Here is a 144,179-nt window from a genome sequence, read left to right on the forward strand (position 1 = left end):
GCTATGACGATCCACTCGTCTCAGGGATTAACTATTTCCGATACACGAGTTTGGATTGTAGACGATCGTATCGAGTGGTCAAATTTAGTTTATTTAGCGGTATCAAGGGTGAGAAAAATATCTCAATTACAGAGAATTATAATTCCTGAAATCGTTAATAAATTTAACATCATCGATGATGATATAATAAGAAAAAAAATTAATCGGATACAAACAATCTGATAAAAAAAATAAACGCGACTTTGATCTTGATGTTGAATTTATTATTGAGTTAAAACAGCAGCAGAATAATCATTGCGCAAGTTGTAATTGTATAATGCTGTGGAGGTATTCGAGTAATGATTCAAGACAATTTACCGTAGACAGAAAAGATAATAATCGCGGTCATACACGAGAAAATGTGATGTTGACCTGTCTCGAGTGTAATTGTCGTCGGGGTGCTGGCACCCTTGGCGCTAGTTAAGTGATCGCGGTGGTAGCTATGTATCCTCGGGGATTATTTGTAGTTGTTCACGTACAAATCCACGCCGAGGAGCAGCTGAATCTAATCTGTAGATTGCAGGTCTACCTGAGGATCTTGTCACGGTGGATATTTTGTGTGTGGTAACACTCCAAATAGGATCAGTCGCTCTCGCTTTACCACCTTCAAGTTCACCCGGTTCATATAAATATCTAACTGTAACATCATCCAATATTTTTTGTTTTTCAATATCTTTTCGTTGTGTTGGTATGTTTTTTTTTGTAATTGCATTAATGGGTTTCATGTTGGTTGTTCGTGTAATCTCATTATTTAATGCAGCTATCACGCTTGGTAATCTTGCAACCCATTAGCGAGATCTTTTATCTTGAGTAAATTCCTTAGCGTATTGATATCCAAATAACCGCTCAGCAAGTGTTCGATTAAATCGCTCAACAATTGCCTGATGACGATGAATTGCAGTATGCCCTCGTCGTAGTTTGGTATTATGTTGTTTCATCAACGATGATACTAGACCAAGAAATTCCTTACCAGGATCAACCTGTAATAATTGCGGCCATCGTAATGGTCCTTGTTGATAAATTCGTTCAAACGCATCGGATGCTTCAGATGATGTTTTCGCTGATAGCGGTTCTGCATCTTTAAACTTTACTTGCAACATCAACAACGGTTAGCGCGTACTTGTACGTTTTTCTACGTACAGTATCATGTGGTAAAAACAGAATATCAGCTTGATGAACTTCATTAGGAACATTAACATCGAAATACGCGTACTTGAATTTGTTTCGGTGGTGTTAGGTAAATTTGCCATATTGCTTGTTTGGATAGCCACGTTTTAGCAGTAGAATGTTTAACCGCTGCTGCATCAGCAAGTTTACTAATTGCTGCTTTACCTTTCCAGTATCCTTCTGGTGACTAATAAATCGATTCCATTATATACTACCAGACCCAAACGCTACTTTACCTTTCATCGCGGATCTTAATAACCAATTAGTTAATGATTCTCTGATATTTTTATTTTTTTATGGAATCTAGCGCATGAACTAATTTCACATCTGCAATATGTCTGTCTTGTAGATTTTTACTCTTATACGCAACATCATGAACATGACAAGCTTTATCAATAGCGTTTACTGGTTCCTCGCCTGGTTTTGGTTGATCTTGATTATCAAGTCTGATATCGAGTCGAGTACCAGGACCGCAATAATTATATCCTGGTAGATGTTTTTCTCCTGAGTATTTAGCCCATGGAGTACCTGGAAACTTTGACATCAAATTAGCAATATCACCACCGCGCTTATTAGGTAAAAACGAAAGATTCTTTCTACCGCACGCAGAACATTTTCCACCATACGCTATTTTTTTATTTTTTGTTGTAACCGTAGCTAAATCAGTAGTTGCAGTTTTAGATCTACAGCGTAAGCAATATAAATTCATGTTATAAAATATATGGATATAATTCATTTCTCAGCATCTCGGCAGCGAGAGCCGGTTAAACACCATCCTGCGCTACCGAATTCCATCAGAATGATTATCATAGGACCATCTGGATCGGGTAAGACGCAGTTATTATTTAATCTGATAATGAGATGGTTGAAATGGGATAAATTATATTTAGTAGCATCATCCGTTGATGATCAGAAGTGTTATGATGTACTTAAAGATTTCAATGAAAACGCAAGATTACTGGACGAAGATAATGATGTTATTGAGTTTATAACCGATATTGATGAAGCACCGTCTGTTGATGTTTTAGACGGATTTATTAATAATTTAGTTGTGTATGATGATGTGAAGCTAGATAAACAATCAAATCCAGCCAGAATATTTTCTCGTGGTAGACATAAAAATACAGATGTGATCTATGTTACTCAGCGATATACACAAATACCAAAAGTTATCAGAGACAACTGTAATATTTTAGTTGTGTTTAATGGCGTAGACACACATCAAACTTGGTGGAGCGGTAACATGGATATAAACAAATTCAGAAATTTCTTTTCACTAGCGCAAGCTACTCCGCATGGATTTATAACAATAAATTTGCATGATCCTAGAACAAGATATCGTGTGGGTCTTGATAAAATATTTGGATAACAGAGGAGTAGTAAATGGGGCCACCCTAGCGACAAGGGACTTTACCATGCAAAAACGGTCCATGCACTCTGGCGACAATGGGAATTTAACATGGGGCATTTTAACATGGATGGGACTGTAGAGCGTCAAGGGGAATTGAACATGGAAATTGAACATGGGAATGTCACCCGGGGATCAATGGGAATTAAACATTGGTAACGTCATAGGTTTATAGGGTCAAAACCTTTTATAGGGTGAAATGTATTTGTAGGGACAAAGGGTTGATAGGGACAAACATAGACATACAGAAACAAACAAATATACATTCAAACACACAGAAAAGAGGACATAAATATTCTAAAGAAAGACTCACAGATAGAATAGAGACTCGATAAAAAAAAGTCTGTTGTATGGGTTCAAAACATTTATTCAAGTACATATATACATGGGCTCTCTGGCCTGTGCTTTGGTCTAAGCACTATCCATTAAATACATAAACATTTGAACATAAAAGAAACATATTTGCGAGTTGTTTAGTTATTGACTCTAGTAAACTAATGTTTAAAATTAACGTCCACTCCTTTCTAAAATCACTTCATATGCAACGAATTTACATTAAATGTTCGTTTATAAGAAAAAGCTAAAACAAAACAAGTAACAAACAATCAAATAAGGGAAAGTTCGTGTTTGTCTCTCTATCCGTCACACACGTTGTTTAAAATCTGGTCAGCTACCACTTGTGTCTCAGCATAGATGTTTCCCATCTCGTATTCCCTGTCAGTCGTAAATCTGCTGTTACGTCCATCGTGCTAGGTACACTTATCGGTAAGCAGATCAAGAACAGTGATCGCCTTCTTCCCATGGAGGTACAACATATGCCATGTGAATAGTCACTTTTCCATCGGTGATGTCAAATTTTTCTCTCACCGACCACACGTCTTCAATAGCCCTCAAAAGTTTGGAAGAAGTTATTTCTGCAGGTGTGCTAAATCCGAGACATACAGGCGAGTTCAAACTGTCATGATACATAGATAGGCTCAAACGACCTTCATCTTTGACTTGGCAATGACATTTGAGTTCCTCTAACAGTGAGTCAAGTAGATCCGTAATGAAACCTGATACTTCCTCGGCTGGAACATCAGACGCGAAGTCTTTAAATTTCACCGTGTAGGTGTTAAGTTGTCGTTCTAAATTTTCTCGAGGTCGCTGTCTGGGTCATTTGGATGCTAAAATACTCCTTTAGGTCTATTGAATCCTTTCCCTTCTTGAACGCAATTTGCTATGACGGTATGGTGGTGAAAGAAGTCAATGATGTTTGTTCCTTCTCTTTTTTCTTCTGCGTTGAGTTATTCATCTTTCTCGTCGCTTATCCTCGCAATGAAGTGTCGTTCTTGGAAGTCGTCCCTTTTTATACTGGGTGATAACAGCATGTCCATAAGGTAAAGTTTTGTGGTCTGGAAGTTTCACTGGTTACACGTAGTTTGTCATGGCATTAGTACATAACAACTAAGATGTGGTATTGCATTGGTGATGTGATCGTGAGGCATAGAATCACACCCGAGTTTCTCGTTGGACTTCAGTCTTACGCTCTATACTTGCTGTTTGAAAGGATTCATTTTTGTCGATTGGTCTTGGTAGTGACAATGAACTATTGGTCTTGGACGTTGTCCCTATTTATATGCTGACCAATATCGATGTGACCGTACGGCAACGTAAAGTGATTGGGAAGTCTCACTCACTTCTGGTACACGATTTGATAGATTTTTTCCAGGGGTCGACTGACGATGTGGTGAGTGGGTAAACGTACAATCTTGTTCGGTTGGTGAGTGGTCACTTTAAAGTTTCCATCCTCTCCCGATTGCAAGGCTTCTTTCAATACCCCAAAGTTGACCACTCGACTGGTACGATATTTCAGAGTCAGTCCTTTCACTTTGCACTCCGTGTGCACTTCTCCTTGTTTGTCCCGGTATTGGTAGCCGTAATTTTTACGACCGTCACTCGCGAAGCTTAGAAACTTGTCGTCGGGGTGTACGTCTGTCCAGGCTCCTAAACGGTCTCCTTCGATGTTAGGGTGTTGCTGACCCGGTCGCTCGATGTAGATGCAACTGTCCGTGTCAAAGTACAGGACACGATCCCCTAACAGTTCTAAAGCTTCGTACAATTTTAAGCGAGCATGGGCTGTCACATAAGCCGCAATGATGACATTTCCAAATTGGTCGGCTTCTACAAAGTCCAGATCTTCTTCGTAATTGACCAAGATCAAATCCTCACGAACGACGTCCACGTGTTTCATATATTTGGTTTTGTCGTGAATCATCTGGAAGTAGCGGGAAGGTTCTGTCAAATATTCCGTCTTGGGTAAACACGGTCGTTGTGCCATTTTACCCTACAAGCAGTTTAACATCACTTTGGCAAACGATTGCCTGCCTTCGTTTTTCTCGATGTGGTCTAAAGGAATACCTTCTTCTTCATAGCATTTCTCTTTGAATGTCTTTTGGTCTTCGGAAGTGTGACACCAGGAAGGATAGCCGCTGGCTTCTTGTTTCAGTTTCAAAAAGGCATCCACGTAGTCTGCGAAAATGCCTTTCTGAGTGGGGTCACCCTTGTGGTATTGTTGTGTCTTGGGAAAGTGGCAAATTTCGTACACTTCTTACAGTTGGTATCCCATGTCCAGAGCTTTGAACAATTCCACGCTAACCCACGTTCCCGTCAAGGCACGTTCTTCCTGGGTGTGTTGACAAGGCTGATCTTGGTTGCACGTTTCGGCACAAGTGCGGCACAAAGGTAACATCAGTTTGCCTTGGCAATGGTGAGGTAGCACGGGATGGTACAAGTCCGTGGGAGGCAAGACTTTGCACTTGATCAGACCTTCGATTTGTCGATTGTTTTTCAGGTCGATGTGTTACGTCAGCAATTGCGGGTGCCCTGCAGGAAAGTGACAATATTTGCACACGTAAGGATACAGCGAACACACGTTCAAGTATTTGATTTCTTCTCCTTTCTCTTCGTCGGCTTGGTACAGCAAACAGGTGGCATTGGTTCTACCTCCGTACAAACTATTCCTTGGGTTCAGGGGTCCACCCACTGGTAACTTTCTACGATGCGTTTAAATTCGGGATCGATTTTCAAACGGTGATCCTACTCGTGTTCCCACATTTCCACCACTTGGTATCCTTTCTGTTCTAACTTTAGGCGTCGCTGACAAGTGTCCTGGTACAAGTCTTCCATGGTTCGTTGTAAAAACTGATTTTTAGTGCTACGATCAGGGTAACAGACGGGATATCCGTGAGATAAGCAACCGTTAAACTCGTACACGATCTTGGGGTTTTCTAAGTCCCAGCCATCTACCGAATACGTTCCGATGGTCTTTTCACCCCCTCCGTTGCGGGCATGCTGAATCCATTTGTTTTCCTTGTCGCACAAGTAATGTAACCAACGTAGGGCTTTGACCGAGTATTGACGTTTGCAAAGTTGGTCGTTTGAGGGCTGATGACAGCCACGGTGTTTTGAGGCATGAATCGTTGGCGATACACTAAGGAACACGCTTTGGCAATGATGCAAGCTTCTTTCAAAGGATCGACCCCTCTGTGTTCCATGAACAGTTCTCGAAATTTTCCACAGCAACGTTGTAAAATGTCCACGTCGGAACGACAATACTTAAGCATTTCTTCCTGAAAGTCGAAAGGGTCCGAGGCGTGAGCCTGGTACCAAGCGTAGAAAGCTTCTCGTTGTTCGGTACGCATGTTGTCGGGGTCGTAATTGTGAGCCTCAGGTAAATGGGGTAGAACGGCGTGTTGATTGGCTTCCGTATTGAAAAAGTGTGGAAAGTACCCTTTAACCATTTCTGTCATTCCAAACGTTTTAGGCATTCGACTCAAAGGCATGGCCAAGTAATTCATCGAATCTTTAAACAGTACTTGTCCCACTTGCATGAAAATGATTTTGGCTCCGTTCAAAGTCACTTTAGGACGTTCGGTGCCATGTTCCGTATAGTATCTGAGAAGAAACTGTCCATCGTATCCGGAGAAATTGTGAGCCATCACCGTGGCATGACGATGACTATCTCCGTAACGTTCGATGTCCTCTTGGCTCCACGTCTTGTCGATGGGGTCTAAGACCCATCGAACGAAATCGGCTAGCGTGTTCGGTCCCCGAAAGATTTTTTCACGTCCTCCAGGAATCTTGCTGCAGTGAGGGCAATGACTGAAGATAGGTTCTTGAACGCACTTCTCGCACGCTCGATGAGCCACGCAGAAATTAGGAATGTGAATGCCAGTCTCTTGCATGCATTCGAAATCGAAAAAGATGAAATTGCTTTTGTTCTTGTGACCATCCTCTTTCTCTGGTTGGGGTTGGTATTTTTGCATGTAGCACTGGTGTTCCAAGTCCACGATGTGATGACAAATGTGACATTTATTTTTCGTGAACATACGTGTGCCTTGGTATTATTGGTACGTATGCCTTATCCACACGTAGGGCACAATCTCAGGAGCTGACAAGCACATTTCTGCTGTGAACCTTGCGTCTTCAGATGTTGTTGGTAACAGGCAGGGCTGACAAACGTGCGCAGACAAGCAGGACAATGCATTGGTTCTTGCCGTTCGCTCAGACAGGGTTGAGAGGCCAAACATCCTGAGCATTTCGATCCACAATGCTTGTGTTGCTCTCGATTATTATAACCACGGTCACGTTTCTCACAGTAATATCTGTATCCCAGGAATCCGGGGATGGCGGTAATGGTATCGAAATGTTCATCTTGATAATATACATGAATGTATTTTCCGTCCTTAAAGTCTTGGCCTCGAAACAACAGAGGTCCGCGCACTTTTTGAGGGTGCACTTTCAAGATGTATCGTGGAGCTAGGGCATCTTGCAATTTTTGCATCTCAGGAATGCCACAGGGTGTGTCTTTGGACAGTCCGGCTTGTTGTAACAGGAGTTCTGCTTCATTTCGTTGTTTGGCTCGGTCGGATCGTTGAATAGTTTTCCAGGTTCTTTTCCATTCTACCGTGTCGTTCTTGTTGGCATAGGTTCGTCCCACCACGATGGCACGGGCTAAACACATCTGGTCTTGAGGGTTGTTAATTCGGACGAGACTTGTTTTGGTGTTGCGAAGGTCGTCCACCAATAAGACCTTTTTGCGTCCAGTCCCTTGAGGAGGAGAGACGTGGGCCATTTTCAGTGTGGCTTTACCATCGGTGATGTCAAACTGATCATTAGATTGTTGTACGTGTTGAACCTTGTGCATGGCTTTGGAAGGGGTTAGTTCTGCGGGTCTGCTAAACTCGATCCAAACAGGGGATTTCAAGCTGTCGTGATCTATGGATAGTGTCAAGAAATCGTCTTCTTTGGGTTGACATTGTCGCTTTAGTGTGGTGAGCAAAGAATCCCACATCTCGGTGATAAACCCTTCTGCTTTCTCCAATGGTACGTCGGACTTGAAATCTTTAAACTTCACCGTGTAGGTGTAAGTCGTGGTTTTAAATTGTCTAGAGGGTCGCTTTTCCGTCTCTCAAATGTGATAGTACTTTTCAGGGTTAACTGGTGGACTTTGGTTTGTAGTGGGCTCTCTATGTCTGGTCGCAGACGTGGAAGGTGTTGGTTCAGGTTTGCTCATGTCTTCTATTTGAGCGAATACTTCTTTTCGTGTGTGAGGCGATACGTCACTTTGTTGCCTCTTACGTTCTTCTTCTCTCTCACTGAAATCGTGCGATCGTTTCATCTCGATTGCTGATTCAGAAATGATTTAACCAAGTTCATTCTCTCCATATATACCCTCTCTACCTCTTGTTGTCACAATGACTTGGTATATTTCACAAGGGCAAGTGAAAGCCAAGCATATAGGAGCCCAACGACAGCGGTGCGTCTTAAACACCTCATGCATCTTGACGACCCTTCGATTCAAACCCTACCACGAAAGAAAAAAGTTGCAAGAGAAAAAACCCAGACAGTTGGTGTCTTCAAGAGAGCTAGAGACGCCGGCACTGTGTCGCTGGGACACGTACGTACTCCAGAAAACTACGCCACTCGACAACGTTGTCTCCTTCTCTCAGTCACTTCTACTTTGTCGCTGAATACATTCTACCAACCCTGTTTTAACACACGTTTTCTTCATCTGATATTTATAAAAAATATACTAAACGCATTTTTAAAAGAACTACCCTTTTTCGACAGCAGTGACGGCGTCTCCTCCTGCTGTTACCACTGTTGCTGCACAAAGATGGTCTTTCCTTAAGATCAAAATATGAGACAGAGCAAGTAAGTTGTGAAGTTGAGCAGAGGTGTCTAAACAACAACTGTCAAGCCCCTATGTTCCATTTCTGTTTGTGATAATAACTTGTGATACTTCACATTTTCTAAAGTGGAAATCTTTACAAACCGTACAAAAGTTATATGACTTTGGCTTCTGACAGTTGTACAGTCTTCACTTTATAAGTGTCACGAGAAAATTGTGTATCCAAGTTTAACCATATTCCAAAACACGCACACACTTGCAACATGACCAGAATCTGTACTTCTTTATTTGTGGATATCCAACAGACCCGTCCAAGCATATATAGCTGGTTAAGAACTGTAGGAATATCACCTCATTTTTTTCAGAAATATCAAAGCTTTTATGTGTATCTTCCCTGTTCCACCCTTTATTAGTTCTTAGGTATATTCCCTAAAGACACAAACAATTTGGAACAAAATTAAATTTTGAGTTAAGGTTTCTCTCTGTTTATACATTTTTTTCAAGTTGTTGGTACTTGGCATATGACATCCAAATACTTTCTCAAACTGAGAGGCATTTCTACACATGTCATTGCCTTTGTTAAATTCGGTTTTGTTGGTTAGTCATCGTTAATCTTTAATTCTATTTTTATGATGTATTTCTTTTTTGCTAGAAGATTTAATTTATTTATGTTGTTTAGTCTGTTGCTGCAAAAGAAAATACATGTATCTATAGCAAAGTGTTTAAGTTTGTTCAGTTTTTTTATTTCAAGCTCTACAAAAGGTACCAAGTTTGTCTTGCAAGGGGATTGAAACTTTAAGTTACGCGGATGTGAAGGAAAACATACCTTTGTTACTACAATTTGCTGTCTTTGTGTTCGTTCTAATCATGCTTGCCTTATATCTTTTTGTTTTAGGATCATATTTCTTCTGATGTAAATACATACATCAATGGACAGACAGCTTGGGTTATCATCCTTGAGGTTCACTGTACTTTTAGTTTCTTTATACAAACCCCAAAATCACTAGCTTGAAGGGGAAAAAAATAACAAAAAAACTGACACCTGGTACTGTAACACATCTGTCTCTGTTGATGTGAGTGTGCTTGACAAAATGTTTGAGTAAGATTAAAAATGTTTGTCAGTTTCAAAACTCGAACCAGTACTGTGGTCGTTTAATATTTTGATGTGGCAAGAAGAAATGGTACAATATGCAACAAAGGGATTGTACATTTACACTCCAATCTGTCTGCACTGCAATGGTAACAACGCTCTTGCGTTGACATTATTTTGCCACACTACCTAAGAAAAAACAATTCATCACTCATCATAAACGATTTCATTGGCTATACATATTTTCTTTCCGCTTTCGCTTCGAATTGACTTCAGTACCTTTTCGCACAGTGACAAGATCGGACGTGTTTTTTGTTTGTTTTTTTTTATTCTGCGGCTGGTCGCTACACCACTTGCTCTGAATTTACATCCAAACATTGTGTTACGCATTGTAAGTGACTTCATTGGCCAACCGATATTTTACACTTCTGTCTCTATTCATGCGAGTGTGCTTGTCAAAATGTTTGAGTAAGATTAAAAATGTTTGTCAGTTTCAAAACGCGAACCAGTACTGTGGCCGTTTAATATTTGATCTGGCAAGAAGAAATGGTACAATACGCAACAAAGGGTTTGTACGTTTACACTCTCCAATCTGTCCGCACTGCAATGGTAACAACGCTCTTGCGTTGGCATTATTTTGCCACACTACCTAAGAAAAAAACAATGCATCACTCATCATAAACGATTTCATTGGCTATACTTATTTTCTTACCGCTTTCGCTTCGAATTGACTTCAGTACCGTTTCGCACAGTGACAAGATCGGATGTGTTGTTTTTTTTTTATTCTGCGGCTGGTCGCTACTCTACTTGCCCTGAATTTACAACCAAACAATGTGTTGCACATTGTAAGTGACTTCATTGGTCAGTCGATATTTTCCACCGCCTTAGCTTCAAATTGGTTTCACTTGTTATTCGCACCGCGAGATGATCAGACGCGTTTTTCTGTACCTGACCATTAGTCACTTCACAAACAATAAAACTAACTCACAAATGATCACGCCATGGGCGACTCATGGAAATTATGTTAGTCATGTTACGAAATATATCACGACTTGTTTGGATGTACTTTTCTGTGATCACTGTTTAATCACATGCGTCTTCAGTTCACTCTTGTCATATTTATTAAAGGGTGTATTTTTTCTATGGATGTGATTGTTATGTTCTATATGTTCTTTTATGTTTTCAGTGATTTTACTTCATATCTGTATTTTAATTTAGATGTATAGACTATGTAGTCTGAAATAAAGAATTCTTATCTTATCTTATGTAAGTGGAATGAGTGTTTCTTTGAAACTTTCATAAGGAAAATATACCGTAAGAAACAAACGTACGTGTCGTGATATTTTTAAAGTAGGAATACATGCTCTCTCTCTCTCTCTCTGTGGTTTTGATTTATACCCTAATGAAATATGTTCCCGTTTGAAGATACCTCTCCAAAATTGTGATAAGTGGTCACCATAATTACGCGAACTGTTCCGTTTGTCATCTTATTTTTTTCAAAAGTTTACACTCTAAAAAATTGTAGAACGATTTTTTTTCTTCCATCAGTAAATCTTTGGATAAAATAAAAGCTTGAGTTTGCACAATTCTGGTATCTTAACTTTATCCTATTTTGGAACTGCAATATGTCACGGAATTTTTCTTCTTCTAACATTAGATTTACAGTTTTTCAGAAAAAAAGACAATCACACGGCTTTTTCAAGAATGAAGCAAGTGACATTGCACTGTATAACCCTGCCTATGGTTAACTCTGAATTCTAAAGCCAAAACATGGATTCAGGAAAAAATTGTAACAATATTCGTCCTAGTCCTCAGGACGAACATTGTTACAGTTTTTTCCTGAACCCATCACTAAACATCTTAAGTGTGTTTTTCGACTCAAATTTTGAGATTTTCCTCAATATTTGAGATTTTTCTCAAATCCGGTTTCACAAAGAACAAATGAGAAAAATCTAAACTCAAAGTTGAGAACTGTCCTCATTTATCTGAGGTTATGGTTATGCTCCCTCAAGTGGAGACGCTCAAATATGGCGCTTGAACGATGTTATTGTCGACTTAGTGAGACAGGCAAAGAAGTTCATACAATTTCCCAGACAAGAGGCAGCATCAGTTGTCAAGCAGGGGTTTTACAGGATTTCTGGTAAGGTATTTTCCATTTATTTTATTTTACTCAAAGTATTTTCCAAAAAAAAAAAATTTGTGTTGATTATTAGCAGCATCCGCTCCTTTTACGTCATATGGCCATGACCCCTAGTAAAAACAGCTGATGATGTCGGATAATGCAGTGCCGTCAAACATGCGGCCAGCGGGATGATTTAAATGGCCCGCCAGAGCTCTGACAGCTATATAGTCGTTGATTTTTAGTTTTCTGCTGCAGCTTTCGGCTTCAAGAAAGAAAAAAAAGTGACTAATGGTATAAAATAGGTTGGACATTACTGTGATAGAGTTTGCACAGAAAGAAACATGCCGTATTTTTTATTCATTGTTATAACTACGAAGCCTGCAATATGTGTTATTCGGTTACAAAGTAAACGAGTTGACTGAAGGTAGGACTGTGCGATTTAAAAATAAATTATGTTAATAAGTTTATATGGGCTTGACGGAATTGTTGTTAATATTATTATTAGTAATTAAATTAATTGTTTAAAAAATGTCAACATAGGATCCGGATAATGAAAAATTCCTAGCACTTGCGCCAGAATAGAAACACGACATGTATACACATATACAGACGACACATTGTCCATTTATATATATATATATATATATATATATATATATATATATATATATATATATATCTGTGTGTGTGTTTAAATAATTGTTAGTACAAAATGTATGCAATTTTTGAGATTATGAAACATGGTGGAATAAATCACATTTGTTGCTTGAAACTACATTAATATGTATCTTTAATACACCACATTTTATTCCATGCAGACATTTGGGACAAATAACAAAGACAAATTAAAGATAAATAAGTATAGTTTACTTCAAAAATTGAGTAATATAATGTAAGGCATTCATTAATGATGTATCATAACACAATTTCATTTGCTAAAGGATATCTTATAGATTTTGATTAACTATACCAGTGAAGAGAATATAGTAGATAATCATAGATGTTCATAGAAGTGAACAGGCATGATTATATGTATACTAAAATGTCAAAATCAAGATGAAATTGGTCACTTTAGCAACAGGAATTCAAATTCACATATACAATGTTCATGAAAAGGAAGGCTAATTATCAATAAACATGGGGTAAAGAATTTAGTATTTAATGCTTTCAATATGATTTAATCTATTATATTATTTGAGTTAGCTATCATTATGCCACACTTTACCCATTTCTGAACTTGTAATTTTTATTTTTGAGCATATACTGGATGTCCATAATATCAAATACTTTAAAAATAAATTATTGATTTTAATTACAGGATTTCCAAATGTTATAGGGGCAATAGATGGCACATTAATCAGGATTCAGGCCCCAAGTTCGAATGAACAGGATTATGTAAACAGAAAAGGATTTCATTCACTTAATGTACAGGTAATTAATAAAGGAGGAACATATAGTGTGAGAGACACTTTGCCCCAAAATTTACAAATATTATAATTGAAACTGCAATTGTCAATATATTGAACTAATAGGGGAAATTGAGAAATACACATAAAACATGGAAAGATAAATCTATATACTGTAATAAAGTTTGTGTTATCATCCAAAACACATTATTTATTGGATTACAGGTACATTAAAAATGTAATATTTGTTATTATGTACATGTCAAATTTGTGAATTTAAAGTGTAAATAAAGGACAATTACAATAGATATTGATATAACCTTGTATGTGCAATTTTAAACTTAATATATTACTTTTCAGATGACCTGTAACTATAGATTCCAAATAACAAACTGTGTAGCAAAGTGGCCAGGCTCTGTTCATGACTCAAGGATGTTCCGGGAAAGTAAACTATGTACTGCATTTGAAAATGGTAATCAATGTGCATATATATATATATATATATATATATATATATATATATATATATATATATATAATTATTTGTGCACAAAAATCATTTCATAATATTGTTTTATTTTTAAGTAATTTTTTACCAAATTACTGGTGGTTATGATGTAGGTATAAGTTCAAAAGCACAGTTCATCAAACAAAAGTAATATTTCTTTATGTCATGTTGAATCTAGCCTTATATATGGATATGTATCTCCTGGACATAGAATATATCTTGATGATTTTGGATTATATGAATCATTGATCATAGGTATTGTGGTTGAATAATATGCAATCTTACTGAGAAGATGTCATTCAAAATTACAATAATTTATCCTATCAAGAGCAAACAAAAATTATTTTTACCTATAATACATGTTACTAAGATGATATATTTTAAAATATGATGATAATTTTAAGTGATAAATTTAATTGTGCTAATATATCCCTTTTAATATCCAATATTACAATTTAATTTTCATTTATGTAACCGATACCATATATCTGATATATAATTACTAATATTTTCAGGTAAATATGATGGATTTCTACTTGGTGACTCTGGCTATCCTTGTCAGAACTTCTTTATGACACCATACATTGCAGCTACCACAACTGCACAGAAGAAGTACAATGATGCCTTATGTAGAGCCTGAGTCATTATAGAACAAACATTTGGCATCCTAAAGAGGTGTTTCCCATGTTTGCATAAATGGAATGAGAGTTTCTGCTGATAAAGCTACCTTATACACATTGACCTGTGTTGTTCTTCATAACATAGGCATATACAAGGGGGCATCATTCCAGCTGATGATTTAATTGCAGATAATGAAGAAATTTTAAATATTTATGAACCAGGGGATGGAAATGCTTTGCGTGATTATATATGCAGGACATATTTTTCATGAAATATTTTATTTTAATTCATTATCTAATTAAACTCTTGTATTATATGTTTATTATTATATAATTTAATATAAATGAAGACAATTCAGTATAAATATATGCAAAAAGCAAAAAATACATTATCACATTTATAACACAGATGCACTGAAGACAATTATTAGATTATTTATTGTTCAAAGAAACACATCTGAGTTGCTTGTTGAAGGAGAATTTCCTTTTTTAATATAAGAATTTCATTTTTAAGGCTTAAATTTGCATCCAATTTTATAAACATTTCTTTCTCCTTCTGTAATTTAGTAATTTCCAAATCTAGTTTTATAATCTCTTTTTCTAGTTTTATGGTCTCCAATTCAATTTTTTTGTTCTCCAGTTTTAAGTTCTCCTCGTCAGCATTGGCATATTTATATGTTGTTTTAAATCTTTTGTTTCCTTGACGTATGAAACGTTGACTGTTTGAAGGTACTGATATGATGGACACTGAATCTGGAAAGAAAATAATGTTGATGTGAATGAATGGAAACATATGAATAGGTTTTTTTTAAAAATATATTAATATCTGTGTGTTTATTGGTTAATCAATATAGGATATAACAATCAGGGCATATTATTTACCCACTACCACTGCATTAAATAAGGTAGTTGAAATATGGTGGTAAATTTATGTAATATTCTAATATAATACTTCTTGAAAAAAACATAATATTTCCCATTTATTACCGTGATTGTGCAATTAGTGTAATTGTAATGTCCATATGTTTCATAATTATATACCAACAGTCATTGAAATAATGAAAATCTGCTTCATACTTATTATAATAATATTTAAAACTATACTATTATAGTATAACTGATATTGAATATTGTGGATGAATATCTTTTAGTGTCCTTGAGCTTTGCTAAGGGTGTGTGGTTTGGAAGCAAACCTATTTTGCAAAAACCTTAATTTTATAACATATTGGATTTGGTAATATTTTGAAACATTTGCTAAATATTTTCGGTAGTATAGTATCAGTTTTGAGTTTTTAATCATTGGTAAAACAGTAAACATTTATTACTTTTACCTGATGATAATGATTGATTGCTTGGTCCTGGCAATGGTTCAGATGTTCCCTGCATGCCAGAACATTTAATTTTTCCCACCTCCTCCTCAAGATTTTCCACTGAAAGAAAAAGATGGATAAAAATGTGTTTAAAATCCATATTCTTTTGAAAAAATGACTATGATATGAAACTATGAATTTTTATTATATGTCATAATCTATGCATTATATTTACAATTGCTATACATGATTTAATTATTTTGTAAATGAACAAATACTATAATTAATTAAAATAATTTGATGACATATTATGATCATTACAATTGTATTTCACAATATGATGATACTACGATAAATATAATTCTTATGTTTGAAAAGTAGTATTCACATTTTCTATGTAAATCTCATCACTTGTTAATAATTGTATAAACATATGTAGCATGTACCAAAATATTGATGATGTTATCATTGACTGTTAATTAATCAAATAAATTTGTTAACTTTTCTCACCAGTGGAACAATTATCAGAATATAAATGGAAATTGTAATATCTTATAGTAATTATGATACAATTACTATTTATATGGATGTGCACTTAACATATAGTTTACCTTCCGTATCTAGGCATGCATACAGATCACACATTTGTGGCCTTCCACCTAATTGCTCCAAAAGAAGGTGTTGGCTAAGTGGTGGATCACTAGGTTTTGGCCCTCCTCCAGTTTGTGGCATTTTAATTCCATCTAGCCTCTCTTTGGCTAAAAATTATATAATGAATAAGTTTGTTGAAACTACAGACTATCTAACCAACACAATATTTCAGGACTGGAAAAATTTAATGATAAAATTCAATTTTAAGTTATTATTTTTACAAAGATACTGTAATACTTGTGTGAACCAACGCTCGTTAATGCAGAAGTGATACACTATTTATACTGTAGGTAAAGTAGATGGGTCATTTTTTAAATATGTTTTGGAGGGTGAATTATAGTAATTGGTGAGAACAAAATATTAATTTTTTGCAGAATCATTGTAACATGCATATACCCAATACAACCCCTAAGTAGTTAAATAAAAATTAATTACTTAAATTGTATGCACCATTAAAGTCCATAACATTAGATGTGTAATAAATATGTTCTGGTTCAATAAATTCATTCCATAATATTGGTTTTGCTGTTAATCTTTTATGTTCAATTATCTCTTTGCTTTATGTTATCATACTGCTTTCTGCACTGAAGTACAGTTCTTGGCTCGGAGGAAATGCTAAAAGAGGGAACAAAATTTATTAGGATATTGACCTTAAGATGAATCTTGATTGATTATTTAAAGTACTTATAAATGTTACAATAACTATGATTATATTTCCATTAATGGTCAAATTTATAATCATGAATAATAATCAATAGCAAATTTTTAAATTAAACATTCTAGACAATTTTACTTTATGCTTCAAGTAATACAGTAACATCACTCTTGAAAGACCATTCCTTCTACCAATGAAATAAGATCACTCAAGACAGGTGTTATCTCTTAATAGGCTATTACTTACTATATAATTATCTTTTCATCAAGAATATGCTTTTCCATGACAGGCGGTCTCACATAGCAATGGTCATAATATACAGGTTTTACTGTATTAATATTGGCAACTCTTGTACAGATAAAATAACATTTTAAAAGATATGATCTATTGTTAATTGAATAATATGGTATAGTAACATCCTACAATATGGCTGGTCAATTGGTATTGATTTATTCAAGGCTTGATGTAATTTTCTGCATATTGTCAACTATTGTATGCTTATCATATGTACACTGGAGGGCCATGAGTTACTAATTTAGCATTACTAATTTTAATTATTGTAAATGTTGGAATTGCTAATGAGTATGCTAAGTTAAAAATGCACAGATGAATTGCACTATTTCAAAACAAGGCAATACCCATGTGCTCACATACAATCTGTATATCCTTAAAATCAATATTACATGTACTTTTCATTATAACACCTTGTTTTTTTAAAATTTAAGTCGATGATATGTGTCCCTATCAAGGACAAATACCAAAAAAGATGAATACGGCGATACCGTAGAACCCGCGATATCACAGGAAACAATTACACTGTTAATTTTAGTAATTGACTTACGTAACTGATACCCATTTTCGAGTCAACACATACATATGGTAATATCATAATTTATTAAATTATAGTAAGTTTCAATAAGTGATAAATTATACTGAGTTTTTAAAATGTTGGAATAATCCTTACGCATTAACAGCCTCTGCAACTTCAACCCAGGCCCTTTCCTTGTCATAGTGTGTAACTCCACCCACCCCACCACAACCTTTTAGTTTTCCAAAAAGAACCTTTTCTCTTTCTAAAACATTCTGAACAAGTAAAAAAAAATTCCTTTTCGTTCCAATTCCCTGATCTTTTGATATTTTCTTTGTGCTCCATAACTGACATCTACTTAGAAAAAGAAAACTCAAAGCAGACGACAATAATACTTACAGTTAGCGGGAGTTCGCACGCTAATCCATGGTGATGATGATATGCTTCACTTCCAAGGTAGAGAGTCTTCCGGTGTGGTCGCTTAAGACTGTAATAATCGATCTCAGACTTTGTCCTTAGTAGAGGATCCTCAAGTGTTGATAAGAGGAAGCATATTGAAACGGTACCTGAGAAAAATCTCAGCTCGGCAAAAACTCAACGGATCTGAGGTATAGAATTTCCTCAAACTTAAGATGTTTAGTGAAACCGGGGTCAGATGATAAGCATACAAAACAGTGTCATCGACGTCCATTGGGTTACCTCTGTCCCTTATAATTCTTCTTTCTAATCGAATCCTTTGATGACGTCGACGATAACATCATTCAAGCGCCATATCTGAGCATTTGAGCGTCTCCACTTGAGGGAGCATAACCATAACCTCAGATAAATGAGGACAGTTCTCAACTCTGAGTTTAGATTTTTCTCATTTGTTCTTTGTGAAACAGGATTTGAGAAAAATCTCAAATATTGAGGAAAATCTCAAAATTTGAGTCGAAAACACACTTAAGATGTTTAGTGATACCGGGCCATCGAAAGTCTCAGCGTGAATTTACATTGAAGGAATAAGCTCTTTAAACTGAGATAACTCTAAATCAAACTTCCTTCCTCTTTTTTTAATAGGTGAACGAGATTTACATCAGATTAGAAAGTAAGACAAATACAATCTCAACGTTCAAAAAAATTGTATTTTTAGTTTTAAACAGGTGCGGAGAATAGTGTGGATTTAATTTATTCAGTATTTGAGCTAGAAAATACTGTTTCGAAATACTTCTTCTGTCAGCCCCACGAATAAAACAGGCAACATGTACTGTGCCTATATGATAGCAGAACAGTGACTAAATCTGTAATCGCTTAATATGGTTAGTAGAGATTTGTTAAGTTCCCTTTTATTCCTCGAGATTTGCGTCGCTTGCGCACCACTGAGATTAATTGAACGTCCAATTTGCAAACAGCGGTGTACATACTGCTTGGCAAACAATATGTGATGTGATGCATGAGAGTAGTATATGGGGTCACCCTAGCGTCAAGGGGACTTACCATGCAAAAACAGTCGATGCACTCTGGTGTCAAGGGGAATTTAACATGGGAAATTTTAACATGGATGGAACTGTAGAGCGTCAAGGGGAATTGAACATGGAAATTGAACAGGACCAGTACTTTAACGTCAATGGGACTTTAACGTTAAAATATGGGGTTTGCACTTTGTCGTCAATGGAAATTGAACATGGGAATGTCACCTGGATGTCAGTGGGAATTGAACTTTGGGTGACGTCATGAGGTTTATAGGGTCAAAACATTTTATAGGGATTTTAATGTATTTGTAACGACAAAGGGTAGATAAGGACAAACATACAAATGCACATTTAAACACAGAAAAGACGACAGAAATGTTCTAAAACAAACCTCACAGACAGAATAGAGGCTCAAAAAAGAAAAGTCTATTGTATGGGTTCAAAACATTTATTCAAGTATATACATGGGCTCTCTGGCCTGTGCTTTGGTCTAAGCACTATCCATTTAATACATAAGCATTTCTACATCAAACAAACCTATTTACTAGTTATTTAGTTCTTGGCTCTAGTAAACCTGTTTACATTTAATGTTCATTTATAAGAAAAAGCTAACACAAAACAAGTAACATGCAATCAAATAGGACAAAGTTCCTGTTTCTCTCTCTCTCTATTCGTCTCACACGTTGTTAAAAATCTGGTCAGCTAGCACTTGTGTCCCAGCGTAGATATTTCCCATCACTTAATCCGTTTCATTCGTAAATCGGCTGTTATATCCATCGTGCTAGGTACACTTATCAGTAAGCAGATCAAGTGCAGTCATCGTCTTCTTCCCATGGAGGTACACTGTATACCATATGAATGGTTACTTTTCCTTCGTTGATGTCAAATTTTCCTCTCATCGACTGCACGTCTTCAATAGTCCTCAAAAGTTTGGAAGAAGTTTTTTTCTGCAGGTGTGCTAAATCCGAGACATACAGGTGAGTTCAAACTGTCGTGATACACAGATAGGCTCAAACGACCTCGATCTTTGACTTGGCAATGACATTTGAGTTCCTCTAACAGTGAGTCAAGTAGGTCCGTAATGAAACCTGCTACTTCCTTGGCTGAAATGTCAGACGCGAAGTCTCTAAATTTCACCGTGTAGGTGTAAGTTGTCGTTCTAAATTTTCTTGAGGTCGCTGTCTGAGTCATTTGGATGCTAAAATACTCCTGTAGGTCTACTGAATCCTTTCCCTTCTTGGACGCACTTTGCTGTGACGGTATGGTAGTGAAAGAGGTCAGTGATGTTTGTTCCTTCTCTTTTTCCATCTGCGTAGAGTGATTCATCTTTCTCGTTGCTTGTCCTCGCAATGAAGTGTCGTTCTTGGAAGTCGTCCTTTTTATACTGGGTGATATCAGTATGTCCATAAGGTAAAGTTTTGTGGTCTGGAAGTTTCACTGGTTGCACGTAGTTTGTCATGGCGTTAGTACATAAATAAGATGTGTTACTGCATTGGTGATGTGATAGTGAGGCAAAGAATCACACCCGAGTTTCTCGTTGGACTAAGTCTTACACTCTATACTTGCTGTTTGAAGGGATTCATGTTTTCTCGATTGGTCTTAGTAGTGACAATGAACTGTTGGTCTTGGACGTTGTCCTTTTTTATATGCTGACCAATATTGATGTGACCGTACTGCAAAGTAAAGTGGTTGGGAAGTCGCACTCGCTTCTGGTACACGATTTGATAGACTTTTTCCAAGGGTCGACTGACGATGTGGTGAGTGGGTAAACGTACAATCTTGTTCGGCTGGTAGGTGGTCACTTTAAAGTTTGCATCCTCTCCAGACTGCAAGGCTTCTTTCAATACGCCAAAGTTGACCACACGACTGGTACGATAATTCAGAGTCAATCCTTTCACTTTACACTCTGTGTGCACTTCTCCTTGTTGGTCCCGGTATTCGAAGCCGTAATTTTTAGGACCGCCACTCGCGAAACTTAGAATCTTGTCGTCAGGATGTTCATCTGTCCAGGCTCCTAAACGGTCTCCTTCGATGTTAGGGTGTTGCTGACCCGGTCGATCGATGTAGATGCAACTGTCCGTGTCAAAGTACAGGACGCGATCCCCTAACAGTTCTAAAGCTTCGTACAATTCTAAGCGAGCATGAGCTGTCACGTAAGCCGCAATGATGACATTTCCAAATGCGTCGGCTTGTACAAAGTCCAGATCTTCTTCGTAATTGACCAAGATCAAATCCTCGCGAACGACGTCCACGTGTTTGATGAATTTGGTTTTGTCGTGAATCATCTGGAAGTAGCAGGAAGGTTCTGTCAAATATTCCGTCTTGGGTAAACACGGTCGTTGTGCCATTTTTCCCCACAAGCAATTTAACATCACTTTGGCAAACGATCGCCTGCCTTCGTTTTTCTCGATGTGATCTAAAGTGATGCCTTCTTGTTCCCGGTATTTCTCTTTGAATTTTATTTGGTCTTCGGGAGTGTGACACCAGGAAGGATAGCCGCTGGCTTCTTGCTTCAGTTTCAAAAAGGCATCCACGTAGTCTGCGAAAATGCCTTTCTGAGTGGGGTCACCCTTGTGGTATTGTTCTGTCTTGGGAAAGTGGCAAATTTCGTACACTTCTAACAGTTGGTATCCCATGTCCAGAGCACTGAACAATTCCACGCTGACCCAGGTTCCCGTCAAGGCCCGTTCTTCTTGGGTGTGCTGACAAGGCTGATCTTGGTTGCACGTTTCGGCACAAGTACGGCACAATGGAAACATCAGTTTGCCTTGACAATGATGAGGTAAGACGGGATGGTATAGGTTCGTGGGAGGCAAAACTTTGCACTTGATCAAGCCTTCGTATTGTTGAATGTTGACCAGGTCGATGTGTTCCGTCAGCAATCGCGGGTGCCCTGTAGGAAAGTGACAATATTTGCACACGTAAGGATACAGCGAACACACATCCAAGTATTTGATTTCTTCTCCTTTCCCTTCGTCGGCTTGGTACAGCAAACAGGTGGCATTGGTCCTTCCTCCGTACAAACTATCCCTCGGGTTCAGGGGGTCCATCAGCTTGTAACTTTCCACGACACGTTTAAACTCGGGATCGATTTTCAAACGGTGATCGTATTCGTGTTCCCACATTTCCACCACTTGGTAGCCTTGCTGTTCTAACTTCATGCGTCGCTGACAAGTGTCCTGGTACAGGTCTTCCATGGTCCGTTGTAAAAACTGATTTTTAGTGTCACGATCAGGGTAGCAGACGGGACATCCGTGAAATAAGCAACCGTTAAACTCGTACACGATCTTCGGGTTTTTTAAGTCCCAGCCATCGACCGAATACGTTCCGATGGTCTTTTCGGCTCCTCCGTTGCGGGCATGCTGAATCCATTTGCCTTCCTTGTCGCACAAGTAATGTAACCAGCGTAGGGCTTTGACCGAATATTGAGTCTGACATAGTTGGTCGTTTGAGGACTGATGACAGCCACGGTCTTTTGAGGCATGAATCGTTGGCGGTACACTAAGGAACACGCTTTGGCAATGGTGCAAGCTTCTTTCAAAGGATCGACCCCTCCGTGTTCCATGAACAGTTCTCGAAATTTTCCACAGCAACGTTGTAAAATGTCCACGTCGGAACGACAATACTTTAACATTTCTTCCTGAAAGTCGAAGGGGTCAGAGGCATGAGCCTGGTACCAAGCGTAGAAATCTTCTCGTTGTTCGGTACGCATGTTGTCGGGGTCGTAATAGTGAGCCTCAGGCAAATGGGGTAGAACGGCATGTTGATTGGCTTCCGTATTGAAAAAGTGAGGAAAATAACCTTTAGCCATTTCTGTCATTCCAAACGTTTTAGGCATTCGACTCAAAGGCATGGCCAAGTAACTCATCGAATCTTTAAACTGCACTTGTCCCACTTGCATGAAAATGATTTTGGCTCCGTTCAAAGTGACTTTAGGACGTTCGGTACCATGTTCCGTATAGTACCTCAAAAGAAACTGTCCATCGTATCCGGAGAAATTGTGAGCCATCACTGTGGCATGGCGATTACAATCTCGGTAACGTTCGATGTCCTCTTTGCTCCATGTCTTGTCGATGGGGTCTAAGACCCATTTGGCAAAATCGTCTAGCGTCTTAGGTCCTCGAAAGATTTTTTCACGCCCTCCAGGAAATTTGCTGCAGTGAGGGCAATAACTGAAGATAGGTTCTTGAATACACTTCTCGCACGCTCGATGAGCCACGCAGAAATTAGGAATGTGAATGCCAGTCTCTTGCATGCATTCGAAATCGAAAAAGATGAAATTGCTTTTCTTCTTGTGACCATCCTCTTTCTCTGGTTGGGGTTGGTATTTTTGCATGTAGCACTGGTGTTCCAAGTCCACGATATGATGACAAATGTGACATTTTTTTTTTCGTGAACATACGTGTGCCTTGGTATTATTGGTACGTATGCCTTGTCCACACGCGGGGCACAATCTCAGCAGTTGACAAGCGCATTTCTTCTGTGAACCTTGTGTTTTCAAATGTTGTTGGTAACAGGTAGGACTGACAAACGTGCGCTGACAAGCTGGACAATGCACTGGTTCTTGTCCTTCGTCCAGACAGGGTTGAGAGGCCAAACATCCTGAGCATTTCGATCCACAATGTTTGTGTTGTTCTCGATTTTTATGGCCATAGTCACATTTCTCACAATAATAAACATATCCCAGGAATCCAGTGATACTGGTAATGGTATCGAAATGTTCATCGTGATAATAAAGGTGAATGTATTTTCCATCCTTAAAATCTTGGCCTCGAAACAACAGAGGCCCACGCACTTCTTGAGGGTGCACTTTCAAGGTGTAGCGTGGAGCTAGGACATCTTGCAATTTTTGCATTTCAGGAATGCCACAGGGTGTGTCTTTGGACAGGCCAGCTTGTTGCAACAGGAGTTCTGCTTCGTTTCGTTGTTTGGCTCGGTCCGATTGTTGAATAGTTTTCCAGGCTCTTTTCCATTCTGCTGTGTCGTTCTTGTTGGCATAGGTTCGTCCCACCACGATGGCTCGGGCTAAGCACATCTGGTCTTGAGGGTTGTTAATTTGGACGAGACTCTTTTTGGTGCTGCGAAGGTCGTTCACCAATAAGACCTTTTTGCGTCCTGTCCCTTGAGGAAGAGAGACGTGAGTCATTTTCAGTGTGGCTTTACCATCGGTGATGTCAAACTTGTCATTGGATTGTTGCACCTGTTGTATCTTGTCCATGACTTTGGAAGGGGGGAGGGGGTCAGTTCTGCGGGTCTGCTAAACTCGATCCAAACAGGGGATTTCAGGCTGTCGTGTTGTATGGATAGTGTCAAGCGATCGTCTTCTTTGGGTTGACATTGTCGCTTGAGTGTGGTGAGCAAAGAATCCCACATCTCGGTGATGAACCCTTCTGCTTTCTCCAACGGTACGTCGGACTTGAAATCTTTAAACTTCACCGTGTAGGTGTAAACCGTGGTTCTAAATTTTCTAGAGGAGCGCTTTTCCGTCTCTCGAATGTGATAGTACTTTTCAGGGTTGACTGGTGAACTTTGGTTTGGAGTAGACTCTCTCTGTCTGGTCGCAGACGTGGAAGGTGTTGGTTCAGGTTCGCTCATGTCTTCTATTTGAGCGAACACTTCTTTTCGTGTGTGAGGCGATACGTCACTTCGCTGCCTCTTACGTTCTTCTTCTCTCTCACTGAAATCGTGCGATCGTTTCATCTCGATTGCTGATTCAGAAATGATTTAACCAAGTTCATTCTTTCCATATATACCCTCTCTACCTCTCGTTGTGACAATGACTTGGTATATTTCACAAGACAAGTGAAAGCCAAGCATATAGGAACCCAACGACAGCGTTGCGTCTTAAACACCTCATGCATCTTGACGACCCTTCGATTCAAACCCTACCACGAAAGAAAATAGTTGCAAGAAAAATAAAACAGATAGTTGGTGTCTTCAAGAGAGCTAGAGACGGCACTGTGTCGCTGCGACACGTACGTACTCCAGAAAACTACGCTACTCGACAACGTGAGTGTGATTGTCAAAAGGTTTGAATAAGATTAAAAATGTTTGTCAGTTTCAAAACGCGAACCAGTACTGTGGCCGTTTAATATTTGATGTGGCAAGAAGAAATGGTACAATACGCAACAAAGGGTTTGTACGTTTACACTCCAATCTGTCTGTACTGCAATGGTAACAGCGCTCTTGCGTTGGCATTATTTTGCCACACTATCTTTTAAGAAAAAACAATGCATCACTCATCATAAACGATTTCATTGGCTATACTTATTTTCTTACCGCTTTCGCTTCGAATTGACTTCAGTACCTTTTCGCATAGCGACAAGAACGGACGTGTTTTTTTATTCTGCGTCTGGTCGCTACACTACTTGTCCTGAATTTACAACCAAACAATGTGTTACACATTGTAAGTGACTTCATTGGCTAACCGATATTTTACAATTCTGTCTCTATTGATGTGAGTGTGCTTGTCAAAATGTTTGAGTAAGATTAAAAATGTTTGTCAGTTTCAAAACGCGAACCAGTACTGTGGCCGTTTAATATTTGACGTGGCAAGAAGAAATGGTACAATACGCAACAAAGGGTTTGTACGTTTAAACTCCAATCTGTCTGTACTGCAATGGTAACAGCGCTCTTGCGTTGGTATTATTTTGCCACACTACCTTTTTCAAAAAAAAAAAAACCCAATGCATCACTCATCATAAATGATTTCATTGGCTATACTTATTTTCTTACCGCTTTCGCTTCGAATTGACTTCAGTACCTTTTCGCACAGCGGCAAGATCGGAGGTTTTTTTTTTTTTTTTTTTATTCTGCGGCTGGTCGTTACACTACTGTCAACAAGCCCTGAATTTACAACCAAACAATGTGTTACACATTGTAAGTGATTTCATTGGCTAACCGATATTTTACAATTCTGTCTCTATTGATGTGAGTGTGCTTGTCAAAATGTTTGAGTAAGATTAAAAATGTTTGTCAGTTTCAAAACGCGAACCAGTACTGTGGCCGTTTAATATTTGACGTGGCAAGAAGAAATGGTACAATACGCAACAAAGGGTTTGTACGTTTACACTCCAATCTGTCTGCACTGCAATGGTCTGCACTGCAATGGTAACAGCACTCTTGCGTTGGTATTATTTTGCCACACTACCTGTAACAAAAAACCCAATGCATCACTCATTTAAACGATTTCATTGGCTATACTTATTTTCTTACCGGTTTCGCTTCGAATTGACTTCAGTACCTTTTCGCACAGCGACAAGATCGGACGTGTTTTTTATTCTGCGGCTGGTCGCTACTCTACTTGCCCTGAATTTACAACCAAACAATGTGTTACACATTGTAAGTGACTTCATTGGTCAGTCGATATTTTCCACCGCCTTAGCTTCAAATTGGTTTCACTTGTTATTCGCACCGTGAGATGATCAGAGACGTTTTTCTGTACCTGAGCATTAGTCACTTCACAAACAATAAACACAAATGATCACGCCATGAGCGGCACATGGAAATTATGTTAGTCATGTTACGAAATATAGCACGACTTGTTTGGATGTACTTTTCTGTGGTCACTCTTTAATTACGTGCGTCTTCAGTTCACTCTTGTGATATTTTTTTTAAAGGGTGTATTTTTTCTATGGATGTGATTGTGTTATGTTCTATATGTTCTTTTATGTTTTCAGTGATTTTACTTTATATCTATATTTTAATTTAGATGTATAGACTATGTAGTCTGAAATAAAGAATTCTTATCTTATCTTATGTAAGTGGAATGAGCGTTTCTTTGAAACTTTCATAAGGAAAATGTGCCATAAAAACAAACGTACGTGTCGTCATATTTTTAAAGTAGGAATACATGATCTCTCTCTCTTTCTCTCTCATTGTAGTTTTGATTTAGACCCTAATGGAATATGTTCCCGTTTGAAGATACCTCTCCAAAATTGTGATCAGTAGTCACCATAATTACGTGAACTGTTCGTCACGTCATTTTTTTCAAAAGTTTACACCTAAAAAATTGTAGAACGATTTTTTTTCTTCCATCAGTAAATCATTGGATGAAATAAAAGCTTGAGTTCGCACAATTCTTGTATCTTAACTTTATCCTGTTTTGGAACTGCAATATGTCACGCAATTTTTTTTCTTCTAAAGTTAGATTTACAGTTTTCCAGAAAAAAGACAATCACACGGCTTTTTTAAGAATGAAGCAAGTGACATTGCACTGTATAACCCTGCCTATGGTTAACTCTGAATTCTAAAGTCAAAACATGGGTTCAGGAAAAAATGTAACAATGTTCGTCCCATCCTCAGTGTAAACTGAGAGAATATAGGAAAAAACAATGACACGTAAGTTTGTTTTTATGGCACATTTTCCTTATGAAAATTTCAAAGAAACACTCATTCCACTTACATAAGATAACATAAGAATTCTTTATTTCAGACTACATAGTCTATACATCTAAACTAAAATACAGATATAAAGTAAAATCACTGAAAACATAAAAGAACATATAGAACATAACACAATCACATCCATAGAAAAAATACACCCTTTAAAAAAAATATCACAAGAGTGAACTGAAGACGCATGTAATCAAAGAGTGACCACAGAAAAGTACATCCAAACAAGTCGTGCTATATTTCGTAACATGACTAACATAATTTCCATGTGCCGCTCATGGCGTGATCATTTGTGTTTTAGTTTTATTGTTTGTGAAGTGACTAATGCTCAGGTACAGAGAAACGTGTCTGATCATCTCAAGGTGCGAATAACAAGTGAAACCAATTTGAAGCTAAGGCGGTGGAAAATATCGACTGACCAATGAAGTCACTTACAATGTGTAACACATTGTTTGGTTGTAAATTCAGGGCAAGTAGAGTAGCGACCAGCCGCAGAATAAAAAACACGTCCGATCTTGTCGCTGTGCGAAAAGGTACTGAAGTCAATTCGAAGCGAAACCGGTAAGAAAATAAGTATAGCCAATGAAATCGTTTATGATGAGTGATGCATTGGGTTTTTTGTTAAAGGTAGTGTGGCAAAATAATACCAACGCAAGAGCGCTGTTACCATTGCAGTGCAGACAGATTGGAGTTTAAACGTACAAACCCTTTGTTGCGTATTGTACCATTTCTTCTTGCCACGTCAAATATTAAACGGCCACAGTACTGGTTCGCGTTTTGAAACTGACAAACATTTTTAATCTTACTCAAACATTTTGACAAGCACACTCACATCAATAGAGACAGAAGTGTAAAATATCGGTTAGCCAATGAAATCGCTTACAATGTGTAACACATTGTTTGTTTGTAAATTCAGGGCTTGTTGACAGTAGTGTAACGACCAGCCGCAGAATAAAAAAATAAAAAAAATCACGTCCGATCTTGCCGCTGTGCGAAAAGGTACTGATGTCAATTCGAAGCGAAAGCGGTAAGAAAATAAGTATAGCCAATGAAATGGTTTATGATGAGTGATGCATTGTTTTTTTTAAAAGGTAGTGTGGCAAAATAATACCAACGCAAGAGCGCTGTTACCATTGCAGTAGAGACAGATTGGAGTGTAAACGTACAAACCCTTTGTTGCGTATTGTACCATTTCTTCTTGCCACATCAAATATTAAACGGCCACAGTACTGGTTCGCGTTTTGAAACTGACAAACATTTTTAATCTTATTCAAACCTTTTGACAAGCACACTCACGTTGTCGAGTAGCGTAGTTTTCTGGAGTACGTACGTGTCGCAGCGACACAGTGCCGTCTCTAGCTCTCTTGAAGACACCAACTATCTGTTTTATTTTTCTTGCAACTATTTTCTTTCGTGGTAGGGTTTGAATCGAAGGGTCGTCAAGATGCATGAGGTGTTTAAGACGCAACGCTGTCGTTGGGTTCCTATATGCTTGGCTTTCACTTGTCTTGTGAAATATACCAAGTCATTGTCACAACGAGAGGTAGAGAGGGTGTATATGGAAAGAATGAACTTGGTTAAATCATTTCTGAATCAGCAATCGAGATGAAACGATCGCACGATTTCAGTGAGAGAGAAGAAGAACGTAAGAGGCAGCGAAGTGACGTATCGCCTCACACACGAAAAGAAGTGTTCGCTCAAATAGAAGACATGAGCGAACCTGAACCAACACCTTTCACGTCTGCGACCAGACAGAGAGAGTCTACTCCAAACCAAAGTTCACCAGTCAACCCTGAAAAGTACTATCACATTCGAGAGACGGAAAAGCGCTCCTCTAGAAAATTTAGAACCACGGTTTACACCTACACGGTGAAGTTTAAAGATTTCAAGTCCGACGTACCGTTGGAGAAAGCAGAAGGTTTCATCACTGAGATGTGGGATTCTTTGCTCACCACACTCAAGCGACAATGTCAACCCAAAGAAGACGATCGCTTGACACTATCCATACAACACGACAGCCTGAAATCCCCTGTTTGGATCGAGTTTAGCAGACCCGCAGAACTGACCCCCCCCTTCCAAAGTCATGGACAAGATACAACAGGTGCAACAATCCAATGACAAGTTTGACATCACCGATGGTAAAGCCACACTGAAAATGACTCACGTCTCTCTTCCTCAAGGGACAGGACGCAAAAAAGTCTTATTGGTGAACGACCTTCGCAGCACCAAAAAGAGTCTCGTCCAAATTAACAACCCTCAAGACCAGATGTGCTTAGCCCGAGCCATCGTGGTGGGACGAACCTATGCCAACAAGAACGACACAGCAGAATGGAAAAGAGCCTGGAAAACTATTCAACAATCGGACCGAGCCAAACAACGAAACGAAGCAGAACTCCTGTTGCAACAAGCTGGCCTGTCCAAAGACACACCCTGTGGCATTCCTGAAATGCAAAAATTGCAAGATGTCCTAGCTCCACGCTACACCTTGAAAGTGCACCCTCAAGAAGTGCGTGGGCCTCTGTTGTTTCGAGGCCAAGATTTTAAGGATGGAAAATACATTCACCTTTATCATTACGATGAACATTTCGATACCATTACCAGTATCACTGGATTCCTGGGATATGTTTATTATTGTGAGAAATGTGACTATGGCCATAAAAATCGAGAACAACACAAACATTGTGGATCGAAATGCTCAGGATGTTTGGCCTCTCAACCCTGTCTGGACGAAGGACAAGAACCAGTGCATTGTCCAGCTTGTCAGCGCACGTTTGGCAGTCCAACCTGTTACCAACAACATTTGAAAACACAAGGTTCACAGAAGAAATGCGCTTGTCAACTGCTGAGATTGTGCCCCGCGTGTGGACAAGGCATACGTACCAATAGTGCCAAGGCACACGTATGTTCAGGAAAGAAAAAATGTCACATTTGTCACCACATCGTGGACTTGGAACATCAATGTTTCATGCAAAAATACCAACCCCAACAAGAGGAAGATGACGGTCACAGGAAGAAGAAAAAAGGCAATTTCATCTTTTTCGATTTCGAATGCATGCAAGAGACTGGCATTCACATTCCTAATTTCTGCGTGGCTCATCGAGCGTGCGAGAAGTGTATTCAAGAACCTATCTTCAGTTATTGCCCTCACTGCAGCAAATTTCCTGGAGGGCGTGAAAAAATCTTTCGAGAACCTAAGACGCTAGACGATTTTGCCAAATGGGTCTTAGACCCCATCGACAAGACATGGAGCAAAGAGGACATCGAACGTTACCGAGATTGTCATCGCCATGCCACAGTGATGGCTCACAATTTCTCTGGATACGATGGACAGTTTCTTTTGAGGTACTATACGGAACATGGTACCGAACGTCCTAAAGTCACTTTGAACGGAGCCAAAATCATTTTCATGCAAGTGGGACAAGTGCAGTTTAAAGATTCGATGAGTTACTTGGCCATGCCTTTGAGTCGAATGCCTAAAACGTTTGGAATGACAGAAATGGCTAAAGGTTATTTTCCTCACTTTTTCAATACGGAAGCCAATCAACATGCCGTTCTACCCCATTTGCCTGAGGCTCACTATTACGACCCCGACAACATGCGTACCGAACAACGAGAAGATTTCTACGCTTGGTACCAGGCTCATGCCACTGACCCCTTCGACTTTCAGGAAGAAATGTTGAAGTATTGTCGTTCCGACGTGGACATTTTACGACGTTGCTGTGGAAAATTTCGAGAACTGTTCATGGAACACGGAGGGGTCGATCCTTTGAAAGAAGCTTGCACCATTGCCAAAGCGTGTTCCTTAGTGTACCGCCAACGATTCATGCCTCAAAAGACCGTGGCTGTCATCAGTCCTCAAACGATCAACTATATCAGACGTCAATACTCGGTCAAAGCCCTACGCTGGTTACATTACTTGTGCGACAAGGAAGGCAAATGGATTCAGCATGCCCGCAACGGAGGAGCCGAAAAGACCATCGGAACGTATTCGGTCGATGGCTGGGACTTAAAAAACCCGAAGATCGTGTATGAGTTTAACGGTTGCTTATTTCACGGATGTCCCGTCTGCTACCCTGATCGTGACACTAAAAATCAGTTTTTACAACGGACCATGGAAGACCTGTACCAGGACACTTGTCAGCGACGCTTGAAGTTAGAACAGCAAGGCTACCAAGTGGTGGAAATGTGGGAACACGAATACGATCACCGTTTGAAAATCGATCCCGAGTTTAAACGACTCGTGGAAAGTTACAAGCTGATGGACCCCCTGAACCCGAGGGATAGTTTGTACGGAGGAAGGACCAATGCCACCTGTTTGCTGTACCAAGCCGACGAAGAGAAAGGAGAAGAAATCAAATACTTGGATGTGTGTTCGCTGTATCCTTACGTGTGAAAATATTGTCACTTTCCTACAGGGCACCCGCGATTGCTGACGGAACACATCGACCTGGTCAACATTCAACAATACGAAGGCTTGATCAAGTGCAAAGTTTTGCCTCCCACGAACCTATACCATCCCGTCTTACCTCATCATTGTCAAGGCAAACTGATGTTTCCATTGTGCCGTACTTGTGCCGAAACGTGCAACCAAGATCAGCCTTGTCAGCACACCCAAGAAGAACGGGCCTTGACGGGAACCTGGGTCAGCGTGGAATTGTTCAGTGCTCTGGACATGGGATACCAACTGTTAGAAGTGTACGAAATTTGCCACTTTCCCAAGACAGAACAATACCACAAGGGTGACCCCACTCAGAAAGGCATTTTCGCAGACTACGTGGATGCCTTTTTGAAACTGAAGCAAGAAGCCAGCGGCTATCCTTCCTGGTGTCACACTCCCGAAGACCAAATAAAATTCAAAGAGAAATACCGGGAACAAGAAGGTATCACTTTAGATCACATCGAGAAAAACGAAGGCAGGCGATCGTTTGCCAAAGTGATGTTAAATTGCTTGTGGGGAAAAATGGCACAACGACCGTGTTTACCCAAGACGGAATATTTGACAGAACCTTCCCGCTACTTCCAGATGATTCACGACAAAACCAAATTCATCAAACACGTGGACGTCGTTCGCGAGGATTTGATCTTGGTCAATTACGAAGAAGATCTGGACTTTGTACAAGCCGACGCATTTGGAAATGTCATCATTGCGGCTTACGTGACAGCTCATGCTCGCTTAGAATTGTACGAAGCTTTAGAACTGTTAGGGGATCGCGTCCTGTACTTTGACACGGACAGTTGCATCTACATCGATCGACCGGGTCAGCAACACCCTAACATCGAAGGAGACCGTTTAGGAGCCTGGACAGATGAACATCCTGACGACAAGATTCTAAGTTTCGCGAGTGGCGGTCCTAAAAATTACGGCTTCGAATACCGGGACCAACAAGGAGAAGTGCACACAGAGTGTAAAGTGAAAGGATTGACTCTGAATTATCGTACCAGTCGTGTGGTCAACTTTGGCGTATTGAAAGAAGCCTTGCAGTCTGGAGAGGATGCAAACTTTAAAGTGACCACCTACCAGCCGAACAAGATTGTACGTTTACCCACTCACCACATCGTCAGTCGACCCTTGGAAAAAGTCTATCAAATCGTGTACCAGAAGCGAGTGCGACTTCCCAACCACTTTACTTTGCCGTACGGTCACATCAATATTGGTCAGCATATAAAAAAGGACAACGTCCAAGACCAACAGTTCATTGTCACTACTAAGACCAATCGAGAAAACATGAATCCCTTCAAACAGCAAGTATAGAGTGTAAGACTTAGTCCAACGAGAAACTCGGGTGTGATTCTTTGCCTCACTATCACATCACCAATGCAGTAACACATCTTATTTATGTACTAACGCCATGACAAACTACATGCAACCAGTGAAACTTCCAGACCACAAAACTTTACCTTATGGACATACTGATATCGCCCAGTATAAAAAAGGACGACTTCCAAGAACGACACTTCATTGCGAGGACAAGCAACGAGAAAGATGAATCACTCTACGCAGATGAAAAAAGAGAAGGAACAAACATCACTGACCTCTTTCACTACCATACCGTCACAGCAAAGTGCGTCCAAGAAGGGAAAGGATTCAGTAGACCTACAGGAGTATTTTAGCATCCAAATGACTCAGACAGCGACCTCAAGAAAATTTAGAACGACAACTTACACCTACACGGTGAAATTTAGAGACTTCGCGTCTGACATTTCAGCCAAGGAAGTAGCAGGTTTCATTACGGACCTACTTGACTCACTGTTAGAGGAACTCAAATGTCATTGCCAAGTCAAAGATCGAGGTCATTTGAGCCTATCTATGTATCACGACAGTTTGAACTCACCTGTATGTCTCGGATTTAGCACACCTGCAGAAAAAACTTCTTCCAAACTTTTGAGGACTATTGAAGACGTGCAGTCGATGAGAGGAAAATTTGACATCAACGAAGGAAAAGTAACCATTCATATGGTATACATTGTACCTCCATGGGAAGAAGACGATGACTGCACTTGATCTGCTTACTGATAAGTGTACCTAGCACGATGGATATAACAGCCGATTTACGAATGAAACGGATTAAGTGATGGGAAATACCTACGCTGGGACACAAGTGCTAGCTGACCAGATTTTTAACAACGTGTGAGACGAATAGAGAGAGAGAGAAACAGGAACTTTGTCCTATTTGATTGCATGTTACTTGTTTTGTGTTAGCTTTTTCTTATAAATGAACATTAAATGTAAACAGGTTTACTAGAGCCAAGAACTAAATAACTAGTAAATAGGTTTGTTTGATGTAGAAATGCTTATGTATTAAATGGATAGTGCTTAGACCAAAGCACAGGCCAGAGAGCCCATGTATATACTTGAATAAATGTTTTGAACCCATACAATAGACTTTTCTTTTTTGAGCCTCTATTCTGAAATATTGTTTGAAATAGTTCAGATATATAAATTCTCTGATGGCTTCGGTGCTCGTGATAGGCATATCTGATATTTCTTTAAAGTTGACTACTCGATGTGATAGGCATATCTTGTATTTGTTCAAATTTGACTACTCGATGTAATAGGCATATCTTGTATTTGTTCAAAGTTGACTACTCGATGTGATAGGCATATCTTGTAGTTTTTCAAAGTTGACTACTCAGTATGATAGACATATCTTGTATTTGTTCAAAGTTGATTACTCGATGTGACAGGCACATCTTGTATTTGTTTAAAGTTGACTACTCAATATGATAGGCATATCTAATATTTGTTTAACGTTGACTACTCGATGACAAAATGGAATGATTCATTCTGATGAAAAGTACCAATTCATTGTATCTTTGCATGTCTAATTAATTTCCCACTGCAAACAATTGTTGTGCACATACCCTATCAAGTTTTCAAATGCGAGGGCAGATAGGTAGATGCGACGTGCGTTGGTGGATTGTACATGCTATTTCCATACATACATATATATATATATATATATTCTAACAGAGGGTGGAGACCTGGTAAACTAGTTATCACTATAATTGTAACCCTTCACATTTTAAACGTTGAATTACTTTGTTATGAACTTCCTTATGTTGCTAATACTGATAGAAGCATTGAATAATGTTACATATGATGGGGTGATACGTGAATTATAGGCACTGTTGTTAGGTTTTGTGTTTTGAATGTATCGTGTGTGCCAAGCATGGTGAAATTGGATACTGGATAACTACTTTAAACAATTAACAATTTGTTATAATCTTGTATTATCAACTCGTGAACGTTTCGACCATGTGCGAAAATGAGTTTAGTGGGATGAATCTACTTTTTAATTTATTATTTCAGAACTTTAAAGACTTTGACTATTATAGAGACAGCTTATTTATACTGCCATGGCAAAACCACCAAAAAGACCCTACGTCCTGATCCAACTACAATCTGGAGAAACGGAATATGAGACTATTTCACGGGAATTTTTAAAAGCAAATATCAAGGTGGCTAAGATTGAAAGACTTGAAAACGCGAGTCTTTCAGACAGATTCAAATCAGAACTGGAAGAAATGACAAACCATAAACCTGGTTAGTATTAGAATGTTCATTACAGAGAGTAGATTTTGATTAAATTCTATGATAAGAAGTGTTTTTTCTTCTTTACATCCATTTATGTGATGAAGGTAGACGTGATGTTTTTTGCATGTTTTTGTGTATTGTTTTGACCATTCTGTACTAAACAGCTATAAAAGACTCCGGCAACAAGAAAGTCAATTTGTAACCGTTATTTCTACTTTTATATTATGTATATTATGTTATTAAATGTTAAGATTATTTGGGTTATAAAGTAATGGAATTTCCATTGATCATATTGAGCATGGTTTGAAGTTTTACAATATTGAAACACATGAAGGTTATTAAGTGCTGAGGTCATTGAAGAAAAGTGCCATAACCATGGAAACACCACTACAGTCGAACTAGAGCCGAAAGTGTAAGGAGCTACATTAATAAGAAATATAACAGTCCATAAATGTTCTTTTTTATGAACTGGGAGGTAGACTTTGATCTCCCTACGCCCTATACTCTCAGTCATAAGGTTTGACGTATCCTTTCGCCTAACCAAACGTATTCTTTCTAATAACTTGTAACAAATCGTGTATAACTTTGTGGATTGATTGCACCTGTCAGTGATATAAAGGGCATTGGAAGAGTTAAGTTTACCGTATTTTCGTAGTATTCTGACAGTCCATCAAGTGATGATACCATCACTGTACTTAATCTTGCGTCTCTTACAGATTTCAAACTAAACATCCGCTCTCTATATCATTGCACATGCGTTGAGAAGTCCAGGATATGTGAGGGAGGCTTGGACCAGACAATGAGCAGAATGGGCCACTTCGGAATCAGCTTTTACTTCAGGTGTTTTATTTATATATATATGGAGGAGAGGAGGGGGAGATAGAAAATGCGCCAAGTATCTTTGAAATACCACGCGACATTTTCTTATTTACACTAAACGGAAACGAGGCTTCATTCAACGAGTGTTGTATCAGTGATACATTTTATTTTATTTACACCACATACAAACGAATACATATACATTTCCATTGGAGTTAAGGCTGACTACAATAAGCTGTATATAGATGGATGGAGTTAACTCCCCGGATTCAAGCGACTGTATCCAATACACAATGTTGTGGGTCCCAGGGTGGCAGAGTGGTCTTAAGCGCTCGCCTTTACAGATCGCTTTTATCTCACTTCTGTCAGCGTGGGTTTCAGTGTGAACATGTGAGAAAGCTGCCGCCAGCTTCTGGTGGGTCGGTGGTTTGTTTTTCCCGGACTTTTCCTCCACCACTTATATTGTCCGTCATTTATGAACTATCTTGCGCTGAGAAATGACGTTCTACTCAAAGCAATAAAAAAAAAATGTTGTTCTGCTGCCCGTGGACTACAATCTTGCTGGCGATTGTTACGCTTTTTCTGTTTCTGAGTTGTTTATATTCAAATTGAATAAAAACATAAAAGGTATTCGTTTGATCTACATTTTAAAGTTGGTTTAAGCACTGAAATGGCTGTCATTCGATTGCCGGCATGTAGGACCTGAGAAAATAGGTCAAACAAAATAAAATTCAAATTGGAGGTAATAGATATTGCTGTAGCTCCAATCCATTAATACGCATAACTAACCCTTACTACTGTCTATATAGTTATTTTTTTTATCCTACACCTCTCTCTCTCTCTCTCGTTGGTGGTCAGTCTATCAATTTTACTATGATTGATCCACAGATAGAGAGATCGAGGTCAGCATCCACTGAATTAAAATTGATAGACTGACCAACACCCGGAGCAGAGACAGATAAAGAAGTTCCAGGGCCCTACAATATCACAAACTTGTATCAGAATACATTTTAAACAGAAGCTAAATGTTGCATATATAGAGGATATTTGCTTTAAACGAGCGAATAACGGATATATTTCATCGAGTGGATGAAAAACTCAGTATTTTCACGGTTGGCAAAGCCACGAGTGAAAATACTAGAGTTTTTCACCCACGAGATGAAATGTATCCGTTATTCACTAGTTTCAAGCAAATATTCTTTTTATTTTATGCTCACATACGTTGGCTACCTAAAGTTTGTGACACAGTGAATTAGCAGATTTCTTACGGTAATGTCAGCTGTTTACCATACAGGTTATGCTGTGTTATGTGTTCCTGCGCACAAAATTAGTTCCACATCAGATTGATAAAAATTAACTGATATTTCCAGAATAACAAACTACAAGTTTCAAGGATAATAGACAAGGGTTATTAATAAGAAAACAAACACTACATAAGGAAAATGTAGTTCACTGTCAGAAAATCAAAGGGAGGTAAGTATGTTCTGACCCCAAAAAGTAGTTCCTGTAGTGAACAGTGAAATATCATTATTATTTTAATTAGAAAATCTAGTAATTCACTGCTTAGCATAAAATAAAACTGCATTAGTTTCTATGTGGTGCGCAATATTTCATTACGCCAAAAGAATTGTTTCATCCCCTCTTTATAAACGTAACACTAACTCGATCTCTATCAATATATATATATATATATATATATATATATATATATATATATATATATATATATATATATATATATATATATATATGCGCCATGCAAAATCTTGCTTACTTGTGAAATAGAGTACATTAAATGTGTGCTAATTTTATATCATACAGTGAATTCTTAACATAAAAGCGAAGCATAGTCAACATAAGAGTGCACTGCAACCAAAAGGGTGGTGCACTGTATTGAACAACGTAGGTTTCTGTGATCATCACGAACGTGAACAATTACCTGGAAAGAAATAACATATTGCACGACATTGATATAGCAGTATTTATGGATACTGTCGTGAACCAATATATTGAATAAAACAATACACCATTTGCATATATAATCTAGTGGAATATTATTGAACTAATGTTGATAATGATGATACGGGTGATTAATACAGATGGGCACAATTACTGTCTCCATCTACATTATTGCAAAGTGACCATGCAGAGTATACCAACTAGTTCTGATTGTTTAACGCCTGTTCTCAGCACATGATAAGTTTTAAATTGCAGGGAGAAAACGGGATAAACTACTTACCTAACAGAAGCTATTTCTCACCTAATATGCATTTTCAAAAAGTAAAGAAAGAAAATATGACCCGCAAGCTTCAATTCCTCAAAGCTTTATTTTTGTTTTTTCCAAACTACTAAAATAAGAGATATTAAAGAGACAAACAAAATTTGAACCTTTGGGAAATTTCACACAAAAACATGTATGGGTTAACAGCAAGAAACAAAATAATGCGTCACCGTTATCTATATAAAAAGAGGACACAAATACCGATCATTTGCAGGTGTCACAAAACCACTATTGCATTCACAGAACCCAGCCAGCAGGTGCAATGCCTGAGTAAGGCAGTGCATGCCAATTATTACTGAAACACGCTAGGCCGGGTTGCCGAACCAATACAAAGCAGGTAACGGAAAACTAAACGAGGTCGTCCTCATCGAATAGAAACGGTCACTTCATAGGCCTATCCGTTTATCATAGCTGAAGGTCTTAGGTGTCCAAAGATACATAAAAAAAATATTGGCAAGCATTATCACTTGCCCACGTTGGTAAATCCTAGACGCGAACCCATGCGGACAGAAGAGATATTTCAGTGAGCGCTTTAGATTCTTCGATCATGCGGGGCCCCTAGAGTAGTAGAAGTAGTAGTAGTAATGGTAGGTGTTATCATTTGTGTTTTTTGGGATTGTTGTTATTTTATTATTGTTATTATTATTATTAGTAGTAGTAGTAGTAGTAGTAGGAATAGTAGTAGTAGTAGTATTTCCTGTAGTAGTAGTCATTAATCAGTAGTTTTGTCTCTTGACATGTATGTATATCATGTCGTCCTAAAAAGAATTCTATTAAATGGAAGGTTGAATGAATGAATTTATGACTGAATGTTTTGTGTCTACATAACCGTTCAAGAGGTTCATAACTTTTCTTACAGTAAGCAGGTGGTATTTTTAATATAGACTGCTTTGTAATGTTTGGCTATGACGTACACGATTTAAAATACTCATAATTGTGTCAAATGTTTCACCCAAATGCCAATAAAGAAGCTTTGCTACCGTATATTCCTTTCAAAACATGTTATTTTTAACTAATTGATATAGCAAACAACCCTAGTTTTATGAATAAATTTAGTGATGCTTTGTATGAACTGAATTGCTAATATTCATCAAGTGATCGCGACTAAATGAAATTATACAGTGAGTAACAAGTTACTCCTGGCGTCTATAGAGTCGAAATCAGCCAAAGGTATTCTTTTCCTGCATACTCAACAATGCTCGAATGTTATACATTACCTAATATTGCAAGTTTGTTCCCGCAAGGTGAAGTATTGATTAGTCAAAATGATTAGAGCTTTTCTTCAGAGGTTTGACTGAAACTTGAAATCAACAAATCATGTGAGATAGAAATTCAACTCTTGATAGCAAAGCGATAAATACACACATTTGCAGTCGCTGAGTCTCTGGGTATGTTGCTGGGTTAGTCCACTGTACGCTCGAGACGGACGGTCTCTCACCTTCATCATGTTCATAGCTTCTTTTATCGTGGAGGGACTTAAGAAGCCTTCGCTTAAGTTACTCGGATCGTAATTCATATATCATCTGATCATGATTTTGAGTTTTAAATTTTTGCATCAGCCAATCAAAAATTACCTTGAATAGTCAACGGTTGACAGTGAAACTTATTGTAAAACTCAAACTGTTAATTCTCTTGGCCTCTCTATACTTTGGAATCCTTAATAAGCAGGTCGACCACAAAGAAATATTTTACCATTATTTAACTTTGCAGAACAGTTAGAGATCAACAAATTTCAGATTTGTCACCGTTCTCCAGTCATAAATATCAAAAAATATTTCAGAGATACACTATAATCATTATATTTGACTTGTGGGTCATAGAGATGAATAAGTGGTTTGTCAGTATGGATCTACAGGGAATGCCAAAATATCTAAACAACTTACGTCGATCGGCATGTCGCAAGGATATAAACACTGATGTTCAAAGTCTTTCAAGAGTTTTCTGTTCTTTAGCTTGCAACAAATAATATATGATTGTTATTCTGACATTAAAGACATATGTTTTCTTAAGAGATTCCTACAGAAGGACTTTTCAGATAAACTGTCCTCAATAAACAAGTCAAATTTCGTTAACTGAGTATGGAAGCGGCCCAAAGCTCATTCGTCAAGCTATCAAAATCCGCGCTAAGAAATAATATAGGAATTTATTCATATACTCTGCTAATTGCTATTTGTCACAATTTAACGTGATTTGCACGCAAAGCCATGAAAATAAATATAAATCTAAAGGATTACATAAATATAAGTAACTGATGTACACTAGAAAAGGTGTTAATTTTATCTTAATTTCAGTGATTCGCCAATTAATTGTCTTCACTACTCTGAATTTGCAAATCATCCTGAAAGAGCCACGATATTGATGTGTCTTGTTGTTCTGGGAGATTGCAAGGTAGGTCAAATGTATTTACATTTAAACGCTATCAATTATCACGGCACCTATATTATTGTCTGTAATTATAAAATAGGACACCTCATCAACTTAAAGTTTACGTTCTGTAGTTTAAGTTTATAATCAATTATTTCGACTATAATTCCATCATGTTATTATTCGTAACTTCTAGGACTAAACTTGCAAGTGCGTAAGGTTCGGAGAATAATATTAAACCAAGTCGAAAATTGGTAAACTCATTAGGTTGAAATTTCATGTATCGAAGTTGAATAATTTCTACTCTGATTGATTCTTCTTTGAGATTTGAACAAGGATGGACATTTACTAAGTCTTGCTGTCTCTTGTAGACCTGGGCCAGTGGGCGGCTGGTCATTAAACTGGACAAATATAAATTTCATTATTTTATGACATGTGGAAAAGGAAGACATTGCATAAAGACCTTTAATTTTGTCTGGAATTATTATAATGTTGCTTGATGTGACTCTCATTATCAAATATGGAAATCATTTTTAGATTATATATAATCATTAATAATGGCAATCCAGGTTAGTATAATTAAAATGATAAATCAAGTAACGCTACTATACAGAAATGGACTGAAACGGATAAAGATACAAGGTTATTTCTAAGGAAACCTTAAATATCAAATTTTAACAAACCATATATTCATTAATATCGTTTAGATTCAAAGGAACAACTCTGATGATGGCACATCTTTTTTCCATATCGAACACAATTGTTATATAACTCAGTTTATGACTAAGATAATAATGGATACATTTGTAATTGAGAATTTAAGAAACCAATGATGACAATATGTCATTAATTATTGGCATTATTATAACCAATTGAAACTGTAAATAAAACCTCCAAACACACCTTACCAGTTTTGATCAAATATGAAAGAATTTTTCAGGGTTGGACTCATAAGGAATTGAATATAGGGGAGATAAGTGCTTTCTGTTCAACAAATGCGTGTTGGTGTCTATTTTCCATCTAATGAAAGTGACAAATAAACCTTTTGACTTGTTTAACATTTGTCTTTAGTGTTTGAAAGCCAAAGCAACGTATAGATGAATTATACAATTTATCATAATCACAAGACGAATAGTTAGCGTGCATGTTAATTTAATTATTATTCAACCATTCTGATCTGTTTTGAGAAACACAAATGATTCTAAAATGTTCTGTTAATGAATACCTAGGATTTATATAAAAGCTACAAATGTATGCCAAGTTAAGAAAAGGGTTTAAAATGATATCGGTACAACCAGATGTCCATTACATTGATGCGTCCGTCAAAATAGTCTCATTGTATGTTTTAACTCATGTTTGTGCTATGAAGAAATACCTTATTTATTACCAGAGTTTTGAGCCTGGATGTTTTGACCCAAACCTAACTAGGGCACCAGAGAAAGAAACTCTTTCAAGTGGATACCGCTACTATGATTCTGTAATGGTAAGGAAAGTCCAAAACCGATATTCACGCGTGAATCGAAATAGTGTAAGAGCAAAGAATACCTTGGATAATTATTAGCATTGTAAGCCCTGATAAGAGTACAGTTATTTCTTGTTGACAATTATTCATAAGTGAAGAAAGGTAAAATAAATGCTGAGTAATTATTACAAGTATGAATTTGTATATATATATATATATATATATATATATATATATATATATATATATATATATATATATACACACACACCAGGCTTGAAAATCTTAATCATTTGAGACTGAGTTAAGTATATATCATAGTACTTAGGAAGACGCCTTTTTGTTCTTTAATACAATAGTATTTTTGTTTTTTAATATTGAATACTAAGGTATTTTTGTCAACATGTGTTAATTTCTGGTTGTTTAATCTACACATTTGTTATCATGATAAAACATCCAGTTGTAAAGTTTGAAGATCGTTATTTTCCTTTTTGGAATGGCAGGCTGGCACTGTAGTTGGTTAATAAAAGCTGACGCCGTATGTATGTATGTATGTATGTATGTACGTACGTATACATACATAATGAACTTCAAAGGGACGTACACTAAACAATTGCCATTCACGAATGTGTACTCACATTCTCAAAAATGACACATGTGGTTGAAATAGTACAGTACCCTACACAATCTATATGAATTGTACATCAAAACCTGTCATACTTTTCAATCAATCACAAAATATTTCAATCTTGAAACAGCGTTTTAGATTGTTGTAGGCAAAAACTAGATACAAGGCTCAGTCTAAGTGTGTTGAAATATCATGGTCAGAACTATTTTTACTTCAGTTTTTCGATCCGGCCATGATTATGCAACATTTAGCACCATTGTTACTGCTGTCGTTGGTCGGTGTTCTTTAAGGATCATTAATTATATGATGTTTGAATGACATACATAGATACTTTAATGCATGGAAACAAAGTTCCGCGTCTATGCTCATAAAATAAGTATACAAAAGAGTTAAAATCAACCATCTTTATAAAATTCAACAAATACTTTATTTCCCTAGAATAAAAAGCAAACTTGTAATGAAACGGAACTTACGATATTACGAATTAAATCCCAAATGATCCTAAATAGAATTCAGTAGAAATCCAAATTTAATCCAAAAACTGGAGGTGATGTTGTGTCTGTGGTAGCTCGTTGAGTGTTGATGTACCAACAGTCTTTTGTTGACTCATAGTAATATAATTTCAGGTTTGACATCATGATAAGTTCCAGTGAACGTCTTTATCCAAGAATTTTATTAGAGCACTTTTGTATTTCAAGAGAAAAGAATCACTTGAATTCAGTAATTTGATGAAATAAATTCCAGTCCAAACTTACTGGTCACAAGATGTATTGCAACTTATAAAGATTACATTTCAGAATATTTTTGGGTCAAGATAATAGTTATTTCAAAATTTTATTCACAACAAAATCATGCATATATTGGTATATCGCCAATAGCCTAACTTGAGCTAAGCTCCTCACCTACAGAAACAGTGTCTATCAAACACTTTGGATGTGAGTTCTTTTCCTTTAAATTGTTTAACTTTATTTTCTAATAAATCGTAAGAGCGTCAGTATACATGGTTGATCTAGAAATGGTAATAGTGTCAGTATGCAGCGATCCAAGTTGTTTCATCCGGTCCTTGGGTTTAATTCATCCAACCTTTTCCCCCTTTAGACTTCCTCGTTCAAAACGGATATGCCATCTGACCAGGAGAAGGCAGAAAGTTTACAAAAATAAATGTAATCGCTACTGGATAAGTGGGCTTTGGAGTTAATTAGTAACTCAAACTCTCCTTGGTTTTACTCCGGGCTGTTTATAGTACACAAGGTCAGTCGGAGTATCAAACTAATCATAGACCTCAGCAGGCTCCATAAATACATAGACGCACTGAGGTTCAAAATTGAGGCGGCAGGGTCTGTAAAATGTTCCGTTAAAATGGATGACTTAAACGACAGATAATTTCACACCTATGCCCATATCCTCGCTTACATTCCTTCGATTCATGTTCCTAGGAACCATTTACTGATTTCACGTTCGGCCTCAATATCTAACAATGGTTTTTCAGAAACATAATCAACTGAGTCGTCAGTATCTCTCTTCCAGTCGATCTTACCAGCAGCAAAGGCGATGTATCTCAACGATATCCTCCAACAATATGAGTGGCACGTTTACCTTTGTCTAGGGCAGAAACTATATAATATTTCGTTTGTGTTAATTAGGTTTTCTGATCAGTCGTGACATGTAAAACCTAACTCAATCCATATCTTTTGTCCACCTGAGCAGGAACTGTTTTCGAAACTCCCGCCTTGATTTCGTCACGCAATTGTGCCGGCACTAATTATCAAATTCATATAGTTGATTTCCGATATTGTGTGTATCTTTGCAAGAAAGCATCTGCAACTCCTGGGTCTACTCAACGCGGTGGCCGATGTTAGTTTCCTCAGCTGCCTTTACATGCGTTATTTACAAATTGCCTTCTTCCCACCAAAATAGCTATAAATAAGTGTAAAGTTGTCTTCAAACCCAAAATCATACCTATCACACCAAGTGGCAAAGTAATCCTTGAACTAAGAGAAAAGATACCTCTACTAAAAAAACAGGTAACAAACAATACAGACCAGAACAAATCACCATGGTTACAAAAACCACCAAGGATTAACATTGAAGCTACCAAATTAGGCAATAAAGAAGGACAAGAAAACTTACTAAAACCTGTACTGGTAAATGAAATCAACCAGAAATACCGGGACTATGTTAAAATATATACCGATGGATAAAAAACAAACAACCCACCAAGAACAGCAGCAGCAATAGTCTTCCCTGAATTCAATATACAAACGGGATCCAGATTACCCGACTATTGCTCCATTTACACCACTGAATTCTGGGCTATACTTGAATCACTACAATGGATCAAAGACAACCAAATACCTAAAGCAGTCATTATAAGCGATTCCCTAAGCGTTATCAAATCGATCCAAAATCGCAATACACGCTCTAGGGAACAATTCCTCGACAGAGCATGCCAATTAATCGACGATGTCACCACAGCACATCAATTAGTCGAGCTCATGTGGATACAGTCGCACATTGGAATATCTGGCAACGAAACAGCAGACAAAGTTGCAAAAACCAAACTAGGAGATCAAAACCCTATCAAGCTTAACTATAGCTCTACAGAAGCAATAAGCTTAGCACAAACATATATAGACCAAACATGGCAAGATTTTTGGAACTCCTCCACAAAAGGTTAAAAGCACCATGAAACCCCCCCAAAAAACGTAGATAGGAACATACAGCTACCTAAGGGTACCTGTTTAGAACAGAAAACCATAAACAGGATAATAACTGGAAAAACTAAACTAGCAAGCAGTTTTGGAAGGTTTATAGGACCCAAACCAGCAACCATTAACTGCTTTAACTGCCACACCACCGAAGATCTACACCACGTATTCAATATATGCCCAAAATATCAACCCGCTCGGAAAATATTTATCAAAAACCAAAAAGAGATTGGATCACCACACACATACCCAGAGTTACTTATGGACTCTAATAAAAATAAACAATCAGCATATAAAAATATAAATCAATTCATAGACTCAGCAGGACTTAGGAACAAAATATAATTACTATCGCCACAAAACCAAAAGACCCAGTAACTAGCTAAATAAATTTAGAAGCCACCACATAAAAACCCATAACATATCATTCAATGTTATAAAAGTATTAATAAATAATTCACTTACGAAGCACCTATAAAATACTAAGGAAGCCGCAAAATCGGATGTCCTAGATGTCCTTAACGAACCGAGTAATCAGCTAGGATTCCGGTCCTAGATGTCCTTAACGAACCGTGTAATCGGCTAGGACTCCGGTCTCTTGCTAAATAAAGTATAAATAACATTCAATCTCTAAAAACATCAATTAATAAATAACTTAAAGAGGTAATATCTAAAAACTTATAAATAACATAACGTAGGAAACACACCCTAAACACCTCCACTAGTAATGCCATAATAACCTTGAAAATCTCTCTTCATACATGATATCTACTAAGAACCTCTATAAACAGCATAGAACATCCCCTCTCCTTTTAGAACATTTTAAAGAAGAAAAAAAAAGAAAAAAAAAAAACAATCGATAAAAAAAAAAACAAAAAAAAAAACAAAAAAAACGCAAGAAACACCAGGCAAATGCAACTAGAAACCAGCGATGTAAAGCAAGCAGGACCGTTCCCGAGCTCTCATTCCTACTAATGACAGCCAACCATTCAACTGTAGGGACCTTTATGGACCCACAGATTGAGGCCAAAATATCAGGGTTCCTTGAATCCATAAAAGCCTGGGGGAGGTGGCACCATCCCCTTCCCGAGGAACAACTAGCAGGCTGCGGTGCAGTCAGAAAAAAGTGGCACATGCACAATTGTGCGCAAGCCACTATAACTAAACTGAACAACAACAAAGCCTGCTTGCCCAAAGGTACACCTTTTACCATGTTAGGTCAACAAAACCTGATCTTAAACGAAGTAGTATGTCATTCCTGCGTCTATGACACAGTAAAGAATGGCTCACGGCAGTGGCAAATGTAAGACAGAAGAAAAACATATTCACATCAGCATTATCCAAGTGAATGCCATAATGAACGCTTTTTATTTCTGGAAGAGCCAATTCTTTGGAAAGGAAGTCCTCATTAAGGTTGACAAGTCTCTGGTGGTGGCCTGCATTTTCATACCCGGGGAACAATTAGGTCTATAGATTATGCGTACTGGTTTGGGATTAACTCTTCTGATGTTCACTTATGATTGTAACAGCCCAGATCAGATATATTCAGGGTAGGTTGAATAGCCTGACCTATTCATTGTTAAGAAAAGATCGAAGTCTTTACACAGAGCGGTTCATCCACCCAACAATCTGCCAGCGCAGTTCTGCACTTTGTGGTCACTATTGATAGCTCTGATTGGGACAAGATGGAATCAAAAAATGTGCACAAACGTATCACCAGTCCTAGACCCAGTTAGACCACAAATGCTCTCTGTCAGTTAAGATGGGTTTTGTGGCTGCACTAACTGCCCTCAACTTTTCAAGTGTGTGATTAAATATCACTGCATCTGTGTTTTTATACGCGTTATTGATATCAGAGAAGTCTGACTTCTTCTTTGCTGGATCGGTATCAGCGCGATAATACCGTAAGTGACAACCTCGGTGCTGAATTTGTTTTGCAAGACCTTCTACGGAATAATCCCCGTGAGATGTATTGCATGTAAACACAGCTACGTGATTTCCTGATTTTCTAGCAGATGCACTAGATTATCCTTATGAGTTTCCTACGATAAATCTTTTACCATGATCCGCTTTATAATCGTTGATGGTAAATTTCATTGTTGAGCTTCCCATATCACAAAACAATTTCAGATAATAATAATAATAATGATAATAATAATAATAATAATAATAATAATAATAATGAGTACTTTGTATAGCGCCTAATCTTTAGAAGCTCTAAGCGCTTTACAACATTAGACAACACCTATAAGATAAAAAGCTTATAATAATATTATTACAAAAACAAACACCATGAAATTAGAAAAACATTAAAAAATAAAAACATGCTGAGAATATTTCAGGTAGGAAACATTATTAGGTATTTAAGTTTGTTCTCGCAGTCGAAATAAGTGAGTTTTGAGAGCCCTCTTGAATGTGATCATTGTGTCTTTGTGTCTAAGTTCAGTGGGCAATTCATTCCACGTTGCTGGACCCTGGTATGCAAAAGAACGCTGTCCATATGACTTTGTTTTCTTAGTGTGAATAATGAGTATACGGTTGTCAGAAGAGGAGCGTAAGCATCTTGCTGGTGCGTACACATAGGTGAAGTCGGATAGGTATGTTGGACTAGAGTCCGACAGTGAAACGTAGCACAGAGAACAAATTTTGTGTTTGATTCTGGATCGAATGATAGCCAGTGTAGGGTACAGAGCAGCGGGGAGGTGTGCTCTGATCGTGGTACTCTAAGTATGATCCGAGCAGCTATATTTTGAACTTTTTGAAGTTTCTGGAGCAGATATTGAGATGAACCAGACAGAATTGAGTTACAATAGTCCAGTCTTGAAAGTACTAATGAACACACAAGTGTTTTAGTGGCATCAACTGAAAGATATTTGCGAATTGAGCTGAAGCGTCTCAGCTCAAGATATGCAACCTTGCATATGTTCATGACATGTTGGTGCAATGTGAGAGTACTGTCCAGAGTAACACCTCGGTTTCGTACTGATTGTGTAAATTTAATGTTGGTATTGCTGATATTTATTGTTTGAGGTAAAGGATGTGAATGAAAAATTCTGTGTTGTGATCAGAATGGCCTCAGTTTTATCATCATTCATCTGCAGCTTGTTACATGTCATCCATGATTTCACATCAGAAATGCACCTCTCTACACCTTGAATGGTAGCATCAACTTCAGTTGTGTGGGTAGATTTGTATATTTGGGTGTCATCAGCGTACAATTGGTGAGATACTGGATGATGATCTTTGACACTTGAGAGCAACTGAGTGTACAGAATGAAGAGAATAGGTCCAAGAACAGACCCCTGTGGAACAACACAACACAACAAGATCATCATTGTTCCCATCGGCGTCGAGAACTATCAGTCACTTGCATGTTGTCACTAGCACCGCGAATTGTCCATCGCGGGTGACTAAATTTTACCGACGAAAACTGTTGTCTGAGGATTCCATGCCATTTATCGACAAAAAACACATCAGGAATTGCTTTTACTCTGTGTAATGATTCCCATTAAACAATAACCTTTCTTCGTTCATCAGGTTTAAAGATTATGTCGCCGGTAATATACAAATAAGACTATGTGATAGTCGGCTTTCGTTTTTTCTGTGAAAGGTTTTCTGTAGGAGATCCAGAGAGTGGATTTGTTCTTTGGAATTGACTTCCATGCTGCCTCGGATTTTCCCATACCACATGCGGAACCATTGATGTAGTCATTGTCAGTGATAACACGACATCCTGGTCCATGTTCATAAGCTGGTGGTGCGGTATAGTATTAATCCGCCGTCGTTGTGGGAAAGTGTCCAGGATAATCTCGTCGTTGGTATTTTACGCTCATCAGATATTTCACATACTCAGGATCTCTCTGGGTTTCTGGTAAACTATTAACAACTTGAACTGTTGTTGTATTATTTGATTCTCCGCGTAGGAATTTGTCGATCTCTTCATCAATATTATGACGCTGCAGTGTTATTCTTGCACTTGGTGCGCTGAAGTAGCCTATGGCGTACCAATCCGAAAAAACCGCAACAAAACAATCAGTACACTTGCTCTCCACATAATCTTGAAAACTATTGTATCCGTGACGCCTTTGACATATATTACAAAAATGGCCCGGTTTTCTTGACACAGTATTAATTCCACCGCTGCTGTTAATAATATTAGTTAGTTGATCAGGTTCCCCTGTCAACGCGAGAGATATTCTGGTCTTATCATCGCTGGAGATATCATCTTGTCTTGTCGTTTGTTTCTCCTCATCTTCGCTGATCTTGATGTATCTTTGCTGAATCGAAGTTGGACACAAGTAATTCAGATGCCTGGAAGTGGCTCTTGTGTGAAATAAGTGTTTTACACAGACTGTTCTTGTCTCTCTTGTGTGATTTGTACCTTAAAGTTTGATGCTGTAAAGTCCAGCTTGTTTATCTACCTGCCATCCTGGATTTTTCTCATTCGCGGCTTTATTTAGCAGTTCTTTGTTTTTCAAAACTAACCGGCGCTGATTTACACAGAACATGATATCCCTGATTTGTCTCGAACAAAAATACATTTTTGGTTGGACAATCACATAACACCAAAATATAATCAATAATTTCACTAGTGTCGATTTTCTTATCGGATGGTATAATTTTACAATCATTGTGATGAACTAGAACTTCCTCACAAAAGTATTTTGTTTCGAGGTCAGATACGTCATATCTTTCTCGTTCTTTGGGGATAATTTCGGTTACTAAGGAACGACCGATAAACGCGCCGGACACTAAGTTGAAATCATCATCGGACGGAAAAACATAAAAATTACTGTGTGGTGTACTATGATTCCCTGCAATAGGTATTTTTCATTGGTGTAGCATTTTCTTGTGAAAATATCGATTGCATCTCGTTGGTAATCAAAATAAACAGCATTATAAAGTGAACTGAGATATCGGGAATAATATTCTTGCAAGTAAGACAAATCCGTTTTAGCTAAATCAAGTAATTTTTTCGTCAGGTGAATTATCAAACAATGATTCTATTGTGTCCTTGTATCTCGTGCGAGCTTCAATAACTCATTCACCGCACTGTGACACTACATTATCTTGTATGGTATTTAGAATAATTTTATTTATATATTATACGTCATTGTTCAATTAATTAAAGAGATATTATAACTGAGCAAAATAATTATATTGTTGTTGTTGTTGTTGTAGAGTTTAACGCCATTTTTCAGCATACGATAGGCTATACATGGCCGCCAGTATTAATGGTGGAGGAAGAACCCGGGAAAACCCCGAAAAGAACCACCGACCCACGAGAAGCTACTGGCAAGCTTTCTCACATACCCACATTGGCTGAATCCGAGACTCAAACCCACGTAGACAGAGGTGAGATGGCAGTGATCCGTAACGGAGAGCGCTTTAGACTATTCGGCCACTAAATAATTATATTAATATACCATAAATTGATGTTCATGGTTATTTTACGGATCAACGGAGCGCTGAAATAAGAAATGTTACAACGAACACTGCGCCCAGCACAATGCTGCTTTATCAAAAAATCCTAACGCAGGACCAAATCCATGTCGTGGTTGTGGAAAAGGCGTTAAAGGTCCTTATCCAATTTGTGGAGATTGCGGCGGGTAGAAATTATCGCACACTAATGAAATACTACAGCAAGCGCGGATCAACTCTAGAGATAAAAAAAAGAAAATCCTCCGTCTGTTGAATAATATCTCGAGTGAAAAAAAAAACAATTACGTGAAAATACTCGATAAACTCACAAACTTGACCGCACAGAATCCAGTTGATTAGTGGCGTAATTCACGCGTTAGTGTTTTTCGCTAATTTTTGGAAGGCTGTTTATTATGTTTTCAAATAACCCCGTGAAGGGATCAGTTACCCAGTCTGCTAATCGATCATCGCCTTTCTTGAAGGCAATCCAAAATGAACCACCAGGTGTTTGAAAATAATCGTTACCACCAACGATTTATTAAAATGATACAGCTTAGCACCGATCATACAAGCTGCTAACATCTTTGAGTTGTATTCGACGATGCATCTTCTTGTTAAGTTTACACATACCACTGGAATTATGTTATCATCAAAATGATGACACATCGGTCCTGCTCCTTTATTAAACAATCTTCGCGATAAAAGCCTTTCTTAATATCTCTTTGAAAAATAATCATCTTTGCAGGCGTATCTTAAATAATCAGTGTAATTTCTCATTATCATGTGAATTTAAGTTCAATTTGATTTAAAATGTGAATAACGCAGTGATCGTTAAAAACCGCAAAAAAAAAAAATAAAAAAAAAAAAATAAAAAATTCGCCGGCAAAATCTCGGCGTTGTTTTTTAATCACCTCGGCAAAGATGACCATAGCCGTGACGATAACAACGCTGAGAACGATGACCGAAGTGCTGGAAAATTCTCCGATCCATGAGAAATTACCCGACGGTGTAATGTTCAGACTGGTCTAGAGGTGATACTCAGAAACACATGTGATTGATGACACCGCATAAATTGTATCTTGTTGTATTTTAGCGTTGTCGATGATATGTCAAAGTTTACATCTAGAAAATAATTATTGTAGTGTTCGGGGTTTGTTCTGTGTGTATTAACATGATAGGTTTCACTGAATTCCTCGCGGAGAAACACAGATAATTGTTCTCCATTCTTGAGCTGAACATCCCAGCGCTACACGTGAACACTTTTTTTTGCAGTAAAACTCGACAACATCGCAGTGAGACGTCACAGAAATATCTGGAGGTATTCCATTGTCGCGTATTTTGATATTCGATGTGATTAGTGTGGTATTGCTGCTGTAACCGATCATGCTATTAGTAAATACAGGTTTCATGATCAAGAGCAATCTTGTACCAAGAGAAGCGACAAATACTGAGTAATTTGATCCTACTGAGAAAACTTCATCGTTTTTGTAACTGATAACTATTATTTTATCTCCGACAGTAATTTTTACCCCGTTTTGATCAATGGTATATTGAGTGATTGATAAGTCTGAACGTGGATCCAAATTATAAAATGTTACTGTAAGGTCAGTTTGATATATCTCAAGCCCACTGGTGGAAACAATAAACACCAGAAAGATTATTGCACACATTTTGCATGTAAATCCGTTATAAATTCAAATTTATGAATCGTTTTTACACGAAAGCAAGTGCCGGTCAAACATCATGCTGCTTTACCAAATTCCGTCAGAATGATAATAATAGGTCCATCTGGGTCTGGTAGAACGCAACTGCAGCTTAATTTGATAATGAAGTGGATGAAATGGGATAAGTTGTAGTTGATAGCTCCGTCAGTTGATGACCAGCGATGCTACGATGTACTTAAAGACTTTAATGAAAACGCAAATTTGTTGGATGAAAATGGTGAAGCACCATCTGTAGATGATATTGAAGGATTTATTATTAATTTAGTTGCATACGATGATGTGATGCTGGATAAGCAGTCAAATCCAGCTCGGATATTCTCGCGGGGAAGACATAAAAACACAGACGTGATTTATGTTATTCAAACGTACACACAAATACCTAAAGTGATAAGGGATAACTGTAATATTCTTTCTGTTTTTTAATGGTGTTGATGCACATACGTTGCGAAATATTTATCAGATTTGGTGCATCGGAGATATGGATTATAATCGTTTAAAAAATGTATTTAGTAGCGCACAGACAACCCCGCATGGTTTCATAACAATAAACTTGTATGATCCACGGTCACGACATCGAATTGGTCTTGATAAAAATTTTATTTAATAGCAGCAGAGAGGGCGAAGTCTCATACTCGGCACCCAGTCACCGCGATCCCGTTTATTTGCGATTTTATTTTTCGATTTTCAGGAAGGCTTATTTTTGCAATTCGAGGGTGAGTCAATTATCGTCTGTTCGCCCTCTCTGCTGCTGTTTTTCATCTATACCCACACAGGCTATTCCTTTATACTTAGTTCTTGCAAGGGGAGTCTTGCGAAAAATTTTTTTTTAAAGTCTTCTGTCTAGAACAATATCACGAGAAAGACGCACCTACATTGTGAAGATGTACTAAGGAAGTGGCAAATGTTTTGTCATATACTCAAACATCAGAAACAGCGTGGACCTTGTTTCTGAGTGCTTTAGTCCCACAATTTGATAAACTTGTTTATGTGGCTTTTCGATGAGAGTAAGGCTACCCAACACTACAATCAAAGCTACCACTCCATGATCTGACTGATTCAGGCATCCAGAAAGAGTGGGTAGGAGTCATAATAAGGACTGAGCAGACTTGTTGTACAATGTTTTATGTACGAAATTGTTATCCCAGTTTATGAAATGAAATTTGTCACAGAAACGGACGTGACTCGGTCAAATCCGTTTGAGTTCTTAGCTTGCTTTTTATGAATGGTACAGACGTACAAACGTATTTCCTAATATATACTGCTTTGTTATTCAGGGTCAGCAAGACACATTTCCTTTCGGTGTCACAAAATATCGACATTTCATATCAGATGGTCCTGTGGCCCTTATCGAACCGCGATTTATGACTTTTCTTCTGTTTTTCAAAAAGCCGATATCATTCAAAATATATCCAAAAGGTCTTTCAAAATTCGAATGTAAAACATAGATAACGATAACGCAGTATGTTTCATGTTTGGAAACGCCCCATTAGATATTAAATAAAACCCCAACAGCCAGGTTATATGATAATGTAGGTCATAGTGAAGCAAAATAGTTCGATGAACCCATATTGTTTATTTTGACATATTTTGACATATTTAGAAAGAATTAATTTTAATGTTTCTTTAATATGTACGATATCTAGGTGCAAATAATTGTAGTAGACTGCTACTTTAAGTGCAAGTTTGTGTTGTTGTGTTTAGTATAAATTAGAAGAGGCAGTCAGGAAATTAATGTACTTAAGTGGTATTAAGCTAGGAAAATAACTTTCTTTTTTGAAAACAGAATCCCATTCCACATGTGATATATTTTCCTATATTGCCAAATCAACATTGTGCTTCGAGATCTTTGAGTTTAGTTTTACATTTCGGGATGGAATTGAAATATATATAGTATTTGCCATGCACTTTGATTATCTCGTTTATATTGTTATTTAGGATAGATTTATAAAACTTGGTTTGTATTTAAAACATCCCACTGTTAAGACCACAGATTAATCACAAAAAGAATGCCCAAAGGAATTCATGAGGCTTTTGTTGTGGGAACAAATTTTAGTTTCGAATAATACTCTTTTTGTTAAGTATAACAGCAAAACTATAACTCAAGTAAGAGAAATGAAAATATATTGCAAAATTATATTATACCTTTTGTCCTGGTTTTAAGGGTTCTCCGAGCGACTTCAATCAATATGTTGTTTATGGAAACCGGCGGGTGATGGTGAATTACATCGTAACATTTGCAGTTGATGATGAGGTGAAGAGGTCAATACAGTCAATGCCATTGGCGGATATGCCCAGTCAGGATGGTGAGAAGAGAAAGGCATCCAATAGCAAAGGTTTGCTTTACTGCAACTGATAAATTATCACGACAGATATAGCTTTTCCTCCTCAACAGCATAACAATCAATTCTGTATTAGGGCATAGATTCCACAGCCAAACAATGAATTATTTATAAACTAAGCATATGTAATGACAACTGGATGCGAAATGTTGACGCTATGATAGTGTGAATATATATATATATATATATATATATATATATATATATATATATATATATATATATATATATATATATATATATATATATATATATATATATATATATATATATCTATATATATATCTATATATATATATATATATATATATATATATATATATATATATATATATATATATATATATATATTAGTTTGTTAGTGTGAAGGGGCAAATTTCTGGCGATCTAAGAAGAATACATTAGTTGATACCAGAGAACAATTAATTAGATTTATGGAGACAGGCGAGTATCAAATCGCCATACTACCGTGCTCGGCTATGTTCTTTAGAGGGAGAATTTTATTCTGAATTAAGCATTTGTTTATACAGCAGCCAGACGGACTATTAGGGACATGGTAGGTAAACTTTATTTTCATGGTAAAGTTGTCACAATTGAAAATTGCAGAAACTCTTTACTCAAACTACCAAGTAAAGCTGACGCCGACTTTGGTGCCTCTTGAAAAGGCGACAGAGATATTTGATTCTGGTTGGTTACGTTAAATAAGGGGCGTGTTTCCCGCACTAAATTTCCTAGGTTTTAATATCGCCACATTGAAAATTTTAATCAGTCTAAGCTTTTCCTGGAAGAGGAAACCCAAGAGTAGGCTCCGGGGATTTGCAAGAAATTTCCTCGTAAAAGAACTGTTGTCCAAAAGGGACTGTTGTCGAAAGAAACCGACGAACCAGTTTGGCTATTAGAGGGAGGAACGTTGAAAGCAATGGTAGAAAATAGCTCCTGAGACGTATACTGTGACTTTATCCTGACACGCATAATGTGACGTTATCCTGAGAAGTATACTCAGAAGTATAGGGAGAAGTGCAGTGGGACGTACAATCCCGGGACGTAATCCTGTGACGTATTAATTTCTGAAACGTATTCTGAGAGTATCATGAGACGGATGGTGGAAAGTATCATCCTGAGATCCAAGGGTCTGAACAGCTACAGTGGAAGCAGAGCAAACTGGGACAAGCAGGTTATGCAATCGTACTAGACGTTGACTTCGACTGTTCACTCGATCCTATAATGAACTAAATCTCTATCAGTAATAGTTCTGTTATTTTATTTAAACCTATTTGTGTTTTCTTTGTAATTCGGTGAAAGTTTTATTTCTAAAAGCAGAGTATATTTCTGATATAATGAATTCTCACAGTTGTTTATGTAATTGATTAAACTGCTTGTTTACATGTACGGGATAGTAGGGATAGGTAAAGGCGAAAGAACGCCATAGATCACTTGTCCACCGATATATATATTTATATAGTGCATATATTAGTACCTGAACTGAGTATCCCAACTGTTCGAGTTAATCAACTTCTTCGTTCTGAGAAAAGCAGCTTACGCAATCACAGCATGCACGTAACAGAAAAGCCACATGAAAACTCGAGATAATTACATGATTTAATTACAGGCGAAATCTATAAAAGGGATCAATATTACAAACATAGACGAACAAGGTATATAAATATGTAGCATACCGGTTAATTTGGCTTCCGAATAGCCGATATTCACCAATAGACTAGATCTTGGACTGATCTGCATAAATGTGTTACAAGTATGCAGCACCAAGTTAATTTGACCTAATTGCTGACTATTGATACACGGGACAGATACATACAGACTGCCTTTTAGCAGAATTATTTAAAGATATATCATCTAGCGGGTCTTTAAGTGAATAAACGAAATCCACTTGTTGGATTGTTCTAAAACCTCCATTTCGGTTAAATCTCAAGAATGACCATTTTGCACGCTCTAATTGTCTTTGCAAGCAGAACAATTCCGTTTCCAACAAATAAATATTTTAAAGTACATGTACTCTTCCTTTACTTTGGCGGCAATTGTTTTGATCTTTGCTCATGCTCTGTGTTACTGTAATTGCTGTCCGTCCTATCGGCAAGATATAACTGGTTGAGTAATTTACACGAATAACCACCATTCATAATACCCATGGGTAGCCTCATTTCCCTAATGGTAGCCTCACTAATCTGATCTGGTCTGCCGAATCTTGACCTCAAACAGGTGTTAGCTTAAGAAAACCTGACTAAGGCTGTAGCATCTTTAATTAACGTGTAAATACCACTACAACGCCTCGTAATTGTAGGAACATAGAAGTGATCACTAAAACTAAAAGGAATTGCTTACTTAGTGGTATTAGTTGATAATAGAATATGGTACTGCACATTTGTACAGAAGTAAAATAACAGACATCAAGTAAGTGAAAAATACAGATTATCATACAATCTCTCTCTCTCTCTCTCTCTCTCTCTCTCTCTCTCTCTCTCTCATAATGGGGCATAATTTGTATTTGATCATGATGTGCAATAATAAAATTATGCTGGAATATCTGTCTTTGTGATGGTTATTCATATTCTAACTTGTCACGTCTAACGCACACATATCAAATTTAAACAACGTTTATTACCAGCATTATCTATTACTAATGCATATTGCTTTAGCTCATTTAGATCAGATGTACGTTACATTTTAATACTGACACGCATGTAATTGTTTAAAATCCTTCTACTATATTTTTTCATAAACGATCTTTTCCTCAAAATGAAATAAAATATTACTTTGCACATTATTTTTCGTACTTTTTGAGAATTTGTTCCATACTAAAAAATGTGACATACGATAAAGCTATTCAAATGACAAAATCGATATAAAAGTAGATTTGGAGTATAAGATGAAGCTAAGATTTTCTGGTCGAAATTATTGTCTTATTGGCCGGCATATGATATACGGTAAATATGGATTGATCAACAAATAATCAAATCATATTCGATATTAGACTGTGGAAACCCATGATCTGAGTTTGTATTTGTATTGTGGAAATCGTACATAATTCAAAACAAATTATTTATTAAATATTTTCAATGGAATTACTAATATATATATATATATATATATATATATATATATATATATATATATATATATATATATATATATATATATATATATATATATATATATAATTTCTTTGGGATTACTGGTAACGCATTTAAAGATTTTCTGGACTGCATCTTTGTGTTCCATCAAACTATTCAAGACTATTTGAACTCATTCCGCACATTCGATTATTTTGGACTTGTGATATGACATTTAGGAATATTTGGAATTTAATTCACAATAATGAAAGTGTCGTTTGAATTTTTAGTTCGATTTTGTGGAGAAATAGATCACTTGTTGAATTTACTTAAATTGTTGGTTTCACTTCCGGCTGTTACATATTTTAAGACTTAGAGTAGTAACACTGTAATTTGCTGACAAAATTTCATCGAAATTTAACTGAAGGGTGTGCCCTTCAGTCCAGTTACAGACGAACGTTGTTTCTTTGAGTTAATGTCTTCCCAATTCCTTTAGGGCTTCTGAAATTAGGCAGTAATCATGATGCCGAATTTTCAGTGGTAATTTACTCGTTTTTGAAAACTCTTTCTCTGATGCTCGATGTTAGAATTCAGCACTTGTCCTTTCTTTACAGTTTCAGTTGCAAACGTTAAATTGTTTTCGATATTTAGTATAACTGCCAGCAACACAAGAAAGACGCTAGTATATGGTGACCGAGAAAAGGTCTTTGCAGTTTCGCTTGAAGTGTGCATTAAGTGTTAGATTATTCTGATGTTGCATTCCTTATGTGATGAGTTCATCATTCAATAACAGCTGCACAGTTTAGATGACAGCAGTTTATTCATGAATATATTTATCATATAGTTGGTAGGCTTTACATACACTGCTTGCTGCTTCGTATTATTGTTATGTCAACACGTTTGCATATCACCATCGTTACCCATCGATACCCATGAAATCCTTATGCATTATTTTATTATTGGATGGCTCTATAGATGATTGACTGTTAAAAGAATATATTTATAAATGTCATTGGCTATCGAATATTGCTTCAAATCACGTCAAGAAATTATTTTATCACTTTCGAGAATTTAAATTTGAAGCGTCTGAGCAGGGATGAAATGAAATGCTGAAAATTGTTCTTCTTTCAATCTGGACATTTTCCTCGCAATATTAGAGCAATTTTCTAAACATAATGTCTTATTAGCGCGCAAAAATTAGAAATAATTTGGCGAGTTTAATTATCTAATACTACTACTACTATTAATAATAATAATAATAATAATAATAATAATAATAATAGTAATAATAATAATAACAACAACAATAATAATAATAAACTATCTTTAACGAGGATGACATAAAAGGTCATGGCTGACCCATCTCCCATGTGGTCCTCAATTTTTGTAATCGGCTATGTTAAAATTTTTGACAAAAAATACACAAAATACATATACAAAACCATGCACATAACCATGTATCGTTTCACACTCATTCATATATATTTAAAATGAATGAATATATGTAACTAGACTAGGAAACATACACATATGAATAATATTCAATACACAGTTACATGCATTTCAGCATAAGTCGTACTATATATATTTATAGATATGATGATGAAGTTTTTTATTCAAAACTTTTAATATGTCATTCCAACTGGTCAAGAAAGAATTTCTTTAATGATATCTTAAAAGAAGCAAGGAAGTTTGAATTACTTATCCTCAGTGGTAAGGAATTCAATATAGTAGGTGCTGATACAGTAAATGAGCTTTTGTAATGCCTGGTTTTCGACCACGGAATCTGGAGATCATTGTTAGTCGTCGATCGGAGTTTACGCCAGTCTTTGATGATCTTAGTTCAAGTATGCTAATGATACAATTTGGAGAAAGACCGTTTAAAGACTTGTATTTCATGGTGCCTTAAAAATAAAGAATACTTTTTTGTATAGGTAGCCACTGCAGACGTGAGAGCAAAACATGAGAGGGAGACATAACAGGAAGTTTCAGTATTATTTGGGCTGCCCTTTTCTGGAGTTTATCAATTCTGGACAAATTATAATTTGATGTGTTTCCCCATATGGTACAGCCGTAGTCTATCAGTGGTAATAAATAACCTGACAAATAAAGTTCAAGTGATTGGGGAGGTAGAAATTTCGAAAGCAATTTTAACAGTTATTCATTTGACTACCATTGCACATAGGTGATTGATATGTGCATTCCAGCTGAGGTGTTGATCAATGTAGATACCAAGAAGTTTTTTGATTTTGGACAGTAGATACGTCTAAGTCATTTGAAGTTAGAAGTAAATCTATGCTAGTAGATAGACGCTGCCTTTTTCCAATTTTCATGAATTTCGTTTTAGAGGTGTTAATATTCAATTTGTTTTGATGACACCAAACGATTTATTGTTGAGGTCGATTTGAAGTTTATATTTAATGTAGATGAGAGGTTAACCAGATAAATGCCATGTCGAATTGACAACGAAAAGATTTGTGTTAGAGTGCGCTGGATACAAGGCTATGTTATTGATAAATAGTAGAGAAAGAAGAGGCCCTAATAAAGATCCTTGAGGAGCACCACTTAAGATATGACATGGTTCGGATATATATATTTGCCCTTGCAAACAAACTGGTGTCTGTTATTGAGATACGACGTGAACCAGGCAACTGAGTTTGGAGAAAACTTGTGGCTGAATGTTTTTTTTTAAATGAGCACCAAATCTAAAACCAAAATCGAATGCTTTTTTAAAATCAATGAAGATTGCGCCAGTAAGTTTGCCCGATGCTACTGCTAGCAACCATTGGTATATATATGGCTAATGGTTCAACTCTTTAACAGGTTCAAATCTTTAGCATAGTACTTTAACTTCATACCGTATACTTTCAGCATGGAAATACGTTGCAGTAGGCCTTGGTGTTGGTACTGTTGGATTTGTAGCGACCCCACTTATTGCCGTCGCTGCTCTTGGAGCTGTTGGTTTTACAGCGGGGGGAGTGGCGGCAGGTAGCATTGCCGCTGCTGTACAGGTATCAATGCACTATTTAAATCCATCCGCTTCTCTTGCATCGAATTAAATTCCACAGAAAAGTCATTAATATTTATTTCTCTTGTTTTCTCGTGTGAGACCTGCTGAGAAAAGTACAATGTAACTGGTATTCAGGATCTAGCACACTCAGTACCTAAGCAGAATTCGGAGTACATTTTATTTTAGTTCGACTGTGGAGCATTTTAGTAGGATGACAATGGCTGACAGATCTCACTTGGACCATTATGGAAAGTCTTTAACATTCAGAATGTCGCATATGTCATTGACAACAATTATATTTTAAAATGCAGAATAATCTATGTTGAACATTTGGTACAATGCGCTCCAAAACTTATTTCAGGAAATGAGGATAGTTTTCGATTTTAATTTAAATTTGGAACAAATAAACGTTGCATGTAGATGGTAGGACAACGATGAATTGTATTATCAAAATTAGTTATATCTTGCAGGCCACTATCGGTAATGTTGCAGCCGGATCAGCATTTGCAATGGCCCAATCGGCTGCGGCGACTGGCGTAGTGAGTGTTGGGACTCAGTTAGCGGGCGGAACGATATTCGGAGCAGCGAGTACAGCTTTGATGAGGCTGTTGAAGAGAAAAAGACTCACATAAAAGACGTTTCACTAGAAAAATGATTTGCTTCCCCATGATAGCTACTGCTGGACATGCTTTAGGGTTTTCTGTAATTTATTTAACATGTAGCAGATGTGATGTGAAATGACATAAAATTTACTAACTTTTAAAGCTCTTTGAAATAATTTTCGGAGATACAGTAGGAAGTAGCTGTGCATTAGGATGAAATATTTGGCACGTTGTTAAACCGTTGGTTATTTACTCTGTTGTTCTGCATTTTCAAATCATTTGACGGTTATATTGAAATAATGAATTGTTCAGTCATTTGCCAATAGTGAGTCATATACAGACAAATGTTAATTCACATACACAAGAAACAATGTAAGTACACAGAAGCATGCCTGTTGTGAACTGCATTAAGTGATGGCAAATTAAATCACTGTATGTTGTTTAATTGCGCAAACTACTGATTATTTGAAATGTGAATTTCAGATGACCAGCTCCAATTTCTATAAAACAAGTCTTAAAGTTGTGACTAGAGTTAGGAAATACGATTGATCAAGTTTATGTTTTTCATAAATAATCGCTTGAATATAAACTTAAGTTCAAATTAACTGTTACATTTTGTCATTGAAACTAATGCCAAATTCTGGCATTTCTTTTCTGATAACAATAAATATTGACTGATGCAAATCGTCCTTATGTAGAATAGACATTACGATTTGACGAATAAAACATTGTGAGTAGTGAATAGGGACGGTCTAGGGACTAGGGGACTTCCATGTTAAAAAGGGTATATCCACTCTGGGGACAATGTAAATTTAACATAGGAAGCAATATCCACTCTAGGGACTATGTAAATTTAACATGGGAGAAAAAACGTATCCACTCTAAGACTATGTAATTTAACATGGGAGAAAAAAAATATCCATTCTAAGGACAAGGGGAATTTAACATGGGAAAAAAATATCCATTCTAGGGACAAGGGGAATTGAACATGGGGAATAAATCGTGGGACTGTCTAGGGACTAGGGGAAATGGAACAGGGTCGGGACCCTATTTTAATAAGGTCCCGACCTGATGGATCTATGGAAAGGGAACAGGCGAAAATTGAAACAGGGATGGTCTCTATTTTTTTATTTTTTAACAAAAAAATAAAAAATTGGGGCTAGGCAATGAAAGTCAAGGTCTTTTCGAGAGATAGAAATGGCCCTGAAAAGGGCCTTTGGTTTCATCATCTTCTTCTTCTTTCATTTCCTCCACTTCTACCACTAATTTCTCACTTTTTCCATCATTCCTTTCTTCTTCTTCTTCTCCTCTGGCATCCAGTCTGGATGGCCCAATGCTCTGAACTTTTCCTGGACTTTGATCCAATTCGTATTGAGCCTCTCAAACTCTGCCTGTTTCATTTTGTTTTCCTGAACTTTTCTTTCTTTACTTCATTTCTCCTTTATTTTCTTTACTTCTTCCTCCATTACTTTTCTCATTAGTTCTTCCGATTTCTTAAGCTGGTCCGGGCCTTTTTTGACAAAGGACCACTCTGTCCATTCCATTATGTCTTCCAAAAAACATCTTACCTCTAGCACATGATCCATGGCTTCTTTCAAGTGACCAATCTTTACATACTCTGGATCTATAAAGCCTCTTAGTCTTTTTACTTCTTCTTCTATCATCTCTTTCACCAGATCCATAGCTAATTTCAGGTTTGTCACTTGCCTTCTGACAAAATCCCTAGTAACTTCATGCTTCCATTCACGTTCATTCTTTTCCACTAGATAGGCTCCATCCACCATCCAATACCAAATATCCTTCAACTGGTTAAACTGTTCTGTTACAGCCACCATCTTCCTTGTCCTTATTCCCTAGAATGGTGCGAACGACAAACCTTGTGGGTTCTTATACGAAAAGCGCGGACGTGAAGGAAAACATTCCCTAAGACCCAAATCTTAGTTAGTTGGATTATAGTGGTTTTCGTTCTTTTGAACATGTACCACTTGTTTATTCACGCACTGCGTGATTTTTAATTACCCCTGGGGGAAGGAAAAGGAGCCTCATCCCCCAGGCTTTTATGTACTCAAAGAGTACTTCTTAATTTAGCCACGCAGATGTAGACTAACTAGTCCTTAACAACCTGACTGAAAGGCTAATAAACATGAGTGGGAATAGTCACACCACACACTCGTGTTTCTTAGTTGGAAATAGCTGTGGAAGCTTGATTTAAAAGTTCAGCCAGATGTTGTTTAAGAGACAAGGAGACGGTTAGGAGTATTTTTTTTCTTTTTTTTTTTTCTTGAATTCCTTATTTATTTTGATTCCTTATCTTATTGGTTTGGAATGAAAACTTGTTTTATGGTTGCTTGTATGTTATTATGGAGTCCTGTTTTAATTAATTCCTATTTTCCTATTTTATTTTTTTGTGGCCTTAATTGGTTTTTATTATTCGGGCTATGAACGGCTGTGTCAGTTTGTGAACCTACGAGACCTAGCAGGCCGTCATAATTCCCAAACAGTGATTTTGTAATATTCGTTCTTAACTGGTTTTTATTATTCGGGCTATGAACGGCTGTGTCAGTCTGTGAACCCACGAGACCGAGCCGGCCGTCATAATTCCCAAACAGTGATTTGTAATATTTTTGACTGGTCTTTGATTTACTTAGATTTTTTTGATTAGATTGGGTTCGTGTGTAAAACTTATGATATTTTTGAATGTTAGATTAATATTGGGGTTTGTGTTCATCAAGAATTCTGGGTATGTTGCAGGGGATCCAATATTATGCTGTTTAACTTTAAACTTAGCCCTTTCTTTTTCAAGTGTATGGCAGTCGTTAAAAATATGCTCTATGTCTTCTGGGACCCTGCAGTGGTAACAGTTAGGGTTATGTGGTTGTGGTCCTATGTACTGTCCGAAGCTGTTAGCCAGCTTGGTTTTGCCCGTGAGTATTCTATTTATGAATTTTTGTTCACTGCCTTTTGTTTTGGATGGTTTCCTATTTCTACATACTTCTTTAATGATGGTTTTTAGTTTCCTGCCTTGAGTGCTTGTGTTCCATAATTCCTGCCATTTATTATCAATGAGGGTTTTAGATATGCTATTGAGTTTGCATATGCTATAATCTATGTTGATGTGAGCGGTTTCGTTTAGTTTTTGTTTAGCTGTTACATCTGCCATATCGTTACCTGGTATGTTAATATAGGATGGCATCCACATAAATTCTACTTGTAAGTTATTATTTTTCAGTATTTTTAACAATAAATTGGTTTGCCTAAGATAGTTTTCTCTTGATGTGGTGTTGTTATTAAGTATTGAGTTTATGACGCTTAGCGAGTCACTTATTATTACCGCTTGGGGTATTTTGTTCTCTTTGATCCATTTGAGTGCTTCAGGTATAGCCCAGAATTCAGCTGTGTATATGGAGCATAGGTTAGGTAGTCTTCGTCCTACTTTAATGTTAAGTTCGGGGATTACGTAAGCTGCTGCTGTTCTGGGTGGTTCTGTAATTTTGGATCCATCAGTGCAAATCTTAATGTAGTTGCAATATTTTGAGTTGATTTCTTATGTACAGATTGTGTTTAGTTTGAGTTCCTGTTCGTTTTTATTGCCATATTTCGTAATGAGGGTGTTAACTGTGGGGTTGATATTTATCCATGGTTCTTTGTCATAGTGATTTGCAATTTCTGCTTGGAGGTTGTCTATAGGAAGTTGTTCAACTAATTGATGGACTAATTTCCCTGCTGGTATGTTTTGTGATAATTTAGTTCTAAAAGGTATGTTGCATTTATTTATAGCTAGCCGGGTGGGGCGTGTGTCGGAGTGTGTTGTTAGCCTGGCTGCATATCTGAGGGTGAGTTCTTGTCTTCTAAGGTGGAGCGGTAGTTCTCCAGTTAAGATTTGAAGTTCCACTAGTGATGTGGATGGTAGTGCTCCAGTGCAAATAATTAGGGCCTTTCTTTGTATGCTGTCTAGTTTCTTGAGGTTATTTTGGGGTGCCGAGTTGTAAATTTGGCATCCGTAATCTAGTCTAGATCTAATTAACGATTTATATAATGCTAGTAAGGTTTCTTGATTGGATCCCCAGGTGGTTCCTTTAAGGGTTGTAAGGAGGTTAAGGTCTTTATTGCACCTTTTGACTAGTTCGTTTATATGGTGTCCCCAGTTTAGCTTGGAGCCATAATGCATTCCTAAAAATCGTGCTACTTTTACGAATTTAATTTCTTGATTTTGGTTGGTGTGATTGGGAAACTGATTTTGTAATTTACGTTTGGTGGTGAATAATACTGCTGTGGTTTTTTCATGGGATAATTTGAAACCCCATTTATCAGCCCATTTCCCTATTTTGTTTAAGCTTGTTTGAATATCGCTGATTACTTTGTGGTTGGAGGGGTTTCCTGCTCTCCATAATCCACTATCATCAGCAAATCTTATATTACCTAAGTCATCACTTAAAACGCGCGGACGTGAAGGAAAACATCCCCTACTTTTCTCATTTCATATTATCTACTATCTACATACGTGAAGCAGCAATAAACAAACCCAAATCTACTATCCACACAAACATACGTGATTGATTACAAAACACAATAATCTACTATCCACACAAACGTACGTGAGCGCTTACAAACACAAACACATACACTCACACCAGAAAAGAGTCGGTGTTTATATTCACACTACTCTCCTTCCCCCCTTTTCAAATCGATTACTATATCTTTTCTAGAGTATTGGGTAGCCCTGAAAAGGACTGTTTGTTTTGAACTCCAGGGCACCTAGTTAATCGTTGCACCTCCCCCGGCCTGGCACCATACACACATCTCCTACTCTAATCTCCTTTCACTCTTTTTTGGGGGAGTGAAGAGGCGGAATGAGTGGCTTCAGAATCCCAATCTTCTGTCTCTGGGATTCTGAAATTTCCTTCTTGTGTCTGTGGTACAGCCATTCTTCTCTCCTTTTCCTCCTCTTCTTTTTTTCTTCTCTCCTCCTCTTCCTTTTTTCTTCTCTCCTCCTCTTTCATCCTTCCCTCTTCGACAATGGCCTCCGCGGCCAGTTCATTTAGTATGAGCCTGGCATATTCCAGGTGCACATGAAGTTCCAACAGTTTCTTAGCCTTCTGCTCATTTTGTAGTGTTGATCAATCAACAAGGGTAGCTAGACTGCCGAGCGATTTTAAATTTATACTAAAAGCGCGAACGTGAAGGGAAACATCGCCCTAAGACAAAACTTATATTACCTAGATCATGACGAAACAACGCGCTGACCTAAAAGAAACACTCACTCACTTTTTTTATACTACCCATCACTATTCTAAAAATTTTTCATTAAACAAATAATATACTATCCACATACGTAAAGCAGTCAAATCAATCCCAAATCTACTATCCCACACTTCAAACAACAAAAAAACATTATCATAATCTACTATCCACACAAACGTACTTGAGCTCTTACAATCACACACACACGTTCTAAGCAAGATAAACAATTCATGTGCTTAACACTCACTTCTATTTTTTAACTTATTATAGGCAATCGGTTCTTATTTCTTTTCTAGAGATTGGGGTAGCCCTGAAAAGGGCTGTATTTGCTTGCGTGAAGTTGAAGCTAGGGCGATCTTTTATATTCTAAGAATGCGACGTCCTATGACGAAAGGCTTTCTGACGATAGGTCTGCTTCTTCGGAAAGAGAAGAAGAACTCTTTGGTGTCGATACGACAGTCGACAAAGCTTCTGTCAGGTTCAGGTTGCTGCTGCTGCTGTTGTTGTTGATGTTGCTGCTCTCTGTGCTGTTTCTGAAGTCTGTACTTCTCTGTTCATTCTTCTTTCTCCCTGTTCATTTCTTCTCTGAAGAGCTCTTCTATCAGGTCTTCAGTGACTTTTAACATTCTCACATTCTCTATCTCTTCCGGCTTCGGTATCAGACTGTGTCTGACCCTATGCAAATTCACGTAGGCTTCGTTTAGCTTAGCTAGTCTGGAGCACATCTTCGTAGGAGGATGAGTCGACAATGGATGGTTAGACTGGAGACTGCCCCGGTTTTAATAGTCAAAGCGCGGAAGTGAAAGAAAAGATCCCTACACGGTTTTCGAGTCGGACCGTTCAATGAGTGTTATGGGAGGGATAGTAAGAAGTCAAAGAGCATGAATCAAAATTCTTATAGCCAAACAAAAGACAAATGCATTTTTTCTTCAAAACAACATTTTTTAAAATTCAAAATCACTTAACACTAACAAACAACTATAACATTTTTAACAATAATCCAACAATATAACATCAAATATTTTTCAAATACCAAACATTTGTTTTCAACTAACACATTATTTTTGGACAGGGCTGACAACGTTGTGAATGAATTTGTGATTTCCACTGTTGGAAGTCAGTAGGTCATTGATGGACACTACGTTTCCTAGCTTGAGACAAAAGATAAGCATACTGGTCACAAAACCATCGATCTACTTTCACATCGTTTCTAGAAGAAGAACGAGGATCAAAATGAGTTATTAAATGTTCTAAGGAATAGCCCAGGTTGTGATGATGCAGAAAATACACACAATATTGTCCACACACCAAGGAATCTGTGCCTTGTAATTTCACATTATTGAATCGAGTGGTCTGAGCATTTCTTCTCATAAAGTCAATGATATCGTCTTCCAAAGGGGTCAATCCATACGAATCAAAATATTCCACACATCCTTCTTGAGGAAAGTAGACGGCTACCCAGTGGGTTCCTGGGAGATCACTTTCGTCCGTGTTGCTCACATAAGCTTGATGGTCTTGAGGTTTGCGATGAGGGAGTTCATCTTTAGTACAGACGAGAGGATTCCAAGAAGCCGTGTACGAACTGTGGTTCAAAAGGTAATAAAGTTCCCAGGTATCCATTTTTTGTGTGGTTTTTCTTCTTCACACGTAATGATAAGTGATCAGTTCGATCCTGACTTTTTGCTTGAAAATGTCTGACAAGTAAAAGGCGTTTAGCTCCGACTTCTTATTCTGGTCAAAGAGAGATTCGATGCCACGGCACTCCAGAGACGTTAATGGAGGAGAAGAATGTTTATCCAAGCTTTTAAACCATTCATTCAACACGAATTCTATCTCGATGAGACCCCAAGTTTTGTCCAGATATTCGTCCAATTTTTCTTCTTGACTCAACATCAGACATTTGTCGTGTTGAATTTGACTGGGATGATCGTTGTGACATCCATAACACTCTTCCTTGATCAATTCTTTCATTATATCTGCCAGGAATGTAGCAAAACAGGAGACTAAATGGGCTTCTTGTTCTGGCCATCTTGACTTCATCATGATGGCTCCTTCGTCTTTGTCTTGGGATTCTTCTTCTTCCACGGTCTCCTCACATTCCATGTCCAAAGATGCTCCACTTTGTAAAGAGGGATAACAGTCTTCCATGACTTCTAATAATCTAGAATGACTTCTCTCAAACTGTTGATTTCTATCGTATTATCGAATTCTGCATACAGGAGGACGTTCACCGTTACATCAGGGTCTCGGTTTGCAAACTGAAGTTCCACACGAATCTGACCAGATTTTATAGGGTGGAAATGTCCCTCCTCGCTACCTTGGTCTGGAGTGAAATCAAAACCCCACAAAGCATAACCTCCTGCATAATCGTCGTACGTAATACCGTGACTGGTGTTGGTTCCTAACTGTCCGGTAGCATCGTAGAAGGACAAGTATGATCTCAAGTAATTCTTCGCGGCACCAAAGTTAGGTTCAAAGGGTTGGGTACACAAGGTCTTGCCGTCGCGACTGACTTCGATCTTGGACACGCCAAAGTGTTGAAACTCAAAAGGATTTTGTTCGAGGGTTCCGTTGAAAGCTGAATTCCTGACGATACCAACAATCAAACGCTTGGGTAACTGTCCTTGGAACAGATGATCTTCGATCATAGATCGCTGTCCAGCAGGAATGGTGAACGTTTTCACTTCTACGCGTCGTATCGGATACTTGGCGGTCGTTCTGCTCAACGTCTGACTGACGTCGTTTCCCACTTTGGGTAACACTTCCACACGACGCACGTAAAGTCGGGCTTCTTGAATGATGGTTTTGTACTCATTTGCATGGGCCATCAAATAGAAAGCGGCACTGCTACGATTCAGTCTCAGGCGGACATCCACCCCGTTTAGCAAATACTTTTCTTGTAACCACATGTCCAAATGCAAACGATCCATCAGTTCTAAACTTCGCCCTTGCAGAATTTTCTTACGACGGTCGTTAAAGCCCACATTGTGAGGATTGTCATCTTCTGTTAGGGCTGTGTAGTTAAACGTGGCTGCACCTGCCGTGTTAGGTTTCCATACCACGCAAGCATCCAGATGAGTATTCTTGGCTTCTTTTCCGTACGTCTAGAGATTTTCCAGGTAGGCACGATACGGGTAAGTATCCATGTTGCTGCTGACCAGTTTGTTATTCAAGTACAAGTCCACTTCGCTGAACAAGGAATGCATGAAATTGTTAACAGGAGCTACTCTTGCATCGCCTCCTGGATTGGTGTTGTCCATTTTGATTACTTTGACTTTCAGATACAGGTAACTGCTATTCAGATCGATGTAATCTTAGGGTTGTCCTTTGATTTCAAACTCGATAGGAGCGGAATCCGTCAAAGAGGAGACGGGATGAAATTCCACCCACTGGGATTCTTGCATCGTCATCATAGTGGGTGACATGGCAAACAGATCCAGTTCCGACTTGGAACAAACGCAAGACTCTCGGTGCATCATTTTTTTTTGCTGTTTCTCAAAACTTTAATAATCGAAAACGTCTAAGTCTCGAACGGTTCTTCTTTTCTTTGCCTTTCTAGCTTTAGAAGTGTGAAGTCTGGTGAAAGGGTGTTTTCGTCGTCTCTTTCTGCCTTGTCCTTGCTGTGGAGTCAGGGAAGCGGGATTGCTTGACTCGGTAGCGTGTAGGGCATTTATAGGTGTTTCTCGTTGGCCCAAAAAGTCTTTACCCGTTTGCAGCAAGACATTTTTGCCTGCCCTCAAGAAGGCTTCTTTGGGGTTTTGTTTGTCGATGATGACATTTTGGAGAAATTCTTTGCCTTGCGTCAATGCGGCATCTTTCAAGGCATGCAATCCGCGTGTCACCATCGGTTTCAACACCGGAGCTACCGAACGGAAGGCTGATTTTAACATATCTCCTAAACCGTGTGGTCGCTGTTGAGCTACCCCTCGGTATACTGGATACATGACTTACGAGTCGTGAGAGAACCGTTTTAAAAAATGGAGTTTCGCCGTGACTTTTCCTTTGGTGAATGGAATATTTTGTCCCAAATCTCCTTTTATAGCAATGGTGACCGTGTCCAAATAAGACTTGCTGACAGGCAAATAATGAGGATGTACAAATTCGCGGTGAACGTGATAAGTGTTTCCACCTTCCTCGTCAAAGACCGTGGAAGAATCCACTTTGAAAGGAATGACACGCAGTAACGGTACGGAGGTGTGTCCCACCACGTTGTATTCCACCACATCGGAGTACACAAAAATCAAATTCAGTCCTTGGTTCAGTTCTACCGGGGAACGAAATAACTTGCTAAAAGAATCGTTGTCGTAAATGACTGGTAATTCGTTTTTCTTGATCATGGTCATTCTCATGTCCATGTCCCCGTCCAACATGTCAAACAATTCAGGACAAAATAAAATTGACACTATTTTACCCACGTCAAATTTTATCAGGAAGCGACGAGCTACTTTGTGGTACTGGTGACACTTTTTCTGACACTTTCTAAAGCTTTAAGAAACACGACATTAAATCTGGAGGTAATGGTGCTGACCAAATGTTGACCACTAAAATAATAGCCTTGGGGAATGAACAAGTGGTAGGACACTTTTGAGTTTTGTCATCATAGCTTTTGTGTTCATATTTGACATGTGTATTGAAATACTTTTGCATTTGCTCGTCATGAACTTCCACCGTAAAAAGCTTTTGATTGGAAAGGACATTGAGAACTTGGGTCGGGTGAATGATTTCTACCAAAGCCACTTCCCAATGGGCTTCGTGATCTGATTGGATGGTCTGAGGTAATTTGACCGTGTAACAGCACAACGTGTTCTTGGGAAACACCTCCTTGGAACTGTCACTAGGTGAGGTTAAGTAAAATTGGTTGTTATTGTTCATAATTCCAGAGTTCTGTGGCTGTCCGAGGGGTTACTGGACGTCAGACGAGTGTCTACGCTCAAAATGGGATTGCTGTTGTTGGAATGGTGACTGGTACTGACATTGGACACAAGGTTCCCGTTGTTGCCGCTGCAGGAGAATTTCAGGGAGGGATTGGGAAGCAGGTAACCGGTGCAACTGCTTAATAAAATGGTCCATAATTGTTTGTCTCCTTGTTGCAAATTCAAATTGGCAATGGCTGCCCCGATGACACAATACGCCACGAAGATTTGGCAGAAAAAGACTATTTGCCTTTTAGGCACACGTTCTCCACACCACACCCACAAGGGTTGTTTCTGTAAATCTTGCAGAGAAGAACTGGGTGAAGGAGTGGTCGCCGTAGCTGCGTCTGTGTGAAAGGGCATGATGGTCACTTCTTTTTATAGTCGATGACTTGCGAAGCGTCGATCCAAGAATCAAAACTGGGTGGATATCCTTTCCAACGTACTTTGACTTCTTTGACACGTCGTTTGCCCACTTTACGGGTTCTGCGTTCGAGAATGCTTTCGATGTCGTACACATCGTCTTCGTTTTTGGTGACATGTTGTAACTCGGGCAAATAAAACGTTCCTTTGAGCACTCCTCCGTTCATGTCTTCCAATTTATAGACGGCAGGATGACGGCCATGCACTCGTTCAATGACACAAAACAATTCGGTAGTCCAGTTAGATAAGTAACCTTTGTCGAAAGTGAGTTTGGTTTTGCCAATGCGCACCCAATCTCCTACGGCCAACACTCCACTTTTCCTGGGGACAGCTCTCGTCGGGGACGTACCAAACAGGCGCTCAAACACCAGCACTTCGTTGTCGGGAGTAACTTCTTGCGGGGCACGTCCAATGCTTCGATGGTAAGATTGGTTGTACGCTTGCACCAGGTGCGGTAAGATGTCGATGTACTTCAGAGTGTGGTGATGCGTAAAATATTTCCACATGCGTTCTTTCAAAGTGCGTTGAAAACGTTCCACGATGCTGGCTTTGGTTTCAGGATTCTTGGTGGTAGAAAATGAATGTCAGGTTTCTTTAATTCTTTTTGGAAAGCTTGGTTCAGAAATTCGGTACCTTTGTCCGTTTGCCATCGAAGAGGGTGACGACCGCTTTGTTTCAACACTCGTTGCAGGGCTCGCACTAACTCGCTGCTCGATTTGGAAGTCAAGGGCACGACCGAAGCAAATTTGGAAAAGACGTCGATGACACAAAAGAAATATTTGTAGTCGCGATTGTAGCTGGCCAAATGAGAGACATCGGCTAAATTGGCTTGCCATTGATGACCGATTCCTTCCACTCGGGTGCGACTTCTGGAAAACTTGCGTCAAATTAGTTTGTGTAAAGTGTAAGTAGCTTGTTCTTGTAACCATCGTTGCACTTGAGGTAAACGGAGACTTTTCAGTCGCGTTTTGGCAGCACGATACAATTTTTGAACTCCTGCGTAACCTGTAGAATGGGAGGGATCGTATTAAATGCTGGCTAACACCCTCTCCATTTCTTTGTTTGTTAATAAGGCACACACTCTTCGAGAATGCTACTTTGGGTGGGACGAAAGGGTGGTTTGGAAACGGATTTACGTGTCCGATGGGCTACGGGAGTAGAAGTCGAAGGTAGTGGTGGTGGTGGAGGTGGCAATGGAATGGCTTTGGTCTTCTTTTTTTCACTTCTGGTTTCTCTTCTTTCTTTTTCACTTCTGTTGAAGGAGGAGTGGACATCATCTTTTTAACTCAATCTTTCATTTCTTCTCGTTGGGGTGTGGGGGACGGGGTCAACAAGGATGCTGCAATCTTACTAGAAAGGGGAGCTGCTGACGGTGTTTGAAACACTTCTCGTATCTCTTCTTCCTCAGGCCTTCGTGGGGTAGCGTCTCTGGTGACCCTCCGGATGGTAGTAGTGGTGGTGGAGATGGTATGGAGGATGGGCTTTTCATCAAGATCTTAAAATCTTTCAGAGTGGGAAGAGCTGTTTCGTCTAAAGCTTTTTGGTGAAAGAGTTGCAGTCGTTGCAAGAGTCGACCGTACTTTTGCGATTTTTCTGTTTCGGACAAATCTTGGCGATCCATCAAGGTTTGCAATTCGTGTTGTAACTGGGACATCTCGCTCAAATTGGGATTGGGAGGTAAATGCGGTGTGCGTTGTTCTTGCCAACGATGGTATTCTATCCATCGTTTGTAAGGCACTAAAGCTAGTTTTCGTCCTTCCATGGGATGCCAGGGGTCGATTCTGAGATCTTGGGACTCCAGAGGGTCTTTTTATCTTGCTCCCACCAGTCCTCCCAAGACGGTTCCCAAGACTCCTTTCAGCAATGGGCCTAACAAGAGGGGTAAAATTCCTCCACGTTGAACCAACATCTTCTTCTTTTGACGAATGGGAATTTTCTTTTGAACCATTTGGCGAAGAACGTGACGATGTTTACCTAAACATTGTTTCTGGTGTTTGGACAAAGGGATCGTGCCTTTCAAGACATTCAAACAACATTCGCACACGGTATCGATGACCTCTTTGGAGGCCGATTGAATGAGTTTTTTTCGCAGGGGTGGAGAAGCTTTGGACAGGACAGATAACATGTCCCCATGTTTGACTAAACGTGGAGGCAGTCCTTTCCATTTCTTTCCTTGGGGTTTAGAAGAGGAATGTTTTCTGGAGGGTGACATCTTTGCTTGTGGGTTCCGGGACATTCACCAAACAGACACTAACGTCGATGACTTAACACACGCCCTTTTATCTTTTTTGGGGACTGTCGGTTTGTCATAAAGGTGACAATGTTTTTTCCAAAATCGCCAAGGAATCCTCCCCTTTATTGACGCCTCTTTTACTTAGAACGACTTTCTTTTATTAGGGTAACGTCGATGCTTGGCTAACCGTTTTGTCGGATGACGAGTCTGCCTTTATTTCTTTCTTTTTTTGACTTCTTGGAGGTGACATCTTTTGGGAGTTCACTGATACCCCTACTTGGTCGCAGGCCTTTTTTATACTGGAACGCGTCGCCACTGATTGTCTTTACGGCGTATCAACTTGAGGACAGGCATGACACGTCGTGTAGGGGTACGCAACAGACTAAATCGAGCCAGTTCTTGCTTGGACAAATCCAGTAAACTTTGTAACATGCCTGATCTCTCTTGGACTTTGATTTTGGGAGAAGCTACTTTGTGGGCCGCGGCCACTGCCCCTAAATTGGAGGGTCCTGCCACTGGGGAAGTTCTTGGGGTCATCAACGGAGAAGTTCTTGGTGTGATCAACGTCTCCAAGTACTTTTCAGTTCTTGGTGTCATCAACGGAGAAGTGACTGAACCTGAGGCTACCGGAGACGCGGTCACTGCCGTGGCAGGTCGTGGTTTGCGAGTGTGAGGTTGCGTCCTGGCCGAAGTGCCTCTCTTGCGACTAGTTTTCTGTGGGCTTTTCGTTTTCTGTCGACTTTTTCTCTGCTTCTTTTTCTGGGGACTTTTCTTTTTCCGGGGTGGTGACTGGTAAGAGGAGGGTCCCGCCACTGGAGACGTTCTTGGAGACACGGGTCTCCTTGGAGACCTGGTCTTGACACCGTGGCTCTTTTTCTTCTTCTTCTTGGAGCTTCGTTTGACTTTTTTTTCTTGGGGAGAACTTTGGGAGCATTAGGATCCCATCTTAAGAGAGAGCGAATGATGACCCCTCCTAGAGTACCGCTCCCTCCAGGTTTCAAAACGATTTTTTTTTTCTGAGTGTCGATGCGGGGATCGGCCAGTTGGGTCAAAGCGACTTTGTTTCTATCAAAAAAGCGTTTGGTTTGATGAGGAACCTGAATGATCCCTTGCAGTAATTGACGTGCTGTCACCGTGAACCATCGTATGACTTCTTTGAGACTAGCTTCTAAGACATGAGCTCGTATTTGTGGATTTTTTTCTCGACTGATGCCATACGAGGCACGAATCAATTTGACGGGAAGATGCGACTGAAGGGACGTCATGTTCACACTGTGTGAGACAGACGAAAAGTGACCGAGATTTTTATAGATTTTTTTGAGCCAAATTAAGTCGAGGACGGAGACGTGTACAGGACAGGCCCTCCGTCTTGGCACAGTGGTGAAACAATTGGGTACGAAATCGAAATCATCGGGGGTCGTAGGTTTCAAATCGACGAGTAAATAGGCGTGTGGAGTTTGAGTGGCATCGTCGTACGCCTGAGTCAGCCAAGGCGTTCCTAACTGTTTGGCTAAGACTTACACTTGCGATTTATCTCGAGGGCTTTCAAACAAGACCACGTAATGCGCATTGAGACTGATGGTGCGATGGGCTTTACTTTGTTGAAACAAATTTTGAGTGATGTAAACGACACTGGTATTACGATGATGCCCATTGCGAGTGAACCACAGTTTAATTTCTTCTTCGTCTTCTCCTAATATGTCGTCGAAAATGACCAAATAGGTTTGACGGGAGTCAGAGACGATGCCGTCGTCTTCTTTAGGAATGCCTTCCACAAACACGATGGAATCGCCTTGACTTTCTCGCAAGAGACTGTACGCCGATTGCCACGCTTTGTAACACCACACGACACGTTGAGGTTGACGATCAATCAAATGATGTTTGTGTTCGATCAAACGTTTGATAAATTCGGTTTTGCCTGAACCGCTAGGTCCAGCAATGAGCATGTTAAAGGGATGGCGAAGATACAAAGCCTCCCAACTGGCACGATCTAAGTGTTCGTCGATGACTTTGACAGTAGAGGAATAGGGAGCAGAGACAGCAGAAGTAGCCATAGTGTTAGGAATGTCACTTGTGACACGAAAACAGACAAGACAAGAGTTTATATACTTTTTTTCAGGACACGTTTACTGAATGTTTTAGACATGAATACGAAAGAAAAAAATAATAAAAGCCAAAGGCTTAAGAACAACTATAAAAGGCACATCAAAACCATCAACGTGGAATTTGTTGTTTTTGTGGGGTTTAACGCCATTTTTCAGCACACGATAGGCCATATATGGCGGCCAGTATTAATGGTGGAGGAAGAACCCGGAAAAACCCCAGAAAGAACCACCGACCCACGAGAAGCTACTGGCATGCTTTCTCACATATCTACATTGGCTGAATCTGAGACTCGAACCGGCGCAGACAGAGGTGAGATGGCAGTGATCCGTAATGGTGAACGCTTTAGACCACTCGGCCACTCGGGGCCCCCTTTCAACGTGGAATAGAAACAAGTGTCTGTACAACACGTTTTGGGTAATGTTCTGACCAGTTCTATAGGGGGTAAGGTCACAGAAGTGTCCTCCCGAATGGGTCTTTCAGGCATGTCCACGACAGTCCTGTTCTGAGTGACGGGTTCTTCCGGCACCGTCACTAACACAGGTTGAAAAGTTACTTTTTTACTTGAACAACTCTCGTGCATACTGGGCCACCTCATGGGTCCAAGCCTCAAAATCCCATTCTTTCCAGGTACGGACATCTGTCTGGGGGTGTAAGTCACAAGTTGCACACACATCGTCATACACGTCTTCGGTAGCTAAAAGTTGACGAATCTTTTTTTTTCCCGTAGAGGTCGAGAAGTATCCAGATGAAAACGCAAGGCTTTGAGCAAAAGGAGTCTTTCGTGACCATTTAAGGCCATTTGGGTGGTAAGTACTGATCGTAAAGAGTCCACAAGGAATCGGCTGGTAAACGAAATCCCAGAAAACAAGTCACTAAGACACACACCACTTGTCGACCCAAATTGAATGGATACAGTTCTTGTAATAACTGATGAAATGATCCACGGTTTCAATACGGTCATTGAGTTCCTTCCACGGAATCTGTTCAATCACTTGTGACATAAGCCGTGGCATGGCTTCCTGTTTTCATGCTCTCTTTTTTTCGGAAACAATACACGTACATTCTACCCAGACATCTTCGTTCTCCAGTAGGAAATCTCGAATACTGTAACCTACAGTTCAAACTTCGATTAGAAGTTTCCTCTTCCGCTAAGCAGATTCCACGTAATAGACCTTGGTAATCCTTTAATTCGTCTTCCTCAATGCTTTGTTCCAGGTGAATCTCGAAGTAACCAAAATGATGAACATTTCGTTCATTCACTAACTCACTAACAAGGTCTGACCACTGAAACAATTTCTGACGAATCAGTTCTCTTATACCATTCAGGTACCAGTGGTTAAAACACTGATGACGTAACGGATGCAATTGTTCTTTACGTTTGACTTGTATTTTTACCAGTTCTCGGTAAATGCGTTCTTTCAACTCCACAGGCAAGCCCAAATGTTCTCTTGTAAAGTATCCATAAGTATATACACTGTTTTTTGAATCACTGGGTGGTGGCCAATAGCCTCGTTTACCTTTGTGACTGATATAATATCCACTCATAATCAGTCTTCTTATACTTTGGAAAAGAGCATAATTTAAAAATCGAGAAATGACTTTGCGTTTGCGTTTCACTTGTATTTTGATCAGGTCTCGGTAAATCCTTTCTCGCAACTCCACAGGCAAGCCACGAATGTTCTCTAGCAAAGCATCCATGAATAGGTCAGTCAGACAATTCACGATCTTCTTCTAGAGTAAAAGTAATCCACATAGTGAGTAATTTCTGACCACTGCCACTCAGGGTAACGTCCAAGAATCTCACTGAACTCTTTTGATGTAGACGGTCTAGAGGGATATAATAGGACGAATGCACACTTGACCCAGATAAATCTAACACATTGATTAATTTTTTCACTTTCCTCTTGTGAATTTCTCGACACAAAAGTTCTACAGTTACCCATTGAGATTTCACTCTGGCAAGTCCCTGCCAAACTTCCTTGTAAATCTTCTCTTGCAGTTCTTTAGGTAATGATTCAATATCGTTTTTGAAATGAAGTTTAAATACTGGTCTCGGTGATGTCCAATATTTGACTCCTAGCCAGTCTGGTTTCTTCTTCAACGACATGGTAAGTTCCTTCAATGTCTCGGTCCCACTAAAGGTATGTAATGACAATTCAGTGACCATCGAACATGTTCTAGGTAGGCCGAATCTTGTGGTTCCCAGTGATGAAGTGACACACCGCAACTGAAGTATTTGACTTTATCCCCTACATCCAAGTAGAAAAATCCGGCTCTGGCTAATTCTTCGGGGGTCGGTCCTCCCAGATACTTAAGCCATTTTCCTTTGAACGATTGAAGACGATTTTCAAAGTCGTAGTATTCCGACAAACGCACAGGAAACGAATATTCGTCTTTCACATGTTCGTTTCGATGAGGGTTGGGTGACATGGACAGGAGTTTGCTCAGGGCTGGATGACATCCGTAGGGAGGTAGACATGAAGGTGGCCATTCACCTTTAAAACGAAACCCAGTAAAGTGTCCAAGAGGACGAGCGGCATCGCTTTCGCATCCCTCAGGTTTGGCACGCACAGCATCACTTTCCATGATAGGGGCAGTGAGAACAAAGTTCCCATGATGCTTTACGGCATCGCTAAGGTCACAGCGTACAGCATCTTTCCCATTGCAAGGCTCACAATCGCATTCTACTTCAGAAGCCCCACACTTGAATTGTGCCTGTCTAAACTTGTGTGTTTCTCTGAAAGTATTCATCTTTTTCGCTTGGTCTTGGTAGTCAAAATGAACTATCGATCTTGCCTAGGGTTCTTTTTTATATACAGACCAATACCAACATGTCCATATGGTAAGGTGAAATAATTGGGAAGTCGCACTCGCTTCTGGTACACGATTTGATAGACTTTTTCCAAGGGTCGACTGACGATGTGGTGGGTGGGTAAACGTACTATCTTGTTGGGTTGATAGGTGGTCACTTTAAAGTGTTCATCTTCTCTAGACTGCATGGCTTCTTTCAATACGTCAAAGTTCACCACTCGACTGGTACGATAATTCAGAGTCAGTCCTTTCACTTCACACTTCGTGTGCACTTCTCCTTGTTTGTCCCGGTATTCGTAGCCGTAACGTTTTGGACCGCCACTGACGAAACTTAGAATCTTGTCGTCGGGGTGCTCGTCTGTCCAGGCTCCTAAACGGTCTCCTTCGATGTCAGGTTGCTGTTGACTCGGGTGATCGATGTAAATGCAACTGTCCGTGTCAAAGTACAGGACATGTTCCCCTAACAGTTCTAAAGCTTCGTACAATTTTAAGCGTGCATGAGCTGTCACGTAAGCTGCAATGATGACATTTCCAAAGGGGTCGTCTTGTACAAAGTCCAGATCTTCTTCGTAATTGACTAATATCAAATTCTCCTTAACGATATCCACGTGTTTCATGAATTTGGTTTTGTCGTGAATCATCTGGAAATAGCGGGAAGGTTCGGTCAAATATTCCGTCTTGGGTAAACACGGTCGTTGTGCCATTTTACCCCACAAGCAATTTAACATCACTTTGGCAAACGATCGCCTGCCTTCGTTTTTCTCGATGTGATCTAAAGTAATGCCTTCTTGCGCCCGGTATTTCTCTTTGAATGTCTTTTGGTCTTCGGGAGTGTGACACCAGGACGGATAGCCACTGGCTTCTTGCTTCAGTTTCAAAAAGGCATCCACGTAGTCTGCGAAAATGCCTTTCTGAGTGGGGTCACCCTTGTGGTATTGTTGTGTATTGGAAAAGTGGCAAATTTCGTACACTTCTAACAGTTGGTATCCCATGTCCAGAGCTTTGAACAATTCTACGCTGACCCACGTCCCCGTCAAGGCCCGTTCTTCCTGGGTGTGCTAGCAGGTTGATATTGGTTGCACGTTTCGGCACAAGTACGACAGAAAGGAAACATCAGTTTGCCTTGGCAATGATGAGGTAAGACGGGATGGTATAGGTTGGTGGGGGGCAAAACTTTGCACTTGATCAAGCCTTCGTATTGTCGAATGTTTTTCAGGTCGATGTGTTCGGTGAACGATTGTGGGTGTCCTGCAGGAAAGCAACACTATTTGCACACGTAGGGATACAGCGACCACACGTCCAAGTATTTGATTTCTTCTCCTTTCTCTTCGTCGGCTTGGTACAGCAGACAGGTGTCATTGATCCTTCCTTCGTACAAACTATCCTTCGGGTTCAGGGGGTCCATGAACTGGTAACTTTCCACGAGGTGTTTAAACTCGGGATCGGTTTTCAAACGGTGATCGTATTCGTGTTCCCACATTTCCACCACTTGGTATCCTTCCTGTTTTAGCTTTTGGCGTCGCTGACAAGTGGCCTGGTACAAGCCTTCCATGGTTCGTTGTAAAAACTGATTTTTATTGCCACGGTCAGGGTAACAGACGGGACATCCGTGGAATAAGCAACCGTTAAACTCGTACACGATCTTGGGATTTTCTAAGTCCCAGCCATCGACCGAATGCGTTCCGATGGTCTTTTGGCCCCCTCCGTTGTGGGCATGCTGAATCCATTTGTTTTCCTTGTCGCAGAAGTAATGCAACCAGCATAGGGCTTTGACCCAGTATTGACGTTTGACATAGTTGGTCGTTTGAGGACTGATGACAGCCACGGTGTTTTCAGGCATGAATCGTTGGCGGTAGACTAAGGAACACGCTTTGGCAATGGTGCAAGCTTCTTTCAAAGGATCGACCCCTCCGTGTTCCATGAACAGTTCTCGAAATTTTCCACAGCATCGCCGTAAAATGTCCACGTCGGAACGACAATACTTTAGCATTTCTTCCTGAAAGTCGAAAGAGTCGGAGGCGTGAGCCTGGTACCAAGCGTAGAAAGCTTCTCGTTGTTCGGTACGCATGTTGTCGGGGTCGTAATAGTGAGCCTCAGGCAAATCGGATAGAACGGCGTGTTGATTGGCTTGTGTATTGAAAAAGTGCGGAAAGTACCCTTTAGCCATTTCTTTCATTCCAAACGTTTTAGGCCTTCGACTCAAAGGCATGGCTAAATAGCACATCGAATCTTCAAACTGTACTTGTCCCACTTGCATGAAAATGATTTTGGCTCCATTCAAAGTGACTTTAGGACGCTCGGTACCATGTTCCGTACAGTATCTCAAAAGAAACTGTCCATCGTATCCTGAGAAGTTGTGAGCCATCACCGTGGCATGACGATGACAATCTCGGTAACGTTTTATGTCCTTTTGGCTCCACATCTTGTCGATGGGGTCTAAGACCCATCGGGCGAAATCGGCTAGCGTGTTCGGTCCCCGAAAGATTTTTTTCACGCCCTCCAGGAATCTTACTGCAGTGAGGGCAATAACTCAAGATAGGTTCTTGAATGCACTTCTCGCACGCTCGATGAGCCACGCAGAAATTAGGAATTTGAATACCGGTCTCTTGCAAGCATTCGAAATCAAAAAAGATGAAATTGCCTTTCTTCTTGTGGCCATCCTTTTTCCCTCGAGACAACAGAGACCCGCGCACTTCTTGAGGGTGCAATTTCAAGGTGTATCGTGGAGCTAGGGCATCTTGCAATTTTTGCATCTCAGGAATGCCACAGAGAGTGTCTTTGGACAGGCCTGCTTGTTGTAACAGAAGTTCTGCTTCATTTCGTTGTATGGCTCGGTTCGATTTTCGAATGTTCTCCCAGGGTCTTTTCCATTCTACCGTGTCGTTCTTGTCGGCATAGTTTCGTCCCCCCAAGATGGCTCGGGCTAAACACATGTGGTCTTGAAAATTGTTAATTTGGACGAGACTTGTTTTGGTAATGCGAAGGTTGTTGACCAATAAGGTCTTTCTGCGTTGTCCGGTCCCTTGAGGAGGAGAGACGTGTGTCATGTCCAGTGTGGCTTTTCCATCGGTGATGTCAAACTGGTCATTAGATTGTTGTACGTGTTGAATCTTGTCCATGACTTTGGAAGCGGTCAATTCTGCAGGGCTGCTAAACTCGATCCAAAGAGGGGATTTCAAACCATCGTGTTGTAACGAAAGTCTCAAGCAATCGTCTTCTTTGGGTTGACATTGTCGCTTGAGTGTGGTGAGCAAAGAATCCCACATCTCGGTGACGAACCCTTCTGCTTTCTCTAACGGTACTTCGGACTTGAAATCTTTAAACTTCACCGTGTAATTGTAAGCCGTAGTTCTAAATTTTCTAGAGGGACGCTTTTCCGTCTCTCGAATGTCATAGTACTTTTCAAGGTTGACTAAGGGTGGTAAACTTTGTTTAGATGGTTTGGATTCTGGTTCACTCATGTCCTCTTCAAAATCACTGGCATGAATTTGTGCCAAGACTTCAGCCCTGGTACGAGGCGATAGATCACGTTTCTGACTCTTACTTTCTTCTTCTTTCCTCTCAAATGAATTGGATCGTTTCATCTTGATAGCAAAAAGTCAAATGACTAAAGTTTAAACACCATGGACTAATTTATAGTCATAGCACACCAGCGTATATAAAAGGTATGAGTCTTGTCCTTTCACTATTCATTTCACTCTCAAACCAAGCACAACGATCGAAGAGACTACCCAGATCGAACGTTTCATCAGAGCTTTGCGAGGGGTCATTAGAAAATTTTCTTCAGACCAGTCGTCGGACTACTCTCCTTCCTTTCGAGATAAAAGTGAAGATACTTGCTATATCTGTCAGAAGAATGGGCATTGGTCTTCAGAGTGTCCAGACCGTCAAAAAAGAAAAAAAGGGGTTAGAAAAGACAAAAGTCAAGATACCTGTTATTATTGTCAAGAAAAAGAACATTGGTCTCCAGATTGCCCAAAAAAGAAACAAGAGGAGTCAGAAGAAGAGAGGGATTCTTCAGAGGAAGAAGAAGAGGAAGAAGAAGAAGAGGAAGAAGAGGAGGAAGAAAGCAGACAGGTGAAGAAAAAGAAACAGGAGAAGAAAAGAAGAAGGGAAGAAAGTGAGGAGGAAGAGGAGGAAAAAACTGTGAAGGTGAAGAAATTGAAAAAACAGAGAGTGAAAAAATGAGACAGAACAAGTGTATAAACTTTTTAAAGTGCTCTGATGTGAATTGTGAATTGAATTGTAAATATTTATAAAAGAACATAAAGTCTATAAAACGTAAGTATCTTTGGGTTTTGATTTTAAAATAAGAACCTACACTCACAGACTCATACACAGACACGTACTATAGGGGTAAAATGTTTTTTGTTTTGGAGTTATTGGCAATTGAAAGTCTATCTCTTTTCGATAGACGTGGGTGGCCCTGAAAAGGGCCTTTGTTTTGGTGTAGGGATGAGTTTAAGCAATCAACTTTAATTGCCTTAAGCCTTTGCCACGGCCAAGGCCTACTTCTGGACTGCGTACTGTTGATGATGATGATGATGATTTGGTTGAAATCACTAAGGGTGGTACGGTAGGCTTAGTCACAGGGTTGGGGTGTTTAGCTCGGGAAGGTCGTATTCTGTTCGGTCGTAATAAAGAAGTCTGATACATTTGTTTCAGACTTCTTAACTCCGCTAAAATGTCTAACAGTACCGTGACCGTTTGATTTTGACACCCTTGTTTCTTTGCTGCTTCTTCTTGTTGTTGTTTTTTTCTTACCTCTTCTTCTTCTTGCTGCTGTTGCTGAAAGAGAAAAGCTTATTCCGTTTCCTTTTGCTGTTGTATAAATTTCTCCAATTCTTCTTTCTGTCTCTGTCTAAAATTCTCCACGTGCGGTAATGAAGGTGACGAAGGTTCCGGAACAAATTCTTGCGAGGTAAGAAAATCCACAAAATCCCAATTCACCTCTTCTGAAAGTAAGTCCGGGTTCCCTTGGGTAGTCTCCACCGTCGGTGCACCCCAATTTATCGTTTTCTGAGTTACCGTCATGTTGAAACACTGTCGCATAGATTGACTGCGCACAGGCGCTAGCGAATCTATATAGACTACGTGACGTCACAGACTGCTCTCTTCGGATTGGACGTGGGCTGACTGAATTTTGTAACGCGTGTTTGGATTGGTCAACGAACTCAATCCGTTTCAATCCTTCGTCTCCCTATAAATAAGTGCAGTTCACTGCATTCCTTCACCTGTTACTCGGCACTCCAACATGTGGGCCGACGTACAATCTTCAACGCTTGTGTCCTCGATGATGTTCCGGACGGACATACCAATGTATGTCCGATCCAACTGGACAGTTATCCACAGGACAGACACGAGCCTGTGGATGCGAAGAATATATGTGGAGCGTCAAGGATGCCTCAAAAGAGTACTCATTTACGGTCCTGCAGTCAGGCGCAACCTAAGGACAAGAAGAAGACCAATGCGGTGCCCTTTATGTTAATATATCTTAATATTAACATAAACCCAAAGGCCCTTTTCAGGGCCACTCCTATCTCTCGAAATGATCTTGACTTTCATTGCCTAGCCCCATTTTTTTATTTTTTTGTTAAAAAAAAAATAAAAAATAGAGACCGTCCCTGTTTCAATGTTTGCCTGTTCCCTTTCCATAGATCCATCAGGTCGGGACCTTATTAAAATAGGGTCCCGACCCTGTTCCATTTCCCCTAGTCCCTAGACAGTCCCACGATTTATTCCCCATGTTCAATTCCCCTTGTCACTAGAATGGATATTTTTTCTCCCATGTTAAATTCCCCTTGTCCCTAGAATGGATATTTTTTCTCCCATGTTAAATTACATAGTCCCCAGAGTGGATACGTTTTTTCTCCCATGTTAAATTTACATTGTCCCTAGAGTGGATATTAGTAGCATATGGGGGCGGATTAGGGACAATGGGACTTACCATTAAAAACAGGGTCCCGGCCCTTTGGGGACTGTGTAAATTTAACATGGGGAAAACTGGCCCGGCCCTTTGGGGACACTGGGAATTAACATGGGAATCTATTTTGGGTCAGTCTAGGGACAAGGGAAATTGAACATGGGAATAAATCGTGGGCCTGTTTAGCGACAAGGGAAATTTAACATGGGGAATGGGCCTGTTGAGGGACAATGGGAAACATAGGGAATTTTAACATGGTGGGATTATATAGCGTCAAGGGAAATTGAACATGGTGGGACTGTCTAGGGACAATGGGGAAATTGTATAGGGCCTGTCTAGGGACAATGATGGTAGAGGGCCAAACACAACAGAGACAGAGACAGACATACACTAGTATAAGCCTGAGATTTATATATAAAGCATTACCAAGACCTGAAATTTTGCTGTGGTGTTCAAAAATCTGCATAATTGTAATGATGCTATAAATAGCTATAATCAAGGAAAATCTCAACGCCAAAATGGATGTGACTAAAAGTAACGCTAAAATGACGAAATTGTCTCATAATTTAAAACATATCCCCGAAAAATAAGTTACAATGGTTTAGACTAAAATGGATAAAATTAGTAACTACTTACAATATCAACTTGTGTGACGATCGTGGATAAACACCCATGTATCTATTTATAGCTATAATCAGCTGAAATTGCTATGAAATCTCACTATCTATTTCTAGCTACAACTTGTGGGTTATTCCTTTGGAAAACCCCACTATCTTTTTATAACCTCAGCTTGAGTGACGTTCCTGTTTATGAACTCTAGTACATATGTATAGCTACAACCTGTGGAAAACCCCAAGTCCATATTTATAGTCTCAAAAATTCCAGCGACAGTGACGTCAATGTACTGGAAACTAGGGGATAAATGGCAACAGTGTTGCAAGTGGCTGACCTGAATACGCGCTACTGTAGGTAGGTAGGGTGTATTTGATAGGGATAAAGTGAGTTTTATAGGGACAAACAGAGACCAATACACACACACACACACACACACACACACACACACACACACACACACACAAACACCACGTAAGCTCGCACACACACACACAAACACACACACACACACACACACAGGGAAGAGGAAAAAAACAAACCCCCAAATACACTATCAACACAGAGGGAAGTGGAACAAAAACCAAGATATACTATAAACGGAAGGGAGGGAAAACAAACCCCAAATAAGCTATCCACGTAACGTCGCTAAAGCATACAAACCCCAAATATACTATCCACACAACGTCGCTAACGCGTACAAACCCAAGATATACTATTCACACGGAAGGGAGGGAAAACAAACCCAAATATACTATCCACACAAATGTACGGGAACGCATACAAACCCCAAATATACTATCAACACAGAGTGAAGCGGAAAAAACCCAAGATATACTATCCACACGGAAGGGAGGGAAAACAAACCCAAATATACTATCCACACATACGTGCGCGAACGCATACAAACCCCAAATATACTAATCGCACAACGTCGCTAACGCGTACAAACCCAAAATATACTATTCACACGGAAGGGAGGGAAAACAAACCCAAATATACTATCCATACAAACGTACGCGAACCCTTACAAACCCCAAATATACTATCCACACAACGTCGCTAACGCATACAAACCCAAAATATACTATCCACACAACGTACGCGAACACACACACACACACACACACACACACACACAGAGGGAAGAGGAAAAAAAACAAACCCCAAATATACTATCTACACATCGAAGAGGAAGAATACAAATCCCATACCTACTATCCACACAGAGGTGAGATGTAAAAACATGAACCCCATACATAAAATCCACGTAGAGGGAAGAAGAAGCTAATAATCCAATATACACTATCTTCAAAGAGGGAAGAGGAAAAAGCCATAATATACTAACCACACAGAGGGAAGAAGTAAACCATTATACACTATCCACACGGAGTGAAGAAATAACCCTTTATATATACTATCAAAATAGAGTGAAGAAATAACCCATTATATTTCATCAACACAGAGTGAAGAAGGAAAAGTTTTTTGAAAGCTCCTAAGCCCTCACCTGCAATGACCAACTCTGCCAAACACCTTCACTCCACCCCCACCCCAACACTGCAAAACCCATTTAACCCCTTATTTTATGGCATCAGTGTGTGATTTTATAAAACATCAAGACACAAAATGATGGATGAATAGACTGACTATTTTTTACCGACTTGCATGCCTAAAGAGCGTGCGTGAAGGAAAACATCCTTCCATTTCAGTTCTAACTAAAACATGATCCAGAGGGATGGAGAGAGGTGAAAGAGCACAATTTCATGAAGTGTGAGCAAAAACAAAACACGCCATCCTTATTATAGAATGTCAAGACCAAGAGACACTTACGTTTTCTTTCTGGTCTATTCTCTTTTAGAAGGTAATATGAAATTTCACATCAGGCCAACGCATCGGCTCACATTGTAAATTTTTCCATTTCCATGTCTTCACTGGCACAAGTTCTTCCTCATCTTCAATTTCTTCTTCTTCTGAATCCCTCTCCTCTTTTCGTCTTGTTTCTGTTTCTTCTCTTTTCTCTTAGGGCACTCTGAATCCCAGTGTCCTTTCTCCCGACAACGATAATAGATATCTTGACTTTTGTTTCTCTTTCTTAGACGAAGCAGGTATTCTGGGGACAAATACCCATTTACCTTCGCAGTTATAGCAAACTTCATCAGCACTTCTACACTTTCGTATGACTCTCATCAAATCAACGACCAAAAGAGTAAGTTTTGTTGCCACTTTCGCCTGTGAATTATGCTTTCGTATGACTTTTAGCAAATATTTGACCAGCAGGTCGATCTGTGCTGATTCTTCCGTCTTCTTGATCGTTTGAGAGTGGAATGAATACTCTGACCATAAGACACTCTCCCTATATACAGGGACCTGCTGCGTATGAAACCTAGTCAAATGTAATTTTGCAATAAGATGAAACGATTTCATTGAGAAAGTAAAAGGCAATGACGTGCCGTGTCGCCTCACACAAGAGCTGAAGTGTTAGCTCAGATCCGTGCCAGCGATTTCGAAGACGACATATCTGAGCTTTAATCAATGCTCTCCAATTATGCCACAAAACCACGAGTCCTGATTCACGCCAAAAGAAATTTCGTTCGGTCCATAAAAAATAGTATCACATTTGAGAAACGCAAAAACGAACTTCCAGAAAACTGAGAACGACGGCTTACACCTATAACGTGAAATGTATGAGTTCAAGTAGTGTGTAAAACTTAGTCAAATTAAATTTTTATAGTCAAGACGAAACGATCTATTTTCGAAGAAGAAAGCAGACATCAAGCGACAATGGCGATCCGTGTCACACAACACTTTTCAACATATATTATTAGAGGTTTGTTCTAGCGATCTGCACGGTTAAATTAAATAGTTTACGCCAATGGTTTCTATTTGTAATTAAATTTTTGTACAAACGATATGTATGTAAGCAAAAGCTAACACACACACACACACACACACACACACACACACACACACACACACACGTCACTACATTGGGTGACAATAGAACGGGCACTACTTTAGTCTGGAGTGTTCTGAGAAATGGGCAGACTTAACATTACATTGGAGAGAGAAAGAAAGAATGGCAAAGAAAAAAACGTAGGTCACCATTTTTGGTTTGTTATTTTTTTGCGGTATTATAGGACAAAGTTAACTAAGCCAACCTCACATTCTATGTGAGAAATGTTCATTGTTTTCATTCATTCATCAATTTTATAAAAAAAAAGAAGCTATTGTGATATCTATTGTCGACTGACTGCTTAACATTTTGCTGTATATCTCAAATTTAAGATATGTCCTGTGTTTCGTAGCACACGAGACTAACAATGTTGAAGAGCTTTCACAAATCTAAGGCAGAGAAAAAGCAGCACCAAAACGCGCTTTGTTCTAGGAGTCACGGTACTAATTCAGTCCCCATCGTAAACTTATGCAAACCCCATGATCTTCAAAGTTCAATAACTTACAGTATTTGAGTACTCATGATCAAACCTATATTTATCAGTATAGATGAAACATGGATGTCAGCTTCTGTGTAGAGGAAAGGATATGAGCAGCGGCATTTTCTGGACCTGCACTTATTTGAAACATATGCTTTCAATTCTGCACCAAAGAGTCAGGTGCTAATTTTAGTAATGAGTGTTCCAAACTCAAGAATGTTAAAGGACTGAAATTCCATCAATAAAACAATGTCTCCATTTTTTTCACTTACAACTAGGATAAGCTCTGAAAAGATTCTTTTTCCTACAATATAACTTACATTATTAACCAATCCTGGTCAGCCTAACCCATATAAATACTCTATTTTAGGCAGGCTGGTTCCCATTTTTCCATACTATTAGTAAGTGTATTCTCTATCGACAGTCTAAACTGAGAGAAAATAGGTCGAACATTGGTAAATTTGTTTCTGAACGCATGTTTTGGTTTTAGAATTCAGAGTTAAGCATAGGCAGGGTTATACAGTGCAATGACACTCGCTTTATTCTTTAAAAAGTCATGTGTTTGTTGCCTTTCTGAGAACAAAAAAAAACGGTAGACCTAATGGTGTAACTTTTCCGTGACACATTGCGGTGCCAAAATAAGGATATGCCGGTCCGCTACCAAATATGGTGATCTAAAAGCTTCTTAACTGGAATCTCATTTATCTGACTTAACAATAATAAGTGCAATTTTGTCAATAACTGAGTCATAATAAATACCTTTTATTTGTTGGTCGTCACAAATGTCATAAAATGCTGTTGCAACAAGTGTGATCAAATCTGTGTGATACGAGCAGCCACATATTTTGCAGGCACAACGAGACTGCTTGAAACTAATATCTCTACTACTACTACCAACATAAATAGTGCATTTTTGTAAATATTTTAATTGATATAAGGTTTTGTTTTTACATTTGTCATTACAAATTAACAAGTTAACAAGTGTCCGTATTCAGCTCCTAAATTAAAGCTGAGCTTCCAACCAGGTAAATATCCCTGAATGAAAATGATGATCATCGATGTGTACAATTCATTTAACAGTCGACATAGATGCATTTTAATAAGACTTTACTAAGCTATATATTTGTACCACAGTAATCGTCTTTAATTTTAATTAGCTATTACACATGTGCTCTTTGTTATCCCCACCTTATTTTATGATATTGTATGTTTATTAAAAGGCTCCGAAAATGTACCCTGGCACTATCCGCTGAGAAACAGAATAACAAAAACTTATGAACCGTGCACCCTTTGATCTCGTTCCCAGTTTTCATCAATGATTACAAAAATTATCCAAAATCAATGTCAGCTTCAGAATTTCAAAAATATGGCCTGTAGATATTTTCGTATATGTTTTAAAAGAGCAAGTTCAATGGACGAACATTCAACGTGCCAACTGATATTACTGGGAAATCAAATTTCTTTAGTAAAGCTGAAGAAAAAACATTTACAACATAAAGATAGGCGTACCACAGAGAGCAACAGTCGTAGGAACAATGACGTCAATGCAGTGTTGTTGAGACATTTTTGTCTCTGAGACATCTGTTGGGACATGTATGTTTGTTTACATATTAAAATCTTGCCGCTGTTCAAGTAGAAACCAAAAGGAAAACAGAACAATATTGTTTAGAATTTTCTGGTTAAAAATATCCAAATGAATGTTACATGTCAAATCACATGTTAAAAAGAGACAGAATCTTCGATTTCTTAAATACATGTATGCCGAAATTATCGCTTTTAAGTTCGATTCATCAGTAATGTTTTGTATTAAATAAAATCCTTAAAATGTGACTTTGAAAGTATGTAAATTAAGATGATTTCAACATAAAATTTAATCAATTAGATTAACGTATGTCTGTAACATTTGCCATGAAATTTGCTTGGAAGTAGAGTGTATAGGCGGTAAGTAGGGTGTAAGAAAAGGGCCAATTTACTGGTTCAAAGTCTATGTTCCTTTTGAGTAATAAGGAATAAATGGCCACATCTACAATGCAGATAGGTCAATGACGCAGCTACATTGTGTATATCTTGGCCTAGCCCATGTTAAGTTACATGTGGAATTTTCTGTGGGTTGTACAATATCTTTCATAAAACGCCAAATGCCTGATTCATTCTTTTATAAATATATATATTTACAAAATGAAAGAAAAGTGTGCATACAAGGGTCTCTGTAATAAATGCAAAAATAATAATTACAAAATAACACCAGTGATTGTTTTTAGTGAGGGGAAAAGAACACATTTACTTGTTTGATACGGACTAGACATATTCCTACTCCGTATCATAGTCGATTTTTCTGCCAAAAGGGAACAAACACAAAAGTAATTTCATCTATTTAAATCACATAAACTCTTTGATTTCTAACCAACACACACATTTTCAGTGATATCCAAGACACTCGCGTTTTAATTTCCATTCAAGAACACTATTTGAACAATGTCCATCACCTAATGTTTGATTATTATGCAAGACACACTTTTTGATTTGTCCAGGACACTTGTGTTTACTGTCCGAATTCCTTCAATATACCGTCAACACGCCATGTATAGTAAGCAGTGCTTAAACGTCTATACGTGCAAATACACAAACATACGAACATACAAGACGCGAGTATGATCTAAAAGAAGTTCGATTAAATCACACAAATTTGTTTACGATTGCACATACGAGTTTGAGTACTATATATATATATATATATATATATATATATATATATATATATATATATATATATATATGTATATATATATATATATATATATATATATATATATATATATATATATATATATATATATATATATGGCAAGCAACATGAAGAGATGTATTGGACTGCGCCCGCTGTGTGTACATCGTCTTTTCGTATACAAAATTTAACAATGCAAAAATGTAACCCTTTTTTAGTTCAACCACTTCAAGCTAAGTTACCATTGACCCTCAATGTTAATATCCTGTTTGGATCTTTAACTTTCAACCCCTTGGTGCTTACAACTTATAGATGCGAAATTCCCCATTAAAATTCATGTTTGGGTGGTTAAACCATTCAAATATATGATTGCAGTTTGGGTCTCAAGTGACTCATCTCGTTGAAACGATTTGAGTTTTTCAACGATCAGTTTCCCAATGCACTCAAGAAATCCAACATACGCGTATTAATCGAATTCCGTCCAGCCCTTCATCTTCGTAAAATTGATTTTATAAAAAGCAAAACGCTGTCCTTCAAGAGTCTGTTTGTTTACTATTCTTGGTGGAAATACACCCCACACCAACAAAATGCTTCACATTGCCAATCGATTCTTCGGGTATTTCGACAGTGAGTTGAATTGAACGAAAGAGACACAGTGCTGCTCCGTTGCTTAGAACAAAGTCCCTTATTTGGAGTCTTGTATAAGTTTTCATGAATGTAAATGCTCAGCCCAGGATAGGCAGAGTGCGACGTAATAGAAAATAAGCGATGCAACATTTAAAACTGATAATTATTTATAAGAAATGCAGATAACATTGAGACTAATGCAACTTAGTATTCTGCCTAATTTGTAATCAGTCTCTGGAAAGTTTGAGCTAGGTTATTTAAAGTGATGAACAAAATAAATGAAATCAGAAAACTATACGTCTTTAATTTTATTTGTCAGGATTTATCGTGGTATAAATTGTCGGTTGCAGACTCACACAGCTTACATGACGCCCTTCGTGCATTATATTATGTGTGAGTCGGCAAGTTAAAGTTTATACCGCAACAAACTAAATTTATAAAAAAAAAAAAATTTTTTTTAAAGCTTTGGAACTTATTCGGTTTACTTAAACACTATTGGATTTGATGGAATTTTTCAGGATTGTTTTTTTTTTAGGAATTCATTATTAGTATTAATTATAAGTTATTTCTAATTCTTTCATTTTATAGTTCATGAAAAGAAATTAATATTATAAATTATACAAAACATGTCCCTTCGTGCTCTCTTCCCCCGCCCCCCCCCCCCCCGCACACTTGAATGCACAAGGAAACGAGAACTTGAAGATGCCGTTGTTTTATATGATTATCCAATGTCAAATTTCACCAAGTAAACGTCATGTTGAGATAATCCACTACTAAATGGTAATGTGTGGTCTAAAACCATTAAGATTACATTTATTACAGACAAAAGTTTCCATATTTTATGTATTTTCCTATGTCGTTGAACTGAAGAAATACTTCTTTCTTGTCGATGTCTTCTGTAATTATTTTTTACAACAATATGATTTCACGACTTCTAGTATTAAAGGCAATATTATAAATAATACAAATATTGATAAAACTGTTTATGTCTATTTAGTAATGAATTTAGATATAGTTATCAGTAAAGATCCAGTGTTATATATTTTCAGGTATTAAGATATCTTTAATCTTTGCTGTATATGCATATTTCCATGTAAATTATTCGTTAATGTATAACATAATTAGGTTAAAATGTAAGCTATGACGTCATCTTGTTTATTTCATTGATCACTTAGAAACAACATATTTAATGACGTAAGCAGCGATATTGAATTCAGTTTGAATGTGGTCTGATGAAGCATTAAAGCGAAACCGGTCACACATTCTACGTGTTGGTATTGTTTATTTTATTATATATATATATATATATATATATATATATATATATATATATATATATATATATGAAAGTAAAGAAGTAAGTATTGAATGAGGTATGCAAGTGAGTAATGAAGGAACATTGCGCAGCATAAAGAAGAAAAATGTAATTCCCATCCTCGAATTCAGTCGGGATTCAGACAAATTAACTCCTATTTAATTGCCTGGAGGAGCTAACTAGACAAATGATTATCTTGTATTACTGTAAGTAAAATCACTGGGCTGGTTTCATAGATTTAAAACAGCCTTTCTATATAGCTTATACATTTAAAACATCCTTCATATATTGCTTACATGTTTAATATATATTGCATATATATTGAAAACAGCCTTTATATATTGCTTATAGATTTAAAATAACTTTAAATATAGCTGATATTGTTGATCACGAGATTATTTTAAAGACACTAGTACCCTGTGAGGTTTCAACGCATACACACATTTTGTGCAAATCCAACCGAACGAAATCTGATTCAAAGGGGTAGTATTGGATACAGATCAGCATTAGGAAAGTAAAACACGCCATCCCGCAAGTCTGCATTTTAAACCCGTTATGTTCTTGTTATTCATAAGCAACTTACGTTGGATCAAGATGCTCTAAGTCCAATATATTTGCTTATGAAAAACTATCCTCCACTCGGAAAAGTCAACTTCCATTATTGTTGTTGTTGTTGTTGTAGGGTTTAACGCCATTTTTCAGCACACGATAAGCTATACATGGCGGCCAGTATTAATGGTGGAGGAAGAACCCGGGAAATCCCCAGAAAGAACCACCGACCCATGAGAAGCTACTGGCAAGCTGTCTCACATATCCACATTGGCCGAAGTCGAGACTCGAACCTACGCAGACAGAGGTGAGATTGCAGTGATCCGTAACGGAGAGCGCTTTAGACCATTCGGCCACTCGAGGCCCCTCCATTATTGTCAACTGTTATGTTCAGATTTATATTCCGTTTGTTCTAAAGTAAAATGTGCAAATTAATTGCACATAAGTCTATAAGAAGCTACTTATATAAGAATTGTCTTTGCTCCGAAACTGTCGACAAATTTCTGTACTAAATACTATGTTCCATGACGTCGACCTTCTGTACACTCTAAAAAACGGTCAGCTATTTTTGTTGATAAGAATCGTCAATGGGACACTCATGTTAACCACACGTGATGGATTAAATTGGTTACCACTTTGTAGCGTGTTGCACTGCAAAAGGCTGTATAACATACAAAACGGTCAGTGGCAACATACATGAGTATTTGTCATCTCTCAAGAAACCGCTATTACACGACCATCACCATCGATCATTTGCAATGGCATAACTTTCGAATCCCCGTGCTTGCTCTACTCATTTCAATATAGTTCAGGCAATCTGGTGTAAAATAATTGAATATTATTTCTTCTGAAATTAGAATATAGCTTGTTACAGTAAATTCAGTCCATGTTTAAACTGATCACCAGAGAACATCTGGACAGACATCCAGTGGTTATTAAAACAAGAGCAAGCGTAAAGGTTGTTTGCTATATACCTCAACAAACAAACAAATCCAGCCAAAATATTCTCAAAAGGTATACATAAAACACGGGCGTCATTTACGTCACGTAACTAATGGTTAGATCCCTAAGGTGACCAGAGATAACTGCAATCTTTTGGTTATCTTTAATGGCATTGATACACATACGCTGCGAAATATTCATCAGACATGGTGGCCCTGTTCATGGATATGATCAGGTTTAAAAGCATCTTTGCTAATGCTCAGAAAACCCGGCATCGATTTGTTACCATAAATTTATACGATGCTAGAAGACGACATCGTATTGGTCTTAATAACATCTTCGGTTGAGCGACAACCACCTGTCAGCTCTACTACGGTGAGAAGGTTCGGTTAAAACTTCGATCCCCCCCCCCCCGATTGTTTTGGGTGATATTTTTCGCAAGCACTTTATTGAAGCATAAATTTTATAAACCCTGTCAAAATGGTTGCTCAGGCCCCCAGTTTTAGTATAAGCCTTATTTTCACAAAATAAGGTATCGAACGTCTGGCCTGTTCGGCCTCTCTGTTCGGCCTCTCTTCGCTTCAGCCGCCCCACCTTCTACAGCCAACTTTGTTTTAAGCCTTGGTTTGGCCGAATATTTGGTCTGTTCAGCCCCCTCCCCCCCGCTGCTCTACTACTACTACTACTACTACTACCACTTGCAAGCATATGTTCTATCTTTTTGTTTCTTCTAAAGTCAGAATTAAAACATGAAATACTAAAAGTTGAACAAGCGCGTTATTACATTATTCTTAAGGTTCCAAATTGCTGCAAGATTCAAGTCTCTGTGTGATTTAAGTCTCTGTGTGATTCAAGTCTGTGTGATTCAGGTCTCTCTGTACGATTCAAGTCTCTGTGTGAATTTACCTTGAAGGAATAAGCTCTTTAATCTGAGATAACTCTAAATCAAACTTCCTTTCTCTTTTTTAATAGCTGAACGAGATTTACATCTGACGAGAAAGTAAGACAAATACAATCTCAACGTACTAAAAATTTGTATCCGTAGTTTTAGACAGGTTCGGAGAATAGTGTGGATTTAATTTATTCAGTATTTGAGCTAGAAAATACTGTTTCGAAATACTTCTACTGTCAGCCTCACGAATAAAACAGGCAACATGTACTGTGCCTATATGATAGCAGAACAGTGACTAAGTCTGTAATCTCTTATTGTGGTTAGTAGAGATTTGTTTAAGTTCCCTTTTATTCCTCGAGATTTGTGTCGCTTGCGCAGCAGTGAGATTAATTGAACGTCAAATTTGCAAACATTAGCGGTGTACATACTGCTTGGCAAACAATATGTGATGTTCACACAGCTGCACGAGCCGACAAGGTGAGTAGGAAAGTAGTTAGCCACAATCTCTGTGCCAGATAAGCTTAATGATATAAGGTTGGACTAACATAACGCTGTAAATGCTGTATATAGTTTGACTCGCAGTTCGTGTCAAATGACAGTTTGTTAAAAAAAATCATGTAGAATAAGATGACAGGAAATGTATAATCGTCTGTCCGTGTCTTCGATCGCTAGACATCATGTCTTCTTGGTGTTTCTAATTGTTTAAAAATAATTTGCTCATGAGCAAACCTTATCTAGCAGGGGATCAATACATGGATACTACACATTCGACACCTGAAGAAATATTGTTTGAAATAGTTCAGATATATTATCTGATGGCTTCGGTGCTCAACGTGATAGGCATATCTTATATTTCTTTAAAGTTGACCACTCGATGTGATAGGCATATCTTGTATTTGTTCAAAGTTGACTACTCGATGTGATAGGCATATCTTGCATTTGTTTAAAGGTGACTACTCGATGTGATAGGCATATCTTGTATTTGTTCAATTTGACTACTCGATGTGATAGGCATATCTTGTATTTGTTCAAAGTTTACTACTCGATGTGATAGGCATATCTTGTATTTGTTTAAAGGTGACTACTCGATGTGATAGGCATATCTTGCATTTGTTTAAAGGTGACTACTCGATGTGATAGGCATATCTTGCATTTGTTCAAAGTTTACTACTCGATGTGATAGGCACATCTTGTATTTGTTTAAAGTTGACTACTCAATATGATAGGCATATCTAATATTTGTTTAACGTTGACTACTCGATGATAAAATGGAATGATTCATTCTGATGAAAAGTACTAATTCATTTGCATCTTTGCATGTCTAATTAATTTCCCACTGCAAACAATTGTTGTGCACATACCCTATCAAGTTTTCAAATGCGAGGGCAGATAGGTAGATGCAACGTGCGTTGGTGGATTGTACGTGTACCTCACACATCTTACCTACAAGGATTATTGAATAAATGAGGAAGAAACAAGCTTACTATATAGTTAAGATAAAAGACCTGGTAAACTAGCTATCACTATAATTGTAACCCTTCATATTTTAAACGTTGAATTACTTTGTTATGAACTTCCTTATGTTGCTAATACTGATAGAAGCATTGAATAATGTTACATGTGAAGGGGTGATACGTGAATTATATTAGTTCCATAATGAAAGTCCTTACATTTTATCTTAATACTAATATATATATATATATATATATATATATATATATATATATATATATATATATATATATATATATATATATATAATCCAGGCACTGTTGCGAGGTTTTGTGTTTTGAATGTATCGTGTGTGCCAAGCATGGTGAACTTGGATACTGGATAACTACTTTAACAATTAACAATTTGTTATAATCTTGTATTACCAACTCGTGAACGTTTCGACCATGTGCCAAAATGAGTTAGTGGGATGAATCTACTTTTTTATTTTTTATTTCAGAACTTAGAAGACTTTGACCATTATAGAGACAGATTATTTATATTGCCATGGTAAAAACACCAAAAATACCCTATGTCCTGGTCCAGCTACAACCTGGAGAAACGGAATATGAGACTATCTCACGGGAATTTTTAAAAGCAAATATCAAGGTGGCTAAGATTGAAAGACTTGAAAACGCGAGTCTTTCAGACAGATTCAGTTCAGAACTGGAAGAAATGACAAACCATAAACCTGGTTAGTATTAGAATGTTCATTACAGAGAGTATATTTTGATTAAATTCTATATTTTTTCTTCTTCTTCTTTACATCCATTTATGTGATGGGGGTAGACATGATGTTTTTTGCATGTTTTTGTGTATTGTTTTGACCATTCTGTACTAAACAGCTATAAAAGACTCCGGCAACAAGAAAGTCAATTTGTAACCGTTATTTCTACTTTTATATTATGTATATTATGTTATTAAATGTTAAGATTATTTGGGTTATAAAGTAATGGAATTTCCATTGATCATATTGAGCATGGTTTGAAGTTTTACAATATTGAAACACATGAAGGTTATTAAGTGCTGAGGTCATTGAAGAAAGTGCCATAACCATGGAAACACCACTACAGTCAAACTAGAGCCGAAAGTGTAAGGAGCTACATTAATAAGAAATATAAGTCCATAAATGTTCTTTTTTATGAACTGGGAGGTAGACTTTGATCTCCCTACGCCCTGTAATCTCAGTCATAAGGTTTTGACGTATCCTTGCGCCTAACCAAACGTATTCTTTCTAATAACTTGTAACAAATCGTGTATAACTTTGTGGATTGATTGCACATGTCAGTGATATAAAGGACATTGGAAGAGTTAAGTTTACCGTATTTTCGTAGTATTCTGACAGTCCATCAAGTGATGATAACATCATTGTACTTAATCTTGCGTCTCTTACAGATTTCAAACCAAACATCCGCTCTCTATATCACTGCACATGCGTTGAGAAGTCCAGGATATGTGAGGGAGGCTTGGACCAGACAATGAGCAGAATGGGCCACTTCGGAATCGGCTTTTACTTCAGGTGTTATATTTATATATATATGGGGGGTGGGGGGAGAAGAGGGGGAGATAGAAAATGCGCCAAGTATCTTTGAAGTATCTTTGAAATACCACGCGACATTTTCTTATTTATACTAAACGGAAACGAGGCTTCATTCAACGAGTATTGTATCAGTGATACATAGCATATATTTTATTTACACACATACAAGCGCATACATATACATTTCCATTGGAGTTAAGGCTGACTACAATAAGCTGTAGATAGATGGATGGAGTTAACTCCCCGGATTCAAGCGAATTTATCCAATACACAATGTTGTGGGTGGCAGGGTGGTCGTAAGCGCTCGCCTTTACAGATCGCTTTTATCTCACTTCTGTCAGCGTGGGTTCCAGCCACAGGCTTGGTCAATGTGGACATGTGAGAAAGCTGCCTCTAGCTTCCGGTGGGTCTTTGGTGGTTTGTTTTTCCCGTATTTTTCCTCCACCAATTATATTGTCCGTCATTTATGGACTATCTTGCGCTGAGAAATGACGTTCTACCCGAAGCAATAATAATAATAAAAAAAATGTTGTTCTACTGCCCGTGCACTACAATCTTGCTGGCGATTGTTACGCTTTTTCTGTTTCTGAGTTATCTATATTCAAATTGAATAAAAACATAAGGTAATCATTTGATCTACATTTTAAAGTTGGTTTAAGCACTGAAATGGCTGTCATTCGATTGCCGGCATGTAGGACCTGAGAAAATAGGTCAAACAAAATAAAATTCAAATTGGAGGTAATACTATATATATTGCTGTAGCTCCAATCCATTAATACGCATAACTAACCCTTACTACTGTCCATATAGTTATTTTTTAAAAATCCTACACCTCTTTCTCTTTCTCTCTCTCTCTCGTTGGTGGTCAGGCTATCAATTTTACTATGATTGATCCACAGATAGAGAGATCGCGGTCAGCATCCACTGAATTAAAATTGATAGAATGACCAACACCCGGAGCAGAGACAGATAAAGAAGTTCCGGGACCCTACAATATCACAAACTTGTATCAGAATACATTTTACAATGAAGCTAAATGTTGTATATATAGAGGATATTTGCTTTAAACGAGTGAATAACATATATTTCATAGAGTATATGAAAAACTCAGTATTTTCACGAGTGGCAAAGCCACGATTGAAAATACTAGAGTTTTTCACCCACGAGATGAAATGTATCCATTATTCACTCGTTTCAAGCAAATATTCTTTTTATCTTATGCTCACATACGTTGGCTACCTAAAGTTTGTGACACAATGAATTAGCAGATTACTGACGGTAATGTCAGCTACGTGTACCTGCGCACAAAATTAGTTCCACATCAGATTGATAGAAATTAACTGATATTTCCAGAATAACAAACTACAAGTTTCAAGGATAATAGACAGGGGTTATTTATAAGAAAACAACCACTACATAAGGAAAATGTAGTTCACTGACAGAAAATCAAAGGGAGGTAAGTATGTTTTGACCCCAAAAAGTAGTTCCTGTAGTGAAAAAACTTATTTTTTCACTAGTGAAATATCATTATTATTTTAATTAGAAAATAAAGTTAATTCACTACTTAGCATAAAATAAAACAGCATTAGTTTCTATGTGATGCGTAATAGTTCATTACGCCAGAAGAACTGTTTCATCCCTCTTTATAAACGTAACACTAACTCTATCTCTGTCTATCAATATATATATATATATATATATATATATATATATATATATATATATATATATATATATATATATATATATATGCACCATGCAAAATCTTGCTTACTTGTGAAAAAGAGTACATTCAATGTGTGCTAATTTTACATCATACAGTGAATTCTTAACATAAAAGCGAACCATAGTCAACATAAGAGTGTACTGCAACCAATAGGGTGGTGCACTGTATTGAACAACGTAGGTTTCTATGATCATCACGAACGTGAACAATTACCTGGAAAGAAATAACATATTGCACGACATTGATTTAACAGTATTTGTTGATACTGTCGTGAACCAATATATTGAATAAAACAATACACCATTTGCATATATAATCTAGTGGAATATTATCGAACTAATGTTGATAATGATGATACGGGTGATTAATACAGATGGCACAATTACTGTCTCCATCTACATTATTGCAAATTGACCGTGTAGAGTATACCAACTAGTTCTAATTGTTTAACGCCTGTTCTCAGCACATGATAAGTTTTAAATTGCAGGGAGAAAACGGGATGAACTACTTAACCTACGAGAAGCTATTTCTCACCTAATATGCATTTTCAAAAAGTAAAGAAAGAAAATATGACCCGCAAGCTTCAATTCCTCAAAGCTTTATTTTTGTTTTTTCCAAACTACTAAATTAAGAGATATTGAAGAGACAAACACAATTTGAACCTTTAGGAAATTTCACACAAAAACATGTATGGGTTAACAGCAAGAAACAAAACAATGCGTCACCGATATCTATATAAAAAGAGGACACAAATACCGATCATTTGCAGGTGTCATAAAACCACTACTGCATGCACAGAACCCAGCCAGCAGGTGCAATGCCTGAGTAAGGCAGTGCATGCCAATTATTACTGAAACACGCTAGGCCGGGTTGCCGAACCAATACAAAGCAGGTAACGGAAAACTAAACGAGGCCGTCCTCATGAATAGAAACGGTCACTTCATAGGACTATCCGTTTATCATAGCTGAAGGTCTTAGAGGTGTCCAAAGATATATATAAAACAATAATGGCAAGCATTATCACTTGCCCACGTTGGTAAAGCCTAGACGCGAACCCATGCGGGCAGAAGAGATATTTCAGTGAGCGCTTTAGACTCTTCGGTCATGCGGGGCCCCTAGAGTAGTAGAAGTAGTAGTAGTAATGGTAGGTGTTGTGATTTGTGTTTTTTGGCATTGTTATTATTTATTATTATTATTAGTAGTAGTAGTAGTAGTAGTAGTAGTTGCAGTAGTAGTAGTCATTAATCAGTAGTTTTGTCTCTTGACATGTATTATATCATGTCGTCCTAAAAAGAGTTAAAAGTTATTAAATGGAAGGTTGAATGAATGAATTTATGACTGAATGTTTTGTGTCTACATAACAATTCAAGAGGTTCATAATTTTTCTTACAGTAAGCAGGTGGTATTTTTAATATAGACTGCTTTGTAATGTTTGGCTATGATGTACACGATTTAAAATACTCATAATTGTGTCAAATGTTTCACCCAAATGCTAATAAAGCTTTGCTACCGTATATTCCTTTCAAAACATGTTAGTAGTGAATGGGGATACCGTAGGGACTATAGGGCATACCATTAAAAACACCCTTGGGTCAATATAGGGACAATGTAAATTTAACATGGGAAAAATGGCTGGGTCAGTATAGGGACAATGTAAACTGAACATGGGAAAAATGGCTGGGTCAATATGGGGACAAGGGGAATTGAACATGGGAATAGAGTGTGGGTCTGTCTAGGGACAAGGGGAATTGAACATGGGATTTTTTTAAAAAAAAATAAAAAAATAAAATAAATAGGGCTAGGCAATTGAAAGTCGATCTCTTTTCGAGAGATTTGAGTGGCCCTAAAAAGGGCCTTTGGGTTTCTTCTTCTTCTTCTACTAACTCCTCCACTTCTTCCACCAAGTCCTCACTTTTTCCATTATTCCTTTCTTCTTCTTCTTCTTCTTCTTCTTCTTCTCCTCCTCTGGCATCCAGTCAGGATGACCTAAGGCTCTGAACTTTTCCTGGACTTTGATCCAATTCTGATTGAGTCTCTCAAACTCTGCCTGTTTCTTTTTATTTTCCTGATCTTTTCTTCCTTTATTCCATTTCTTTTATTTCTTTATTGGGTAGCCCTGAAAAGGGCTGTTTGTATTTTGAACTACATGACACCTGGTTAATGATGACACCTTCCAGGCCTGGCACCACACACACATCTTCTTCCCCAGTCTCCTTTCACTCTTTTTGGGGGGAGAGCAGAGGCGGGATAAGTGGCTTCAGAATCCCAATCTTCTGTCTCTGGGATTCTGAAATTTCCTCTCTCCTTTCCTTCCTCTTCTTTGTTTCTTCTCTCCTCCTCTTCTTTGTTTCTTCTCTCCTCCTCTTTCATTCTTCCCTCTTCTACTATGGCCTCTGCAGCCAGCTCATTCACTATACGCCTGGCATATTCCAGGTGTACATGAAGTTCAAGCAGTTTTGCTAGTCTGGTGTTCATTCTCTTGATCAATCAACAAAGGTAGCTAGACTGCCGAGCGATTTTCAATTTATAGTGAAAGCGCGGACGTGAAGGAAAACATCCCCCTAAGACCAAAGTTATATTACCTAGATCATGACCAAACAACGCGCGGACCTAAAAGAAACACTCGCTCACTTTTTTACTACCCATTACTAATTTAAAAATTTTCATTAATCACTTCAATATACTATTCACATACGCAAAGCAATCAAATCAAGCCCCAAATCTACTCTCCACGCACGTCAAACAGCAAAAAATATGATCATTATCTACTATCCACACAAACACAAACAATCACACCAGAAAAGAGTTAGTGTTTATATTCACACTACTCTACATACACACATTGGCAAATCGATTGTTATTTCTTTTCTAGAGTATTGGGTAGCCCTGAAAAGGGCTGTTTTTTTTTTTTGCTTGTGTGAAGTTGAAGCTAGGGCGATCTTTTAGTTTCTAAGAATGCGACGTCCTCTGATGATAGACTTTCTGACGATAGGTCTGCTTCTTCGGAAAGAGAAGAAGAACTCTTTGGTGTCGATACGACAATCGACAAAGCCTCTGTCAGGTTCAGGTTCCTGCTGCTGCTGCTGTTGTTGCTGTTGCTGCTCTCTCTGCTGTTTCTGAAGTCTGTACTTCTCTGTCCATTCTTCTTTCCCTGTTCACTTCTTCTCTGAAGAGCTCTTCTATCAGGTCTTCAGTGACGTTTAACATTCTCACATTCTCTATCTCTTCCGGCTTCGGTATCAGACTGTGTCTGACCCTATGCAAATTCACGTAGGCTTCGTTTAGCTTAGCTAGTTTGGAGCACATCTTCGTAGGAGGATGAGTCGACAATGGATGGTTAGACTGGAGGCTACCCCGGCTTTAAAGTCAAAGCGCGGACGTGAAGGAAAACATCCCTCCACGGTTTTCGAGCCGCAACGTTCAATGAGTGTCATGAGAGGGATAGTAAGAAGTCAAAGAGCATGAATCAAGATTCCTATAGCCAAACAAAAGACAAAGGCATTTTTTCAAAACACAACATCTTTTTTTTTATTAAAAATCACTTAACACTAACAAACAACTATAACATTTTTAACAATAATCCAACAATATAACATCAAACATTTTTTTTCAAATCACAAACATTTTTTCTCAACTAACACATTATTTTGGACAGGGCTGACAACGTTGTGAATGAAATTGTGATTTCCACCTTTGGAAGTCATTAGGCATTGATGGACACTACGTTTCCTAGCTTGAGACAAAAGATAAGCATAATGGTCACAAAACCATTGATCTACTTTCACATCGTTTCTAGAACAAAAACGAGGATCAAAATGAGTCACTAAATGTTCTAAGGAATAGCCCAGGCTGCGATGATGCAGAAAATAAACACAGTACTGTCCACACACCAAGGAATCTGTGCCTTGTAATTTCACATTATTGAATCGGGTGGTCTGAGCATTTCTTCTCATAAAGTCAATGATATCGTCTTCCAAAGGAGGCAATCCATACGAATCGAAATATTCCACACATCCCTCTTGAGGAAAGTAGACGGCTACCCAGTGGGTTCCTGGGAGATGACTGTCGTCCGTGTTGATCACATAAGCTAGATGGTCTTGAGGTTTGCGATGAGGGAGTTCATCTTTAGCACAGACGACAGGATTCCAAGAAGCCGTGTACGAACTGTGGTTCAAAAGGTAATAAAGTTCCCAGGTATCCATTTTTTGTGTGTTTTTTTTTCTTCACAGGTAATAATAAGTCATCAATTCGATCCTGACTTTTTGCTTGAAAATGTCTGACAAATAACCGTTTCTTCGTTTCGTCTCCCCACTCTGATTCAGGAGAGCTTCAATGCGATGGATCTCTTGAGTGGTTAATGGTGGACAAGAATGTTCACGCAAGTCTTTATACCACTGATGCAACACGACTTCGTCCGAGATGAGACTCGTCCAGATACTCGTCCAATTTTTCTTCTTGACTCAGCATCAGGCATTTATCGTGTTGAATTTGACTGGGATGATCGTTTTGACATCCATAGCAATCTTTTTGATCAATTCCGTCATTTTTTCGACCAAGTGTTTGGCAAAACAGGAGACTAAATGCGCTTCTTGTTCTGGCCATCGGGATTTCATCATGATAACTTCTTCTTCCACAGTCTCCTTACATTCCATGTCCAAAGTTTCTCCACTAGGTAAAGAGGGATAAGTCTTCCATAGCTTCTAATAGTCTAGAATGACTTCTCTCAAACTGTTGATTTCTATGGTATTATCGAATTCTGCATACAGAATAACGTTGACTGTCTTGGGTAAAGGTTCTGCAAACTGAAGTTCCACACGAATCTGGCTGGATTTTATAGGGTGGAAATGTCCCTCGTCGCTGCCCTGGTCAGGGGTGAAATCGAAAGCCCACAAAGCATAGCTTCCTGCGTAATCTTCGTACGTAATGCCGTGAGTGGTATTGGTTCCTAACTGCCCGGTGGCTTCGTACAGGGACAAGTACGATCTCAAGTAATTCATCTTCGTGGGATCAAAGTCCGGTTCGAAAGGTCTTTACACAAGGTCTTGCCATCGCGACTGACTTCGATTTTCTTCACGTTGAAGTGTTTAAACTTAAAAGGATTTTCAGTGAAGGCTCCGTTGAAGGCTGAATTCTTGACCATACCAAGGATTAAACGTTTGGGTAACTGTCCTTGAAACAGATGATCTTCGATCATGGAATGATGGTTAGTGGGAATGGTGAACGTTTTCACTTCCACACATCGTATGGGATACTTGGCGGTCGTTCTGCTCAAAGTGTGACTGATGTCATTTCCCACTTTAGGTAACACTTCCACGCGTCGTACGTAGAGTTTGACGTCCTCGATTTTGCTTTTAGGATTGCCACCAGTAGTAGCATCAGCATCAGCCAACAAATGGAAAGCAGCACTGCTACCATTCAGTCTCAAGCGAACATTTACACCGTTCAGCAAATATTTCTCTTGCAACCACACGTCCAAATGCAAACGATCCATCAGTTCTAAACTCTTTCCATCTTTGATTTTGTCTCTTCGTTCTACAAATCCCTCATTGGTGTCTGCTTTTGTCTTGGGGTCATTACTAAGACCTGTTTTATCAAAATCGCCCGCTTCGTCAGGTTCCCATAGCACGCAAGCATTGAGATGGGTGTTCTTAGCATCTATTCCGTACGTCAAGAGATTTTCTAGGTAGGCACGGTAAGGATAAGTATCCATGCTACTACTGACCAGTTTGTTATTCAAGTACAAGTCCACTGAGCTGAACAAGGAATGCATGAAATTGTTGACGGGAGCTACTTTCTCTTCGCCGCTTATGGAATCTCCTCCCTTATCTAGAACTTTGACTTTCAAGTACAAGTAACTGCTGTTCAGATCGATGTAATCTTCGGGCTGTCCTTTGATTTCAAACTCGATGGGAGCGCAATCTGCCAGTGAGGAGACAGGGTGAAATTCCACCCACTGGGATTCTTGCATCGTCATCATGGTGGGGGGGGGGCATGGCAAACAGATCCAGTTCCGACTTGGAACAGGAGCAAGACTCTCGGTGCATCATTTTTTTCTGTTTCCCAATAATCAGAAATGTCTAAGTCTCGAACGGTTCTTCTTTTCTTTGTCTTTCTAGCTTTAGACGTGTGAAGTCTGGTGAAAGGGTGCTTTCTTCGTCGTCTCTTTCTGCATTGTCCTTGCTGAATGCTTGACTCGGTAGCGTGCAGGGCATTTATAGGTGTTTCTCGTCGGCCTAAAATGTCTTTACCCGTTTGCAACAATACGTTTTTACCTGCCCTCAAGAAGGCTTCTTTCGGGTTTTGTTTGTCGATGATGACATTTTGGAGAAATTCTTTGCCTTGCGTCAGTGCGGCATCTTTCAAGGCATGCAATCCGCGTGTCACCATCGGTTTCAACACCGGAGCCACCGAACGAAAGGCTGATTTCAACATATCTGCTAAACCGTGTCCTCGCTGTCGAGCAACCCCTCGGTACACTGGATACATGAATTACGAGTCGCTAGAGAACCGTTTTCGAAAATGGAGTTTCACCGTGACTTTTCCTTTGGTGAATGGAATATCTTGTCTCAAATCTCCTTTTATAGCAATGTTGACCGTGTCCAAATACGACTTGCTGACAGGCAAATAATGAGGATGTACAAATTCGCGGTGAACGTGATAAGTGTTTCCACCTTCCTCGTCAGTGTTCGTGGCAGAATTCACTTTGAAAGGAATGACACGCAGTAACGGCACGGAGGTGTGTCCCACCACGTTGTACTCCACCACATCGGAATACACGAAGATCAAATTCAGTCCATGGTTCAGTTCTACCGGGAAACGAAAATACCTCGCAAAATGCCCGTTTTTGTCAGTGTCTGCCATGTGAATTTGTTTTGAGTGCTTATCCGTGACCATATTGAGGTCTCCACCAAAAATGTCATACAATTCAGGGTAAAATTTAATACGTATACTTTTTTCCTCACTTTGAAATTTGATGAGTAGACGGTGAGACAGTTGATGGTACTCAATGGTGACACGTTTTTTTAGTCCGGTCAGAACTTTGTCAAATGTTGCATAGAATTTGTCAGCGATTCCCTCCACCAGATGTTGACCACTAAAATAATGGCCTGAGTTAATTTTAAAGTGATACACGTAAAAAGGAGGAGAAGTGTCACTGCTGCTGCTGCGGGGTATTAGGGTCTTCGGAAGTGATTTTTGTTGATTAGTGGTCATCATGGTTTGCTGCACCGTTTGGTCCAGAATTTCGACGTCAAAAGTGTTTTGAGTTTCAGTGATGTTTTTGATTTGTGTTGGGTAAATCATTTCTACCAAAGCCACTTCCCAATGGGCTTCGTGATCTAATGGGATGGCCTGAGGTAATTTGGCTGTGTAACAGCACAACGTGTTTTGGGGAAACACCTCCATGGAACTGTCACTGGGTAAGGTTAAGTAAAATTGGTTGTTATTGTTCATAATTCCAGAGTTCTGTGGCTGTCCGAGGGGTTACTGGACGTCAGAGGCGTGTCTCCGCCCAAAATGGGGTTGTTATTGTTATTGGAGTGGTGACTGCCACTGGCACTGGACACAAGGTTCCCGTTGTTCCCGTTCGAGGAGAATTTCAGGGAGGGATTGGGAAGCAGGTAACCGATGAAACTGCTCATTGAAATGGTCCACAGTTGTTTGTCTCCTTGTTGCAAACTCAAATTGGCAATGGCTGCCCCGATGGCACAATACACCACGAAGATTTGGCAGAAAAAGACTATTTGCCTTTTAGGCACACGTTCTCCACACCACACCCACAAGGGTTGTTTTTGCAAATCATGCAGAGAAGAACTGGGTGAAGGAGCGGTCGACGTAGCTTCGTCTGTGTGAAAGGGCATGATGGTCACTTCTTTTTATAGTCGATGACTTGCGAAGCGTCGATGCAAGAATCAAAACTGGGTGGATATCCTTTCCAACGTACTTTGACTTCTTTGACACGTCGTTTGCCCACTTTACGGGTTCTGCGTTCGAGAATGCTTTCGATGTCGTACACGTCGTCTTCTTTCTTGGTGACACGTTGTAACTCGGGCAAATAAAACGTTCCTTTGAGCACTTCTCCGTTCATGTCTTCTAATTTATAGACGGCAGGATGACGGCCATGTACTCGTCCAGTGACACGAAACAATTCGGTCGTCCAGTTAGGTAAGTAACCTTTGTCGAAAGTGCATTTGGTTTTGCCAATGCGCACCCAATCTCCTAAGGTCAACAGTCCGCTTTTCTTGGGGACAGCCCTCGTCGGGGACGTACCAAACAGGCGCTCATACACCAGCACTTCGTTGTCGGGAGTCACTTCTTGCGGGGCACGTCCAGTGCTTCGATGGTAAGATTGGTTGTACGCTTGCACCAGGTGCGGTAAGATGTCGATGTACTTCAGAGTGTGGTGATGCGTAAAATATTTCCACATGCGTTCTTTCAAAGTGCGTTGAAAACGTTCCACGATGCTAGCTTTGGTTTCAGGATTCTCGGTGCTAAAAAAATGAATGTCAGGTTTCTTTAATTCTTTTTGGAAAGCTTGGTTCAGAAATTCGGTGCCTTTGTCCGTTTGCCATCGAAGAGGGTGACGACCGCTTTGTTTCAACACTCGCTGCAGGGCTCGCACTAACTCGCTGCTCGATTTGGAAGTCAAGGGTACGACCCAGGCAAATTTGGAAAAGACGTCGATGACACAAAACAAATATTTGTAGCCGCGATTGTAGCTGGCCAAATGAGAGACATCGGCTAAATCGGCTTGCCATTGATGATCTATGCCTTCCACTCAGGTGGACTTCTGGAAAACTTGCGTCGAATGGGTTTGTGTAAAGTGTAAGTAGCTTGTTCTTGTAATCATCGTTGCACTTGAGGTAAACGGAGACTTTTCAGTCGAATTTTGGCAGCACGATACAATTTTTGAACTCCTGCGTAACCTGCTGGATGGGAGGGATCGTAGTAAATGCTGGCTAACACTTTTTCCATTTTGTGTTTGTTTGTTAATAAGGCACCCACTCTTGGAGAATGCTGCTCTTTTTCTTTTGGGGTATTTTCTTGGATTGCAATGCTTTGCGTGTGCGACCGGCAATAGGTGTCGAAGAGGAGGATATCAGAACAGGGGATATCGGTTCTTGTTTCACTTCTGTTTTCACTTTCTTTTTCTCTTGTGATGAAGAAGGGATGGTCATCAACTGTTTAATCCATCCAATTCTGGAGGTAGGTGGTGTTGTTAACTTGCGTACTTTTTCTGGTGGAGTTTGAAAGCCTTCTTCTTCTTCTTCTCCTTTTTCAGTCTTGGTCACTGGTAGTGGTGGTGGTGGTACTGGTGATGGTGCTGGACTTTTCATCAAGGTCTTAAAATCTTTCAGAGTGGGTAGAGCTGTTTCGTCTAAAGCTTTCTGGTGAAAGAGTTGTAGTCGTTGCAAGAGTTGACCGTACTTTTGCGGTTTTTCTGTTTCGGACAAATCTTGGCGATCCATCAAGGACTGCAATTCGTGTTGTAACTGGTACATCTCGCTCAAATTGGGATTGGGAGGTAAATGCGTGGTGCGTTGTTCTTGCCAACGATGGTATTCCATCCATCGTTTGTAAGGCACTAAAGCTAGTTTTCGTCCTTCCATGGGGTTGTCAGAGGTCGATTCTGAGATCTTGGGACTCCAGAGGGCCTTTTTATCTTGCTCCCACCAGTCCTCCCAACATGGTTCCCAAGACTCTTTCAGCAATGGACCTAACAAGAGGGGTAAAATGCCTCCACGTTGGACCAACATCTTCTTCTTTTGTCCGATGGGAATTTTCTTTTGAACCTTTTGGCGAAGAACGTGACGATGTTTGCCTAAGCATTGTTTCTGGTGTTTGGACAAAGGGATCGTGCCTTTCAAGACATTCAAACAACATTCGCACACGGTATCGATGACCTCTTTGGAGGATGATTGAATGAGTTTTTTTCGTAGGGGTGGAGAAGCTTTGAACAGGACAGATAACATGTCCCCATGTTTGACTAAACGAGGAGGCAGTCCTTTCCTTTTCTTTCCTTGGATTTTAGAAGAGGGATGTTTTCTGGAGGGTGACATCTTTGAGTCTTCAACACCAAAAACACTGATACCCCTACTTAGTCACAGGCCTTTTTTATACTGGAACGCGTCGCCACTGGTTGTCTTTACGGCGTATCAACTTCAGGACAGGCATGACACGTCGTGCAGGGGTACGCAACGGACTAAATCGAGCCAGTTCTTGCTTGGACAAATCCAGTAAACTTTGTAACATGCCAGATCTCTCTTGGACTTTGATTTTGGGAGAAGGTACTTTGTGAGCAGCGGCCACTGCTACCTAAATTGGAGGGTCCTGCCACTGGGGAAGTTCTTGCGGTTATCAACGGAGAAGTTCTTGGTGTGATCAACGTCTCCAAGTACTCTTCAGTTCTTGGTGACATCAACGGGGAAGTGAATGAACCTGAGGCTACCGGAGACGCGGTCACCGTCTTTGCAGGTCGTGGTTTGCGAGTGTAAGGTTGCATCCTGGCCGAAGTGCCTCTCTTGCAACTAGTTTTCTTCTGTGGGTTTTTCTTTTTCTGGGAACTTTTTCTCTGTTTCTTTTTCTGGGGGCTTCTTTTCTTTTTCCGGGGTGGTGTCTGGTAAGAGGAGGGTCCCGCCACTGGAGAACTTCTTGGAGACACAGGTCTCCTTGGGGACCTGGTCTTGACACCGTGGCTCTTTTTCTTCTTGGAGCTTCGTTTGACTTTTTTCTTGGGGAGAACTTTGGGGGCATTAGGATCCCATCTTAAGAGAGAGCGAATGATGACCCCTCCTAGAGTACCGCTCCCTCCAGGTTTCAAAATGATTTGTTTTTTGGTTTGAGTTTCGATGATCGGCCTGTTGGGTCAAAGCGACTTTGTTTCGATCAAAAAAGCATTTGGTTTGATGAGGAATCTGAATGATCCCTTGTAGTAATAAACGTGCCGTCACCGTGAACCATCGTATGACTTCTTTGAGACTAGCTTCTAGGACACGAGCCCGTATTTGTGGATTTTTTTCTCGACTGATGCCATACAAGGCACGAATCAATTTGACGGGAAGATGTGATTGAAGGGACGGCATGTTCAAACTGTGTGAGACAGACGAAAAGTGTCTGAGGTTTTTATAGATTTTTTTGTTGAGTGAAATTAAGTCGAGGACGGAGACGTGTACAGGACAGGCCCTCCGTCTTGGTATCAGTGGTGAAACAAGTGGGTACGAAAACGCAAATCATCGGGGGTCGTAGGTTTCAAATCGACGAGTAAATAGGCGTGTGGAGTTTGAGTGGCATCTTCGAACGCCTGAGTCAGCCAAGGCGTTCCTAACTGTGTGGCTAAGACTTGCACTTGCGATTTATCTCGAGGGCTTTTAAACAAGACCACGTAATGTGCATTGAGACTGATGGAGCGATGGGCTTTACTTTGTTGAAACGAATTTTGGGTGATGTAAACGGCACTCGCATTACGATGATGCCCTTTGCGCGTGAACCACAGTTTAATTTCTTCTTCGTCTTCTCCTAACATGTCGTCGAAAATGACCAAATGGGTTTGACGGGAGTCAGAGAGGATGCCGTCGTCTTCTTTAGGAATGCCTTCCACAAACACGATGGAATCGCCTTGACTTTCTTGCAAGAGGCTGGATGCCGATTGCCACTCTTTGTAACACCACACGATGCGTTGAGCTGGTCGATCGATCAAATGATGTTTATGTTCGATCAAACGTTTGACGAATTCGGTTTTGCCTGAACCGCTAGGTCCAGCAATGAGCATGTTAAAGGGATGGCGAAGATACAAAGCCTCCCAACTGGCACGATCTAAGTGTTCGTCGATGACTTTGACAGTAGAGGAAGAGGGAGTAGAGACAGCAGAAGTAGCCATAGTGTTAGGAATGTCACTTGTGACACGAAAACAAACAAGACGAGAGTTTACATACTTTTTTCAGGACACGTTTATTGAATGTTTCAAATATGAACAACACGAAAGACAAAAATACATAAAAGCCAAATAGTTAAAAACAGGAATAAAAAACACATCAAAACGATCAAAGTGGATTATAAACAAGTCTCTGTACAACGTGTTTTGGGTAACCAAGATGTCCTGGGGACAGTGTGTAATGTTCTTACAGTCTCTACATGAGGTATTGTCACACAAGTGTCCTCCCGGAATGACCTTTCAGGAATGTCCATGACAGTCCTGTCCTGAAGCGAGTGGTTGTTCTCGGTGACGGGTTCTTCTGGCACTGTCACTAACACAGGTTGAAAAGTAACTTTTTTCCTTGAACAACTCTTGTGCATAATGGGCCACTTCTTGTGTCCAAGCCTCAAAACCCCCCTTTTTCCAGTCACGAACATCTGTCCAGTGGGGGTGTAAGTCACAAGCGACACACACGTCGTCATACACGTCTTCGGTAGCTAAAAGTTGACGAATCTTTTTTTCCCGTTGAGGTCGAGAAGTATCCAGATGAAAACGCAAGGCTTTAAGCAAAAGGAGTCTTTCGTGACCATTTAAGGCCATTGGGGTGGTAAGTACTGATCGTAAAGAGTCCACAAGTAATCGGCTGGTAAACGAAATCCCAGAAAACAAGTCACTAAGACACACACGATGCGTCGTCCCAAATTGAATGGACACAGTTCTTGTAATAATTGATGGTAATGATCCACGGTTTGAATATGGTCATTGAGTTCCTTCCATGGTATCTGTTCAATCACTTGTGACATAAGCCGTGGCATGGATTCCTGATTTTATAGTCTCTTTATTTCGAAAGCAATAAAGGTAATTTCTAACTAGATATCTTCATTCTCCAGTAGGGAATCTAAATCTTGCATACTGTAACCTACACTTCAGAGTTTGTCTAGATATTTCGTCTTCCGCTAAGCAGATTCCACGTAAAATATGTTGGTAATCGTTTAACTCGTCTTACTCAATACGTTGCTCTAGGTGAATCTCGAAGTAACTAAAATTACGAACATTTAGTTCATTCAATAACTGAAAGTGATGAACAAGGTCTGACCACTGAAACAATTTCTGACGAATCAGTCCTCTTATACCATTCAGGTACCAGTGGTTCAAACCCCGGTGACGTAACGGATGCAATTGTTCTTTACGTTTGACTTCTATTTTGACCAGCTCTCGGTAAATGCGTTCTCTCAACTCCACAGGCAAACCACGAATGTTCTCTTGTAAAGTATCCATGAATAGGTCATACTAAATTCTCTTTCTGTCACAATAAATGTACCGTTTGCACAGACATGGTTTTAATTCATTGTCGAATCTAAATCGTTTAATCACTAATCTACACATTAAAATTCGTTCAGAAGTTTCCTCTTTCACTAAGTTGACATTGCGTAAAAGATGTTGGTAATTCGTTAACTCTTCTTCTGGAATTGGATCCAGTAAGTTTACAATGTAGTAGATAGAATTATCAATACCAAACCAATTCTTTTTAAAACCAGGGGTTCGTTGATCAATGTCTGTCCAATGGAACACTTTCAACTCAATCAGTCCTTGTATAGCATTCAGGTACTAGTGGTTCAAACTCCGGTGACGTAAAGGATGCAATTGTTCTTTACGTTTCACCTGAATTTTGACCAGTTCTTGGTAAATGCGTTCTCTCTACTCCACAGGCAAAGCACGAATGTTCTCTTGTAAAGTATCCATGAATAGGTCAGTCCGTACAATTCACAATCTTCTCCTAGAGCAAAAGTAATCCACATAGTGAGTAATTTCTGACCACTGCCACTCAGGGTAACGTCCAAGAATGTCACTGAACTCTTTTGATGTAAACGGTCTAGAGTAATATAATAGGACGAATGCACACTTGACCCAGAGAAATCTAATACACTGGTTGATTTTTTTCACTTTCCTCTTGTGAATTTCTCGGCACAAAAGTTCTACAGTCACCCATTGAGATTTCACTATGGCAAACCCCTGCCAAACTTCCTTGTAAATCTTCTCTTGCAGTTCTTTAGGTAATGATTCAATATCGTTTTTGAAATGAAGTTTAAATACTGGTCTCGGTGATGTCCAACATTTGACTCCTAACCAATCTGGTTTCTTCTTCGTCAACGACATGGTAAATTACTTCAATGTCTCGATCCCACTAAGGGTAAGTAATGACAATTCGGTGACCATCGAGCATGTTCTAGATAGGCCGAATCTTGCGGTTCCCAGTGGTGAAGTGACACACCGCAACTGAAGCACCTGACTTTATCCCCTTCGCCCAAGTCGAAAAATCCAGCTCTGGCTAATTCTTCGGGGGTCGGTCCTCCCAGGCCATTTTCCTTTGAACGATTGAAGACGATTTTCAAAGTCGTACTATTCCGACAAACGCACAGGAAACGAATATTCGTCTTTCACAGGTTCGTTTCGATGAGGGTTGAGTGACATGGACAGGAGTTTGCTCAGGGCTGGATGACATCCGTACGGAGGTGGACATGAAGGTGGACATTCACCTTTAAAACGAAACCCAGTAAAATGTCCAAGAGGACGAGCGGCATCGCTTTCGCATCCCTCAGGTTTGACACGCACAGCATCACTTTCCATGATAGGGGCAGTGAGAACAAAGTTCCCATGATGCTTTACGGCATCACTAAGGTCACAGCGTACAGCATCGTTCCCATCGCAAGGCTCACAATCGCATTCCACTTCAGAAGCCCCAAACTTGAATTGTGCCTGTCTGAACTTGTTTTGTGTTTCTCTGAAAGTATTCGTCTTGTTCGCTTGGTCTTGGTAGTCACAATAAATTATCGATCTTGCCAAGGGTTCATTTTTATATACAGACCAATACCGACGTGCCCATACGGTAAGGTGAAATAATTGGGAAGTCGCACTCGCTTCTGGTACACGATTTGATAGACTTTTTCCAAGGGTCGACTGACGATGTTGTAGTGGGTAAACGTACAGTCTTGTTGGGCTGATAGGTGATCACTTTAAAGTGTTCATCTTCTCTAGACTGCAAGGCTTCTTTTAATACCCCAAAGTTGACCACAGGACTGGTACGATAATTCAGAGTCAATCCTTACACTTTACACGTCGTGTGCACTTCTCCTTGTTTGTCCCGGTATTCGTAACCGTAATTTTTGGGACCACCACTGACGAAACTTAGAATCTTGTCGTCGGTGTACTCGTCTGTCCAGGCTCCTAAACGGTCTCCTTCGATGTCAGGGTGATGTTGACTCGGGTGATCGATGTAAATGCAACTGTCCGTGTCAAAGTACGGGACTCGTTCCCTAACAGTTCTAAAGCTTCGTACAATTTTAAGCGAGCATGGGCTGTCACGTAAGCCGCAATGATGACATTTCCAAAAGGGTCGTCTTAGATCTTCTTCGTAATTGACTAAGATCAAATTTTCACGAACGACGTCCACGTGTTTCATGAATTTGGTTTTGTCGTGAATCATCTGGAAGTAGCGGGAAGGTTCGGTTAAATATTTCGTCTTGGGTAAACACGGGCGTTGTGCCATTGTGCCCCACAAGCAATTTAACATCACTTTGGCAAACGATCGCCTGCCTTCGTTTTTCTCGATGTGATCTAAAGTGATGCCTTCTTGTTCCTGGTATTTCTCTTTGAATGTCTTTTGGTCTTCGGGAGTGTGACACCAGGAAGGATAGCCTCTGGCTTCTTGCTTCAGTTGCAAAAATGCATCCACGTAGTCTGCGAAAATGCATTTCTGAGTGGGGTCACCCTTGTGGCATTGTTCTGTCTTGGGAAAGTGGCAAAGTTCGTACACTTCTAACAGTTGGTATCCCATGTCCAGAGCTTTGAACAATTCTACGCTGACCCACGTCCCTGTCAAGGCCCGTTCTTCCTGCATGTGCTGACAAGGCTGGTCTTGGTTGCACGTTTCGGCACAAGTACGGCACAAAGGAAACATCAGTTTGCCTTGACAATGGTGAGGTAAGACGGGATGGTATAGGTTCGTGGGAGGCAAAACTTTGCACTTGATCAAGCCTTCGTATTGTAGAATGTTTTTCAGGTCGATGTGTTCCGTTAACAATTGTGGGTGCCCTGCAGGAAAGCGACAATATTTGCATACGTAGGGATACAGCGAACACACGTCCCAAGTATTTGATTTCTTCTCCTTTCTCTTCGTCGGCTTGGTACAGCAAACAGGTGGCATTGGTCCTTCCTCCGTACAAACTATCCCTCGGGTTCAGAGGGTCCATGAACTGGTAGCTTTCCACGAGTCGTTTAAACTCGGGATCGGTTTTCAAACGGTGATCGTACTCGTGTTCCCACATTTCCACCACTTGGTATCCTTCCTGTTCTAACTTTAGGCGTCGCTGACAAGTGGCCTGGTACAAGTCTTCCATTTTTCGTTGTAAAAACTGATTTTTAGTACCGCGGTCATGGTAACAGACGGGACATCCGTGAAATAAGCAACCGTTAAACTCGTACACGATCTTGGGGTTTTCTAAGTCCCAGCCATCGACCGAATGCGTTCCGATGGTCTTTTCTCCTCCTCCGTTGCGGGCATGCTGAATCGACTTGTCTTCCTTGTCGCACAAGTAACGTAACCAGCGTAGGGCTTTGACCGAGTATTGACGTTTGACATAGTTGGTCGTTTGAGGACTGATGACAGCCACGGTGTTTTCAGGCATGAATCGTTGGCGGTACATTAAGGAACACGCTTTGGCAATATTGCAAGCTTCTTTCAAAGGATCGACCCCTCCGTGTTCCATGAACATTTCTCGAAATTTTCCACAGCAACGCCGTAAAATGTCCACGTCGGAACGACAATACTTTAGCATTTCTTCCTGAAAGTCGAAAGGGTCCGAGGCGTGAGCCTGGTACCAAGCGTAGAAAGCTTCTCGTTGTTCGGTACGCATGTTGTCGGGGTCGTAATAGTGAGCCTCAGGCAAATGGGGTAGAACGGTGTGTTGATTGGCTTCCGTATTGAAAAAGTGAGGAAAGTACCCTTTAGCCATTTCTGTCATTCCAAACGTTTTAGGCATTCGATTCAAAGGCATGGCCAAGTAACTCATCGAATCTTTAAACTGTACTTGTCCCACTTGCATGAAAATGATTTTGGCTCCGTTCAAAGGCACTTTAGGACGTTTGGTGCCATGTTCTGTATAGTACCTCAAAAGAAACTGTCCATTGTATCCGGAGAAATTGTGAGCCATCACCGTGGCATGACGATGAAAATCTTCGTAACGTTCGATGTCCTCTTGGCTCCACGTCTTGTCGATGGGGTCTAAGACCCATCGAGCGAAATCGGCTAGCGTGTTCGGTCCCCGAAAGATTTTTTCACGCCCTCCAGGAATCTTACTGCAATAAGGGCAATGACTCACGATAATTTCTTGAATGCACTTTTCGCACGCTCGATGAGCCACGCAGAAATTAAGAATGTGAATACCGGTCTCTTGCATGCATTCGAAATCGAAAAAGATGAAATTGCCTTTCTTTTGTGTCCATCCTCTTTCTCTGGTTGGTATTTTTTGCACGTAGCAATGGTGTTCCAAGTCCACGATGTGATGACAAATGTGACATTATTTCTTTCCTAAACATACGTGTGCCTTGGCATTATTGGTACGTATGCCTTGTCCACACGTAGGGCACAATCCCAGCAGTTGACAAGCGCATTTCTTCTGTGAACCTTGCGTTTTCAAATGCTGTTGGTAACAGGCAGGGCTGACAAACGTGCGCAGACAAGTGAAACAATGCACTGGTTTTTGTCCTTTGCTCAGACAGGGTGGAGAGGCCAAACACCTTCAACATTTCGATCCACAATGCTTGTGTTGCTCTCGATTGTTATAGCCATAGTCACATTTCTCACAATAATAACCGTATCCCAGGAATCCGGTGATACTGGTAATGGTATCGAAATGGTCATCGTGAAGATAGACGTGAATGTATTTTCCATCCTTAAAGTCTTTCCCTCGAAACAACAGAGGCCCACGCATTTCTTGAGGGTGCACTTTCAAGGTGTAGCGTGGAGCTAGGACATCTTGCAATTTTTGCATTTCAGGAATGCTTCAGGGTGTGTCTTTGGGCAAGTCGGCTTGTTGCAACAGGAGTTATGCTTCACTTCGTTGTTTGGCTCGGTTCGATTTTTGAATATTCTCCCAGGCTCTTTTCCATTCTACCGTGTCGTTGTTGTTGGCATAGGTTCGTCCCACCACAATAGCACTGGCTAAACACATCTGGTCTTGAGGATTGTGAATTTGGACGAGGCTACGCTTAATGCTGCGAAGGTCGTTCACCAATGACATCTTTTTGCGTCCAGTCCCTTGAGGAGGAGACACGTGGGTCATAAACAGTGTGGCTTTCCCGTCGGTGATGTCAAACTGGTCATTGGATTGTTGTACGTGTTGAATTTTGTCCATGACTTTGGAAGGGGTAAATTCTGCAGGGCTGCTAAACTCGATCCAAACAGGGGATTTCAAGCCGTCGTGTTGTATGGAAAGTCTCAAGCGATCGTCTTCTTTGGCTTGACATTGTCGCTTGAGTGTGGTAAGCAAAGAATCCCACATCTCGGTGATGAACCCTTCTGCTTTCTCTAACGGTACGTCGGCCTTGAAATTTTTAAACTTCACCGTGTAGGTGTAAGCCGTGGTTCTAAATTTTCTAGAGGAGCGCTTTTCTGTCTCTCGAATGGAATAGTAATTTTCAGGGTTGACTAAGGATGTTGAACTTTGTTTAGAGGAAGACTCTCTGGGTTTGAATTCTGGTTCACTCATGTCCTCTTCAAAATCACTGTCATGAATTTGTGCCAAGACTAGAGCCCTGGTACGAGGCGATAGATCAGGTTTCTGCCTCTTACTTTCTTCTTTCTTCTCGAATGAATTGAATCGTTTCATCTTGACTGCAAAAAGTCAAATGACTAAAATTTAAAGACCATGGACTAATTTATAGTCATGGCAGACCAGCGTATATAAAAGGGTGTGTGTCTTGTCCTTTCACTATTCATTTCACTCTCAAAACCGAGCAGAACGATGGAAGGGACTACCCACATCGAACGTTTCATCAGAGCTTTGCGAGGGGTCATTAGAAAATTCTCTTCAGACCAGCCGACAGACTACTCTCCTTCCTTGCGAGATAAAAGTGAAGATACTTGCTATATCTGTCAGAAAAAAGGGCATTGGTCTTCAGAGTGTCCAGACCGTCAAAAAAGAAAAAAAGGGGATAGAAAAGACAAAAGTCAAGATACCTGTTATCATTGTCAAGAAAAAGGACACTGGTCTCCAGATTGCCCAAAAAAGAAACAAGAGGAGTCAGAAGAAGAGAGGGATTCTTCAGAGAAAGAAGACGAAGAGGAAGAAGAGGCGGAAGAAAGCAGACAGGTGAAGAAAAAGAAACAGGAAAAGAAAAGAAGGGAAGAAAGTGAGGAGGAAGAGGAGGAAAAGACTGTGACAGTGAAGAAATTTAAAAAACAGAAAATGTGAACAATGAGACAGAAGAGGTGAATGAACTTTTTAAAGTGTTATGTTGAGAATTGTGAATTGGATTGTAAATATTAATAAAAGAATAAATTAGGTATAAAAAGGTAAGTGTCTTTGAGTTTTGATTTTAAAATAAGAACGTACACTCATACACGGACACGTACTAGAGGGGTAAAACGTTTTTTTTTTAGTTATTGGCAATTGAAAGTCGATCTCTTTTCGAGAGACGTGGGTGGCCCTGAAAATGGACTTTTTCTTGGTGTAGGAGTGAGTTTAAGCAATCAACTTTAACTGCCTTAAGCCTTTGCCACGGCCAAGGCCTACTTCTGGACTGCGTACTGTTGATGATGATGACGATGAATTGGTTGAAATCACTAATTGTGGCACGGTAGGCTTAGTCACAGGGTTGGAGTGTTTAGCTCGGGAAGGTCGTATTCTCATTGGTCGTAATAAAGAAGTCTGATACATTTGTTTCAGACTTCTTAACTTCGCTAAAATGTCTAACAGTACCGTGACCGTTTGATTTTCACACCCTTGTTTCTTTGCTGCTGCTTCTTCTTGTTGCTGTTTTTTTCTTACCTCTTCTTCTTGCTGTTGTTGCTGTAGGAGAAAAGCTTGTTCCGCTTCCTTTTGCTGTTGTATAAATTTCTCCAATTCTTTTTTATGTATCTGTCTAAAATTTTCGACGTGTGGTAATGAAGAAGGTGACGAAGGTTCCGGAACAAATTCTTGCGAGGTAAGAAAATCCACAAAATCCCAATTTACCTCTTCTGAAAGTAAGTCCGGGTTCCCTTGGGTGGTCTCCACTGCTGGTGCACCCCAATTGATCGCTTTCTGAGTTTCCGTCATATTGAATAACTGTCGCATGAATTGACTGCGCACAGGAGCTAGCAAATATATATAGACCAGGTGACATTACAGACTGCTCTCTTCGGATTGGATGCGAGCTGACTGAATTTTGTAACGCGTGTTTGGATTGGTCAATGAACTCAATCCGTTTCAATCCTTCCTCTACCTATAAATAAGCGCAGTTCACTGCATTGATTCACCTGTTCTCGGCGCCTCAAGATGTGGACCACAGTCGAATCATCAACCCTTGTTTCTTCGATGATGTTCAGGACGGACATACTACACACCAGTCTGTGGATACGAAGAGTGTATGTGGAGAGACAAGGATGCCTCAAGAGGACTCTGATTTATGGCCCTGCAGTAAGACGAAGCTTGAGGACAAGAAGATGCCGCAGATGCCCTTTATGTTAAGGGCATATTAACATAAACCCAAAGGCCCTTTTCAGGGCCACTCCAATCTCTCGAAAAGAGATCGACTTTGAATTGCCTAGCCCTATTTATTTTATTTTTTTTAAAAAAATTCCCATGTTCAATTCTCCTTGTCCCTAGACAGACCCACACTCTATTCCCATGTTCAATTCCCCTTGTCCCCATATTGACCCAGCCATTTTTCCCATGTTAAATTTACATTGTCCCTATATTGACCCAAGGGTGTTTTTAATGGTATGCCCTATAGTCCCTACGGTATCCCCATTCACTACTCATGTTATTTTTAACTAATTGATATAGCAAACAACCCTAGGTTTATGGATATATTTGGTGATGCTTTGTATGAACTGAATTGCTAATATTCATCAAGTGATCGCGACTAAATGAAATTATATAGCGAGTAACAAGTTACTCCTGGCGTTTATAGAGTCGAAATCAGCCGAATTTATTCTTATCCTGCATACTAAACAATGCTCGAATGTTATACATTATCTAATATTGCAAGTTTGTTCCGGCAAGGTGAAGTATTTATTAATCAAAATGATCAGAGCTTTTCTTCGGAGGTTTGACTGAAACTTGAAATCAACAAATCATGTGAGATAGAGATTCAACTCTTGATAGCAAAGCGATAAATACACACATTTGCAGTCGCTGAGTCTCTGGGTATGTTTCTGGGTTAGTCCACTGTACGCTAGAGACGGACGGTCTCTCACCTTCATCATGTTCATAGCTTCTTTTATCGTGGAGGGACTTAAGAAGCCTTCGCTTAAGTTACTCGGATCGTATTTCATATATCATCTGATCATGATTTTGAGTTTTAAATTTTCGCACCAACCAATCAACAATTACCTTGAATAGTCAACGGTTGATAGTGAAACTTATTGTAAAACTCAAACTGTTAATTCTGTTGGCCTCTCTTTACTTTGGAATCCTTAATAAGCAGGTCGACCACAAAGAAATATTTTACCATTATTTAACTTTGCAGAACAGTTAGAGATCAACAAATTTCAGATTTGTCACCGTTCTCTAGCCATAAATATCAAAATCATTTAAGAGATACACTATAATCATTATATTTGACTTGTGGGTCATAGTGAAGAAAAAGTGGTTTGTCTATATGGATCTATAGGGAATGCCAAAATATCTAAACAACTTACGTCCATCGGCACGTCGCAAGGATAGAAACACTGGTGTTCAAAGTTTTTCAAGAGTTTTCTGTTCTTTAGCTTGCAACAAATAATATATGATTGTTATTCTGACATTAAAGACATATGTTTTCTTAAGAGATTCCTACAGAAGGACTTTTCAGATAAACTGGACTCAATAAACAAGTCAAATTTCGATAACTGAGTATGGAAGCGACCCAAAGCTCATTCGTCAAGCTAGAAAAATCCGTCCTAAGAAATAATATAGGAATTTATTCATATACTCTGCTAATTGCTATTTGTCACAATTTAGCGTGATTTGCACGCAAAGCCATTAAAATAAATATAAATCTAAAGGACTGCGATAGTATAAGTAACTGATGTATAATATAAAAGGTAATAATTTTATCTTAATTTCAGTGATTCGCCAATTAATTGTCTTTACTACTCTGAATTTGCAAATCATCCTGAAAGAGCCACGATATTGATGTGTCTTGTTGTTCTGGGAGATTGCAAGGTAGGTCAAATGTATTTACATTTAAACCCTGTCAATTAACACGGCACCTATATTGTCTGTAATTATAAAATAGGACACCTCGTCAATTTAAAGTTTACGTTCTGTAGTTTAAGTTTATAATCAATTATTTCGACTATAATCCCTCATGTTATTATTCGTAACTTCTAGGACTAAACTTGCAAGTGCGTAAGGTTCGGAGAATAATATTAAACCACGTTGAAAATTGGTAAACTCATTAGGTTGAAATTTCATGTATCGAAGTTGAATAATTTCTACTCTGATTGATTATTCTTCGAGATTTGAACAAGTATGGCCATTTAGTAAGTCTTGCTGTCTCTTGTAGACCTGGGCCAGTGGGCGACGGTCATTAAACTGGACAGATAGAAATTTTATTATTTTATGACAATTGAAAAAGGAAGACATTGCATAAAGACCTTTAATTTTGTCTGGAATTATTATAATGTTGCTTGATGTGACTCTCATTATCAAATATGGAAATCATTTTTAGATTATATAAAATCATTAATAAAGGCAATCCAGGTTAGTATAATTAAAATGATAAATCAAATAACGCTACTATACAGACATGAACTGAAACGGATAAAGAAGATACAAGGTTATTTCTAAACAAACCTTAAAGATCAAATTTTAACAAACCATATATTCATTAATATCGTTTAGATTCAAAGGAACAACTCTGGTGATGGCACAACATCTTTTTTTCCATATCGGACACAATTGTTATATAACTCCGTTTATGATTAGGATAATAATGGATACATTTGTAATTGAGAATTTATGAAGCCAATGATGACAATATGTCATTAATTATTGGCATTATTATAACCAATTGAAACTGTAAATAAAACCTCTAAACACACCTTACCAGTTTTTTTTATATCAAATATGAAAGACATTTAGCAGGGTTGGACTCATAAGGAATTGGATATAGGGGAGATAAGTGCTTTCTGTTCAACAAATGCGTGTTGGTGTCTATTTTCCATCTAATGAAAGTGACAGATAAACCTTTCGACTTGTTTAACATTTGTTTTTGGTGTTTGAAAGCCAAAGCAACGTATAGATGAATCATGCAATTTATCACAAGACGAATAGTTAGCATGCATGTTAATTTAATTATTATTCAACCCATCTGATCTGTTTTTGAGAAACTCAAATGATTCTAAAATGTTCTGTTAATGGATACCTAGGATTTATATAAAAGCTACAAATGTATGCCAAGTTAAGAAAAGGGTTTAAAATGATATCGGTACAACCAGATGTCCATTACATAGATGCGTCCTTCAAAATAGTCTCATTTTATGTCTTAACTCATGTTTGTGCTATGAAGCAAATACCTTATTTTATTACCAGAGTTTTGAGCCTGGATGTTTTGACCCAAACCTAACTAGGGCACCAGAGAAAGAAACTCTTTCAAGTGGATACCGCTACTATGATTCTGTAATGGTAAGGAAAGTCCAAAACCGATATTCACGCGTGAATCGAAATAGTGTAAGAGCAAAGAATACCTTGGCTAATTATTAACATTGTAAGCCCTGATAAGAGTACAGTTATTTCTTGTTGACAATTATTCATAAGTGAAAAAAGGTAAAATAAATGTTGAGTAATTATTACAAGTATGAATTTGTATATATATATATATATATATATATATATATATATATATATATATATATATATATATATACCAGGCTTGAAAATCTTAATCATTTGAGACTGAGTTAAGTATATATCATAGCACTTAGGAAGACGCCTTTTTGTTCATTAACACAATAGTATTTTTGTTTTTTAATATTGAATACTAAGGTATTTTTGTCAACATGTGTTAATTTCTGGTTGTTTAATCTACACATTTGTTATCATGATAAAACATCCAGTTGTAAAGTTTGAAGGTCGTTATTTTCCTTTTTGGAATGGCAGGCTGGCACTGTAGTTGGTTAATAAAAGCTGACGCCGTATGAATGTATGTATGTATGTATGTATGTATGTATGTATGTATGTATGTATGTATGTATATATATGTATGTATGTATGTATGTATGTATGTATGTATGTATGTATGTATGTATGTATGTATGTATGTATGTTTACGTATGTATGTATGTACGTACGTATACATACATAATGAACTTCCAAGGGAAGTACACTAAACAATTGCCATTCACGAATGTGTACTCACATTCTCAAAAATGACACATGTGGTTGAAATAATACAGTACCCTACACAATCTATATGAATTGTACATCAAAACCTGTCATACGTTTAAATCAATCACAAAATATTTCAATCTTGAAACAGCGTTTTAGATTGTTGTAGGCAAAAACTAGATACAAGGCTCAGTCTAAGTGTGTTGAAATCTCATGGTCAGACCTATTTTTACTTCAATTTTTCGATCCGACCATGGTTATGCAACATTTAGCACCATTGTTACTGCTGTCGTTGGTCGGTGTTCTTTAAGGATCATTAATTGTATGATGTTTGAATGACATAGAGATACTTTAATGCATGGAAAACAAAGTTCCGCGTCTATGCTCATAAAATAAGTATACAAAAGAGTTAATATCAACCATCTTTATAAAATTCAACAAATACTTTATTTCCCTAGAATAAAAAGCAAACTTGTAATGAAACGGAACTTACGATATTACGAATTAAATCCCAAATGATCCTAAATAGAATTCAGTAGAAATCCAAATTTAATCCAAAAACTGGAGGTGATGTTGTGTCTGAGGTAGCTCGTTGAGTGTTGATGTACCAACAGTCTTTTGTTGACTCATAGTAATATAATTTCAGGTTTGACATCATGATAAGTTCCAGTGAACGTCTTTATCCAAGAATTTTATTAGAGCACTTTTGTATTTCAAGAGAAAAGAATCACTTGAATTCAGTAATTTGATGAAATAAATTCCAGTCCAAATTTACTGGTCACAAGATGTATTGCAACTTATAAAGATTACATTTCAGAATATTTTTGGGTCAAGATAATAGTTATTTCAACATTTTATTCACAACAAAATCATGCATATATTGGTATATCGCCAATAGCCTAACTTGAGCTTAGCTCCTCACCTACAGAAACAGTGTGTATCAAACACTTTGGATGTGAGTTCTTTTCCTTTAAATTAAGTTTATTTTCTAATAAATCGTAAGAGCGTCAGTATACATGGTTCATCTTGAAATGGAAATAGTGTCAGTATGCAGCGATCCAAGTTGTTTCATCCGGTCCTTGGGTTTAATTCATCCAACCTTTTCCCCCTTTAGACTTCCTCGTTCAAAACGGATATGCCATCTGACCAGGAGAAGGCAGAAAGTTTACAAAAATAAATGTAATCGCTACTGGATAAGTAGGCTTTGGAGTTAGTAACTCAAACTCTCCTTGGTTTTACTCCGGGCTGTTTATAGTACACAAGGTCAGTCGGAGTATCAAAGTAATCATAGACTTCAGCAGGCTCCATAAATACATAGACGCACTGAGGTTCAAAATAGAGGCGGCAAGGTCTGTAAAATGTTCGGTTAAAATGGATGACTTAAACGACAGATAATTTCACACCTATGCCCATATACTCGCTTACATTCCTTCGATTCATGTTCCTAGGAATCATTTACTGATTTCACGTTCGGCCTCAATATCTAACAATGGTTTTTCAGAAACATCATCAACTGAGTCGTCAGTATATCTCTTCCAGTCGATCTTACCAGCAGCAAAGGCGATGTATCTCAACGACATCCTCCAACAATATGAGTGGCACGTTTACCTTTGTCTAGGGCAGAAACTATATAATATTTCGTTTGTGTTAATTAGGTTTTCTGATCAGTCGTGACATGTAAAACCTAACTCAATCCATATCTTTTGTCCACCTGAGCAGGAACTGTTTTCGAAACTCCCACCTTGATTTCGTCACGCAATTGTGCCCGGCACTAATTAACAAATTCATATAGTTGATTTCCGATATTGTGTGTATCTTTGCAAGAAAGCATCTGCAACTCCTGGGTCTACTCAACGCGGTGGCCGATGTTAGTTCCCTCAGCTGCCTTTACATGCGTTATTTACAAATTACCTTCTTCCCACCAAAATAGCTATAAATAAGTGTAAAGTTGTCTTCAAACCCAAAATCATACCTATCACACCAAGTGGCAAAGTAATCTTTGAACTAAGAGAAAAGATACCTCTACTAAAAAAACAGGTAACAAACAATACAGACCAGAACAAATCACCATGGTTACAAAAACCACCAAGGATTAACATTGAAGCTGCCAAATTAGGCAATAAAGAAGGACAAGAAAACTTACTAAAACCTGTACTGGTAAACGAAATCAACCAAAAATACCCGGACTATGTTAAAATATATACTGATGGATCAAAAACAAACAACCCACCAAGAACAGCAGCAGCAATAGTCATCCATCAATTCAATATACAAACGGGATCCAGATTACCTGACTATTGCTCCATTTACACCACTGAATTCTGGGCCACACTTGAATCACTACAATGGATCAAAGACAACCAAATACCTAAAGCAGTCATTATAAGCGATTCCCTAAGCGTTATCAAATCGATCCAAAATCGCAATACACACTCTAGGGAACAATTCCTCGACAGAACATGCCAATTAATCGACGATATCACCACAGCACGTCAATTAGTTGAGCTCATGTGGATACCGTCGCACATTGGAATCTCTGGCAACGAAACAGCAAAGTTGCAAAAACCAAACTAGGAGATCAAAACCCTATCAAGTTTAACTACAGAAGCAATAAGCTTCGCACAAACATATACAGACTAAACATGGCAAGGTTTTTGGAACTCCTCCACGAAAGGTAAAAAGCACCATGAAACCCAAAAAAACGTAGATAGGAACATACAGCTACCTAAGGGTACCTATTTAGAACAGAAAACCATAAACAGGATAATAACTGGAAAAACTAAACTAGCAAGCAGTTTTGGAAGGTTTATAGGACCCAAACCAACAACCATTAACTGCTTTAACTGCCACACCACCGAAGATCTACACTACGTATTCAATATATGCCCAAAATATCAACCCGCTCGGAAAATATTTATCAAAAACCAAAAAGAGATTGGATCACCACACACATACCCAGAGTTACTTATGGACTCTAATAAAAATAAACAATCAGCATATAAAAATATAAATCAATTCATAGACTCAGCAGGACTTAGGAACAAAATATAATTACTATACCCACAAAACCAAAAGACCCAGTAACTAGCTAAATAAATTTAGAAGCCACCACACAAAAACCCATAACATATCATTCAATGTTATAAAAGTATTAATAATTAATTCACTTACAAAGCACCTATGGTGGCGCTCACCAGATAATATGTACTTTTGAGAGAGTGACGTATGTAAGGTGAAGTAGTTCGCATTTAAAACATGCACAGTGGAGAGAACGTTTGCATACCTCTATGCTACATTAATGTAATGTGGATGATATTTCTTTTGGATATTGTACTTTTGGAAATTTTACATGATTTAAGCACACTGCTAACTAAAATGACTGCTCCCTTGTGTTAAAAAATCAGTCTGAATTAGTCTAAAGTACACTATACATAGCAGCTATTAAAATAGGGAAAATGAATTTTGCCAGACTAGACAATACCAGCTTCTGAAAGTGCAATGAATGAATTACCAAATATATAAAATGTAAAAAAAGTTATCGGCTCTTTTTTATACAATTGACCTCTGAAGTTCAGGAAGTGAAAATGACCAAGTAGAGCTAGCACTTTTTTGAAAGGTGCACATTTGAAGTAAGGCCAAGCTGTATACTCTATAACCCATAGTACACCCATCAATCATACACCAAAATAAAGGGAATTAAAGGTTCTTTGCATTATACCTAAGATATACAAGGTCTTTTTTAAATAGCCAGTATAACCAGTGAGGAAAGCCGGGGACATTCTTTTTCTTTAAATTCCTAACCCTATGCAAAATGCGAAACTGTATAGCGCCACCTATAAAAAAACTAAGGAAACCGCAAAATCGGATGTCCTAGATGTCCTTAACGAACCGAGTAATCAGCTAGGATTCCGGTTCTAGATGTCCTTAACGAACCGTGTAATCGGCTAGGACTCCGGTCTCTTGCTAAATAAAGTATAAATAACATTCAATCTCTAAAAACATCAATTAATAAATAACTTAAAGAGGTAATATCTAAAAACTTATAAAATAACATAACGTAAGAAATACACCCTAAACACCTCCACTAGTAATACCATAATAACCTTGAAAATCTCTCTTCATACTTATCTAAGAACCTCTATAAACAGAATAGAACATACCCCCTCCTTTTAGAACATTTTAAAGAAGAAAAAAAAGAAAAAAAACAATCGAGGAAAAAAACAAAAAAACACCAGGCAAATGCAACAAGAAACCAGCGATGTAAAGCAAGCAGGACCGTCCCCGAGCTCTCCTTCCCACTAATGACAGCCAACCATTCAACTGTAGGGACCTTTATGGACCCACAGATTGAGGCCAAACTATCAGGGTTCCTTGAATCCATAAAAGCCTGGGGGAGGTGGCACCATCCCCTTCCCCAGGAACAACTAGCAGGCTGCGGTGCAGTCCGAAAAAAGTGGCACATGCACAATTGTGCGCACGCCACTATAATTAAACTCAACAACAACAAAGCTTGCTTGCCCAAAGGTACACCTTTTACCATGTTAGGTCAACAAAACCTGATCTTAAACGAAGTAGTATGTCATTCCTGCGTCTATGACACAGCAAAGAATGGCTCACGGCAGTGGCAAATGTAAGACAGAAGAAAAACATCTTCACATCAGCATTATCCAAGTGAATGCCATAATAAACGCTTTTTATTTCTGGAAGAGCCAATTCTTTGGAAAGGAAGTCCTCATTAAGGTTGACAAGTCTCTGGTGGTGGCCTGCATTTTCATACCCGGGGAACAAGTCTATAGATTATGCGTACTGGTTTGGGATTAACTCTTCTGATGTTCACTTATGATTGTAACAGCCCAGATCAGATATATTCAGGGTAGGTTGAATAGCCTGACCTATTCATTGTTAAGAAAAGATCGAAGTCTTTACACAGAGCGGTCCATCCACCCAACAATCTGCCAGCGCAGTTCTGCACTTTGTGGTCACTATTGATAGCTCTGATTGGGACAAGATGGAATAAAAAAATGTGCACAAACGTATCACCAGTCCTAGACCCAGTTAGACCACAAATGCTCTCTGTCAGTTAAGATGGATTTTGTGGCTGCACTAACTGCCCTCAACTTTTCAAGTGTGTGATTAAATATCACTGCATCTGTGTTTTTATACGCGTTATTGAAATCAGAGAAGTCTGACTTCTTCTTTGCTGGATCGGTATCAGCGTGATAATACCGTAAGTGACAACCTCGGTGCTGAATTTGTTTTGCAAGACCTTCTACGGAATAATCCCCGTGAGATGTATTGCATGTAAACACAGCTACGTGATTTCCTGATTTTTTAGCAGATGCACTAGATTATCCTTATGAGTTTCCTACGATAAATCTTTTACCATGATCCGCTTTATAATCGTTGATGGTAAATTTCATTGTTGAGCTTCCCATATCACAAAACAATTTCAGATAATAATAATAATAATGATAATAATAATAATAATAATGAGTACTTTGTATAGCGCCTAATCTTTAGAAGCTCTAAGCGCTTTACAACATTAGACAACACCTATAAGATAAAAAGCTTATAATAATATTATTACAAAAACAAACACCATGAAATTAGAAAAACATTAAAAAATAAAAACATGCTGAGAATATTTCAGGTAGGAAACATTATTAGGTCTTTAAGTTTGTTCTCGCAGTCGAAATAAGTGAGTTTTGAGAGCCCTCTTGAATGTGATCACTGTGTCTTTGTGTCTAAGTTCAGTGGGCAATTCATTCCACGTTGCTGGACCCTGGTATGCAAAAGAACGCTATCCATATGACTTTGTTTTCATAGTGTGAATAATGAGTATACGGTTGTCAGAAGAGGAGCGTAAGCATCTTGCTGGTGCGTACACATAGGTGAAGTCGGATAGGTATGTTGGACTAGAGTCCGACAGTGAAACGTAGCACAGAGAACAAATTTTGTGTTTGATTCTGGATCGAATGATAGCCAGTGTAGGGTACAGAGCAGCGGGGAGGTGTGCTCTGATCGTGGTACTCTAAGTATGATCCGAGCAGCTGTGTTTTCAACTTTTTGAAGTTTCTGGAGCAGATATTGAGATGAACCAGACAGAATTGAGTTACAATAGTCCAGTCTTGAAAGTACTAATGAACACACAAGTGTTTTAGTGGCATCAACTGAAAGATATTTGCGAATTGAGCTGAAGCGTCTCAGCTCAAGATATGCAACCTTGCATATATTCATGACATGTTGGTGCAATGTGAGAGTACTGTCCAGAGTAACACCTAGGTTTCGTACTGATTGTGTAAATTTAATGTTGGTATTGCTGATATTTATTGTTTGAGGTAAAGGATGTGAATGAAAAAGTCTGTGTTGTGATCAGAATGGCCTCAGTTTTATCATCATTCATCTGCAGCTTGTTACATGTCATCCATGATTTCACATCAGAAATGCACCTCTCTACACCTTGAATGGTAGCATCAACTTCAGTTGTGTGGCTAGATTTGTATATTTGGGTGTCATCAGCGTACAAGTGGTGAGATACTGGATGATGATCTTTGACACTTGAGAGCAACTGAATGTACAGAATGAAGAGAATAAGTCCAAGAACAGACCCCTGTGGAACAACACAACACAACAAGATCATCATTGTTCCCATCGGCGTCGAGAACTATCAGTCACTTGCATGTTGTCACTAGCACCGCGAATTGTCCATCGCGGGTGACTAAATTTTACCGACGAAAACTGTTGTCTGAGGATTCCATGCCATTTATCAACAAAAAACACATCAGGAATTGCTTTTACTCTGTGTAATGATTCCCATTAAACAATGATCTTTCTTCGTTCATCAGGTTTAAAGATTATGTCGCCGGTAATATACAAATAAGACTATGTGATAGTCGGCTTTCGTTTTTTCTGTGAAAGGTTTTCTGTAGGAGATCCAGAGAGTGGATTTGTTCTTTGGAATTGACTTCCATGCTGCCTCGGATTTTCCCATACCACATGCGGAACCATTGATGTAGTCATTGTCAGTGATAACACGACATCCTGGTCCATGTTCATAAGCTGGTGGTGCGGTATAGTATTAATCCGCCGTCGTTGTGGGAAAGTGTCCAGGATAATCTCGTCGTTGGTATTTTACGCTCATCAGATATTTCACATACTCAGGATCTCTCTGGGTTTCTGGTAAACTATTAACAACTTGAACTGTTGTTGTATTATTTGATTCTCCGCGTAGGAATTTGTCGATCTCTTCATCAATATTATGACGCTGCAGTGTTATTCTTGCGCTTGGTGCGCTGAAGTAGCCTATGGCGTACCAATCCGAAAAAACCGCAACAAAACAATCAGTACACTTGCTCTCCACATAATCTTGAAAACTATTGTATCCGTGACGCCTTTGACATATATTACAAAAATGGCCCGGTTTTCTTGACACAGTATTAATTCCACCGCTGCTGTTAATAATATTAGTTAGTTGATCAGGTTCCCCTGTCAACGCGAGAGATATTCTGGTCTTATCATCGCTGGAGATATCATCTTGTCTTGTCGTTTGTTTCTCCTCATCTTCGCTGATCTTGATGTATCTTTGCTGAATCGAAGTTGGACACAAGTAATTCAGATGCCTGGAAGTGGCTCTTGTGTGAAATAAGTGTTTTACACAGACTGTTCTTGTCTCTCTTGTGTGATTTGTACCTTAAAGTTTGATGCTGTAAAGTCCAGCTTGTTTATCTACCTGCCATCCTGGATTTTTCTCATTCGCGGCTTTATTTAGCAGTTCTTTGTTTTTCAAAACTAACCGGCGCTGATTTACACAGAACATGATATCCCTGATTTGTCTCGAACAAAAATACATTTTTGGTTGGACAATCACATAACACCAAAATATAATCAATAATTTCACTAGTGTCGATTTTCTTATCGGATGGTATAATTTTACAATCATTGTGATGAACTAGAACTTCCTCACAAAAGTATTTTGTTTCGAGGTCAGATACGTCATATCTTTCTCGTTCTTTGGGGATAATTTCGGTTACTAAGGAACGACCGATAAACGCGCCGGACACTAAGTTGAAATCATCATCGGACGGAAAAACATAAAAATTACTGTGTGGTGTACTATGATTCCCTGCAATAGGTATTTTTCATTGGTGTAGCATTTTCTTGTGAAAATATCGATTGCATCTCGTTGGTAATCAAAATAAACAGCATTATAAAGTGAACTGAGATATCGGGAATAATATTCTTGCAAGTAAGACAAATCCGTTTTAGCTAAATCAAGTAATTTATCGTCAGGTGAATTATCAAACAACGATTCTATTGTGTCCTTGTATCTCGTGCGAGCTTCAATAACTCATTCACCGCACTGTGACACTACATTATCTTGTATGATATTTAGAATAATTTTATTTATATATTATACGTCATTGTTCAATTAATTAAAGAGATATTATAACTGAACAAAATAATTATATTGTTGTTGTTGTTGTTGTAGAGTTTAACGCCATTTTTCAGCATACGATAGGCTATACATGGCCGCCAGTATTAATGGTGGAGGAAGAACCCGGGAAAACCCCGAAAAGAACCACCGACCCACGAGAAGCTACTGGCAAGCTTTCTCACATACCCACATTGGCTGAATCCGAGACTCAAACCCACGTAGACAGAGGTGAGATGGCAGTGATCCGTAACGGAGAGCGCTTTAGACTACTCGGCCACTAAATAATTATATTAATATACCATGAATTGATGTTCATGGTTATTTTAGGGATCAACGGAGCGCTGAAATAAGAAATGTTACAACGAACACTGCGCCCAGCACAATGCTGCTTTATCAAAAAATCCTAACGCAGGACCAAATCCATGTCGTGGTTGTGGAAAAGGCGTTAAAGGTCCTTATCCAATTTGTGGAGATTGCGGCGGGTAGAAATTATCGCACACTAATGAAATACTACAGCAAGCGCGGATCAACTCTAGAGATAAAAAAAAGAAAATTCTCCGTCTGTTGAATAATATCTCGAGTGAAAAAAAAACAATTACGTGAAAATACTCGATAAACTCACAAACTTGACCCGCACAGAATCCAGTTGATTAGTGGCGTAATTCACGCGTTAGTGTTTTTCGCTTTTTTTTGGAAGGCTGTTTATTATGTTTTCAAATAACCCCGTGAAGGGATCAGTTACCCAGTCTGCTAATCGATCATCGCCTTTCTTGAAGGCAATCCAAAATGAACCACCAGGTGTTTGAAAATAATCGTTACCACCAACGATTTATTAAAATGATACAGCTTAGCACCGATCATACAAGCTGCTAACATCTTTGAGTTGTATTCGACGATGCATCTTCTTGTTAAGTTTACACATACCACTGGAATTATGTTATCATCAAAATGATGACACATCGGTCCTGCTCCTTTATTAAACAATCTTCCCGATAAAAGCCTTTCTTAATATCTCTTTGAAAAATAATCATCTTTGCAGGCGTATCTTAAATAATCAGTGTAATTTCTCATTATTATGTGAATTTAAGTTCAATTTGATTTAAAATGTGAATAACGCAGTGATCGTTAAAAACCGCAAAAAAAAAAAAGAAAAAAAAAAAAAAAATTCGCCGGCAAAATCTCGGCGTTGTTTTTTAATCACCTCGGCGAAGATGACCATAGCCGTGACGATAACAAAGCTGGGAACGATGACCGAAGTGCTGGAAAATTCTCCGATCCATGAGAAATTACCCGGCGGTGTAATGTTCAGACTGGTCTAGAGGTGATACTCAGAAACACATGTGATTGATGACACCGCATAAATTGTATCTTGTTGTATTTTAGCGTTGTCGATGATATGTCAAAGTTTACATCTAGAAAATAATTATTGTAGTGTTCGGGGTTTGTTCTGTGTGTATTAACATGATAGGTTTCACTGAATTCCTCGCGGAGAAACACAGATAATTGTTCTCCATTCTTGAGCTGAACATCCCAGCGCTACACGTGAACACTTTTTTTTGCAGTAAAACTCGACAACATCGCAGTGAGACGTCACAGAAATATCTGGAGGTATTCCATTGTCGCGTATTTTGATATTCGATGTGATTAGTGTGGTATTGCTGCTGTAACCGATCATGCTATTAGTAAATACAGGTTTCATGATCAAGAGTAATCTTTTACCAAGAGAAGCGACAAATACAGAGTAATTTGATCCTACTGAGAAAACTTCATCGTTTTTGTAACTGATAACTATTATTTTATCTCCGACAGGAAATTTTACCCCGTTTTGATCAATGGTATATTGAGTGATTGATAAGCCTGAACGTGGATCCAAATTATAAAATGTTACTGTAAGGCCAGTTTGATATATCTCAATCCCACTGGTGGAAACAATAAACACCAGAAAGATTATTGCACACATTTTGCATGTAAGTCCGTTATAAATTCAAATTTATGAATCGTTTTTACACGAAAGCAAGAGCCGGTCAAACATCATGCTGCTCTACCAAATTCCGTCAGAATGATAATAATAGGTCCATCTGGGTCTGGTAGAACGTAACTGCGGCTTAATTTGATAATGAAGTGGATGAAATGGGATAAGTTGTAGTTGATAGCTCCGTCAGTTGATGACCAGCGATGCTACGATGTACTTAAAGACTTTAATGAAAACGCAAATTTGTTGGATGAAAATGGTGAAGCACCATCTGTAAATGATATTGAAGGATTTATTAATAATTTAGTTGCATACGATGATGTGATGCTGGATAAGCAGTCAAATCCAGCTCGGATATTCTCGCGGGGAAGACATAAAAACACAGACGTGATTTATGTTATTCAAAGGTACACACAAATACCTAAAGTGATAAGGGATAACTGTAATATTCTTGCTGTTTTTTAATGGTGTTGATGCACATACGTTGCGAAATATTTATCAGATTTGGTGCATCGGAGATATGGATCATAATCGTTTAAAAAATTTATTTAGTAGCGCACAGACAACCCCGCATGGTGTCATAACAATAAACTTGTATGATCCACGGTCACGACATCGAATTGGTCTTGATAAAAATTTTATTTAATAGCAGCAGAGAGGGCGAAGTCTCATACTCGGCACCCAGTCACCGCGATCCCGTTTATTTGCGATTTTATTTTTCGATTTTCAGGAAGGCTTATTTTTGCAATTCAAGGGTGAGTCAATTATCGTCTGTTCGCCCTCTCTGCTGCTGTTTTTCATCTATACCCACACAGGCTATTCCTTTATACTTAGTTCTTGCAAGGGGAGTCGTGCGAAAAATTTTTTTAAAGTCTTCTGTCTAGAATAATATCACGAGAAAGAAGCACCTACATTGTGATGATGTACTAAGGAAGTGGCAAATGTTTTGTCAAATACTCAAACATCAGAAACAGCGTGGACCTTGTTTCTGAGTGCTTTAGTCCCACAATTTGATAAACTTGTTTATGTGGCTTTTCGATGAGAGTAAGGCTACCCCACACTACAATCAAAGCTACCACTCCATGATCTGACTGATTCAGGCATCCAGAAATAGTGGGTAGGAGTCATAATAAGGACTGAGCAGACTTGTTGTACAATGTTTTATGTACGAAATTGTTATCCCAGTTTATGAAATGAAATTTGTCACAGAAACGGACGTGACTCGGTCAAATCCGTTTGAGTTCTTAGCTTGCTTTTTATGAATGGTACAGACGTACAAACGTATTTCCTAATATATACTGCTTTGTTATTCAGGGTCAGCAAGACAGATTTCCTTTCGGGTGGCCCTTATCGAACCGCGATTTATGACTTTTCTTCCGTTTTTCAAAAAGCCGATATCATTCAAAATATATCCAAAAGGTCTTTCAAAATTCGAATGTAAAACATAGATAACGATAACGCAGTATGTTTCATGTTTGGAAACGCCCCATTAGATATTAAATAAAACCCCAACAGCCAGGTTGTATGATAATGGAGGTCATACTGAAGCAAAATAGTTCGATGAACCCATATTGTTTATTTTGACATATTTACAAAGAATTAATTTTAATGTTTCTTTAATATGTACGATATCTAGGTGCAAATAATTGTAGTAGACTGCTACTTTAAGTGCAAGTTTGTGTTGTTGTGTTTAGTATAAATTAGAAGAGGCAGTCAGCAAAATTAATGTACTTAAGTGGTATTAAGCTAGGAAAATAACTTTCTTTTCTGAAAACAGAATCCCATTCCACATGTAATATATTTTCCTATTTTTTTCTTGGGGGGGGGGGGATATTCGTGATGAAAGATACAATTGTTTGAAAATATTGTACAAAAGTATTTTAGTTAAAATGCTTTTAGTATGGTGGGAAACGCATAGTTCCGACAGTAGTTTGGTGCGATATGTCATTATTGCCAAATCAACATTGTGCTTCGAGATCTTTGAGTTTAGGTTTACATTTCGGGATGGAATTGTAATTTATATAGTATTTGCCATGCACTTTGATTATCTCGTTTATATTGTTATTTAGGATAGATTTATAAAACTTGGTTTGTATTTAAAACATCCCACTGTTAAGACCACAAATTAATCACAAAAAGAATGCCCAAAGGAATTCATGAGGCTTTTGTTGTGGGAACAAATTTTAGTTTCGAATAATACTTTTTTGTTAAGTATAACAGCAAAACTATAACTCAAGTAAGAGAAATGAAAATATATTGCAAAAGTTATATTATACCTTTTGTCCTGGTTTTAAGGGTTCTCCGAGCGACTTCAATCAATATGTTGTTTATGGAAACCGGCGGGTGATGGTGAATTACATCATAACATTTGCAGTTGATGATGAGGTGAAGAGGTCAATACAGTCAATGCCATTGGCGAATATGCCCAGTCAGGATGGTGAGAAGAGAAAGGCATCCAATAGCAAAGGTTTGCTTTACTACAACTGATAAATTATCACGACAGATATAGCTTTTCCTCCTCAACAGCATAACAATCAATTCTGTGTTAGGGCATAGATTCCACAGCCAAACAATGAATTATTTATAAACTAAGCATATGTAATGACAACTGGATGCGAAATGTTGACGCTATTAGTTAGTTAGTGTGAAGGGGCAAATTTCTGGCGATCTAAGAAGAATACATTAGTTGAGACCAGAGAACCATTAATTAGATTTATGGAGACAGGCGAGTATCAAATCGCCATACTACCGTGCTCGGCTATGTTCTTTAGAGGGAGAATTTTATTCTTAATTAAGCATTTGTTTATACAGCAGCCAGACGGACTATTAGGGACATGGTAGGTAAACTTTATTTTCATGGTAAAGTTGTCACAATTGAAAATTGCAGAAACTCTTTACTCAAACTACCAAGTAAAGCTGACGTCGACTTTGGCGCCTCTTGAAAAGGCGACAGAAATATTTGATTCTGGTTGGTTACGTTAAATAAGGGGCGTGTTTCCCGCACTAAATTTCCTAGGTTTTAATATCGCCACATGAAAATTTTAATCAGTCTAAGCTTTTCCTGGAAGAGGAAACTTAAGAGTAGGCTCCGGGGATTTGCAAGAAATTTCCTCGTAAAAGAACTGTTGTCCAAAAGGGACTGTTGTCGAAAGAAACCGACGAACCAGTTTGGCTATTAGAGGGAGGAACGTTGAAAGCAATGGTAGAAAATAGCTCCTGAGACGTATACTGTGACTTTATCCTGACACGCATAATGTGACGTTATCCTGAGAAGTATACTCAGAAGTATAGGGAGAAGTGCAGTGGGACGTACAATCCCGGGACGTAGTCCTGTGACGTGTTAATTTCTGAAACGTATTCTGAGAGTATCATGAGACGGATGGTGGAAAGTATCATCCTGAGATCCAAGGGTCTGAACAGCTACAGTGGAAGCAGAGCAGACTGGGACAAGCAGGTTATGCAATCGTACTAGACGTTGACTTCGATTGTTCACTCGATCCTATAATGAACTAAATCTCTATCAGTAATAGTTCTGTTATTTTATTTAAATCTATTTGTGTTTTCTTTGTAATTTGGTGAAAGTTTTATTTCTAAAAGCAGAGTATATTTCTGATATAATGAATTCTCACAGTTGTTTATGTAATTGATTAAACTGCTTGTTTACATGTACGGGATAGTAGGGATAGGTAAAGGCGAAAGAACGCCATAGATCACTTGTCCACCGATATATATATATTTATATAGTGCATATATTAGTACCTGAACTGAGTATCCCAACTGTTCGAGTTAATCAACTTCTTCGTTCTGAGAAAAGCAGCTTACGCAATCACAGCATGCACGTAACTGAAAAGCCACATGAAAACTCGAGATAATTACATGATTTAATTACAGGCGAAATCTATAAAAGGGATCAATATTACAAACATAGACGAACAAGGTATATAAATATGTAGCATACCGGTTAATTTGGCGTCCGAATAGCCGATATTCACCAAAAGACTAGATCTTGGACTGATCTGCATAAATGTGTTACAAGTATGCAGCACCAAGTTAATTTGACCTAACTGCTGACTAGTGATACACGGGACAGATACATACAGACTGCCTTTTAGCAGAATTATTTAAAGATATATCATCTAGCGGGTCTTTAAGTGAATAAGCGAAATCCACTTGTTGGATTGTTCTAAAACCTCCATTTCGGTTAAATCTCAAGAATGGCCATTTTGCACGCTCTAATTGTCTTTGCAAGCAAAACAACTTCTCCGTTTCCGACAAATAATTTTTTTAAAGTACATGTACTCTTCCTTTACTTTGGCGGCAATTGTTTTGATCTTTGCTCATGCTCTGTGTTACTATAAGTGCTGTCAGTCCTATCGGCAAGATATAACTGGTTGAGTAATTTACACGAATAACCACCATTCATAATACCCATGGTTAGCCTCATTTCCCTAAAGGTAGCCTCACTAATCTGATCTGGTCTGCCGAATCTTGACCTCAAACAGGTGTTAGCTTAAGAAAACCTGACTAAGGCTGTAGCATATTTAATTAACGTGTAAATACCATTACAACGCCACGTAATTGTAGGAAAATAGAAGTGATCACTAAAACTAAAAGGAATTGCTTACTTAGTGGTATTAGTTGATAATAGAATATGGTACTGCACATTTGTACAGAAGTAAAATAACAGACATCAAGTAAGTGAAAAATACAGATTATCATACAATCTCTCTCTCTCTCTCTCATAATGGGGCATAATTTGTATTTGATCATGATGTGCAATAATAAAATTATGCTGGAATATCTGTCTTTGTGATGGTTATTCATATTCTAACTTGTCACGTCTAACGCACACATATCAAATTTAAACAACGTTTATTACCAGCATTATCTATTACTAATGCATATTGCTTTAGCTCATTTAGATCGTACGTTACATTTTAATACTGACACTCATGTAATTGTTTAAAATCCTTCTACTATATTTTTTCATACACGATCTTTTCCTCAAAATGAAATAAAATATTACTTTGCACATTATTTTTCGTACTTTTTGAGAATTTGTTCCATACGAAAAAATGTGACATACGATAAAGCTATTCAAATGACAAAATCGATATATAAGTAGATTTGGAGTATAAGATGAAGCTAAGATTTTCTGGTCGAAATTATTGTCTTATTGGCCGGCATATGATATACGGTAAATATGGATTGATCAACAAATAATCAAATAATATTCGATATTAGACTGTGGAAACCCATGATCTGAGTTTGTATTTGTATTGTGGAAATCGTACATAATTCAAAACAAATTATTTATTAAATATTTTCGATAGAATTACTAATATATATATATATATATATATATATATATATATATATATATATATATATATATATATATATATATATATATATATATATATATATATTATTCCTTTGGGATTACTGTGAACGTATTTAAAGATTTTCTGGACTGCATCTTTGTGTTCCATCAAACTATTCAAGACTATTTGAACTCATTCCGCACATTCGATAATTTTGGACTTGTGATATGACATTTAGGAATATTTGGAATTTAATTCACAATAATGAAAATGTCGTTTGAATTTTTAGTTCGATTTTGTGGAGAAATAAATCACTTGTTGAATTTACTTAAATTGTTGGTTTCACTTCCGGCTGTTACATATTTTAAGACCTAGAGTAGTAACACTGTAATTTGCTGACAAAATTTCGTCGAAATTTAACTGAAGGGTGTGCCCTTCAGTCCAGTTACAGACGAACGTTGTTTCTTTGAGTTAATGTCTTCCCAATTCCTTTAGGGCTTCTGAAATTAGGCAGTAATCATGATGCCGAATTTTCAGTGGTAATTTACTCGTTTTTGAAAACTCTTTCTCTGATGCTCGATGTTAGAATTCAGCACTTGTCCTTTCTTTACAGTTTCAGTTGCAAACGTTAAATTGTTTTCGATATTTAGTATAACTGCCAGCAACACAAGAAAGACGCTAGTATATGGTGACCGAGAAAAGGTCTTTGCAGTTTCGCTTGAAGTGTGCATTAAGTGTTAGATTATTCTGATGTTACCTTCCTTATGTGATGAGTTCATCATTCAATAACAGCTGCACAGTTTAGATGACAGCAGTTTATTCATGAATATATTTATCATATAGTTGGTAGGCTTTACATACACTGCTTGCTGCTTCGTATTATTGTTATGTCAACACGTTTGCATATCACCATCGTTACCCATCGATACCCATGAAATCCTTATGCATTATTTTATTATTGGATGGCTCTATAGATGATTGACTGTTAAAAGAATATATTTATAAATGTCATTGGCTATCGAATATTGCTTCAAATCACGTCAAGAAATTATTTTATCACTTTCGAGAATTTAAATTTGAAACGTCTGAGCAGGGATGAAAAGAAATGCTGAAAATTGTTCTTCTTTCAATCTGGACATTTTCCTCGCAATATTTGAGCAATTTTCTAAACATAATGTCTTATTAGCGCGCAAAAATTAGAAATAATTTGGCGAGTTTAATTATCTAATACTACTACTATTAATAATAATAATAATAATAATAATAACAACAATAATAATAATAAACTATCTTTAACGAGGATGACATATAAGGTCATGGCTGACCCATCTCCCATGTGGTCCTCAATTTTTGTAATCGGCTATGTCAAAATTTTTGACAAAAAATACACAAAATACATATACAAAACCATGCACATAACCATGTATCGTTTCACACTCATTCATATATATTTAAAATGAATGAATATATGTAACTAGACTGGGAAACATATATATATGAATAATATTCAATACACAGTTACATGCATTTCAGCATAAGTCGTACTATATATATTTATAGATATGATGATGAAGTTTTTGATTCAAAACTTTTAATATGTCATTCCAACTGGTCAAGAAAGAATTTCTTTAATGATATTTTAAAAGAAGCAAGGAAGTTTGAATTACATATGCTCAGTGGTAAGGAATTCAATACAGTAGGTGCTGATACAGTAAATGAGCTTTTGTAATGCCTGGTTTTCGACCACGGAATCTGGAGATCATTGTTAGTCGTCGATCGGAGTTTACGCCAGTCTTTGATGATCTTAGTTCAAGTATGCTAATGATACAATTTGGAGAAAGACCGTTTAAAGACTTGTATTTCATGGTGCCTTAAAAATAAAGAATACTTTTTTGTATAGGTAGCCACTGCAGACGTGAGAGCAAAACATGAGAGGGAGACATAACATGAAGTTTCAGTATTATTTGGGCTGCCCTTTTCTGGAGTTTATCAATTCTGGACAGATTATAATTTGATGTGTTTCCCCATATGGTACAGCAGTAGTCTATCAGTGGTAATAAATAACCTGACAAATAAAGTTCAAGTGATTGGGGAGGTAGAAATTTCGAAAGTAATTTTAACAGTTATTCATTTGACTACCATTGCACATAGGTGATTGATATGTGCATTCCAGCTGAGGTGTTGATCAATGTAGATAC

General features: G+C 38.5%; 2 protein-coding genes across 4 annotated transcripts in view; both read left to right on the plus strand.

The window, feature by feature from the left end:
• The first annotated feature begins 1,962 nt into the window (after positions 1-1,962).
• Positions 1,963-62,866, plus strand: LOC149776243 (protein mono-ADP-ribosyltransferase PARP12-like). Of its 3 annotated transcripts, none has more exons than XM_089942282.1 (8): positions 1,963-2,033; positions 35,615-35,848; positions 36,556-36,679; positions 41,231-41,327; positions 42,694-42,786; positions 55,408-55,579; positions 61,525-61,664; positions 62,134-62,866. In XM_089942282.1, the coding sequence occupies exons 2-8, from the start codon at positions 35,662-35,664 to the stop codon at positions 62,293-62,295; spliced, it is 975 nt and encodes a 324-aa protein (XP_089798408.1). In that variant the 5' UTR covers positions 1,963-2,033; positions 35,615-35,661; the 3' UTR covers positions 62,296-62,866. The 3 variants fall into 3 exon arrangements, with proteins under 3 accessions (XP_089798408.1, XP_089798409.1, XP_089798407.1); XM_089942281.1 differs by lacking the exon at positions 1,963-2,033 and adding an exon at positions 18,459-18,567; XM_089942283.1 differs by lacking the exons at positions 1,963-2,033; positions 42,694-42,786 and adding an exon at positions 18,458-18,567.
• A 34,527-nt stretch (positions 62,867-97,393) lies between these two features.
• Positions 97,394-144,179, plus strand: part of LOC149776244 (protein mono-ADP-ribosyltransferase PARP15-like) — a 48,763-nt gene continuing 1,977 nt past the window's right edge. Inside the window, exons 1-6 of the mRNA XM_089942284.1 lie at positions 97,394-97,485; positions 98,960-99,193; positions 99,895-100,018; positions 123,989-124,085; positions 125,457-125,549; positions 138,953-139,124. Coding sequence (XP_089798410.1) covers positions 99,007-99,193; positions 99,895-100,018; positions 123,989-124,085; positions 125,457-125,549; positions 138,953-139,124 — 673 coding nt within the window. The 5' untranslated portion in view covers positions 97,394-97,485; positions 98,960-99,006. The remainder of the gene's footprint in view (positions 97,486-98,959; positions 99,194-99,894; positions 100,019-123,988; positions 124,086-125,456; positions 125,550-138,952; positions 139,125-144,179) is intronic.

Source organism: Sinohyriopsis cumingii, chromosome 18 (genome assembly GCF_028554795.1).
Source record: "Sinohyriopsis cumingii isolate HCF-2022 chromosome 18, ASM2855479v2, whole genome shotgun sequence".
NCBI lineage: Eukaryota > Metazoa > Mollusca > Bivalvia > Unionida > Unionidae > Sinohyriopsis > Sinohyriopsis cumingii.

Coding starts and splice junctions, on each gene's coding strand:
- LOC149776243 (XM_089942282.1), top strand. CDS start 35,662: ATGGCAAAACCACCAAAAAGACCCTACGTCCTGATCCAACTACAATCT. Junction 55,580..61,524: donor AAAGGCATCCAATAGCAAAG/GTTTGCTTTACT, acceptor GTATACTTTCAG/CATGGAAATACGTTGCAGTA. Junction 61,665..62,133: donor GCATTGCCGCTGCTGTACAG/GTATCAATGCAC, acceptor TATATCTTGCAG/GCCACTATCGGTAATGTTGC.